This window comes from Cryptomeria japonica, chromosome 6 (assembly GCF_030272615.1).
Source record: "Cryptomeria japonica chromosome 6, Sugi_1.0, whole genome shotgun sequence".
In the NCBI taxonomy this organism is placed as follows: Eukaryota; Viridiplantae; Streptophyta; class Pinopsida; order Cupressales; family Cupressaceae; genus Cryptomeria; species Cryptomeria japonica.
In genome coordinates, this window is record NC_081410.1 from 529,931,470 (window position 1) to 530,075,648 (window position 144,179).

Below are 144,179 nucleotides of genomic sequence, written 5' to 3' on the forward strand. Positions count from 1 at the left end.
TTGTAATTAAGCACTTAATTTCAAAAGTCACAAATTGTAAGAATTTGAATAAAGCACTGAGATTTCGAATGAATGATAACACACTTTTCAGATTTAGGACAGTAAGAACACAATTTTGACACAAAATTTCAATTTCAATGATTTTTGAATGATTAGAAGTGTTAATCCAAGCAATCCCTAGACCAACTTTGACTGTAATTTTGAAGGTGTTAAAATTGATAAAATCAGCCAAAATTCTGGATTTTAGCAGGAAAATACAGTAAGATCTCGCTCCCGAAATTTCGAAAAAAATGTCGGGGACGATGGCGCTCGGAGTGCACACGGTCCTCGCAACTTTTTTCCAAATTTTCAGGGATGAAAGATATTGTGATTTTATTGCGGAATCCAAAGTTACAGCTGATTTGGAGATGTTTTGATCAGTGAAATTGTCGGACAAAGGTTGAATCAAGAGGGTTTCAAAAATTAGGGTTTTGACACTTAACCACTTAATTTTCAAAATTAAAGCACAAATATGAATTGATAATTTGTAATAGAAGGGTAGATCTGAAACAAGCATCAACATTTAGACATTTCACAAGCTTAATTACTAAAAAGAAAATTTAGGGTTTTCATGCAATCACCTCTAAAATTTTGCAAAAGATCAACATAGAAATGTAATAAAGGAATCCAATTTCAGATCTAACCATGAATAATCAGAAGGATGTTCACGTCGGGTTCACCAAAATGTAAAGCGGAAAATTGCGATCGAACCCTAGTTGCTCTCCCCTCTTCCAACTCCGAGGAGAGAGAAGGGAGATTCACTAGGGTTGATGGTTTTCACTTAGGGGAGAGACTTTACATTAAAAAGAGGGGTTAAAACCCACAAGATCCAATCCCACGCAATGCAAGATTGGATGCTAAATGTGTTTCAAGGGTTAAGAAAGCAAGGCTACCCTCTTTTGTAAAGAATGTGCATAGAAGAATTAAGCTAGGAATGCATAGAAAGTGAGAAAGATTCGCTTATAAACTGAGTTAGGGATATAGGATGAAGCTGCGGACCTGGAATTAGCAGTAAAATGTCGATACGACGCTGTCCTGCAAATTTGAGCAAAAGTTGTCGGGATGATGGCGCCCGGCGCCACGGTCCTCCGAAAAATCCGCGAAACGAAGGGGGATTTGTTCGTCTTTGCACAAGGATTCCAGATCTTCAATTTCAGCCGCGTACCTGCAACCTACACACAAAAAAGCGAAGACGATTGGGGGTTAGGGATTAGGGGTTTGCCTTTAGGTCAAACCCCGGTTTTGGAATTAACCAAGAAATGAGCAAGTGTTGTAAATGTAATGTAAAACAAGTACTAATACCTTGTTGTAAGGATGTTTGTATCCTTATATGCGAAGGTATAGATGTTGTTGTTTGTTGTATGTTGTATGTTGTAGCATGTAATGTGTTGTAAGTGATCTCCTCTTCAATGGTTGAATCCTTGTCTTGAATGCAACACTTAGCCTTGAATGGAGACTTGAAATGATCAATTACTTGAAGGAATGCTTGAATGCTTGAATGCTTGAGTATAGTTTCCACGCTTGTACACATATGTCCTTCTTCCCCAAATGGGAGAGGAAAATGCCATTTATATACTTGCCAATTAGGGTTAATAGACTGATTTTCCCGACCTTAGGCCGACCAGGAAAGTTTATTTTCCAAATTGCAAACAAAAGGACCCGAAGCCCCATAGGAAACCGGGCCCAAAATAGGGCCAGGGACCAGGGCGCTGGGCGCTCTGGTCCCACCTCCCAGGACAGCAGGTTGCAAAGGAGGTTCAGGCCAAGGTGCAAGAAAATGCAGTTTTTGGTGTCATGAGCAAGTTTCGGGGTCTCCATTCAGGTTGCATGTTGCGTCGCCATCGTGAAGACCGAAATGCAGTCGAAATTGCAAGTGTCGCAATTTTAGGACGCTACACTTGGAACACAACATTCTAGGAGGGCTTGTTCGAGGATCTCTTTATGAATGAGTGAGGTCTTGAGGAGTTCAAGAATGGAGATCTGTGCAGGAATCTTGCCAAGATGATTGAGGATATCATAACAATGGGTGGATGATGTGGAAGATTATGGAGGAGGAGGGGGAGCTCCTTGAAAATAGTGGCTCTTCCTCTGCAGGTAGTGACATTGCAGTCATTATGGGAATATGAGGTGGAGGGTGAAACACCTTGAATGACTATCTTATCTTGGGAGGGTCTTCTTGATGATTGTGGGGAAGGGGCACCTTGAATAATTACCCTGGGTCTATGAGGAGTAGATGAGGGATCAACTCCTTGGATGGTAATGGTGTTAACATGGGTATCGACAGGTTCAATGTGACCTACCAAGGAGTCAAATCCGGTGATGTGATTGGTGTAATCACAGTGAACCTCATGAGATGATGATATTTCATCCTTACCATGCTTAGGGAAGGGGTCCTAATACATTTTAGCTTCTTGTTTGAATTTCTAGGCTTAGCGACTGCAACCTCAACATCACCCTTGTCAATCAAGTCTTAGATATAATTATTGAGTTTCATACACTTGTGTGTATCATGACCCTGAACATGAGGGTAGTCACAATATTCATTCTCATTGTACCATCTAGGTTTTGGTTGATTAGCATAAAAAGGATGAGTCATCGGGAAGACAACAATGCCAACTTTGAGAAGCTTTTGGAAGATGACCTCTATGGGTTCAGCGAGAGGGTTGTACTCACATTGGAATTTCAGATTGTTGTGAGGTTGGGATTGGTTACATGAATCTAATTGGTTATTGGATTTATTATTGGTGTTTTTGGTAGGTTTGGTCAGAATAGTCATAGTTTGGACACGCTTGGCATTGGTGACTCCATCATTGACAATGTTCTTGTTTTTAGATCAAAACCTGGGCTTGTCATTATATGAGGAGGACCCTTTGGAATCTTTGTGGTAGGTCTTGAGAGTACCTTCCTCTAGGAGAACTCTTTCTAATCCTAGGCCCTTCTTGGTGACTTTCTCAAAGGACTCAAGAAATTGACAAGTCAAAGGACAAGACGTTTCTGACACTAAATTGTGTTTGAACAACTCAATTTGGTAAGACTCTGGTATGTCCCAAGGGATTTTATTAATGAGGTGTCACCATATTTGCAAGAAGTTGGCGAAAGTCTCTCTAGGCCTCTACTTTGTGTTGCATAGGTCCATCATAGAGGCATCATTTTTAATGTTATATTCATAATGAGAAATAAACTTTTCTATAAGGTCTGGGAATGACTTGATGGAGCCATGAGGCAAGGTCGAGAGCCAAGCGAGGGTGGGTCCACTGAGACTCTTACGAAAAAGTTGACGTAAGTAAACATCACTATAAGAGACCTCTTGACAGGCTATATATAATTCTCGCACATGATCTCTAGGGTCGCCTTTGCATTTGTATTTCTTGAACTTAGGCATTTCAAAACCAAGGGGATATGGAGCCATTGAAATTAAGGATCATAGGGAAAAGGACAAATTTCATCAAATGTGTATGGTTACTTATGTGTCCCATCCTTAAGGTTTTTGATAAGATCCTTCATGTCCTAGATTTCTCTCATTAGGTCAAGTTGTTGATTTTGGACATAGGAATGTATTGACCTGTGTTGGGTTTTGAGATGTATGTAGACACAACTGGTATACCACCACTAATATATTAATAGGATGAGATGGGAGGTTGTGAAGTGACTAAAGGATGTGACATGGTAATGGTGCTAATGGAAGGTAAGCTAGTGTTGACATAATTGGTTGAATTGTGAAGAGGTACATATGACCTAGGGGGTTGAGAAATGGGGGGATTAGAAGTGCTAGTGGGCATATAAGTTGAGGATGCAGAAATCGTAGGTGCGGAAGTTGCAGGTGGTGGATAAAGAATGGTATGAAGAAGAGGTTGGTTAGCAAGGTCACCTTCCATAAGAGTGTCAAGTACTGATCAGTCATATCTTGGGGGCAAGCGTTCCCCTTGTCTTATAAGCTATATGAGGAACCCACTTGGATTAGTTTTTTCAAGTTTTTCTAACATTTCTTGGTTGTAAGGATCTTCCACAAAGGTTTTCAACCATGGAGAGTGTTCTGGTTGGTCAACATAGTCTACATTGAAATGGGCATCATGATAAAAAAAGGAAACTAGATTCAGGACTTAGAAAATTTGGATTAGGTTTGATTCAGATTTGATTGATGGTCCTTGGATTGGGACAATATTTATTTGGATAACACATTAGTCCTTGGATTAGGACATAGATGAGGTGTAGGAGTCAATGATATGGGCCATAAAGCGAGGCAACAACTAAGTTAGGCTAGCTCATACTTTTTGATTAGGATCAAGCTTTCTTCTACTTAGGATAAACTTCATTCCTGAGCAAAATAATACAATGGATTAGGGTTTTGATCAACCCAAATAATTAGGATCGATTGAGAAATATACTTGAGATAGATTCTTTCTCAAGCATAGGGCTAATTGAATATTTGACAAATGGTAAAGGTCTAAGTTAGACTTCACAAAGTGTTGACCTTGGATTGGGAGATTGATAATTGATTGATTGAAATTGGATTAAGGTTGTTGATTAGAATGATGTGCTAAGTCCTCAAGGGTGAAAATGGTAATGATTATGGAAGAAGACAAGTTGAAGAAAAGAATGGAGGAAAGGCTACCCCAGGTGGGAAGCGACTCAATAGGTGATCTCTAGTAGAGGCAGGTTGGACAATGAGATGTGACCACTTCTATTAAGGGATTGGGATAATCTTGGCTTATGATGCAAAGCATGAGTTATCAAATGTTCTTCATCAAACTCATTACCATAACCATGTAGATAATTGTGAAAATGGTGTAGGAAGGAATGATGTTTCAGCAAGAGTTTGCAGTTTGTGTAAAATAATTTGCGACGCTTAAGGATTTGCTTATAACTTGGCTTCTTCTTCTTGACTTGACAGTAAATGGATCTCATGGGGTGTTTGAGTGACTTGGGTTTATGGTGCATGAGTGGAAAGTGATTTGGATTTAATTTTGTCTTGGCAAGAAATGCCAAACAATGAATACACGTTGGGAAAGGTAACACTTGAAGCAAGCGTAAAATGGGGGGGCTAGATTAGCCCAATGTGACAAAATTTACGAGTATGCATAATAAAGACACACAAAAGACATTGTTGGTTGAAAATTTTGTAAACTGATGAAGGTTCACAAAATGTGAGTTTCACAACAACAAATGAGATAGTATCTCTTAGAAGGCAAGATATGATCTCTCCTAATTGTAATGGAAGGCTCCCCCTTTCTACTGAAATTACTTTCTATTCTATCTACCTGCTAACTTTACACTATTCTAGGATGAAACAACAACTTAGTCCTCTTTTTTTAGAACCAATTATATCTAATTCTATTTTAAAATTAGATTTCCTTAACCAAAACAACTCTAATCTTGTAGTAATATTGAAAACTAAGATAACTAGTAAGTAAAGTGTTCGTGAAAGAACAAAGTTTTCTGTTACTTCTCTTTTTTTTAAAAATGACCTGGGGACGAGACTTGTGTACACCAAGAACTCAAAGATTTTTTTGAATACCTAATTCCTATCAACTGTTGTAAGCCAACTATATTTTCAGATCAAAGACCTACAAATATATTGAAAGATTTTCTACTCTAACCAAATAATCCATACAACACAAAGACTTTACTTGTTATCTTTCCAATACAAACTACATAGATAACTTGTAAAATCTCAAAGACTTTTAACAACCCTCTCAACCAATTTCCGATTCTTGAATTTTAAAAGTAACTCAAAGATTACTTGCAAAGAGTCAAATAACTTTTCAATATCTAGTATCGAGAACTATACTCAAATTTAATCTTTCAATAAAATATGACATAAATGACATAAGAACATTCATACCATACACAAGTTTGCTCTCAAAACAAACTTTGAATGCCAAACTTATCTTTTGTTTGATTAAATTACAAATTTTACAAAATGAACACCGAGTCTCAATTTGCTCTTCACTTTGGTAGAGTTTTGTTGCATAAACAATGATGGAAAAAAGACCCATATTACAATAATAACCCTCATATTTATAGAAGAGGGGTTTAGAATGAAAATAGGAAACTATAACTAATTCTAAGACTGTTAAAAAAAGAGTTTGATTTGACAGAGGACTCGTGCACTCAACATGTGCACATGAGCTTATACAAAATGACACCTGAGGTGTCGATTGACATAACAAAATGCCACTGGGAAAAACATGAAAATGACTAAGTGTCATTTTCTTCAAGCTAAATCTCATTTCTATAATTCTTCAAACTTTTGCAAAGCATTCGTCATTTTAACTCCATCAGGTCCTTGGGTATTGTTGGTGATGATATTAAATTGTGTGATAGAATCCTCTAAGTCAATGCAACACTTCTTGACTTTCTTCAAAAGTGAATCAAAAAAATCAAGATGAATTGAAGATCGAGCAATCTATCAATTGAGAACAAAGAAAAATCTTCTCTATCAATTTCAATAGTCACAAGCAAGCTAAACTCTTTGATGACCTCATCAATATCAAGAACTTTTTCATTTTCATCAAGTAAAGCACACAAAATTTCAGAAATTTTATCAACAATTTCTTTCTTCTTGTCAGGACATTCTTTCTGGGCTTTCTTCATGTCCTTGACTAAGTGCTCTACAATGTTCATTTCATGTTCCAATGCCTCTCATTGTTCAACATACATACACCATGAAGAAATAACATCATTCTATATGAGATCATCTGGATCAACATCTTTAAGTTTCAACCATGCCTCAAAGTCATTCTCTTGTGATTCAAGTTCTTAGGAGAAAGCTCCTATGGTGTTGTCTACTTCTGTCTTTATTGCATTAAGATTATTGACAATGGTGAAATTTATACTTAAGAGTCGTGTACCTTGATTTGGCATTCGATCCATGCATTCTCCTACAACTCTACTTTGTGATGATGTCTACTCGGCTCTCTGTACAACTTGTTCATCCAATGATGAAGTCATTGGTTCAATAGCTTATGAGGACTTGTCACTTTGATGAGTATTGTGGTGAGCTACTCAATTTGTGCCTTGAGTTGATCCTTTTTAGCCTTATCTTCATCATATATGAATACTAGAGCCTCTAGAGCTGATTGAGCATCTTGTGTAGTAGAATCATGAGTTTGCTTTCCCAACTCAATCCTTTTGATGACTTACTGTAAATCCTAGATTTTGTAAATATTTGTATTTGGAGGAGGAATAGCAACCTCAACATACTTATTCCTTGCTTTATTCACCTTTATCTTTGACAAGGTTTTAGCTTTCTTTATGGTCTTGGATTTTATGGGAACAAGTTTACTAATGTCAAAGTCATCAGGAGACACTGCTTGCTTCTTTCTTTTAGGAGCATTGGAAAATAACCAAGGTGGTAAAGTTGAATCATCATCCTCACCTATCACCATATCTTGAGAGGGATTGATTGATTCTTGAACAATGGTAGTTACAATAGGTGATGTCACAGTAACAACATTGGTAGGATTTTCAAGGGATTAATCATTTTACTTAGGAGAACTCTCTGTCATAAACTTATCAAAGTCATCTAACATAGATGAGGATACCTCAAATAAATTGGGAAAAGAAGATAAAACATTCTCAATGTTATCATGGGGGGTATATAGGGCATACTCACTAGCACTAGCAGAGGAGACATGAACAACATTGCTAGGAGAAATACAAGTGACTATTGGAGGCTCTGACTCAGTAGTAGAAATAGGGACTTACATCATGGACGAAGAAAGGGATACCAGGGGTAAGGACTTGTTTTCTTGTGGTAGACCTTCTTCATCATTTTCATCTTTCTCTTGATCATTTCCTAGTTGGTTGATATCAATAGTTTCTTCATTAGGATGCTCACCTTCCAATTGTTCATCTGGTACCTTAGGCTCCTATGTCTCATGAATATTAGAGGTCGATGGCTCTCCTTGGACTTTTCCTTTCTTGGTTCCAACTATGAACTTCAATTTGGGAGCCTTTGCAGGAGTGGCATGATCTCGTTTGTTCTTGGTTATGATTTCTGACCTCTTTCCAACGGGTCTAGCTATGTGATCATCGAATCCAAATGAGAAGGGTTTCAATTGAATTCCCTTACTTGAAAGCCATGCATTTGTATTCACGAGAATACTTTGAAAACTATCTCTAATTGAAGTTGATTCTTTATGTGATCGTTGAGTCAAAGGCAAAGGAGTAGAGGAGATCTTCTTATAAACATAGGTAAGGTCCCAGAAATTACCATCCTCTTCTAGCTCATCTGAGATGTTAGCAAGTTTGAACTCCCAGATTTGATCAATTGTCAACTAGCAATAATCAAGCTCTCTTATGTCATGCTTAGTCCTACAATCAACCCAAACATCCTCAATACGACGAACATGAATATAAGCCTTTTTTTAGTTTATTCCTCATTCCCCTATAATTGAAATCTTTCCTTGCCTTGAAAAACCTCATAGTTACTCTTCTCATCTCTTCCTCCATTACTTTGGCTTTGAAGATCGAGTTGATAGAATATCTACCAATCGTCAAAGTAAACTTCAAACCTATTTTGTGGGAACCTGATTGGGCCTCATGGACTGCCACCATCTGACGAGCCAACTCCATCAACACAATTTTGTCTGAAGGATATCTTGGGAGCATGAAAGGCTCACCATTGAAGCATCCAACCCTAATATATGTGAAGGTAGGGAATTGAAGGAACATACATCCCTATCCACTTACCACCTCCTAGGCATGATATGATACCCTTCTATTATATAAATTCTTATTCAACATACACATGTATCCAAAGAAAGCATCATTTACCCTCTGGAAATGATTAAGACTATTCTTCAGTATCAAATATGAGTAATATTCGTGCACAACAACTTGCCTTCTATCACTTGTTGCAGATAGACCTAGAAAATATCTCATTGAAGCTATAGCGTATACCAAGTAGGAGGTCATGTAGAACTTAAGAGTGGTAGGCACCTTGGTAAGTTGCTCACAAATGGCATCACTGATTTTTTTTCCCTAGATATCTTCTCCTTATTCTGTCTAATAACATGGATGTATTGATACATCCATTTGTAGAAAGTGTTAGAGGTGGGAGGTCCTTTTACTCTACTCAAGAGAGTTATCAAATCATTGACTTCTTCAATAAAGTCACTTCTTGGAAGAGTCTCTAGCTATTTAGCAATGGTAAGCCTTGAGGTCTTCAACTAGTTATCATTCATGTTTTGCCTACACTTGTTAGAATTTCTATCATAGGAAGCTAGAGATGATTGAATAGTGATGTCTAAGTATTTCTCAATGTTGGGACACTTGATGATGGTTTCAAAGAAATCCTCATCAATCCTGATCAATTTCTTTCCAGTTTCATCTTTTACAATATTGCTAGCTGGATCAAAGTGATTCGCAGTTGCCATGATGAACTTAAGGTCTTGAGCAGACATAGGGAAAGCTGCAACTAAATGGATGCCATTGTTGATGATAGATTCCATTTTGTAATATGATGGAGGCTACTCAACCCTCTTTAGAAACTCTGATAAGTCAACATGACCCATCTATATATCCCTGATGTGATCTATATTTGATGTGACTAAAGAAGGCGGGAAGACCAAATCGAGGTCTTATTTTTTGAACTTCATTGCCTTTTTGCTTGGAGAAGCTTCTGTCATTTGTATAATGGCAACACTGTGACATGAAAAATCATCAGTAATGTAGAAGTGCAACTTGATCAACCATTTTGTTCACTTTGAATTGAACAAGATCTCCTGAAAGTGATGCATTTGAGACCATTACGGTTTCCAAAACCCTCATTGTATATTGGTAGTTCCATGATAAATTGGGCTTAAAAACTCCATTTACATGTGTGTAATAAGTGCAATTCAATTTTATAAGCCCGATATACATTTATGAGAACGTGTGGCTAATAGGTGTAATTCGGGTTTATAAACCTGAATTACAGTTACTGGGAAGAACAAGGTGTATGGTGGGTTTGTATCTCCGCCATACACTTGAGAAAGAAAATGATAAAACAAGGTGCAAGGCGGGATTATAAACTTGCCATACACCTTCAAGTAACTTGGCAACTTTGGTGTAGGGTGCGTTTGTGAACCTTCCTTACACCATGGGAAAGGCATATAATATCGGTGTTTGGCGGGGTCTTGAACCCACCATACACCAATATTTGGTGCATGGTGGGCCTACGACCCCACCAAGAACCACCTTTAGTGTAAGATTAAGTGTGAAGGGTAAAACATTGATAGGGTGCAGGACGAGGGTCGCATAATCGCACTGCTATAAGACGAACACTGGTAGATAATGGTTCTGGCCTTAATGTGTGTAGCATTAATCTATTGCATAAGATGAATGTGGATACATCCCTTATTGAGCCTGACTCTTGTCCCATTCGAGGCTTTGATAATGTGGCTAAGTCTTCATTAGGTATTATCACCTTACCCATCACAGTGGGACCTGTTACTTTGCCTACTCCTATCCATGTTATGTCGGGAAATCTAACATACAACTTGTTATTAGGGAGACCTTGGATTCACAGTATGCAAGCTGTCCCCTCTACATTGCATAGACAAGTTAAATTTATTTATAACAATAAGACATATACCCTGATAGGTGATACTAATTTTCAAACTTGTTTGCAAACATCTACTTCGAAAGGGAGTTCTTCTAAGCCTTCCTCTTCTAGTGATGACTCATTAAACAAGATACCTATGGATGAATCATCACCCTCTAATAATCAAAATTCTTTGGATGAGTCTGAAGTTCCTGAAGAAGATTCTTCTCAACTTGAATCTACACATGAAAAGGCTTTTGATCCTGAGAAGGTTCTCGTAGAAGACGATTGGGGATCTCTTGATTTTAATCCCACCTTTGTAGGTGAGTATAGGGTCCCTTCTAGAGAGCTTAAAGTTAAAAAGAAGGAAGAAACTAGAGATCAATCAGTCTTACCTGAACCTATGAGCAATAATTTTGTGGCTGCTTCTCAAACTTCTTCTCCTCACACCTCTAATTCTGAAGAATTTGATTCTTTGCCTTATGAAAAACCACCTTTTCTTTCTGAAATGGCTAATCGTTATGGTCGTGGTTTCCATATTTTGGATAAGAGTGGCTATAGTGGAAATGGTTGTGGCGCAAATGAACAAGGAATTAAAGTTCCTTTAGAACATAACATGCATGAATATTCATTTGGACTTGGATATAATCTTTCTAAGCCCACCAAAGCATCTAAAAGACCATCTCTCAGTGTGAATGCTATATTTAGTAGTGATGATGATCTCACTTCAACTAAATCATCTTCTACTTCTATCAACTCTCATTCCCCTCATAAGGAAATTTTGGCGATGAACAAATCTCTTTATGAATCCCCTCAAATTTCTAAATCCACTTATGAATCTTTATCTCCTATTCATGATAAAGTCCTTTCCTCCAAGGATAAGGCTCTAATAAATTACACTCATCCTTCTTCTAAGATTTCTTGTGACTTTTCTTCTTCAATTTTTATCATTTTATACATGTTTTTGATCTCACTTATAGTTGAGCATTTAGCATGTCATATTCAAATACCTCATTCAATCTATCATGTCTTTAAATAACATTAATGGCTATTATGTTGCTCATCATTATGTGACATTGGTAGCTCATTTACTGGGGGCTCATTGTCATTCATGATGGTACAATTTCAAGTGCAATCATATTTTTTGAAGCAACATAATAGCCTAATTTTTCTATATTATCTCTTGTTCCTATGGAGTAATAGTGTGGAAATATTGATCATCTTTGCTTTAGAATTCTCTTTTCCTAGACATGGGAGAAGATGTGTATTCTCTTTCTTATCCTACCCACTTCTTGTGAGGAGCATTTTACATACACTAATGTCTTGCTTGCATGAACTCATGTGAGTATGTAGTACATTTTGCTTATGTCTAAATCTCTCCCTAGAAGATTTTGTAAGTCCTTCTTGTTGTCCTTATCCTTGGGAGGCAATGATCTTTCCTTATTTTTATCTAAGGATCCACTTTTTCCTATTTCGTGGATGGTGTGAACTTTATTACTTGATGTTATTCCTTGTATGCATTTGTTGTTGTTTGTTCAAGGATTCTCTCTTACAAGAGGTGTAAGTCCTTGATTACAACCTCTTTTGCACTTGGTAAAATACATCCATAATGAATTCACTCTCCCAATTGGGTTAAAAAGAGCATCATCCTTCATTAAGAATCACGTTCACCTCGCAAAAGGAGGAAGTATTGCATTCTTATTCTCTTCTTTGTCTTATTCTAGAAGATGCTATATTTGTCTAAGACAATTCTTCTTGGGGATAGGTGTCTTTTGTACAAATATTTCTTCTCCTCTAAGGATCTCCTTTACACATACTACAAGATATCCCTTTTCAACTATCTTATCCTTGCTTAAAGAGTGCAAAAACTCCCTTGCTTGGATCTATGACATTGTTGCACTTTTGGGGTATCTTCTTTTGTGATGAAGGTAGGTATCCTTGTTCTACTTTTCTTATGACATAAACATTACACTTTTTGAGCAATGGGTCATTCTCGGAACCAGAGCACAGACTCTTAGAGCAAGATGTCTCCATTTTTCTTTTATGCAAGGTGATTATTCTCGGAACCAGAGCACAAACTCTTAGAGCGAGATGTCACGCTTTTGTACTATACAGGTTGTAGCATACTCGGGCATAGACTCCTATGAGGTGCTTCTAACCTCTCTTACACACACATGCACGAGGTTGAGTGGAACTAGCGGCATAAGGCTAGCCTTTCTCACTCTCCTACCTTACATGGATCACCTAGACAGACTCTAGGGGCTAGTTTTCCATGTCCTTTTTCCCATGGATCACCTAGACAAGATCTAGGGGCGAGAAGTCCATGTTTTCTCTCTCATTATTCTTTTCATGGATCACCAATGTGTGTATTCATGCTTTTTTCCTTTCTTTCTCTTTGCATTTTGTTTCCATTCACATCCCTCATCTTGTGTTAGAGAACTCTCAAATCCTCACACTCTTTGTTGTGTTGGAATTGAGATTTAGTCCTCTTTCTTACCAAATGATTCTCCATTAGTTTTTGATCTCATATCAAACCTTCATGTGAGCATTTGTCATCAATATTCTTTAACAATTCGAAGTGGTAAACATGATACCCTGTTTCAACTCACTAAAATTAGCAAGCTGAAACAGGGGGGGGCATATAGCTACCCTCGAATTTTCATCACCTTCCTTAGTAAGCATTAGGTGATTTTGTGATCTAACATGTGTTTTGTAGGGTGCGGTTCCTAACTGAGTACTGCAGATGCCGCTGGGGGCTTCGTCCGACAACTTATGGATATATCCTTTTTCAAATAATGTTTGATTTTCTATACTTTAGCTTGCATATGCACGTAGTGTTCATACGACCGCTAAAGTGGGGGCTAAATGTAGCGTCATAAATTGTACGCACTTGCTAGGGTGGTACAATTTCACACCTAGTTTAGCACCCGCCTTGGCGCATTTTGCATTTTGCATTGCATTTCCCCTTTAGCACTTAATTAATTAAATTAATTAGGTCTAAGGTTCTATTTTATCATCTCCCATATCATAAAGTTGGGCCCTTTTCATTAAAGTGTGCCCCTTTCATTTTATTCTTCCAATACATCATTTAATCTAAAACCCTAATTAGGTCCTATTTTGAACTTGGGGGCTTGATTTCGGGGGTCAAAACATCTCGAAATCACCTGTAACTTCGGGATTCGCTCTAAAATCATCATATCCGACGACCCTGAAAATTTGGTGAAAAGTTGTCGGGACCATGGCGCCCGACGTGCACATGGTCCCAGACATTTTTTTCGAAATTTTAGGAGCACGATCCAATCATAAAATAAAGCTTAACCCCAAGAAATTGGCGGGAGATTCAATCTCTAGGTCGGCCAAAAGTTGAAATTAAGACCTAGGGTTTCATATATAAGAGCTCTCTTTCTTCATTTGAAAGGATCCGAATTTTGGTTTTCAGGGGACCTTCTATGCAGCGAAAGAGTAGATCTTTGAAGACTTCAACAACATTCAACATCCATCCATCAAGAATTCATCAATTTTATTCATCCATTTAGGGCTTTGAAGGCATTGAAGAGCAATAAGGGATCACCGACTGAAGATTGGCTTGTACCCCTCCCTTGGGGGTTGGGTATGATTTCATGTTGTTTTCATGTCTTTGCATAAGCCTCATTATATCATTTGTATTCATGCTTTAGATCACTTTGCATCTTGATTTGGAGCATTTACATTATCATTTACAAGCAATTAGGGTTTACTTTCTAGGTTGCTCTAGTTTGCTTACTTGCATTTTAGGATCTTGCACACACACAAGGTCTGCACACACACTATTTTTACAATACAACTTGGCTATTCGTGGAGGTGGAAATCACCAAAGCGGGGGTTTGACTAAGGCAAAACCCTATATAGCCGCCCACCATACCTTTTCAGATATAAGTGCAGGTTTTAGGATTTAGACGACGCCGCAAGTTGCAGATCCGACGGAAGCAGACGGAGACTGAACTTCACACCAAATTCCAGCCCAGAAAGCTAGGACAGGGGCGTGGGGCGCCCTGGTCCTGCCAGGACAGGGGCGTGGGGCGCCCTGGTCCTGCCAGGACAGGGGCGTGGGGCGCCCTGGTCCTGCCAGGACAGGGGCGTGGGGCGCCCTGGTCCTGCCAGGACAGGGGCGTGGGGCGCCCTGGTCCTGCCAGGACAGGGGCGCTGGGTGCCCTGGTCCTTGGGACAGGGGCGCTAGGCGCCCTGGTCCTTCTGTCAGACAACAAGTTTCAGCATTTCTGACAGCTTTTCAGGTTGCAAAATAGCAGTTTCAGGTGCAGTTTCAGGAATAGAATCAGGACAGTGGCGCCCGCGCCCCCGTCTCAAACATTTCCACTCAGATTTTGACTCCGGGTACGCATCTGCATTCTTGTCTTGTCCTTGTGTTTGCAGCTTTCTGTTGTTTAACTTCAATTCTGCAATTTTGTTATTAGTTCATACTTGCACTTTGAGGTTAGGAATTGAACTTGCATCATTTTACCCATCATTTTCAACAAAGGAATAGAAATCCTAATAGGTAGCCCGTGGCTCTCTCTTCCACAAAAAGAAGTAGCCAATTGTGTGATACCTCTAGGCTTTTTCGTATTCCACAATGTGTGTCAAAAGGCAGGATTAGGACATGTTAGCCTAGTCTCGCTTTTTCCCCTACACACTCGGGAATACCAAAATCTCATACCTTGAAGATTCGAATATCTTATAAATTGGGGGACATCTATCTCTACTTTGAATGGTACGAATTGGGATGACTTCAGATGTCCAACCTTCTACACCAACAAGCAAATGGGATTTTTGGCAACTAAAACAAGGTGTCTAGTAAGTTTATGAGGGATCCTAGTTCAACAACGTATTCACAAAGCAAGCCACTTAAGACTTTAATTGAGCTTATCAGTGCAGAGGTTTCCACATAGTCGAATTCACTCAACACTCCAACCACCTGACTAGCATATTTATATAGCAACTCGAAAAACACCGCTCGAGATCATGTTGGGAGAGACGATATCCTCGACATATCCACGATGTATCTCAATTTTGAAGCACTCCTTTGAGGTGATGAGGCCCACAAGAGGTGATTCTCTACTCAAAATAAAATCTGGGTGTTGTTAATCACTTTTCTTTTTCACCCAAGATTTGTGAAGGCGAGGGGAGAGGATACTAAATGCAACAGTGGGTCCACCCTACACAATGTGCAAGCGCACCCAACATGACATACATGCATTCTTTTTAACCCCAAAAAGATGTTTTATAGTTTATGACATGAATAGAAAAATCTATATTTAGCAAAAAAACAAGGTTATCTTTGACAAACATTTTGCAATCAATGATTAGTAGTTTCAATTTCAATCTTGGATAGGCAAAAATGCTATAAGGGCAAATCACAGTTAGAAAATTTTCAAAAGAAAGCACTTACAACACAGACGTTGAAGTGTAGGTACAAACGTTGATTCGTCTGCATAGATGCTGATTTATGTCTTGCGTAGAAAGTGTTAATCCGAAAAATTCAAAATTTTAAAACTTGAAAATAGGTGGGAAATAAACTAGGCAGAGACACCGAAACAACCCCACGGATACGTCGATCTAAGATTTGCAATCAAATGGTTAGCTCAAAAAATTCAAAATTCAAAATACTAAGGCTGAGCGAGTAAAGAGAAAGAGAAAGACGATGATCTATGGGCACAGAAATCGAAACATCTGCGCAAGCGCCAATGCGCATACCACAAAAAAGTTAGTCAAAAACACCTAAAAGGCTAAGGTTATGACAAAAAACCTGAGATGTGAACTATTTGGAACAAAATCTAAACAAAAATGACTTATTGTTTTTGTATTTTGAAGGATAATATATGATTTTATTTTTTATTTTTATCTTTTTAAAATTTTAAACTAAAAACAAAGGAACTATGGGGGAAATGTATTAAAGTAGAGATGTCGATTGAAGTTCGCAGAGATGTCGAAATAGAAGTGGATAGGACGGTCTGCAAACGCAAACGTTGATTCAAAGTTTTCCTACACAAAAAGTTGTTAGGCGGGAAAATAAATTTGAATGCAGACGCCAATTTGCTGAAGCAGAGACACTGAACCTGAGGTAGAGATGTCGATGCACAGTCAGAGATGCTGATGCACAACCTACAAAAGTTCTTCAAAAAAACTTGTTAAAAATATTAGTTCAAAGGGACTTGGGGTCCCATCGGGCGTACCAAAATGAAAAGGGAAAAATCTAGATCAATGGTTAGTTGCATAAATCACATTAAAACACAAAAGAAGCATTCAAATATACAATTTAACCATTATACTTTAGTTCTTCACTCTTCCTTTGATTGAACTTGATGAAGTGGAAATGTGCCCCATTGCACCACTTGATTTGATTTTCTCTTTAAAGTGAGATATGTGGATTGCTCTCCACTACACAACAAGATAGGATAATGAAATGTTGGCTAAGTATGATAGATGAAGGATTGGCTATGACAAGATTTGGGCATTATGAGGGTGTGGTTGATGAATTGCAGGACTCAAATGAGTAGCATAAGACTGCATGAAAGGTGGATGGTTTGTGAAGAGTGACGACTCTAATTTATAGATTGGAGGGGGCTAAAATGGAGGGCCAAGATTGATTTGAAATGGAGGGCTGAGATTGAAAGAAAGAGGGATAGGATTGAGAGGACAAGGTGAGATATCCAAGAGATAGGCCATACAGACATTTCTTGTCTCCACACCTCACAAGTACATGGAGAAGAGTTCCCTAAGTACATTGAGAAGAGAAATAACAATATAAAATTCTTTGGGGGAGGACTAAGGAATTGAAAATTTAAAAATAGAAGATTGTGTGGGGGAGAATAAAGGGATAAAATAATTAAAAATTCTTTGGGAAGAAGAGGCATGAGAATGTGCAAGGATCTGACATTCCTTGGAAGAGGCAACATTAGTGCATTTAAGGTTTGGAGGGTGAGATGAGAAAGGCCATTTATGGCAAGAAGTTGACTCATCCCTAATCAAGGTGATTAGAAGGTGCACGTGATTATGAGTACAAATTAGGTGGCTCAATGGGGGATTATAATGCAAGTGGGAAAATTAGGAGGATGTGACATGAGGAGAGAGAATAAGTGGAATAATACAAAATTGGAGGAAATAATAAGTGTGATTAGGATAGAATTAATTAGGCTATATGATAGGATTAGGGAGGGTGATTTGTAGGAATCACATGATTAACTTAGTTCATTAAATTTAATCAACTAATAGACGTTTAGAAGAAATAATGAGGATTTGGAGTAACTTTAGAAGAATGAGGAATAATTAATCTGATAAATTAATTATAAAGGTTATAGTGATAAGATTAATTAAATTTGATTAAATTAATCCCAAGAAGAAGGGGACCAATACAATTGATTAATTATGTGGAAATACTTAAATTAACTAAATAATAATTTAACTAAGTTTAAACGTCTAAAGTCTGCATTAAAATGTTTTAAAAAAAAATAAATAAATGATTTTTCCACTTACTATAACCAATAAGAAAAAAGAAAAATGGGATGAATAAATTATTTAAAATAAAAATTAAACTTACACGACAATTTTTTTTCAAAATTTTTATTTATTTGCATAATTGATTAAAATGATTACAAATTTGAATTAAATGAATGCAATAATATCATAGTTGAAAGAACCTAAAATATGTTTGAGATAATTAACTCACAACTACCGTGGCTAAAACTGCCTCCAAAAAGTGGTTATAAAACTCATATTATTGATTTTTTCGAAAAATATAGATCATTGATAGTGATTAGGAGAACAAGCTACGACTTTGATATTTCAGAAAAATCAATAACACTAATTTGCTAACTACTTTTTGAAATGAGTTTAGCCGGTCCATTAACTCACTATTTAACTAATGACTAATTAATGAAAAAAGTCATTGATCTACATTAAAGCTCGACAAATTCATAAATAGCCAAAATACTATTATTGGAGGAGTAACTTGCTCTCATGGGTGGAATTTGTATACCGTATTTCAGTTGGGGAACATACATTTGATGAATACCGTATTTCAGTTGGGGAACATACATTTTCTGAAAATTTACTGCAAATTCATTCACACAGTCTAAATTCAGTACTCCTTAGATATCAAAATATTGGATCTGAAAGATATTTTACAAACCCAAGCGCTTTATCCAAATAGTAATACAATTTAAAAAGCGGAAGATATTAAAGATGCACAAATTGTACAGTCAGTGTACTTGTATTCCAAGTTCTTTGGATTGAATCTGCACCTCTTACGTTTGGAAAATTTGATCTGCGTACTTTGAGTAGTTGGAAAAGAAACTGAAGTGTCGTATATTCAAATGAATTCTGAAGAAATTCGGGCCCACTGTATCCCGGTTCCCGAAATCGTGTTTGCTTTAACATTGCCTGCAAATGATAGGAAGTCCTAAATAGGTAGATGGAGATTAATAAGGCCTGATACGAACTATGTAAACTGTTTGCCAGATCTTCTCTCAGACAGGAAAAGCTTTCATGGCTTTGAAAACTCATTCTAGACGCTATGTATGGTCTGGGCATTGTGTAGTTGTGTCTCTAGTATTGACGTGCTCTTGTTTTATACTTACCTGGATAGTTCTAACCTCGACAAAGAACAGAAGTAATGGAGGCACTTTGACAGTTCACAAGTTAATAGTAAGGAAAACTTTGGCACCTAGTTGCAGGCAGACAAAGTCAAAGACTCATCTGAACTTGGAGAAGAGAAGTCGACACGGTATGACTGTTTGAAACTTCCACCTTAAAAAAATTGCATAATCTGAATGTTAATTGGTCTGTTGTTGCATCTCATTTGATAATAGTTTACTTTTCTGAATTGGGTATTCATTATTTCCATGTTGTCTTGGGTTTGCTGACTTGGATATGCTGGACTTGGTCCTGAAATATTTCTTTTTTAACTTGGTTGGTTGCGTGAAGTTGAGTTGTTGCAAATACTCATTTAGGGATTCATCTTGAGGAATAGGTGTTTAAATCACATCATTTTGTTTTTCTTTTTTCCCTTGAGTTTATACACCAACCAATGGGCCATATTGCGGCTAGTGCTCCTGTGTTTTCTCTGCAACTAAGTCTAAAAATGAGTTAGATCTTCTTTGCCCTTTGGTCTGCTTTCCATTATCCCTGTCATTACCAAGAACACCAAGTTCTGTATGACATCTGCCCCTTCAAGAATTAGTCATTTGTCTTTGGTACTGTGAGCTTCATATTTGAAGTTGTTTAGGTAAATCAAGTTTTTGCTAAGCTTTTTAGTGAGTATATAGGCAACCTCAGTCTCAGTGCAATCAGAGATGCTAACACTTCTTGTATTGGTAGGAGGGAGCAACCTCACAGTACTTAATTCTTGATGTAATTTGTTTTCTCATATGTAATGAAATATCGGTTTTTAGCTTTTTCAATAAACAAAAGTTGAGGTTAAAAAATACCATATGACAGACAGCATGGTTCACGGATTGTGCTTTGATTCTACTCTATAGCATTTGAGAACTTTTTCATTAATTGCTTAGTATTTGGATGAGGGATAGAAAAATATAATTTTGTAGATAATCATTCATAGCTGCACACAGATAGATGAACAAAGATAATTATATTAATCAATCTGTTTTTAAATAGGTTCAGGAATTACTTTAAAAACCTATATATCTTTCTCAAAAGAAGCTGCTAACATAAACCTCAAGAATTTTTGGTGTAATGGCAGCTTCAAGGATTTGGACCTTAATAAATATGACTATGCAAAGGTTCCCTTCGTTGGTTGATTGTAAATGATTCAACTTAGTTTGACAATGGAAATTATCTTGTAATATCCCCTGCTCTTGTATGTCGGAAAATGTGTTTATGAGACACAAGGAATATCATCAAACAATTCATCGACAACCTTCCAGCTTGCTGGTCTATAGTATCAGTCTGATATGTTCTTATTAAAATGACTATAGATAGCTTCCACTGCTTGAGAACCAACATTTCAATGCATAAATTATCACCTGGATGCTTAATTGACTCATTGGATCCTTAACCAATGCATAGAGATGAATTTTCAATATTAAATATGCACCTACAGCCAAGTGGCATTTTGACAAACATTTGGCAAGTAAATTGACATCATCAATGACATATCAGCAAATGATGAGCTGCAACTTATTTTCCTTTATTCATGAAATGATTGGTTTATTACAATGATCATCAAGTACCAAACACTTGGCAATTTAGCAATGAATTCTCAGTAAGTCTGAAGACTTATGACAGCCATGGACGTTTGCATATAACTGAGAAATACAAGGGAAATAAAAATGCCAAATGAACCTGATATGGATTGCCTGGCCTTGAGATTGTAGAAGCAATCAATATCCCAATTTTTGGAGCCTCCTTTGAGACCAATCAACCCTCTCTTCAAGTCGCCCTGCTGCAGCTAGAATGTCTGACAATAATTAATTTCCAGCATTGAAGTTTTCCATCAACCCTTGAAAATATTCACTGTTCTCTTCCAATCGCAGCGCTGTTATCAAAAGCCAAGTCAATGCTTGAATGTGAAGATATAAGTATAATCGTGGGAGTCTGACTGTTGGAGGTCTGCAGACTGGTAACCAGCTCCAAATTCTCCTCTCAACCCCCAAATAGGATCGCTATCCTTCATCAAACATGACGCTAACACCAATTGTTGGATTCAGTGTCCAAATAAGAAGGAATAAGCAAAATCGTGGGATAGGAAGGTGAGGTGCGATCTTCTTCTAACTGATCTAACACCTGCAACTTCTTCAATTCCTCTTCAAACTGATGTTTAGGGAGAATCGCCTTGTGTTCCCTCAATTAAATCGCTGCAAGTGAGGGCTAATAGAGCCATCTCTTGACCTTCCCAAACTGATATAAAATCTGAATATGAGTCCAAGTAAATTTGGCCTTTGGCCACCAATTAAAGCTCAATTAGAAAGATTGAAATGTCTTCCTCTCTCAGCTACAGAAAGAAGACTTCACAAATTAGTTGCTGATGTAGATTCCGTCACGAATCAACTCCCAAGATGAAGAACTAGGGTTTCGTCCAGCCTTTCTATCAATCTGCTGAAGGTTTGCGTCCTCAGAGATTCAACTAATGCAAAGCATGAGTCAGTTCATCAAATCCATAATCCAAATCTCCAATGATCATACAATGAGGCTCAACCTCTATTTATCTTTTTTCTCCATACGTCTCATAAACTTCTAGAGGATTCTAGAAATAATATTATTTCATTTTAGTGACTTTATAATTAATTATTTTATTTTAAGTCACTAATTAATTGATTAATTAAATATAAAGTCACCTCTTTTAATTTATAATTTATTTCATGACTTTATAAGAAATTAATTAATTAATTTCTCCTTATTTCTCCACTTAACCAAAAGGCTAAAACTTCATAAGAAGCTAGAAAAATGGGGACATTACATATCTTGCTGAGAAATGATTCAAATTTGAAGAATCCTTCACATACATTTCATCATTGAGAATTAGCTGCCTGTGATAAGCTTGTAAGTCTTTCCATCACAAGTAGTATCAATAAAAATCCAACTATAGCATTCATCACCTGAAGATCTCAATCCTGCACGTTCTAAGAGTTTGATGTAGTCTCTTATTGTAATGGAGGAGTCAAATGCCATGCCTTTAGTACTATCAAAAGTCTTAAACGTGCTACTGTTATCATCTTGGAAAGGATGGACAATGCTGCTTGTTTGACTTGAGAGTGTAGAAGAGCTTGTTCTGTTTTCAAAATTATTCCTAGACATATAGAGTTACTTATGCGGTGATTTCATAAAAATTGCAGGATTTCATCCTTCATGTGGGCTTTTGGATTGCTCACAGCTGTCTAGTGTTATGGGATTTTAACAGTGTTTTAAAATATAAGTGCTTGAAATAAATGGTAATAAGGAGTCTTTTGTCTGATTTGATCATGAAAGAGAAAATTATCTGGTTAACATATAAATAGTGGGAAGTGGTTTAGCAACTTTCACATCGATTTGAATGTATTTTTCTATGGTGCTGCATGATTTCTTTAAATCTGCAGAAGAATATACTCTCCGATTCTGATTCCACAATTCTTTATGAAACTGTTTGTTTATTTAAAGCTGTTATAGATTTTATTTCTTCTAGATTTCCCTCTAGAAGTTATACATTAACAAAGAAAATGACATTCTAGTGCAGACGAGGAGAATGAGGCAGACAATGAACATGTATTCCATAACCAAGCAATCTTTCTTCAAGACTATAAGGAGATGATGAAGAAATTAAAAATTTATGTCTACCCACACAAAGCAGACGACAATTTTGCAAATATTTTTCTACCAGTCAATTTCAAGCCAAGTGGAAATTATGCTAGTGAAAGCTACTTTAAGAAGGCACTAATGCAAAGTAGCTTTATCACAAATGATCCCACAGAAGCTGATCTCTTTTTTCTGCCATTCTCTATTGCAAGGTTGAGGCATGATCCAAGAGTCAATGTTGGTGGGATTCAAGATTTTATCATGGCATATGTTTTTAACATCAGTCAAAAGTATCCATATTGGAACAGAACTAATGGTGCTGACCATTTCTACGTTGCTTGTCATTCAGCGGGCAGGACAGCAATGGAAAAAGCAGAAGAAGTCAAGTTGAATGCAATTCAAGTAGTGTGTTCTTCAAGCTACTTCCTTTCAGGTTATGTAGCACACAAGGATGTTTCACTACCTCAAATCTGGCCGAGACAAGGAAATTTCAATGGTCCTACCTCTTTGGAAAGGTATTCTTGATTCTAAGATGTTCTATTTTCAGTTTTTAGATTGAGCTTGAAATGCAATAGAATGCTATATGTAGACTTAACCCTGTAACCATACAAAAAGTTCCTTTGGTGGATGCCTTGTTGTTCTATACCAAATGAGATTCCCAAAACATCAATTGCTACAGCCCTCTTCACAGTATTTAACTTCTTCTTAGTTGCAGATTTTAATTCATGATGCTTTTGAATTCTTAATTGCCAAATTTGGTATATAAATACGTAGTGTGGGTGCAATATATTTGAAGTGGCAAGGGAATTGTTTAGTAGAATTGAGTAAATAAATAAACTCACTTTACAGTAAAATATCCACCTCTCGCAGAGAAAGAGGGGGATTAACTGGAGTATTTTGAGTATAACGAAACATGGACAAAAATTGTAATACATTCTTTTATGGTCTGTAAGAGATTTCTGTAATCAGAAGCATTTTGCTTCAAAGAAGCAGCTAATTCTCAATGATGAAATGTATGTGAAGGATTCTTCAAGTTTGATTCAATTATCAATAGGCTGATAGCCATTGCCAATGGGGCAAGACCTTCTGGCCTAACAGGACCTTAGCAATATAGAGGTCCCTGGAGTTAGAAAAGATCAAGCTTCATTTCAACTGGTCTTTGAAAGGCAATGTAGACAGTTCTAAGGTAGGAGGCATATTTTTATACAAAAACGGCTAGTTTCTTTGTGTTATATATTAAAATTATCAAGGGATCTAGTAATGAAGCCAAGACCCTCAGTTTTGGTGAATGTTTGAAACTTGCTCTCCATTTAAAGTTCAATAAGTTAATTTTTGAAGTGGACCCTGTGCTGGTTGTGCAAGATATGATATTGGAGCAGTCCCAAAATGGTATGTTTCTAAAGTATTGAACCTCATCACTCAAATTAAATCTCTTTCCTTCTGTCATTGCATTTGGAAAACTAACGAGTCATCAGGCTTCCTATCCATTGCTGTAGTTTTTAAAGTCACCCACGGCTGTTTTATAGCCAGTCTTTGGATGGTTGGGAGAGGATTCATCCTTAGATCTCAAGTGACATTATCAACTACTAGAGAATGAAGTATGGGTTGGAGGCCCTAAATTTGAATTTTTTGTCTTAAGATCCTTTGACATTTTGTTTTGTTCCTATGAGAAGTCAATTTGCTCTTTGTTAGGTTGTGATTGGCCTATATGATCTATGTGCTTCTGTCTTGTAGTTTATTAGGTGATGAGAAACTATATTTAGTGGGAGTTGGAAAGTGAAATGCAATGCAAAGAGTTTGACTTTTATTTTCTAACTTTGGAAGAGTACTAGAGTTGGAAAGATACTTCCAAGCAAGAATGGAGGAGATGGAAATCATTTGATGAGGAAGACTAGATGCAGAATCAAGTGACAATGAAGCACTAGAAGTGCATATGGATGAGAGGTTAAAAGGTTCCAACAAAGAGAAGATTTCTAAGGGCCATCTCCAAAGTTGGTGGTTGCACGCGGACAAATAGTTTGAGCTATATATGAAGTTTGTGTCCAAAGAAATTGATTGATTGGATTGTGGAGCTGGAAAAACACACTGAGTATGAAGTTTTTGAGATCTTATTAGAGTGATCTTTGCTTGTACTAAACTAAAAGACATGCATCATTGTGGTGGAATACTGCCCAAAAAGACAAACAACAAAAAGGAAGAGAAAATCCTCACATGGGGTAAGCTGGCTGCCATGCTAAGGGGAAAACTTATGCCAGTGAACTACAAGATTAGTCCATTCTTTAGTTGTAGGACTTGAAGTAGAGGCATGTGAGTGTGAAGGATTATATGGAGGAGTTTTATGATTTATTGGCTAACCATTAGAGTAGGACACATAGAGGAGAGCACAAAAAAGGGTCACAAGGTAAGTTGTTGTGTTGAAGGTCAACATTTGAGATGATTTAGAGTGTAACTCTATGTTTGAGGAAGAGGTCTATGAGTGTGCACTTAAAGTCAAATAAAGATTGTTTAGGAGACAATAGAGTAGTGCATAGAGTAGAGGAAAGTTTGTGTGCACAAAGATTGGCATAATACAAGGCGATAGGGAAGAGTCAACACAAACATGTGTGAACGAGGTGAGTGCATCATGTGGAGGTGGAAATATGCTTAGGGGAAGAGAGTTCTAATGAGGGAGAGGATAAGGATGGGGAAGAAGCTTTTCAGGGGAGTGCTTCTAGTGTGGAGAAATAGGGCATCAAGCATTTGAAAGCTGACAAGGGTGGTAAAGCAATCTTGGATGGGGAATTAAGGCAAGCAATAGTGTTATGGAAGGGAGATCAGAGAACAATCATTTCGTGCATCGATTAGTGATGTCGAGAGACCTATTGGAGGATAAGTGTTTGTAATGAAATGCATCTTGTTGAACTTGAAATTGACAAGGGAAAAGAAGATAACAACACAAAGAAAGAGCCTCGTGTAAACCATCTATAAGTTGGGAGTGTTAGCCTAGCAAAAAATAACAATCTGGAATCTCTGTTAGCAGTAGATAAAAAAAAGAATGGAAAGAATGGCAATCTGAATATAATTTGTATTCCAATAAAAAAACTGTACATCCAAAATAAAATAAACAAGCAGATATAAAGAGGAGGCAAAAACAGTTGTAAACTGTTATACAAAACTGCCGGAACAGAAAAACCTAATAAATAAACTAATGAAAAATTAATCTAAATAAAACTAAACCCGTGAAGAGAACTAAACCTGTGAAGAGATATTAACATCCCCCCCTTAAACTGAAGGGGTTAAGCTGAGCATTTCTCTAAACATCTCAAACTTTTCTCTGCCCAAAGCCTTGGTAAGAATATCTGCTGGTTGATCTGCAGTGGGGCAATATTTAAGGTATATGGTGCCATCTTTCACATAATGCCGAATCAAATGAAGCTTTGTATTGATGTGCTTGGTGCGATCATGAAATACTGGATTTTTAGCCATTTTGATAGCAGATTGATTGTCACTGAAGAGTGGAGTCGATGAAATCTGTGGTGTTTGCAAGTCTTCAAGAATTCTTCGAAACCATAAGATTTCCCGAGTTGCTTCAAAGGCGGCCATATATTCAGCTTCGGAAGAAGAGGTAGCTGGAACAGATTGCTTTTTAGATCTCCAAGAGATGAGAGCAGATCCAAGATACATTAAATACCCGGATGTAGATTTTCCATCTGTAGAATCACCTGCATAATCGGAATCGGAATAGCCAACCAAAGAAAATTGGTTTGTCTTGGAGTATTTGAGCCCATAGTGCTGAGTACCTTGCAAATAGCGAAGAATGCGCTTGGCGGCTAACCAATGAGTTTCTCTAGGTTGTTGCATAAACCTTGAAAGAACTCCAACAGCAAAAGAAATATCCGGACGGGTAGTTGTAGCATAAATCAAACTACCAACAAGTTTCCTATAGATAGTTGCATCAACCAATGTTGAAGGGTCATCTGAAGAGAGCTTAAGATTTTGCTCCATAGGAGTACTAAGGGATTTACAATCAGCCATGCCAAACTTATGCAAAAGTTCACCAATATATTTTTGTTGGGTGATAAAAATAAAATGAGGTGTTTGAGTTACCTCAATACCCAAATAGTAATGAAGATGGCCCAAATCAGTCATATCAAAACCTTGCTTCAGTTGTTCTTTCACATTTTGAATATTATTCTCATTGGGACCAGTGATAAATAAATCATCCACATAAACAATAAGATAGACAATAATCTTATCAAGTTTTTTAACAAAAAGTGTGGCATCATCAAATTCAAAATGCTGGAAATTCAACTTTAAAAGATACTCGGTAAGTTTTTCATACCAGGCTCGAGGAGCTTGTTTCAAACCATATAATGATTTGACAAGCTTGCATACTTGATGTTCTTTTCCATTGACTGCATACCCATCTGGTTGAGTCATATAAACTGATTCTTTGAGATCACCATTTAAGAATGCCGTTTTAACATCCATTTGGTGAATTTTCCACCCATATTGAGCTGCAAGGGCCAACAAAGCACAGATGGTGGTCCATTTTGCTGTAGGTGCAAAGGTTTCATCATAATCTATCCCCTCCTTTTGAGCATAACCTTTGGCAACAAGCCAGGCTTTGTGTTTGTCAAGTGTACCATCTGCTTTATATTTATTCCTGAAAATCCACTTGCAGCCAATAGGTTTACAACCAAGTAGAGGATCAACCAACTGCCATGTGCCATTTTTCAAAAGAGCATCATACTCATCTTGCATAGCTTTCCTCCATACTGTAATATTTTTGGCTTCATTATAGGATGATGGTTCAGAGTCAATTATGAGATTGAGTTCACCAATGGCCTCCAAGTTATTTGCACTATTGGTTTGAGCTTGGAGCCTTGCTTTGTAAGAGCTTCTTGTACCTGTTTTACCTATTTCATCAGGTCTTAAATCTTTCAATGTTTGTTGGACTTGTTTTGCCCACTTATGTGAAGACTTTGGTTGCACAAAAGATGTGACCATTTCATTACTAGATGTTGTATTAGTGGTTAATAGTTCAGAGAGTTCAAGCTCATCATGATGGGCTTCTTCTTGGTCATTTATTGATGGAGCAACGTGAATTAGATCACTTGGAGATATAGATTCTATATGTGGAATCTCACAAGAGTTTTCTATCAAAGGAGATAAATTTGTAATTGTATCAAGCTGTTTGAATTTACATTCATCATTTTCAGCAATGTTGGAGGTTTCAACAAATACAACATCACATGTAATAAAGAAAGTTTTGTTGACTTCATCATACAACCGATATGCTTTGGAAGATTCTGAATAACCAAGAAAAATACACTTAATACCGTGATGCTGTAACTTACTTCTTTTGTCCTTGGGAATTAAAGCATAGCAAGTGGAACCAAAAATGCGGAGATGTCGAACAAAAGGAGGATATCCAAACCACACTTCATATGGAATAGATTGATGTAATGCAGATGATGGAGATCTATTACGGAGATAAACTGCAGTTCTTGCTGCTTCAGCCCAAAAATGTAATTTTATTCCTTTAAAATATAACATTGCACGAACCATATTCATGATAGTTCTATTCATTCGTTCAACAACACCGTTTTGTTGAGGAGTACCTGGAACAGTAAGATGATGTTGGATCCCATTTTGACGTAGATAGTCCTCAAAAACTAGAGAAGTAAATTCTCCACCATTATCTGTTCGAAGAGTACCAATTTGAGATTGAGCTTGTTTTTCAATCATAACATGAAACCTTTTAAAAATTTCAAAAGCTTCTGATTTTTGCTGCAAGAAATAAATCCAAGTCATGCGACTGTAATCATCAATAAACAACATGAAATACTTAGATCCTCCCACATAATTTATTGGTAAAGGCCCGCATAAATCAGAATGAATAAGCTGCAATTTTCTTTGTGCTCTCCAAGTGGAGCGAGGAAAGGAATTTCTATGTTGCTTGGCAAGAATACATGATTCACATTTTTCAATTGTTTTAGGCAAAACAGGTAAGCCATCAACACCATGCTTTTGCAAGATATGAATGTTATCATAACCAATATGCCCAAGTCTTGCATGCCATAAAAGAACAGGAGATAGACTACCTTCTTCAGTAAGATATGCAAAATTTTTAGAAAAAGAAGTGCCATTTAGTTTTAATAATCTCCCATCCTCACATCCAGTGAATACAATTTGATTATTTGATTGTTTTCTAACAACAACTTGCCCATCTTTTAACAAAATAGAGTAGCCTTGTTGTCGAATCAATACTAGTGATAACAAATTACGTTGCAATTGAGGAATAAACAATACATCATGAAGCACAAAGTCTGGAAGATTAGGCAACTTAAATCGAACAGTTCCTTTTCCAATAGGTTTGAGACTTGATTTATCAGCTAAATAAATTGGACCACATGCACTTTCATGAAATTCCTCAAAGTAATCACGCCGAAATGTCATATGTTGTGTGGCTCTAGTATCTAAGATCCAAGAATCATACCATGAGGAATTAGATGCAAAGTCAAAAACAGAAAGCACATATTGATCACCATCACTATCACAAGCAAATTGGGCTGCTCCTGGAATTTTATCATCCGAATGTTTATCATCATTATAAACTTTTATTTTATCTTTTTGCTTAAAAGTATTTTCTTTAAAACTTTCTATCTTATCCCATGACAACTTGCATTCAAGTGCTTCATGACTTCCTTTTCTACCACATCTTTTACAATATAAATGTTGCCTATCATTTTGATTATCATTTTTCCTCCATTGACCTCTACCTTTGCCTCTATCATTATAACCTCCTCTTGAAGAGCTCTTATTTAGAGGTTTTTCTTGGTGAGCAAAACAAACATTTTCATTAGTATTATCTATTTTCCTTCCAAAAGCTTTTTCACGTTCAGCCAACTTTTCAACCAATAAATCAAAAGTAATGGTTTTCAATTGGTTACTTGCTTGAAGGGACTCTAGATAAGTAGAATGTGTTGGAAGGAGTGCCTTAATAAAAGCAGTGAGATAAATATCAACTTTCCCACCAGCAGCATCAACATCTTGTTTTATGGCTCTAATTTCAGAAGCCAAACTCATAACATCACCATTTTTTAATTCAAGATTGAACAATTTTAATTGTAACTGAATAAATTCTAATTCTGAATGAGAATCAAATAAATTTTTTAATTTGTCAAGGGCTTCCCAAGCAAATTTGCATCCCTGTATATGACGATATACATCTCCATTAACTGAAGCTCTTATCAAAGCTAAGGCTTTTGAATTTTTATAATTCCAAATTTCTTTTTCTTTAACATTTGTTGGTTCTGTAGGTTGGGTATCTCCATCACATATTTTATACCATAAATCATTAAAAATTAATGTATTTTCCACTTTCTATGCCATTCCAACCAAGTATCTTTTCCAGTTAATATTTCCCCAATCAATGAAACAATGGACTGCATTGTAAATTGAAAAAATGTATATAGAATTTGTAGAGTTTGCAAATTTATAGTATTGCTCAAAATCTCTTGCCAAACTTTACCAAATATAACAAGATATAAAATTCTTGTACAAATAAATAAATTGATTTCACCTGAATCAATTTTTTTTTTTTTTGTTTCCGTATTTTGATTCTGTAGAAAGCTGCAATCTTCAAATGCTTCACATAAAAATATACTCCAAACTCCAAAGCTCTGATACCATTGTTAGCCTAGCAGAAAATAACAATCTGGAATCTTTGTTAGCAGTAGATAAAAAAAAGAATGGAAAGAATGAAAATCTGAATATAATTTGTATTCCAATAAAAAACTGTACATCCAAAATAAAATAAACAAGCAGATATAAAGAGGAGGCAAAAACAGTTGTAAACTGTTATACAAAACTGCCGGAACAGAAAAACCTAATAAATAAACTAATGAAAAATTAATCTAAATAAAACTAAACCCGTGAAGAGAACTAAACCCGTGAAGAGATATTAACAGGGAGTTAAGTGTTGCAGAATGGTTATAGACAACGGTAGCATAGACAATCTTGTTTTTGTCAACATGGTGGAAAAACTAGGATTGAAGAGAAATGCACATCCTAATACTTATAAAGGGTTGTGGTTGTTCAAGGGACACCAATTGCTATTGAATGGGCAATGTGAGATAAGATTTAAGATTGACAAGTATGAAGATGAAGTCATACAAGACATCATGCCAATAGGTTGTTGCCATATTGTTTTGGGATGACAATGGCAATATGATAGGAAAGTGCTACACAATGGGTGCCCAGATACTTATGCCTTGTGAAAAGGAGGGACAAAATATAAGTTGGTGCCACTCGAGGATTAGTAAACAAAGGTAGAAATGAATCCAAGAGTCTGCTTGTGATGGGAAATAATTCATGAAGCGAAGAAGGTTGTGTATGTCTAGCGTTCATGCTAAAGCTTGCACGAGGAGGCACTAAAGGTGAGAAGGGTGTAGAAGAAAAGATGTTGCAAGAGATATTGGAGGAATGTAATGCCCCCTTCTCAGTGATGTGCATCTAGTGGTTCATTGGCCTATTCCGGAGACCTGTAGGCTATTTGGAAAGGAGAATTAGGGTTTCCAACTTTTGTGGAGTTCTGCACGAGCTTTCTAGGGTTTGTCAGGAGGGAATTCTTCAGTTCTGCTTATGGTTTCCTTCTGGGTTTTCCATGAACTCCAGGGTGGCATAACATGCATTTGATTCTTTGGTGAAGTCAAAACTTACTATTTATAGTAAGTTAGGGTTTGGCTGTTTGGTTGATGTAGTTCTACTAAGCTTTCCAAGCTCTTTCTCTGGGTGCGAAGATTATGTTTTTCGGAGCAGTATTTCTTGACTTACTATTTTTAGTAAGTGGTTGTGTTGAGCATTTCTATTCTTAGCAGTCTCGGACAGGGTTCTGACTCAGCACAGTTCAGTGGTCTTCATCGCACAGCTTCATCCTTGATTTTTGGTATTAATCAGTGTTGGAGTTATAAGTTATTTAATTATATATTAATTCCTTATCCTAAGGTTTGATATTTAATTATTTTATTACTGATTAATCGGGTTTTGGGTGACTTAGGGAAAAGGATAAATATATGCTACTAATATCATTATTTCCCTTAGTCAGGTGGCGTTGAAAATGATTAAACATGTCATGTTCATATTGTTTTAATATTGCAAGTTGTTCACCTAGCAAAAGTTCGAACTTTGCCTAGGGAGTTGGAAATAAGTGGACGCCATTTTGAAGGGACATGTTTAATTAAATTCAAATGTGTTGGGTGCATTGGAGGACATGTAATTTGGGCGAATTTGTGTGCATTTGCATTTGAATTTGGTGGAGTAAGAAGTTATAAATAAGAGCCTTGGGCTCTCTTTTTGGATATCTTGAAAAATTGTAATGTTATGTTGCTGGTTTGGTGACAGTTGTTGAGGCTTCGGAGTGCGTCTCCCTAGTGCTACTCGGTTTCGTACTTGAAATACAGTACCTAGCCGTGCATTGTATTCTTTACATTCTTAGAGTTTGCTTAGACATTTTTGGTGTTGAAATGATGCTGGAGACTTGCTGTTTTGCCTGTGGTTGAAGCACATTTTCAATCACACCTCTCTGTTGGAGTGACTGACGGTTATGGGTATCAGCTCTATCCTTCTTCCTAGCAATGGCGATACATTTTGTGAGTTTATAGCAATTTTAATTTAGCTTTGAATTTCCTAGATCAAATCAAAATTCCTAGGTATGGCGTGGGTTTCTGATATTGCATTGGGATGCGTGCAAATTAAATAAGGGGTTGTTTGGGTTGTGCTTTTAATTGGTTGTCATTGCATATGTTATATGGTGGGTTTGGGACTGGTGTGAGTAGATTCGGATGTAAAATGAGGGAGTTATGAGCATTCTAGCATTTCCATAGGTTGCTGATTTGTAATTCCAGCCTGCAGTTTGGATGTAGCAGAAATTCATTGTTCATAATATTATAATCTGCATCACTCTTCTCATCTTATCTCTATTTTTTAAGGTTGTTTTAGTAGTACTAATCAATCATTCTTGCTGTCCTTATTTGTAATTCCCACTGCATAAGTGGAAGAGGTTGGCTTAGCCGCCTTCTTGCTTTGAATTCAGTTTATGTGGTAGAGTGATAGCTTAATGTAATGTCCTCCCGCTGAAATATGCAGTAGAGTGATTGAATTTCAGTTTTTTGTCATTTTTCCTTGGCTGGTTTACCGCTAAGAGTTTGGTTTCTATCCTGCTGGATAAGCAGAAGGGGCTGGCTTGCCACCCAGGCATTGTAATTTCAGTTTGATTTTTGGTGCTAACGATCCTCGGAACACCGTATGCTCTCACCCTCCCAGATTGGGCTCTCGGTGAACAAAAGGTGGAAGGGTTCCCTTTCAGTAGTTTGGATTGTTTCTCTAACCTTAACGGGTTGTGGTGTTTGCTTGCAAACTCTTATTGTTAAAAAACAAAAAAAAATTATTGGGATATTACAGTGGTATCAGAGCTGGTTTTCCTGCCAGCCTGTGTGTTCGGTTGATCAGATCACAAGTTCTTCCTTCCATCCTATTGGTTTGTGGTTTGTTGGTTGCATATCAGAGTTTGGAAGAATGTCTACTATAGATAAGTCTATTTGTGAGTTAATGCAAGGATTGATTAATTTGATGAAGGATCCAGATATTAAAATGGGGTTCGTGAAGGTTCTTGCAAATTCCAAACATAAGGAAGAGTCTGAAAACATTATCTTTAATACAAATACAAATGATGGAGTTGGTGTTTTGACACCCAACTTTGAGACAGTGCTTCATGAAGACTCTTTGGTGATGCATGCACCTACCATTGATGAGGTTGTCATTCAAGAAGAAGAAAAAACAATATTTGAGGTTGTGCATGATGAATCTCGTAATGTTTCTTATGGAGCTAGTGACAGTGTTGAATGCACTCATGTGCTTCTAGAGGAAGAGCAGATGAAAATTGAAGATGTTAAACAAGAGGAAAAGGTTAACAAATTGTTGGATGGAGATTCATGTTATGAAGCTGAAAATATTGCAGCTAATGATGAAGTTCCTAATGACCAAGAGGCTGTCCTATTTTGTGAGTTTAAAATATGCCAAAATGATGACATTCAAGGGGCAGATTTAGAGGACCAATCAGAAATTGCATTTCAGAACAATGGTGTTGAGACTCATAGTTTGAAGAATGAGCTTGACCAAATTCTGAAAGTCTTTGAGCAATGTCCTAAATTGGAATTTTCAGATTAAGGACAGCGGGATTGTTGGTCTAAGTTGGAAAAAGGAAATACTTTTCAGATTGTTGATAACCCATTGTTTGAGATGGGTAAAGTGAAAACATATGACAATCCACTGTTTGAGTGGGAAGATGGAACATTACTTGGTTCTAGCATTGCTCTTGGTGAGAATAGCAATGTGTGGAACTTAAGAGAAGATTCAAGATCTAAGTTGGATGATACGTGGAGCTATGGTGAGCACTTTTTAACTAAACACAGTAATCAGCCCTTTTGCACTTGGGATCCGGGTGTGATGGCACCTAGTGATGACAAGGAACCTGTGTGGGATGAATTTTCCTTTGATCCTGATGAAGCTCAAAAAACAGATTGTGTTGTAGAGTTAGAGGACCATACGGTTCTTGATGATGGAAAGTTTAAAGAGGTTCTAAAATGCAAATCTGATTTACCTATTCATGAAGCTGGTAGTCAGCAAAAAGTTGAAGATTTAGTGGAATCTAATCCTCTTCATGATGTAGAGAAATTGCAGCTAGTTGGTGGAGTTAGACGAGAGTCTTGGAGCAGCTATGGGGGCAGCGATTGCAAGAAACAAAGTTCTGATTTGTTCTTGTTTCCTATCAGCACTGCAACATCTCTGCATTCTTATGAGTGGGATGGTCAATTTGAGGTGTCTGTTGAAAAAGAAATGCAAGCTCTATCCCAAATTGATCACACACATAGTTTGATTGAAGAACTCTATTGTAAGGCTCAAGTGGGTGAGAGACAGAAAGGGGTTAACGATGAAGCTACTCTCCCTAATCTGCAACTTATCAAAGACTCTTTGGAAATATTGAAATCAGATTACATACACTTGATTGAAGATCGAGATTATGCCTCCGAACTTGCAAGGAAAACCACTAGTGCATTCCAAAGGGAAGAGAGGAAAGTTGAAGAGCTTACTCTTGAGCTTGAGTCAACAAAGGACGTGTTAGGAAATACTCAATTGGCTCTAATGAAGTTAGAAGATCAATTCGTTGATTTCAAACTTTTCAAGGAGCAAGAGAATGCACAAAGAGCTGAAGAAATCGAGCAAGTTATTGGTGAGCTTGATAGCCTTCAAGAAGAGTTTGATCTGGAGAACTTCACAAGAAAAACAAAGGTTGCATGTGCAGATTCGGATCAGCAAGAAGAAAGGGATGGCTTCCAAGTTCTTGAAAACCCTCTCTTTGTGATGGATGGTTTCAACATCTTTGGCATCAAGATGTTGTCTAAACACAGTTTAGAAGTCATCCAAGGTTTCATTGCAGCAGCAAGGAGTGAAGATTTCAGATTTGTTACTCATGAAGTAGGGGAGAAAGGACCAGAACATGGTGATTGCATGCTTGATAACCCATTTCTTGGGTTGAATAATAATAAGGCTCATACTAGTCCATTTTGAGAGTTGGATTTGAGGACAACATTTGCTCCATACTCCAATGTTGTTAAAGCTTTCATGGTTAAGCTTCAAGGGTTCACTAGAGAAGACACCAATTTCTTAAGCATGCACTTGGTCCTCACTAGTACTTGGGGATGTGTTGATTTTTCTTTTTAGTGTATTGAAAATCACCTTCAGTTGGGAATCCAAGCTCAGGTACGTCAACTTGGTCTGATCGAGCTTGTTACATGTGGAAAGGATCTTTGGAGGGATAAGGAACAAATTTTCAGTCTTGATGGTGTTGTTCCCTTCTTTACTAGCCATTTGATAGTTCCTTTTGCTCATCAACTAGTGGATTGGGAAGATATTATGAGCAAAGGATGGTTCTATGTGGAGTTGGAGTCACTAGAGAGGATATTTCCAGCCCGAATTGTGAGCATATGTGTTGTTTTGGATGATGATTTCTTGTGTTGCAGCACCTGTTCATCTTCTTGGATGCTGATTTTCCTAAAATCGGATCTCAAGACAATCATTTCAGACTTGGTGGGCTGTTGGTGTACTCTTTTTCAGACTTCACAGTCTCTTGGCAGAATAGGTTTATGGTCTCAGATGAGAGGTATGGCGAGTTGGGGCTATCAGTATTTGTATATGGGAAGTGTTCAAGCTTTAACTATTGGTTATTCTTATGCCCTCTCTTCTACTTATGATGGGGACAACGAACCTTTGCTTTCTATGGTTCATCATTCTGAGGTGCTTGGAGTGGGAACTATAAGAGATTTCAGAAGTCTTTGTGGTTGTATCATAATAATTCAATTGAGGCCTAGTAGATTCATGCGGAGTTATGGGGATGAGGTTGTTGAGCTCTTGCAAAGGATTGTTTCATCTTTGCAGGGAGATTTGGAGAAGTCACATTTACAGTCATGGCTCTGCTTGACACCTCGGGAAGATATGTTGTGGAGTTTGATCGTGAGTTGAGTAGGATTTATTTCCTATTGCCAAGGTTTGTGATAGACAGTGGCATTATTGATATTGATTACTCAGAGCTTTATGGGCATGAGATGCTGCATGATATTGATTTCAGTCCTTCAAGGTTTTCCAGTTTGAGTATTATGGATGGTAACATTTTGGAGTTACAAGGGAGGTTAGTGCAGTTTGGGTGTGATGTTTTCCTTGATGTGATCAGAGTGGTGCATCATTGGCATGGTGGGTTCTTCTTGAGACGGGCATGGGACCTTGGGATCGTACTTGCTTTGGTGCCAGATCAGTTAAAATTTTCGGGAGTTGTGATGGCATTGCTTGAGGACACGCAATTTTGGGAAGGGTGGATTGTAATGTCCCCTTCTCAGTGATGTGCATCCAGTGGTCCATTGGCCTATTTCGGAGACCTGTAGGCTATTTGGAAAGGAGAATTAGGGTTTCCAACTTTTGTGGAGTTCTGCACGAGCTTTCTAGGGTTTGTCAGGAGGGAATTCTTCAGTTCTGCTTATGGTTTCCTTCTGGGTTTTCCATGAACTCCAGGGTGGCATAACATGCATTTGATTCTTTGGTGAAGTCAGAACTTACTATTTATAGTAAGTTAGGGTTTGGCTGTTTGGTTGATGTAGTTCTACTAAGCTTTCCAAGCTCTTTCTCTGGGTGCGAAGATTATGTTTTTCGGAGCAGTATTTCTTGACTTACTATTTATAGTAAGTGGTTGTGTTGAGCATTTCTATTTTTAGCAGTCTTGGATAGGGTTCTGACTCAGCACAGTTCAGTGGTCTTCATCGCACAGCTTCATCCTTGATTTTTGGTATTAATCAGTGTTGGAGTTATAAGTTACTTAATTAAATATTAATTCCTTATCCTAAGGTTTGATATTTAATTATTTTATTACTGATTAATCGGGTTTTGGGTGACTTAGGGAAAAGGATGAATATATGCTACTAATATCATTATTTCCCTTAGTCAGGTGGCGCTGAAAATGATTAAACATGTCATGTTCATTTTGTTTTAATATTGCAAGTTGTTCACCTAGCAAAAGTTCGAACTTTGCCTAGGGAGTTGGAAATAAGTGGACGCCATTTTGAAGGGACATGTTTAATTAAATTCAAATGTGTTGGGTGCATTGGAGGACATGTAATTTGGGCGAATTTGTGTGCATTTGCATTTGAATTTGGTGGAGTAAGAAGTTATAAATAAGAGCCTTGGGCTCTTTTTTTGGATATCTTGAAAAATTGTAATGTTATGTTGCCAATTTGGCGACAGAACTTGAGGCTTCGGAGTGCGTCTCCCTAGTGCTACCCGGTTTCGTACTTGAAATATAGTACCTAGATGTACATTGTATTCTCTACATTCTCAGAGTTTGCCTAGACATTTTTGGTGTTGAAATGATGTTGGAGATTTGCTGTTTTGCCTGTGGCTGAAGCACATTTTCAATCACACCTCTTTGCTGGAGCGACTGACGGTTATGGGTATCAGCTCTATCCTCCTTCCCAGCAATGGCGATACATTTTGTGAGTTTATAGCAATTTTAATTAAGCTTTGAATTTCTTAGATCAAATTGAAATTCCTAGATATGGCGTGCGTTTTTGATATTGCATTGGGATGCGTGCAAATTAAACAAGGGGTTGTTTGGGTTGTGGCTTTAATTGGTTGTCATTGCACATGTTATATGGTGGGTTTGGGACTGGTGTGAGTAGATTTGGATGTAAAATGGGGGAGTTATGAGCATTCTAGCATTTCCATAGGTTGCTGATTTGTAATTCCAGCCTGCAGTTTGGATGTAGCAGAAATTCATTGTTCATAATATTATAATCTGCATCACTCTTCTCATCTTATCTCTATTTTGTAAGGTTGTTTTAGTAGTACTGATCAATCATTCTTGCTGTCCTTATTTGTAATTCCCACTGCATAAGTGGAAGAGGCTGGCTTAGCCGCCTTCTTGCTTTGAATTCAATTTATGTACTCAGTCCTCCCACTGAATAAGTGGTCGAGTGATAAGTTTAATGCAATTGTCCTCCCGCTGAAATATGTGGTAGAGTGATAGCTTAATGTAATGTCCTCCCACTGAAATATGCGGTACAGTGATTGAATTTCGGTTTTTTGTCATTTTTCCTTGGCTGGTTTACCGCTAAGAGTTTGGTTTCTATCCTGTTGGATAAGTAGAAGGGGCTGGCTTGCCGCCCAGGCATTGTAATTTCAGTTTGATTTTTGGTGCTAACGATCCTCGGAACACTGTATGCTCTCACCCTCCTAGATTGGGCTCTCGGTGAACAAAAGGTGGAAGGGTTCCCTTTCAACAGTTTGGATTATTTCTCTAACCTTAACGGGTTGTGGTGTTTGCTTGCAAACTCTTATTGTTAAAAAACAAAAAAAAAATTACTGGGATATTACAAGGAATATAAAGACATCATGTATGAGGATGTGCCAAATGACTTATCACTTGTATGAAGCAATAGTTATGCAATGGAATTAGTTTTGTTTTTGAGCTTAACCAAAAAAGCAACTCATGGAATGATGCTTAAGGAGTGTAAGGAGATAATGGAATAAGTGGAAGAGTTCCCTTAGAAATGATTGATTAGATAGAGTTTGAGCTCAGGTGCAGTACTTGTAGCATTGGCATCAAAGAATGAAAAGTGGATAATGTGCACCAATTCGGCAACCATTAATAGGATAGCCATCAAGTATAGGTTTCTTTTACTGTGCACAAACGACTTGATGGACTATGAGTGGGGTGAAGTATTGCACAAAAAAGGATTCAAAGAGTGACTACCATCAAATTAAAGTTAAGAAAGGTGATGGACGGAAGATAACTTTCAAGATGGACATATTATACGAGTGGTTTTCGATGTCATTTGGTTTAACAAATGTGCCGAGCACCTTCGCAAGGTTAATGAATGAGGTACTCAAACCATTTCTAGGAATGGTTGTAATTATGTGTTGGATGATACTTTGGTCTTCAATAGGGGAAAAGAGGAACACTTGGCGCACATAAGGCAAGTAGTACAACAATTGTGTGAGGGAAAGCTACTAGTAAGTTTAAATAAATGCAACTCTTTGAAGAAAGAGTTGGTATACTTGGGATTTGTGATATCTCAAGAGGTTTTAAAGATGGGTCCCAAAGGTAAAGGTGATTATAAAATGGCCATTGCCAAAGAGCACATCCAAGGCTTGAAGATTCCATGGGTTGGCAAGATTTTATAGGAACTTAATTCAAAACTTTAGTGGGAACTATGTACCCACCATAGAGACTATGAGGAGTGATGGAAACTAGTTTGTGTTGATAAGGAGTGCAGAGTAAGCATTCTAGGTGCTGAAGAGGAAGGTGATAGAGCATTCTGTGCTAGTGCTTTCAAATTTTGTTAATGTTTTTTAGGTAGATTGTGACACCAGTGACATAGTGGTTGGTGCAGTATTGAGCCACGAAAGAAGGCCAATTACGTACTTTAGTGAGAATATCAATGACATTAAGAAGAGATATTCAATTTTTAAGGTATGACCAAGATTTTTAAGTGAAAGTGCAAGTTCCAAAGAAACTGAGGTAGTATTTGTTGCATAAGGAGTTTGTATTGTACACAAACCACCAAGAATTGTAGTTTATCAACAACCAAAACAAGTTGAACCTATAGCATATGAAGTGGGCTGAGTTTCCGTAGAGTTATACATTGTACTTAAGAACATGAGCAATAAGTCAAACAAAGTTGCTGATACATTGAGCCAAAGATGTGCTTTAGCAAGAGAAATGTGCATAAGAATCATGGAATCGAAATAATCACTAAGTAGTATGCTCAAGATAAGTATTTCCAAGAGGTGTGGAAAGCATGCATTGAGCCCATGTTTAAAGGCCAATTCAGTGGTTGATAATATATGACAAGATTAATTGTTGTAGAAGGGCACATAATAGTGGATATCTAAAAGGTTGATGCTTGAAAACCTTATACAGGAAAGATATAGCAGAGGCTTGGTTGGGCATTTCAGCATAAGAGAAGATAGTGGCATGACGAAGTGAAAGGTATTTTTGGCCATGAATGATTGTGGATGTATGAAGCTTATGCAACAATGTCAGATTTGCCAACTAGTGAAGGGGTAGATTTAGAACACAAGGTTACATCACGCTATCAGCTACTGCTAGTTCTTGTGAGGCATTGGGAACACCTAGGCATGGATTCTATTTTGGGACTGCCATGGATGTATGGTAGCCATGATTTGATATTTGTGGTGGTCAAGTTTTTTTCCAAGATGGCACATTTTATACCATGTAGGTAGACGAATGGTATCATCTAAGTAGCCAACTTGTTTTTGAAGGAAGTGGTGAGATTGCATTGATTTCTAGTCACCGCTGTGTTGGATTGGGACATAGAGTTTGCAGGGTTTTTTTGGAGAACACCATGGAAGAATCCAGATACCAAGCTAAAGGGTAGCTTGACATACCATCTTCAGATAGATGGATGGACAAATGGAGATAGTCATTAGAGGTCTAGAAGACTTGTTGATGCATGGTTTAGCACACCCCAATTTAGGTGAAAAATGAATATATTCTGCTTCTCTTGAAAGGAAATTAACATCTTCATTTGCATTTTCTTGTGAACAGAAGTTGCTAAACACCATCTCCTTTGGTTCATTCTCATTGTCTACATAATTTTCTTACAACATGAATTCTTTTGTTCCTCCATTTGATTGAGTTTCATTTTCTTGTATAAAACAGGGTAAATAAGCATGTTAATTTGCATGTCTGTTTGCAAGTGTTCATTTATGGAGTTTTTGGTTTCTAGAACTAGAATCATAGTCATCATTAAATATCTTCTATGTATGGTTGAACTTGAGATATCATGCTTTTTATTTGATTCTAGAGAATTATTTTCCAGTTTTTTGATTTTGCAGACCTGACTCGGTCAATTTGTCATTTTGCACAGATTGATCAATGCTTACACCATTTGGATTGATTTGCTCTGAAACTTCACATGATTTATCTATACTGAATTTTGGAACAAGGATTTGCCCAGGATGAATCAGTCCTTTCAAGACCAGGTCTAGTCTTGTGAGAAATGTGGAACAATATATTTCCTTCTGTGCACTTGTATCATGTATTCTGCATTCACCAGGCCTTGTCAAAACAGATAAAGTGCCTGGGAATTCCATGTCTAACACGCCATTGTTCAATTTTTATGCCACCATGGGTTTGTCTAGTTAAAAATTTGAGATTTGGTAAGAGTTATGCATAAAATCATGATTATCAGTTTCTTGGTTTTCCTGTGTTTGTCAAAATTTTCTGTTTTTCCAAAGGGTCTAATGTTTTCAAAGTCATTTTAATTTTGATTTGTCTTCATGGACAGCCATGTAGGCATTTGCATACTCTCAGCTTCATTTCCTGATTTGTCTGTAGCTTGTTTATATTCAACTTTGTCTGATTTGAGTTCACTTGTTTCAACTAGATGTGATGGATCTGCTACCTCATCATTTGAATCATCATCATCATTAGAGGAATACGTGCACATGTTTTGATTAACTATAGGTGAAACTATTGGATTTGGCCAATAAAAATAATTTATTTGGCTGATAAAAGCTGTTTATTTGTCCATGTTAAGAATAACAACAAATCTGATTTTGTTGTTGCAGACATGATTACTGTGGATAAAACTGTGAGAGCTGATTACAGTAGTTGACCATGTTGACATGTGATGGTAACCATATATCTTGAGGGATCATGTTGTTATCTGTTTGCTGATTTGCGTAGGTTAGGGTACAGTCATAACCTAAGTGTGCCAGTGTTAAAGTTCTTTGAAATCGAGCTTCTATGGTAAACACTATTTGCATTTCTCTAATCAAGGTTGTGTTGATGTGTTTTTTAGCGCAATCGAACACCGAATAAGATATCAAGAGTATTCTATCCTCTCTTGAATAAATCTTCCCAAATGCTAAACTATGTGATCAATTGGAAGACTCCAAGGTTTCTATTGTCGGGTCACGACTCGTGGATAAGCTCAATTGGTTGATGTGATTGCTGGTAATCCAAGGGGACTTGCATTGAATACTTGAATGTTGAACGTTTGGATGTTGCTGGAACTTAGATTCTATCTATTTGCTTGGAAATAAAAAAAGAGCAAAAGAGATAGGTTTAGGAAGACTATACTACTCCTAAGAATGCAAGAGACAATGGACAACCTTTGGTGAAACTCCATTAAGCCTTGTTTTGACATGCAAAGCAACAACTCCACAAAGCTTAGTGCGATCTTCTAAGGAAAATAGATGATTTTCAAATCATTATCAAGCATAGACACCTTTAATTGAATACATGTTAATGATTGAATAACAATTGAACTTAAGCTCATTCAAGTATTCCAATTGACCACACAAGGCTAATTTGCAATCAACAAATTGCTAGTGGTATGGATTAGGAGTTTCACCATGAATCATGCACAATGTTCTATCATTCAACTAATCAACATGAAAGCAAATGAGAAGTAGAAACCATGTAGCTTGTTTAAATAACACATTTCACCATATCTTCAATGAAAAGAGTATATATCCATTTACAAGCCTTAGCAACAATTTCTTCTTCTTCTACTCTATTCTAACTGCTATCTGCTAATTGATCTATTAACTATTAGCCTGCTATTAACCTCTACAAATGAGAAGATTTGAACCTTTTATAGATAGCTCTTTACAATGAGTGGCTCAGATTGATTCATAATCGATGGTCGAGATTACTAGATGAAAACCCTAATTAGGGTTTGTCAAAACAATTCCCTTTGACCAATGAGAAAATTACATTTAGGTTCAATATTGAATGTGAACCAATGAAATATGAGGGTAGGTAGCTTCAGAGTTTGTGCCTCTTGTTGTGATCACATCACACATCGCCCCATCAAGATGGGGACCCCCTTTTTTTAAAGTTTTGCCTCTCTAGGAGTAGTCTCTCTCTATGCTCTTTTCTAGTGAGTGGAGGAAAATAGATTATCAAGCATTAGGATTCAAAGATTCAGCAAGTCAAGCAAAGTTAGGTGAAAGAGTCAAATGAAGAGTCATCCGTAAGGTCGCCTACATTGGCCCAATTTGAGGACAAAGCTTTCATAAAAAACCGTCATTGGAGCAAAATTTTCTTAAATGCATTTACCCGTACCTTACTCAGGTCCTAGAGCAAGATTTTGTTTTAGGTCCCGTCCTTCCTAAGGTCACAGAGCGAATTTCCTCTATAGGTGTTCTTAGGGGGCCGAATTGGAAAGCTTAAGACTCAAATCGATGAGGTAAAAGGAAGTGGTGAGTTTTAAGTCAGGTCTTTGTGAAAATCCTAAGGTGAACTGCCAAGTCTTGTCATTTAGGTCCTGTCCTTGGAAAGGACACAGAGCAAAATACATACCTTGACCTTGTCCTTCCAAAGGACGGTGAGCGAATTATGTTTTGGGTCTTGTCCTTACCAAGGTCATAGAGCGAAATTCTCATCAAGGACATTGAGCGAACTTCTTCACTCAACCATGTATCTTGCATCAACTTGGAATGAATGAATTTTAGACTTTGTCTTTGGAGAAAGCATGAAGCGAGTTTTGTTATAGGGCCTTTTTTCCAAGGGACATAGAGCGAATTCCACTTTTGAAGCTTGTCCTTGGAAGGGTCTTAGAGCAGAAATTGCTATATAGGTCCCATCCTTCCAAAGGACATTGGGTGAAATCAACTACTTGCCTTGTCCTTGCTGAGGGTCTAGAGTGAACTGCTTGCCTTGTCCTTGCTGATGGTCCAGAGCGAAATTGAGTATGTGTCTTAGAATGAACTTTGTTTAGAATCATGCCTTGTCCTTACCATGGTCCAAGAGCGAACTTGATCATTTGAAGTTGTCCTTAGAAAGATCTTGGAGCAAAAATAGCCTTATAGGTCCTATCCCTACCAAGGACAGAGAGTGAACTGCATTATGAGTCTTGTCCTTGTCAAGGACATAGAGCGAAAATATCATATAGGGCGTGTCCTTGGAAAGGACATGGAGCAAAACACCTGCCTTGACCTTGACCGCCTGTTGACGTGTATTTTGTACACAATCATACACAGAATAAAATACCAATAGGCATCTTATCCTCTCGAGAAAAAGCCTCTAACTGCTGAAGATTCGCATAAAGGATCAGTTAGGAAGACTCCAAGGTTCTGGTTAGTAGGGTCTCTACGTGTGGACAAGCTTCCAGCGGTATGATGTGATTTGCTGTATCCTTCAAGGGGTCTTACGCTTCCGAAAGTTCAAGATTTTACTAAACTAAAGAAACTTTCAAAAAATAACAAAAGAGTAGGGTTTTCAAGGGGTATAATCTAGTCTAACCCTAAGAATGACTTCGTGTAGACAAGACTTGGCAAGATTCAACCAACTTCAATTTTGCCATAAGATAACAACTCAATTGAAATTGGTGCGATCTTCTAAGGTAATAAAATGATTTTCAATGCATCAAAGATCAAAGACACTACCACGAAGGTACATATCCAAGATACAATAATGATGGAAGGTTAAGGGGTTCAAGGTATTCTCCAGTCGACCACGCAAGGCGTTCCTACAATCAACAAGAAGCTAGTGGTTTGGATTACGAATCCTACCAAAGGTCAAGTCTCACACTATGTCCTTCAAATTAACACACTACTTTGATTGAGCATGATTCAAGTAGATTAAACAACCATGAAGATAACCAAGAAAGTTGCAACAAAACACCATAACTTCAATATTTCATTGATTTCCAAGTCATCATATACAACAATTGCTTGAATTCCTTTCCTCAAAACTCAATCTTGCTACAAAATAAAATTGCTTCTTGCTCTAATCTCTCTAATACAACAAACTCTTTGATATCTAACTATTACAAATGAAATGAAAAATGAGGGTATAAATAGCATCCTCAAGTACAATGAAAGGTCCAGATTGAAAGTAGATCAACGGTCAAGATCATGACACCTAAACCCTAATTAGGGTTTGTTACAAATGGCCTCCCTTTTACTGAACAACATTAAATGCATAGCCAAATATTAAATTTGGCACAAAAACCTAGGAGACATAAACCAATGACAAATAAGATGCCATGTCATCTATAACAACCTTTCATCTAGAATCTTATTCCCTTTCCAATGTTCTTTTTTGGCATATGCAATGAATCTTGACACGATTCCTTCGATTTCTGCAATTGGAATCTCGGGAAGATTCTTCATACTCTCTTCTAAGTGGATGACTTGATCGAATGCATCTAGAAGAGCTGCGTCCCAAGTAGATTCAAGTTCCTTCGTTCTTTCAATCAGGAGCATGGTGGCAAACATCTGATCATATTGCTCGTCTATAACAATTGCGTTCTTGCAAAAGATGACCTTGACTCTATCCTCTAATTCCTGCATATCCACATCTGTCTCGACCTCGATCCTTCTGCCAAGAATGGTACGAAGTACCTCAAATACTCTGTCCTGGATCGGATTGATCACCTCCTCAACTTGGCTACGTTTAGTACTGATGTCCTCGAAGAGAACACTCTTCATATGGAGTAAGGTTGACCACTGAAGCAAACTGTGAGGTCCTCCATCCATGATCTTCTCTTGTGTTAAGACCTTCCTTGATGTGTGTCTAATTACTTTCAAGACAGGAATGATAACATCTTTGGTATGGGCAAATGCGGCTACTGTTATCATCAAGTTGTGGATTATCTCAAGAACCTGGATAGCCTGATGAATAATCTTCATCATCCTTGTTACAAACTCTATGGCAACTGTATGAGATTTATCCATCCAAGTACTTGTGCGCTGGACCATATTCTTGAATCTTTCTGCCTCATTGATTGATTGAAGTGGAAGTGCTTGCACTGGTGATCTAGCTGGATCCTGACGTCCCAAAGGTTCATTGATGTGACTGAAATATGTCCTCCATGCACCTCTCTCTCTCTCAAGCTTTCTATTCTTCTCCATTTCTTCTCTAAGCTTGTCTTTCAATGCTTCAAATGAATCGGTGGCATCATCCAATGTCTGCTCTGCTGTGGATGGTCCTAGCTCAAATGTCTGTATATCATATTCCTCTGCTAAGATCTCACCTTCATATTTGTCTACTGCCGGTGTAGCTATCTGCAGTTTTCTGGATCCAGTCTCATCTCGAATCATCTTGGACATCTTGGTAGCCTTCCTCTTTTCTGTTACTTCATGTGAGCGCCCAACAAGGCTCTCTAAATCAATTGCATTATCTTCGTCCTCTACTACGATCACCTTGGTTAATCTTTCCTTCAACCAATCTGGGATGGCCGATCTTGTTTCTTGAACTTGAATTTCCTTATGTACTATTTCTTCTTGTCTGGGAGGAGATGTCATCTCATTGTCCTCTTTATCTTCATCTAGCTCGTAATCTTGGAGAGATCCATCTGGTGACCCTTGCTGTGCCTGTCCTTCTTCCTGCCTGTCGTTCTGTACCACCGACTCCATGGATTCTTCCACTTGAAGTGTCCTCTTCTCTGGTCTAGAAGAAGTACCGGATGATCGATCTCTGTTGGCCTCTGGTTTCTTCTTGGAAGATTCTCACTTTCCAGGTCTCTCTTTTCTCTTCGAACCTCTTGGATGGAGATTGCCCTCACTGGCACATCGAAGGTTACCCTCACCTGAATTTCTAGGATTAGGATTGCCTTCACTCACACTAGCTCCACCTTCGGCTGGTTTCTCTTCCAAAGTGAAAGTCATAGCTATGCCTTGCTCTCTCAACTTCTGATGCTGTACGTCAACCCATCTGCGAGTACAAGACAAGACTGGAGCCATCAAAGTATCTAGATCCACGACCTCGGGCTCATTCCAATCTAACCTTACTGATTTGCTTTCTCGATCATAGGATGACTGGATATGCCTGCCACTGTCCTGAGCTTGGTCGGCCACTCTATAAATCCTGCATTTCCTGATGAAATCCAAAGGCAATCTAGAATGCATTTTCCGTTTCACTTCAAGATCATCTAAGAGATTCATCATAAAATCTTCTATTTGGTATTCATGCTTAAACTTCTTGCCGACTGTCTCCTCTAAATGTCCATGTGGATCAAAGCTTTCTCTCAAAGCAAAAGATGAAAAAGAATACAAGGCTAACTCCTTCTCTGCGTCATCCATAGCTAAAGCATTAGGACATACCTCAACTGAATTACCCAAAATGATAGGTACTGGAACTCCATTCTGATGTCTGTGTCTGAATGCCTTCGCATATGCTGCCAACTGTCTTGTTACTTCAAGTAACACAATTCTGTCTGTCGGATACCTCGGCAACATGTATGGGGGTAAAGGACATCCATGCACTCTAATATAAGTGAACTTCGGAAACTGAATAAACCAAGCACCGTACCTCTTTATGAATTCCTGTGCATCTTGAGATAATCTGTTGTGAATCCCACCTTGCAACGTCTCTGTGATGTGCATCGTGAAGGTATCATTAACTAACTTGTAGTTGCTTCCTGGCGGATGATGCAAGTAGGCATAGGAATCACAAGCTCTGACCTCACTGGGTCCTCTTCCAATCACTCCTCTATGAGGTAGTCCTGCGTACTCAACACTCCTGATCAAGGCATAGATGACGTATGAACTCATGTGGAAGGACTTAGTAGCCTTGAGTCTCCTCAACTGTACGTCCAAGCAATGGCTAATTATCCTAGCCCAGTGTATCATACCTTTCCCCTGAACTATCACCTGGATGAAGTTGAACATCCACTTCTCAAAGTAGAAGGCCTGAGGGGCTCCTGTAACTCGGTTGAGCATGGTAATCAAATCTCTGTACTCCTCCTGGAAATCAATCCTGTGAGGTGTGTTCGGGATCTTGCTTAGACGGGGACGGCTCTTGAGTAGCCAATTCTTGTTAATTATGCTTAGGCAAGCATCTGGATCATCTTCGTACATTGATCTGGCTCCTTCTATGCTCTTGTATATCATGTCCCTGTGCTCTGGAAGATGGAAAGCTTCACTTATAGCTTCGTTTGAAAGGTACGCCAAAGTGTTTCCTTCATTGGACACGATCGTTCTGGATTGTGGATCATAGTGACGAGCACACTCGATCATCAACTCATGGCACTGAACAGCTGGAGGAAAGCCGGCCGCCTTAATGATGCCACTCTCGATTATTCTCCGGGCGACAGGTGATGGCTTGCCAATGTAAGGGACCTCTCGAAACTTCTTCGTGCTGAAGTTGCCTAAGTTAGTATCTCCAATGTTGCTCCACTTCGACACGATCTTGGTCTCCACTTCTTCGGTCTTTTGATCTTCTTTCATGAGAGCTGAACGACTGGTGGATGCTCCCACCTTCGGGGTCGCCATACCTACATAACATTTCATAATGAGAAACTAGATCTTGCAATATATAACATAGATTAGAGAATAGATTTTAGGAAACATCATGATAAATCTTTGAGTTATCATTTCCTAAAAAACGATCGAGCTAGGAATTCAAAATTCAAAATTCAAAATTTAGGCTATGACGATCAACATTTGAAATTTAAAACAATAAAACCAATATCGCCATACCTCAACTTGAGAGCTAACTCTAGAATGCAAAATGAATAAAATCGCCTAGGCAAAATTGACGTTAGATCTCTCTTCAACGTGATTTCTTCTTCAAAATATCAACTTCGCCACCTTTGATATGTCCTTGATGTGATCTTCAAAGCAACGTTCCTCTTGTCAATTTCACCACCCTTCAAGTCTTTGACGTGATCTCCAAGTTCGCTCAAATATAAACTTCAAGTTCGCACTCCTTTGAATAATAGTTCGCACCACTTTGCTTGGAATGAAAGCTCGCACTTGAATGGTAAAACGATGATGTAAAAATGAAGGTTTTCACCTCCCTTTATAAGCGCTTACCTCTAATTTGCTTAGGCCGACTTTTGTAAAAAATATAGCAATTAAAAAAAACAATTTTAAATCAATAATAAAGGCCGACCTCCATAAACCAAGCGCTCCCTTTGATTTTTTTATTAATTAATAATTAATTATTAAATGCCTTCATTTTTAAATAAATAAATTTCGATTTTTTACAAGGCAAAATAATTAATTAATACCAAGCGCAATATTTAAATGCCATTTAATTAAATTTCAAAGCATATCGAATTTTAGCATTTAAAATAAATTAAATTAAAAAAAATTATTTAGCGCCAAAAATTTTGAAGATGGGAAATACATACCTCATCACCCTAGTCCCTGACTGAGGGACAGGAGCGATCCATCACTTTGTCTTGATTCTTGCAATTTTTACGTCCAAGGTCTCCATGTCCACGTTGAATTTGCTATTTTTGTTGGGTCCTTCGAGCTAGATTGACTTGCATGTGTGAATGAGCGCCTTTGGATGTAATATCGCCCTGGTCCCTTGGAGAGGGACAGGAGCGATCCTAATGTTTTCTCCTTGATCTTGCATCTTTGATCTCAAATTTCCATCACGAGGCGAATAATAACCTTGTTTCTTCATTCCGTACTTGTTCCACTTGAATTTTACAAGGCATTTAAACGTTTGGAAGGATCATCGCCCTTGTCCCTTGGAGAGGGACAGGAGCGATCCTTGTCTTCTAGCTTAAAATACTTCGTTCTTGATTTTAACTCCACGTTCATCACCTTTCAAAAGACGTCTCAAACCCTTTGCAACTTTGCTTTAACGTGATCTTCGAAGGATAACTAGTAACTTAGCAAATATCGCCCTGGTCCCTTGGAGAGGGATAGGAGCGATCCTTATGTCCTGGCTCAAATTGGCAAACTTTTGATCTTTGTTCTTTGTTCATTGCTTTCCAAATGGTGTTCTTTACCTCGCCTATCCTTGCATTGTCTAGGTTTTGAAGGAGCATGAGTGTTTTAATGAAAATCGCCTTGGTCCTTGTCCAAAGGACAGGAGCGATATAGCTTCCTTGGCTCAATTGCTAACATTTTGACGTTCAAAACCCTTGTATATCATCTTCAAAAGACACCTTAGACCTTGTATGACCTTGCAAAACATTGACTTAACGTGATTTTTGCATGAATTGGCCAATATAATCAATATCGCTCTGGTCCCTTCCTGAGGGACAGGAGCGAACTTCAACATTTTGAGCTTGTCCTTGTTTCGACCAACTTGCAATTACTTTTATCGTGCAAAATAAAGTCCCTCGATCCTTCTTAGTCGCTTGATGCTTGATAAATTTTCAAAACTTATGCCTTTATACAAATTTCGCTCTGGTCCCTTCCTGAGGGACAGGAGCGAACTGGGGTATTTCAGTGCAAATCCTTCGATTTGGACGATCATTGTGACTTTATGCTTGACTAAGACGCTTCGAAATGCCTTTGCCACCTTGTTCTTCGCCTTGGAGTGTCTTAAATTTGGAGGAACGGCAATATAATCATCATATCGCCCTGGTCCCTTGGAGAGGGACAAGAGCGATCTTGCTCTTGTGGGCTACATCTCAACTTGTTAACTTCAAAAATTATCTTCAACGTACTCGTAATGTTCCTTTCCACTCATCCATGCCTTGGGATCCATTGTAACTTGGCAAGAAAATCATCTAAGACAAAAATCGCTCTGGTCCCTGCCTGAGGGACAGGAGCGAACTTGGGTATTTAGGTCCCTTGTTGACGTTTCATAATCTTCAATTTATCTTCAACGGGTTCAACTCACCTCTTTTCTTGCCTTCGAACGTAAAACTGACTTGATCTTTGCCCAGTGCGTGCCCTATGAAGAACTTCGCTCTGGTCCCTTGGAGAGGGACGGGAGCTACAAAGAACTTCGCCCTGGTCCCTGACTGAGGGACAGGAGCGATTTTTGCATTTTGGGTCATTCTTCTTCACGACGGCACTTCAAGTTATATTCATTTGGCAAAACACATCTCCTTGGACCTCTTCAAATCGTCAAGTCGTAAAAATCCTGCAAGGACAAAGCAATATTTTATTTTAAGCTCCGGTCCTTCACTGAGGGACAGGTGCGATTTTGCTCCCTAGGGCATTTCCGTGTTCGTGAAATTCTTCAATTTATATTCAACGGAAAGATCACGCCTTTCTTTATTACTTCCAATTCGAAATTTATCTTGATCTTGCAAGGACAGTAAGATATTTGAAAACGAGCTCCGGTCCTTCACTGAGGGACAGGAGCGATTTTGCTCCTACAGGCCAAAATATCATGATTTTACACGTTTAATCACTTCACGAGGCAAAAACAAATCATTCCCAATACCCGGGATCAAAAATCAAAAAAGTCAAAATTTGGTCAAAATTGCTCAATTGGACAAAAATTCACATTTCATCATCAACACTTAGAGAAATTTAAGCTCTGCACTCAAAAATTCCAATTGAAAATAGACCACTTTGGCGAAATCATTGCATTCAAAATTTGCATCCTACGAAAGGAGGCTCAAAAAGCTCTCAAAACTGACTGGATTCTGGCCTGAAAAGACGGCAATTAAAACCCTAAGGCTTGACCCTAAATCCAGACAATTGACTGACTAACAAAACCCTAAAAAAAACGAAGCGAAAGGCGAGCGAAAAACGAGCAAAAAGAGGGGGTCCCCATTTCAAATGGCGCGATGTGTGAAATGGTCACAACACCGCCCTAAGGACATAAAGCGAGTTGATGTGAAGATAGCGTGCCTTGCAAAGGTCATCAAGCGAATTTTGATATAGGTCATGTCCTTGGGAAGGACAAAGAGCGAAAACTTCATTTAGGTCTTGTCCTTTCGAAGGAAAAAGGGCGAAATTTTGATATAGGACTTGTCCTTTGAAAGGATGATGAGCAAACTTCAATTATAGGTCATGTCCTTGGGAAGGACGTAGAGCGAAATCACTACCTCAAGCGAATTGTGTGTACCTTGCAAGAGACCTAGAGCGAAATTCAACAAGACAAGCATTTTGGGCGCCAAAACTAATTCAAAAATTCGAATTGGTAGAAGGGAGAGTCTGATTTATCAAGTCGGCCAGCATCAAGAAAGATAATTTGCATTTTTGTTTACATTAAACCAAGTCGGCCTTGTATCCTAAAAGACACATCCCTACCCTAGGTCGCATATATGAGGGAGCTCAAAAGATCATTTTAACATCAAACCAAAACATTATCTTTCTCCATCAGCGAATTTTGTTAGCAGGTTGAGCGAACTTCTCCAGCAATCAGTGAATTACAAATTCAAGACAGCGAAGTACATTAAGGAAGAAGAATTCAATCATTAGCAAGGCAAATTTACCCAAAGAAGCAGCAACATCATTCTCACAAGGGCAAACTCTAGCAGATTGGAAGGCAAAATTCATCATTTGAGCAGCAAAAGATTAAGGAGACAGTGAATCATTGAGCATTAGCAGTCACATCATTAATCAGATTTTGAGGTTAAAGTTCTGAAATCAGAAGTAAGTGCATCATTTAGACTGATATAAGGTCAGGAGCAGGTCTGATTTAGGATTGGTGATGATTTTGTTAAAGCCAATTAGATCCTCTTAATGCATATAGTAATTGATTTCATATTTTAGATGCAAGGTCAGTTCATAGGTTTCAATACATTGATAATTCACCAAGACCCTAACTTGAGCATCTCTCATAAGTCAATGGCAGCGCCTAAGACAAGCGGATCATCCTCAAGGCAGGCTCTCATCAAAGAAGATCAAAAGAGTGATGACTTGGAGACCAAGATTACGTCTCGATGGAGCAACATTGGAGATACAAATCTTGGGAATTTCAATGTGAAGAAGTTTCTCGAGGCACCATACATTGGCAAACCATCACCTATAGCCAAGAGGATGATAGAGAGCGGCATCATCAAGGCAGCTGGCTTCCCTCCTGCAGTTAGATGTCATGAATTGATGATTGAATGCGCCAAGCACTATGATTAACACTCAAGAACAATTGTGGCCAAGGATGGAACCGTTCTTGCCTACCTATCAGAAAGAGCCATAAGTGAAGCTTTCCATCTACCAGAATAGAGGGACATGATCTATAGAAGTTTAGAAGGGGCCAAATCGATTTATGAAGATGATCCAGATGCATGCCTATCAATCATCAATAGGGATTGGTTGCAAAAGAGTAGACCCCAACTGAACAAGATACCTAATGGGCCACACTGAATTGACTTTCAAGAAGAGTTTAGGGATTTAATCACCTTGCTTGGCTGAGTTATAGGTGCTCCTCAAGCCTTTTGTTTTGACAAATGGATGTTCTTCTTCATTCAAATAATTATTCAAGGGAAAGGAGTGATTAATTGGGCAAGGATCATTAGTAATTGCCTAGATGTACAATTGAGAAGGTTGATTCCTACCAAGTCATTCCACATGAGCTCATATGTCATATATTCTCTAGCAAGAAGTTATGAATATGCGGGGCTACCACATAGAGGCCTAGTTGGAAGAGGGCCCAGAGAGATAAGGGTTTGTGATTCTTACGAAATATTGCATCATCCACCTAAACAACACTATAGAACAATCAATGATACTTTCACGATGCACATCACTAGGACTCTACAAGGTGGGTTCCATCAAAGATTGTCTCTGGAGGGACAAGAACTTGTCAAACAATATGGTGCGTGGTTCATTCAATTCCCCAAATTCACATATATAAGGGTCCAAGGATGTCCTTCTCCTCCTTATATGTTGCCACTTTATCCCATAGACAGGATAGTACTTCTCGAAGTGACAAGACAATTGTTAGCATGTACCAAATCCTTGAGGTACAAACATGGAGCTGTTACCACTAATTCCATTTCACTTGGGAATTCAATAGAAGTTTGCCCTTCCCTTCAAATAGCTGAAAGTGGCAAGCCAGAGTTATCTCTCTATTTGTTTACACCATTTTCTTTTAGAGATAATTTTGATCCCTATGGTAATGTAGAAGAAATGGCTGGAAGGAAGCATAGGCATGTGTTTCAAGTTGAAGATTTTTGGATGAACGCACAAGATGACTTCGAGATAAGAAGAAGATGCACTCTCGGATGCCTCTTGATCTCATTAGGAAATGCAAGATCTATAGAGTGGCCGATCAAGCACAAGATAGTGGTCGATACATCCAATCTATCTATGAGAAGGAAGATAAAGAAATAAAGATTGATTGGGATGAAAAGGAAGTCACAGATATGAGGGAATTAATGAATCAAGTTTTAACTTGCACACGAAGATGGGTAAAATTGAAGGAGCAAGATGTGACAATGACATTCAATTTGGAGACAAGGACAAAAGAGGAAGAAAGGGCAAGTGTCAGTGAAAACACCTCTCATTCCAAAGGATCAAAAAGGAAGAATGAACAAGGAAAGAAAGAAGCATCCAAGAAGAAGCAAAAGACAAATTCTGATCACCCTCCTAGTGCTTCTTCTAGACATGAGCAAGAAAATCAAGGCAAAGATCAAAGAATAGATGAAGGCATGGTCCATGAAGTAGATGAATCAATAGAGTCTACAATACAAAATGACAAGAATGATAGGCAAGATAAAAGAAAAATGTCACAAGAATCATCAAATCCAGCCCTTCATATCCAAATTTGTGATGATGAAGAACAAGGAGACAATAATGAAGTAACTTCCCCTCCTAGGAGTGAACTATTGCTCGAAGAAGTGCAAGTAAAAGAAGGAAGATCCTCTATTCCCGAATGGCTCAAAGAGAGGCTTACCAAAGAAATAATAGAGGAAGAAGAAGAACAAGCATTTGATTTATAAAGTCTTCTAAGTGGACCTCAAGAAGTCATTGAGAGAAAGAAAGCTCCAAAGATGTCTAAAATAATAAGAGATGATGCAAGCTCCAAAAAGTTACAGATTGCTACTCCAGCGGTAGATAAATATGAAGATGAGATTATGGCAGAAGAATATGATTTGGAGACATTTGACTTAGGTCCGCTCACCCTTGAGCAAACCATGGAGGAAGCAACCGACTCAGTGAAGGCGGTCAATGAGAAGTTAAAGGCCGAAATAGAGAAGAACAAAAGGTTAGAAAAGGATGTGAATGCATGGAGGAACTATGTTCAACAGTTTCAGCAACCATTGACACATCAAAGTCCGGCAGCCACTCCACCTCCCTTGCTTCTCGCAGAGTCAGTTGATCACATGGAGAAAATGAGGAACTCAACACAACTTCTAGAGGTATGGATCAGCAAATCCTTCACAATGGCTAATGAGTTTGTAAGAACTATGATGAAAATACTTGGTAGAGCCATTTGAGTTCTTGAAATAGTTCATAACCTCATGGTGACAGTTGATGCCTTCACTCATGCTAAGGACGTCACCATTCCAGTATTGCAAGCAATAAGGAAAGCAACTAGACAGATACTGGCACAAGAAGGGGTAATTAGAAAAGAATCAACTCCTAATCTGTTATAGTGGTGGTCGATGTTGCTTCAAATGAAGAAACTCCTTTTTGAAGATGTAGTCAAGTCGAAGATACCGTTCATCCTATTCATGACAAGATAATTGAGGTGATATGCATCATTCTTGACAAAAGGGCGGAAATTGAAATAGATGTGGACATTCATGAATTGGAGGCTAGGATAAAAGTTATCTTTCAAGGAGAAGGTGGACCGATCACAGAAAAATAGTTAGATCTTATGCATGCCACTATGTTCCTTATTGATAAGACAAAAGAACTTGAGCATGGATGGGAGGTCACACTTCTTGCAGCTTTTGATGAAGTAATCCACCTAGAAGAACGTATGAAGAATCTACCTGAGATTCCAATTTTTGAAGTTGAAAGCATGAGGTCCAGATTCATTGAATATGCTAGAAAGGAGAAGGAGAAAGGAAACAAAATTCTAGAAGAAAGTTTGTTATGAGTCCACTTGGCATTTCATTTCCTATTGGAGGATGCTTCCTCGATTTTCGTGTCAGCACATGTTGTCTTCTTATTGGTTGATTCATGATGGTGATTATCTTGATAGGGTTTTCATTTGTATTAAACCCTAATTAGGTGGCAAGATCTTGGCCCTTGATCTTCATTCGATCTCAACCCTTCATTGTATTTGGGAGTCCTATATAAGCTCCACTCATTTCATTTGAAAAGGTTAATAGCAATGTTAATGATGTTAGTAATAGCAATAGAGTAGAAGAGAGCGTAATAGTGCTAGAATATTGGCAAGAGAAAGACTTGTAGAATTGTTGTTGTTTGGCTATTGGATCAATGAAACATTGAAGTTATGGTGTTTTTTCTCAATCCTTGAAGCTTATTGCATGGTTCTTTTGTCATCTCAAGTCAATCTTTTATGTTAGTTTTAGTGTTTAGATTAGATGATGGAATGTTGCATTTGATATATTGTGAAGCTCGTTATCCATACCACTAGTTTTCTTGCTGATTGTAAGCGAGCCTTGTGTGGTCAACTGGAACATTTGAGAGTGTTAAGTTCGATTATTGCTTAATCATTGATATGCATTCAATTGATGGTGTCTATGGTTAGTAGTGATTTGAAAATCTTTAAACATCCTTAGAAGATTGCACTAGTTCTAGTTGAGTTGTTTGTGTATGGCAAAGCTATAACTAGTTGAGTTTCACTTGTGTCATTTCTTCATTCATTCATTTTAGAATAGCTTAGGATCTTTCTAAACCCTCATCTTTTGCCATTTTTTGGGTAATCATTTTGTAGTCTTAGGAGAAAATCCATTTGCCAATCACTTGATGAAATCTTTTCGAACTATAAATGCCCCTTAATGAAACAACAATCACAACGACCAACTAAGCTTATCCACACGTAGTGATCCTACATATATGAACCTTGGAGTCTTTTTGGGTGATCCTTAAGCTAAATCTTCAACATCCAAGATATTTTGTTCAAGAGAGGATAAGATACTTATGGTATTTTATTCCGTGTTTGTATGTGCCTAAGCAACACATCAACACCTCCATATGATGAGTCAAGCGCATTGCATCTAGACATGCTGATGTGGGACTCCTCTGATTGGTGGGATGATGACTAGGATGCCGCCTCAACTTGCACTTGTAGACTTGATTCATCATCATGAATGAGTATTGAGTAATATCTCTTGGTACTCAACATTATTCAGTTTTCTCAATGTGATGATGATTGATCTTCTCTTATTCACAGTCTTAATTTTGTCATTCTTTGGTGTCGTTCTTGACTTCATGTTGAGAAATTTCTCATCACTTCCTTGTAGTGCAAATCTTGCCTTGATGTTTTCTTGTTGCTGAATCTAAGTTTCTTCATGTTGATGTTGTTCTTTCTTGATGCAACATTGTCCTAATCTCCAATTCACCTCTTTTAAGTGTTCTTGGGTGAGTCTTTCATCTGACTTTTCATTCATGTTCATCGTGACACGAATTCGTCCTTCCTTGGTGTAACTCTCGAATGTTGAAATCACCTTGAATGCCTTGAATGTGATGAAGTCTTCATGATGTTGACATGCTTCCCTATGTATCAGACCTGAAAAGAAAACATTTATGAATCAAATATCAAATGTGTAATAATAATACAACACTTCCCACTGTTGCTACATCCTTCATCATGCTTCTAATCGAAGGAGACGACTGATAATACTCAAGAAATTCGCTGTATGCTGAAGGTATATGAATGAATTCGCTGCTCTGCTCCTTAAGGAATAATTTGCTTGCTAATGTTATGATCAAATGACAAATTTGGTTTTGACATTTATAGGTGCTTAGGTGAAGGGTGTGTCTTTTCACCCCTTAGGCCGACTTCATTGCTTTTTGTAAAATTTCCTTTATGTCTAAGAAGTCGACTTGGTTGTGTAATTGATCATTTTCCTTGCAAATTTAAATTTAGACCTTTAGCGCTACCAATCACCCTTTCTTGTGTTCATCAAGAAGAAATTCAGACTTTTCAAGTGCCAATAGAAGTGTTTCGTACTATTTCAATAGCGCTGGAAGTGAATTTTGTACTTATTGCATGCCTCTGGAAGTGCATTAGACTTTTGAAGTAGCACTGGAAGTGCATTGGAATTTTTGAGTGGTAGTTGAAATGAAGAATTTCGGACTTCTCCAAGGACATTGGAAGTGAAGAATTTCGTACTTTTGAATGCCATTGGAAGTGAATTTGACCTCTTGAGGAGAAATAGAAACTTTGCACTTTTCAAATGCCAAAGAAAATTTCATACTTTTTGAATGGCAAAGGAAGTACCATCGGACTTTTTCACTAGCACTGGAAGTCATTTCAAATCGTTATCTCCAGCTTGTTCTTACCAAATCTTCATCAATTTGCCCAAGCTCATCAATCTATCTTCAAAACAATTCCTTGTATCCAAATCAAACCTCTAAAAAGGCACTCTAGGCTAGGTTAGTGATTGAAAAGGTCAAAGTTATTTCTTAACCAAGGCAGTAAGTCGTGACCCATAAAGAGCAAAGACAATACTTCGGATTTCTCAAGTGCCAATAGAAGTTTTTTGGGCTTTCTAGGTAGCAATGGAAGAAAATTGAACTTTTCCAAGGGCAAAGGAAGTCATGGTCTAAAGGAAGTGCAATCGTACTTTAGAGAGGGCAAAGGGAGTGCCATCGGACTTTTTCACTGGTACTGGAAGTTTTCCTATACTTAGTCAAATCTAGCCCAAGTAACTTACCTCTCAAACTCCTTGCCTATCTTGTTCGAATTGATACCACTTGACATCACCTCATCTCACATCTCACATCTCACATATTGCTTCTATGAAGTCAAAGGAAGTGTTGTCAATGCTAAGGGCGGGCAAATGAAGTCACTGTCAATGCCTTGGAAGCTGATCCAAGCGATCAAAGGAAATTTTCATGCCTTAGCCAAATTTAGCATTTCATCCTAAAGAGAGAAACTTAACTTGATTTCCTCCTGGCCACTTGAGAAATTGCACCTCTTCAACACAAAGGCTAATAGAAAAAGACTCTACCACTATCCTAGAAAACAAAAAAAAGTTGGGGTCCCCATTTGCAATGGGGCGATGTGTAAATACATCACAATAGGTTTCAAATCAAGGATCTAATCCCCAAAAGTAATGACTCAATATATTAGCATTGTTCAGTCTCTATGAAATGCTAACTCTTTTGAGTGCTTGGTTGTCATGCCTTGTCATGGAAAGAGGACTTCATCTCTAAGAAAATCGTCTTATTCGTAAGACTCCACGATTTTCTGCATAAATGGCCATGGGAAGACAGTGACTTTAGAGGCTAGTGTTTTACATCAAAGCATAAACTTAATGAATATAGCAATAAGAGGAGGGAAGTGTATGTTATTAACTAATGATAAGGTGCGATTGCACCCAAACACAACAACCAATTGTTAGTTAAGAGGTACGAGTGTCAAGGGGTAATCTCATTTAAGATAACATGTGTGGTTTAGTCAACAAGAGGCAGCGGTCATCATTTAAAGAGACATCACTTTGAGGAGACACTATGGGGAAGACATGATATATATATATATATATATATATATATATATATATATATATATATATATATATATATATATATATATATATATATATATATATATATACGAGACTATTGATGGTGTTTTTATGCACAATTGAATACAGAATAAAGTATTGAATACTCTATCCTCTCTTGAACAAAGACTTCTCAAATGCCGAAGATTAGCAAAAAGGATCACTTGAGACGACTCTAAGGTTCTCGATGTTAGGTCTTGACGTGTTGGATAGATTCAACGGTATGATGTGATTTGCTGTACCTGCGAGGGGGAATGCTACGCCAATGCTAAGAATGCAAGACAATGGATAACTTCAAGTGAGCTCAACTAAGCTTTGTTTTGACATGTTACAAACATCGCCACAATGCTAGTGCAATCTTCTATGGATAGCTTGGTAATTTTCAAATCACTACCACAAGCATGGACACCTTCAAGTTGAAGCATATCAATGATGGAATAGTAATTGAAGTTAAGCTTTGGCTAAGATAATTTCAGTTGACTACACAAGATACTTCACCATCAATGGAGTACTAGTAGTATGAACAATGAGCTTCACTTTCAATCATGCACATACATCTTTCACTCATCTAAGATACTTAAAGCAAATTCTATTCTAATTTTTTTGTTGTCTTTTCAATTTTAACTTATCTCATAGAAGGATGAAAAAACAAGCAAATACTCCAAAACTCAATAAGTCACCAACACTTCAATGATTTTATTAATTTTTGCAACATCGAGCAACAATTCTTCAAAACTCTTTTAATCGATCCCTTGAAACTGAAATGAGTTGATCTTATATAGAGCTCTCAATTACAATGAATGGCCAAGATTAAATCAAAATTGAGAGCCCAGATTTTGCCACCTAAACCCTAATTAGGGTTTGTTACATCCAAAATACCTTATTATTTAATATCAGCCAATGGGAATATGACATCCTTTTGGCACAAAATACGAGGAAAAATCCTCCAATAGGAAAAATTGACACCACATAGGATCATAACAAACTATCTTCTAGAATCATGTTGCCCTTATCCATTTCTTTTTTTGCAAATTCAATGAATTTGGACGTCATTGATTCAATCTCAGTTATTGGAGCCGCAGGTAGGTTCTTCAATTGTTCTTCCAAGTAACTGACTTCATCCAAGCTTGAGGCAAAAGTTGCCTCCCATATTGGCCCGAAATCTTGTCTTGCTAGCAAGCACTGTAAATGAGTGGATATCATCTAACTGTCTCTCGGAAGGTAATTCATTTGTTCCAAAGAAGATAGTCTTTACTTGCTTAGGTAGTTGCTCGGCATCAATATCAATTCCTTCATTCTTCTCCTCCTTGAGAATGATCTCGGCTGCCTCCAAAATCTTGTCATGTATCCAATTTATTGCTTGATCAACTTAGGTGCATCCACCACTAATATCTTCAAATATGACCTTCATGCGAAGCAAATTACACCAGTGTTGAAAATCTGGTGATTGTCCATCTTTCAATATTCCTTCCTTCATCAAAGTTTGCTTCGGTGTGTTCTTCATTACGTGCAATATGGGTATGGCAAAATCTCTAGTGTAGACAAAAGTGTCATATGTTGTCATGAGTGCTTGAGTTCTTTCAAGAATGTCCATAGCTCTGTCAAATATCTTCACTAATTCCCTTATGAATGCCTTTGCCCTTTTGAAAGCCTTATTGATCCAGGCATCCATCAGTTGTGCCAAGGCCTTCATCTTTTCAAAGTCATCAATTGCATCTAGAGGAGGCAATGACGGTGGTGTAGCCAAAGGATCATGTTGCCTCAGCAGTTGCTTGAGTTGTTGGAGATGACTTCTCAATATTATGTTTTCCTTTTCCAACTTCTTATTCTTTTTACTTCTAGCTTTAGCATGTCATGAACCGTCTTCACCACGTCGTTCATATTTTCCAATGTTTGATCAGTGGTGGGAAGACCTAAATCAATAGTTTCCAAGTCATACTCCTCTGTTGTGATCTCATCTTCGAGCTTGTCTACTCTTGGAGTGGCAATTTGTATTATTCTGGATCCTTCACCATCTCTTGTCATCTTTGACATTTTTATTGCTTTCTTCTTCTCGGTTTCTTGAGTTATATCTAGGTAGCTGCCTAGATCAATAGGATCCTCTTCTTCTATTATCACTTCCTTTGTCAATCTTTCCCTAAGCCATTCAGGGATAGCCGATCTCTCTTCTCCGACTTGCACTTCATTCAATTGCTGATCTTCTCGGGGTGGAGATGTAACTTCTTGATCGTCATCTTCAACGTTCACATAAGCATCGTTGCTTGCCTTGTCATTGATTGGCTTAGGTGGAACTGCCTTGTCTTGATTCAATGGTTGCTTTCCTTTGTCCATCCCGTTGTTTTGAATTGTAGATTCTGTGGACTCGTTCATCCCATGATTGATGCTCTCTCAAGATGGGTGATCTTTTTGGACAACTGCTTGATTCATTTCTATTTCGTGCATGGAAGAAGTACTGGTAGAAGGGCGGTGCCCTGAACTTGACTTATGCCTTTTCTTTGGTGGCTTCTCTTTGTTGATTTCTTTCCTCTTGGATCCTTTGTAATGAGTCGATTGGGTGGCACTTGTTGGCAAGAGACATTGCATTGATGATCAGATGTTGTCATTGATGGCAACTTGAGTCAGATATCCAATCCGTAGTTCATGATTCATTCATTTCGGAAGATTGATTGAGGTTCGGTAAGAGGAAGTGTATCCGACAAAGTGTACAGTTTGGTGGTCAGCAGATTATTTTGGTTGAGTATTTTGCTTTGCGGATTTGGGAGATGTATTGTGGATATGCAATTTACCTTATTCCAGGTTTGCGGCCTCCGGTGTTAAGTTTGGTATTGGTTGGAAGATCCGGTAGATGGTTTTTCTGGTAGAACAGTGTTTTGGTGCAGTAGCGTGTGAAGATTTGTTGTGCGGATCATGCGGAGTAATTTTGATGGTTGTTTGTGTGTTCAAGGTCGATGAGCTAACATATGGGAAGCATGTGGACATCTTGTTTTGGTCCGCTTAGTTGTTTTTGGATCAGATTGAGCCGACTTGGGTAACACGTTTCATGTTGTGTGTTATGTTGTTTTTGGGCTGACATGGAATTGATTTAATTTGGTGGTTCGGATATATTAGTCCGATTGATATGATCATTTGGCATGTTAATAGTGATGTAAGAAGCGTGTATGAGCGATTGTGTGTAGTTTCACGTGTGTGGTTGAGAGATTTGTGCTTCGGTATAATGCAAAATATCAGAACAGAGCAGAGTAGCAGAGTAGAGTGTGATCATGTATTTTGTGCTTAACCGGAACTATACTCAGGAATTTGTTGATGCTATTAAATAGTTCAAACTCTCTTATATCTTTAATAATCATTTTGTAAGGCAGTGAGCCTTCCAGGTTGTAGCCCTTATTTGTAATTGAGCATTGAGCTCTAGGTAGTGTGCTTGAATGCATGTGCATTCCCCTTATGTAATATTTTTATACTTCTAACAGAGTATATTAATATTGTGGGTTTGAATCCCACCATGGTTTTTCCCTTAACCGGGTTTCCACGTAAAAATCTTGGTGTTATGGTGTTGCTGATCTTGGTTGTGTTTTTTCACTTACTTTTCTTCATTTGCATAAAGTGGTTGAAAGATCAGGTTATTAAAGTTAAATTTGCTGAACACTGATTCACCCCCCCTCTCAGTGTTCCCTTGATTCCAACAACGCTTCCACTCTGGCTTTCACTTTTTGTCATCGGAAGATTCTACCTCTCCCATCAATTCAAATGTCTATTGGGTGCCTTGACTCTTCAATACATGGGTTTGAGCATCTACCCATCGCCTGGTGTATGATAATACTGGCTTCATTAGGTCCTTCAAGTCCGTGCTCTCCACCTCAATCCAATTGACTTTCACTTCTTTGTCTTTCTCTTGCTCATATACTAGTAGGAGGCGTCTTCCACTATCTTGTGCTTGATCGGGAATGTCAAAGGCCTTGCATGCTCCAACAATGTTGATTGATAGGTGTGAACACATTCTCTTCCTTATATCTAAATTATCTTTATCATTCATGAAATGATCTTCTAATTGTATCTTATGCTTATGTCTTCTTCCACTTGATCCCTTGATGTTGCCGTAGGGATCAAAGTTGTCTTTGGAAAAGTATGGGATTAGATGGAGAAATTTCAATTCTTCATCCACCTACTCTACCGCTTGCAAGGTTGGGCACACTTCCAATGATCGTCCAACTGAGATGGGAAACGAAATCCCTGACTTGTGTTTATTCTTCTGTACTTTGTTGTATGCCATTAATTGCCTTACCAACTCAAGCAATACTAGCCTGTCGGTAGGATATCTTGGTAGCATGTAAGGTGGGCAGGAGCATCCTTGCACTCTTATGTAGGTGAACTTGGGAAATTGGATAAACCAAACACCAAACTTTTCTACTAGCTCTTTTGCCTGTGGGGATAGTCTTTGATGAATGTTACCTTGCAACGTTCTTGTGATGTTTATAGTGAAGGCATCGTTGACTCCTCTGTAATGTATTTTGCCAGGGTAATGCAATTGTGTGTATGATTCATATGCTTTCAATTCTCTAGCTCTTGTGCTGATTGGACCTCTATAGATTGATCCTGCATATTCATGAGCTTTGGCGAGTGAATATATGATATATGAACTCATGTAGAAAGTCCTAGTTCGCACTAGTCTCTTGAGTTGTATATCAATGTTGTTACTAATAATCCTTTCCCAGTTGATTCTCTCCTTTCAAGTTGAGATGATATCAATGAAGTAGAACATCCAATTCTCGAACTGATAAGCTTGAGGAGTTCCCATAACTCGGTTGAGCAATGTGATCAAGTCACCAAATTCCTATCGGAAGTCAATCCTGTGGAGCTTAGCGGGTATCTTGGATAGGCTAGGATTGCTCTTCAATAGCCAGTATTTGTTAATTATGCCTAAGCATTGTCGGGATCATCATCATAGACAACCTGCGTCGCTTCCTTGCTTTTGTAGATCATGTTGTTGAATTTAGGTATTGTTGGCAATATGCTGGATTTGGTTAAGTGTTGTCATTGATGTCAACACTGTATTCCGGTTGGACCTATCTCGATTAGTCTTGGTGATCATCTTGGTTTTGGCTATGATTCTGATCCGGTATGATCAGATCTCTGGAATTGGTTTTGGATCCTTACTCTGGATGGTTATATGCTTGCTATATTCTGTTGGTTCATGATTTGGTGCTTTGGCTGTTATCACTTTTGGTATTAACCGGTATCGGCTAGCTTCTAGCTTTCCTGGTTAGCTTTACTGGTAAGTGATATTTGGTGTTTTGGTCAGACGATCTTGGTCCGACTTATAGAATCGGTTTCTATCATGTTGAAGGTGCTTCTTGATCATATTCCGAGTGTTTGGTGACTTTGCATTGACTGGCGTGCTGTTATGGTGGTCCTATTTGGATCTAGTTAGACTTTTTGTGTTACTTCACTAAGTGTTTCTACCTGTTGGTGAAGCGTGTTGGATTTTGGTCTTAGCGGAATTTCTAGCGGATGGAATTGTTTGGTCACTTGTTTTAGGCCCATGCTATGCAATGTAAATTATAATATTGGTCCAGTGATACCGTGTAATGTGATTTTTGTTATTATGGGTTTATGGGTTTAGGGTTTAGCCAACCTTGTCAATAAGGTTGATGATCTTTATAGGTGGCTTATTCATGTAATTTGGACATCGATGAGATGGATGGTTATGTCTGCACTATCAGAGGAAGGTTTATGTGCGAACAAGTGATATATCATTCGGTGAAGGTTTTTATATTGTAGGGTAGACATCTGTGCTTAACCGGAACTGTATCAAGCATTAGGAGATGCACTTTCACAATTCATTATTTCTAGATTGCAGTCCGATGTTTTTGTAAGTCAGTGAGACTTCCTTTTGTGATGAGCAGTGCGCTCTAGGCTATTGGCTTTTTTGCAAGTGCAGACCCCATTGCAATTGTTCCCAATACTACTGCAGAGTATTCATCTGATTGTGGGTAGGGTTTCCCACCGTGGTTTTTCCCTTTATTGGGTTTTCCACGTCAAAATATTGGTGTTGTGTGTACTGAGCTTTTATGTTCTATTCTTCATTGTGTTGGTTCCTTTGTGCTCCGGTTTAATGGTTTTGATATGCATTAAGTTCTAATTTCTGATGGTAAATTGATTCACCCCCTCGCTCTTAGTTTACTCCCGGTATCAAATTTGTCTAACAGGTATATGGAAGGCTTCACTAATAGCTTCCTCGGAAAGGTAGGCGAGTTCTCTGCCATCAGGTGCCACTATCATCTTCTTGCTTGTATCATAGTGCTTGGCACACTCAACGATCTACTCATTGCATTGCACTGTTGGAGGGAAGCCTATTGCTTTCACTATGCCGCTCTCAATCATCATCTTGGAGTATCCTGAAGGCTTGGTGGTGTATAATGGCCCTTGAAACTTCTTCACGTTGATTTGGCCGAGGTTGATATCTCCTACATTGCCCCCAAAATGATGTAATCTTGGACTCCATCACATCGCCCCTTGAGTCCTCCTTGACGAGGGCGTGTCATGCTTCTGCCATGTTCTTCTTGTGAGAGTTGCTTAAGTTAGTCTTATGATATGATATTGATGCTTGTAAGTAGAAATCAATCACCCAGGTTGAGCATCTCTACCCTAGAATGATATTTCCTCAAAATCTTCAATATTCCCTGAAACCCTAGGTGTCAAAGTTAAAACCCTAGCTTACAAATCTGATTCTTAATTGAATACGACTATCTATGCTAATGAATTGCATTTTGGAAGTGTTCTTAGATAATTAAAATGCAATGGACAAGACATCCAATGATCAAGATCACATAAAATGACAAACAAGAGGCTGAACTAGCATTAAACAAAGTCTGATTTTCTGTAAAAATGATCATATCAGCTTATTTCAGACCTGTGACTTGCTTTAAGACAAACTGTTTATATCAATTCGATTGCACTTTTGACCAAATTGTCTGCCTTCTAAATGAATATGCCCTTGATCGATCACTGGATCTTGTCAAGCTTTGATGTAGATTTGATAATCTCTTTCAAATTCGCTATTTGAATTAGTGAATTCGCTGTGTTCCCAAGTCAAAATTGCTTTTTCTATGAGGCAATTCGTTGTGATCTGCAATGGCAAATGTGACAATATCTGATCAAGATTAGAATTGCTGGCCTTGGAGATAGATTTTCTGTGAAGAGGCTTTATTCACGGTAGATAATGATCAAATTCGCCATCTCCAATGATTGCCTTTGCCTTCTAGTGGAAAATCGTTGTCAATAAGAATGAATTCGCCATGAATCAGTCTTGATTGGAATCGCTGGAAACTTGATATATGCAATATCAACTTTTTGTTTGATCAAATGAAATGATCAAACACAATTTATAGTTGCTTGGAGAAGAATCGCACCCCTTGACAAAGCCGATTTTGTAACCATCATTAAATGTTTTGCAATTTATCTCATAGCCGACTTGAATCTCAGATTCAAAATTTCAAATAAAACGTTTATAATGCATTATGGTGGGGTCCAATCAAAGGGGCACTCATATCAAATTCATCCTTTGCAAATCATGTTCACCAAAATCACGTCATGGGAGGGAGCATTGCCTTAGACGTATCTTGTCTTTGCTGAGGGAGGTCTCAAATCCTTAAGTCGCACTTTGTCATTGCCTAGGGCATTTCTTAAGTCGCACTTTGTCATTGCCTTTGACGGATTTCGATCATTGCCAAGGGATGATTTAAAACCTTAAGTCCTTGATATCCTTTGTCAAGGAAGGTAAATGCTTTATGTTGCTAACCAAAGGAGATTGGTCATGATTGTCAAATGGCACCTCTAGATTTCAAGGACATGAAATCAGACTCGCTTGATATTTGATTGAAAATTGAAATCCCTTAACTTGCTGGACTTGACCATCAAAGGGAATGAACTATCTTGAAGAGGTGTTCTAAGCAACGAAAGGAAGTAATGGAAATGCCTTAAGTCATCCTTCCAGTCAATCAAAGGATATCAGATCTAGGGAATCATCATGTCTAGTAAAATTCGCACTTGATTCCCATCAAAAGGATGTGAATTGCCAACTCTCAAATCACTGGATGTGTCATCAATCTCAAATTCAATCACTCACAATGGATCACTTCTAAGAAACTACCTAACAAAACCTAAGACTGAAAGCAAAAGAGGGGGTCCCCGTTTGTGATGGGGCGATGTGTGAAATGGTTACAACAAAGACACTATGGGGAAGACATGACTCTCCAACATATATAACTGCTGTGAAGAGGATATTCAGATATTTGAGGGGGACAGTTGATTATGGTTTGTGGTATCTGAAGGATGATGATTTCACTTTGAGTGCCTATATTGATGCTGATTGGGTAGGTGATGTTGATGATCGAAAGAGTACAAGTGGTGGTGCATTCTTCTTAGGACAGATATGATGTATTCCATGTCACAAATCAGTAATATTTTACGAAATAATAGTTCTATGAAGTTTGATGCAAATTCAAGGTGTTACAATGTTCATTCCTAGAAGCCAATTTGATTGTTTCAATTGATTTGCAAAGTTGCAATTAAAGAAGTTCAAAAGAATTTCAGATCTGAAATTTTATTTGGAAAGGGACATTACTGTTATTATGGTTTTTGTTTTCAATTTTCTGAAAACCAGTTGCAAATGTATTTTTTGAAAAGATTTATAAAGGGTTTCATATGATGTTAAATAATATTTGGTTTGTGTAAGAAAAGACAAGCTTGAGTTTTTTGAAGAAAATCTTTGTAAAGGGTTTCATTCTATATCCTTGACAGTGACATTTGGGGATTATATTGCATTGATGTGTATACTGTGATTTATATATATATATATATAGGAGAGTCATGTCTTCCCCATAGTGTCTCCTTTACTCGAAAGGATGGAATTAGTAAAATCACTAAGCATGTGATCTAGAAGAGTTTTTAGATTCAATTTATATATATTAACCAGCAGCCTAGATATTTATCTAATGGTGTGGCTCTAAATCAAGATATCGAGCTGACAAATTACACTTCTCAACATCATCCATACCCCTTAAGGCAATTCTAGGGAAAAATAAGTAAAGTCCCAATAGGGGACATTACAATTGGTATTAGAGCAATCTGTCTTGCCATCTTGTGAAAGGTGATGCAACCTAGCCAAAGGGCTCAAAGGGCTTTGGAAAGAGAAAGAAGGAAACTTGCATCCATCAATAATCTTACACCCAGCAACACCATGAGCGAACAAATGGGCAATGAATTGATGACCCTCATTCAAACCCTCATGGAGCAAAACGAAAGAATAATTCAAAATCTCCTCCAAGTAATCCAAAACATGGATAACACTAATTCTGGATCCAACCAAAACAATGGAAGGGATACCTACTCCAACCATTCTGAAAATAACAACCCAACAAGGGTATCAACCTCTAGACCAATAAGATTTCCTTTCCTACCTGTTGTGACCTTTTTCACACATCACTCCATCACAGATGGGGACCCCTTGTTTTACTTTTTAGGGTTTTGTTCTAGCTCTGCATTTTCATAAATCTTCATTTTGAGAGTATAAGAGTTAGAGTTTTGAGGTCATCCTAAGTCAAATTGAGAAATCATGGTCAGAATCATGTATGAATGTTGTCAAAGTGCTCAGAAGGTCCAAAGGATGAGGATCACAATTGCTTTGGGTCATTTCTAACAACCTGCTATCTTTAGAATTTTTTGCTTTTTTTGCTTTTTGGAAAGTGACATCTGGGTTTTGTTCTTTGAGATATTTCATTACTACCCATTTTGTTGGGATTTGAAAATCTCGCCTCTAGATATAAAAGCAGGGCTTCAAAATTTTTGCTTTTTTCTAAGATTAGGGTTTTGTTTTTTAAGTCATTTTGATCCTGCCCATGTCTTTAGATTTGAAAAACTCTGCTTGCAAGTGTAAAAAGGAAGGGTTTGGAAATTTTTGCTTAATTTGAGATTAGGGTTTCAATCCTCATGCCAAATTATTCTTACCGATGTTTTCGGATTTTGAAATTTTTTTTAAAGGGAAAAAAGCAAAATGCAAATCCTAATTAGGGATTGGTTTCAGAAGATCAGCCATTTTATCAATACCCATGTTCTCAGATTTAAAATAAGGTCTCCAAGTGCAAAAAACAAAATGGAAAAATCCAGATTAGGATTTTTGTTTCAGATGAACCAGCAAGGTATGAACATGGCATGAATACTGTTGACCAAGTTAAAAAGAAGGCAAGTGGAATGGCACATTAAAAATTTCGCCTAGTTTGAAGAAATGAAAATGGTAGATGATCAGTCAAGTCCGCTTCATGTCCAACCAAAAATGTCCGACACTTGGTAAACTCCTACCAATGGTTAATTAGCTCTTGGCAATAGTTAGTTAAACTCCTACTTGAGGTTAGACCATGTTGGAAGAAAAAAAACAAAAAATAAAATAATAAATAAACTGAGGCATGGAAGTGTAAAGTAGGTTGGAAAATAAATTGGGCACATGAAATAAATTAAAATTATTTTCAAGGATTATTTTTCAACACACAATTATTTCAAAAAGAAAAAAATTCAAGAATTTTGGAAATTAAAAGAAAGTTCTAGAAGATTCCTTGATGAAGATGAATTTGAGAGATAAAATAGAACTTTCCATTTTGGAAAGGTTAAAACAAAAAAACACAAAAAAACTAAAACTAAAATTAAAAAAAAAAAAACTAAAAAAAACAATAAAACAAAAATAAAACTTCTAAGTTAAGGAATCCTAGACTCTATATATTTTCAACCAACTCATTTTTACAATTCATTATTCAGGTTGAGAATTTGGAGAGCAATTGAGAAGAAGTTTTCTCTTAAAATTTGTGAATTTTGAATGTTTGAAGAGAAATTTTCCAGAATAAAATTCTTCAAAGTGTTGAAATCAAGAAATTAAGGTGCTTTTAAAAGATTTTAAGACAAAATTTCAGAGTTGAAGGTAAATTTCAGTCATTCAAAGATTCAATTCGATTGAATTTTCTTACCTTTATGTCTTATTTCTTTCAATTTTACCAATTTCTTCATCAATTCCTTCACTTTCAGTCTGCTTTTTCGCAGAAATTTAACCTTTTAACAGGCTGAAAGTGAAATTTTCAGAAAAGAGGATTAAAAATTAGAATTAAAATCTGAAAATAATATTTAATTTTCATGTGTTTTTGGGGGTAAGGCAGCAAAGTACCAACGAAGTTCGCTAGCCATAAAGAAAAGCATGATGGGAATTGATCAGAATATGGCGACCAGATTTCTTCCAAATCCGCCATGATGAAGGCAAATTAAGGTTGGCAAGAGGTTTTCAAACTTCACCAGCCTAAGGAAAATATGAAGAAGGTCATGACAAAGAGCAAACATAAATTGGCAAAGCCTTTGCCAAGTCTGCCATGTCTAAGAACTATTCAAGTCCACCTTGAACATGTTCGACAATCTTCCAAGTCCGCCTTGGCATGGAGTCTTCCAAGTTGGCGTGACAAGGAGAAGATGAATTCCTTCCAAGCATGATCAAAGTCCACCTAGGCAAGTAAAATTGTAAGACACATGGTAAACTCCTACCATTGGTTAATTAACTCTTGGCAAGAGTTAGTCAAACTCCTAGACGAGGTCAAGAAAGTTGGAAGGTGATTGTCCAAAGTTTGTCCAAGGCAACAAAGCATGAGCACATGGCAAAGTCTTTTACCAAGTCTGCCTAGACATGTTCAAATTCTCATCCAAATCCGCCTTCCAAGTTGGCAATGAACATGTCAAGACATCATCCAAGTTGGCCAAAGTTGGAGCACAAGCCTATGTCCAAAATTCGCCAAGGATGAGCAAAGTAAGCAGCTTCCAAACATGATAGAACTTGATCAGATTATTAGACTTCAGACAGAGACAACAAAATTCGCATGGAGATGGGAAACAAAGCATTCCAAAAAGTTGAAGGAAGCACTCAATAAGTTCGACATGTCCAAGACTCATCCAAGTTCATCATAGACAACGAATTAAAAGATAGCAGATTGGAAGTTTGATGAGCACAAAGACAATAATACGTCTTAGCATATTCCAATTCGCCTACAAAGAAGAACATCTCTTGTCTTCTAAGTCTGCCTGAGAAGGAATGACTAATGATCTTCCAAGAACAAATCATTCACGTCCAAGATTCAAGAAAGTCCGCCCTACCAGGATTAAGGAAGAATGTTATCTAAATTCGCTGAGGAATAAAGTAAAACAAACGAAGGCTTGGAGAATGATCTTCCAAGCACATGACATGGAAAGAATAAATAAAGCCTAGTGATCAGACCTCCAAATCTGATTCACAAAGACAGGGCAATCCAAGTTCGCCTTGGAAGGAAAAGATTAGCCAAGGTTTGTCCAATAAAATAAGATACACATTGAAACTTGTCCAAGGATGTGTAAATTCCGCCTTGCCAAGAGGAAATTTGCTAAGCAAGCATAAGGATGACATGTATTCTTCCAAGATCACCATAAATCAAGATAAAGGAAAATTGGAAAACAAATTGTTTGATCATATTTCCAAATCTGCCAAAGACAAGAAGGCTCATGACTATCCAAACTTTTTCAAATCCACTAAGCACAAGGAGATGATTGTCCGAACTCTTTCCAAGGCATAAAATAGATTAAGGCAAATTGAAGGATGATTGAACATTCCAAGTCCAAGTGCAAACAAATTGACACGAAGCATGCCAAGGCATGGAAGAAAGATTAAAGCATAAACAAAGGTTGGCTGGACTTCATCCAAGTCTGCCATGACAGGAAGAAATAAATTTGACAAGACAAGCACATGAATCAAATTCTTCTCCAAATTCAAGGCACCTGAAAGAGTCTCCAGGCATCAAGAAGGAAAAGTCTTCAGATTTGGTGAAAGTATGGAAAGAAATTCCAGATTTCTTGAAGGATTTCATTTCTGAAGAGTCAAAGACAAGCTCCCACATGCAACATAAATTGGCGGCAAGAAAAGTATTCCAGACAAATTTTCATAGGCAATTTTTTCGGTACAAATTGGGGAATTCAAGTCAACATGTCCAGGTTCATTGAACACACTACCTCTCAACAGAAGAAGGGGGTGCAATCCTAAAAGATAGCATCTTGTGCCACTTGTCTCTCATTCGACGGATATTTGACCTATTTTGGGAAACTTTGATTAGGGTTAGGTTTTTTTAATCTCGACCGTTGATTGGAAATCAATCTTGGCCATTGAAATGTAATTGGGGAGCCTATAAATTGAGCTCACCCCTCATTTGTAAATCATGGGAGCATGTTGCAAAACATGTTGAGATAAGCAATTGTTGCTTAGGATTGCCAAAATAATAAGTATACATTGTTCAAATTGATGGTGATTATTTCCCTTATTTTGGAGTTTGCATGGTTCTTATCCCTCATCATAGTTTAGATTTTATTTCATGTATGTTAGAAGAATGAAGGATTTGATAGTTTAGATTGGTGAAACTTTTGCTCATACTTTTGTTGGATGGATGATTTTCATTCAATGTGTAAAGTTAGCCCGAGCTTTGATGTGGATGCCTAACTTCTACTTTGGGTAATATTGTTCAATTGTTGGTATTATTCATAAGTGTGAAAATCTTAAGCACAACCTTAGAAGATTGCACATGCTTTGCCTAGTTGTCCTAAGTGTGGCGAAACAAAGTGTTGTTATTAGTTTCTCCCAGTCTTTACCATCTCTTGAATTCTCAGGAATAGATTAGAATTTCTAAACCCTTATCTCCTTTTTAGTTTTTTTGAAGTCCATGATCCAAAACCCCAACGATAAATCTCCATCGTGAATTGAACAAGCCAAGCTTAAGTCCCCCTTGTATTTCAGTATACATAACCAAGGAAACTATCCAAAATAAAGTCGCCTGTTTGTACATATAGACCTTGGAGTTGCCTTGTGGTTTTTCTCACAATCTTGGCACAAGTAGTGATTTTGTTCAGGAGAGGATAGAGTATCCTTGGATATTTTATTCTAAATGTTCGGTATATGATAAAATGTACACCGACACTATCGTAGGAAGAAGACATGATGGAGGAAGAAGCAAACAATCCACCATGGATAGTATGGAAGAACTTGCAGAAGCATATTGAAGATTGGATCCCAAAATAAAGAAGGATTTCTCCTTTAGGGATTTTTGTGACGTTTAAATACGAATTGCCCTAAATAAGTGAAGAGGGCAACCTGATAAAGACTTAAAAGAGAGGGTTAGTAAAATAACGCTTTCCAAATTTGATGGATTCAGAAAGTCTACGACATGTTCATGGGTCCAAAAGTTGGACACCTACCTCACACTTATCCCCATAACAAAAGAGAATGCCATAAAATTTGCCACTCCACTTGGAAGGAATAACCCATGATTGGTGGCATCATGGCCTTATTACCCAAGGCCACCAACACATTACAACCTATGACGAGTTCACCCAAAAACTCATCCAAAGGGCTGACCAAAAACATCCCTAATGGTACTTTAGGGAACTTAGACAACTAAGGCAACAAGGAACTGTTGAGGAGTATGTCACTAAATTCCAAAAACTTTCCGTTATGGTATTGGAAACATCTCAAAGTAGACTAGAAGGTTAAAGGACTCTATTTGTGGCTTAGTAAGCGCCCTTGATCCTACATCTCTTGAGGATGAAATCCAAAAGGCACTAAAGCTAGACATCACAAATAATAAGGACAAATACCATACAAGGAATCAACCTTATCCCCCTTCTTTCAATGAAAGAAAGGAGCTCATAAACAAAGGACCATGTTCCAATGTAAGGGGAAATGGGAATGTGGACATGATTGTATTCGAGAAAGACTTAAAAGGTGACAAGAAGACCTAAAAGAAAAAGATTTGTGCTTCAAATGCAAGGGAGAATGGAGGTTAGGACACGTGTGGAAGCCAAATATGTAACATAGAGGCAATGCCCAACGAAGAAGCAAAAGGAAATCCAAGTAAGAAAACAAGACGCAATGATGAAGATTTTAAAAGCATCCAATCAAAAGAAGAAAGGACAATAAACAAGTGGAGCTTTGTGGAGGAGCCACTCTAGTAATTACGGCGCCCTTACATCTTCAAGATCTATGGGACATATTAAGCAAATGTTTGAAGCATATTGGAGCAAATTTATGATACATCAATGAGAATATGAGAGCCGAAAGATGGGGTTAGGCCCACTTTCTGGATCAAAATGGATTATGAGTAGAAAGATTGGGGTTAGGCCCACTTTTTTGGCTCAAAATGGATTACGAGTAGAAAGATTGGGATTAGGCCCACTGTCTAGCTCAAAATGGATTATGAGTAGAAAGATTGGGGTTAGGCCCACTTTTTGGCTCAAAATGGATTATGGGCAGAAGGATGGGGTTAGGTCCACTTTCTGGCTCAAAATAGATTATGAGCAGGAAGATGGGGTTAGGCCCACTTTCTGGCTCAAAATAGATTACGAGCAACAAGATGGGGTTAGGCCCACTTTCTGGCTCAAAATAGATTATGAGCAGGAAGATGGGGTTAGGCCCACTTTCTGGCTCAAAATAGATTACGAGCAACAAGATGGGGTTAGGCCCACTTTCTGGCTCAAAATAGATTATGAGCAGCAAGATTTGGGGTTAGGCCCACTTTCTGGTTCGAAAAAAAGAAGGGATCTAACAACACATGTATACTCTGTGTCTACATATATTTATGTGTATACTTTGAGTATTTATGTTATGCTCCATGTCTGCATAAATTCATGTGTATACTCCATGTTTTTATGTGTATGCTCCATGTTTGGTTCAAATATGAGTTGCATTTAAGGTCATAGATGTGTGTCATGCTTCTAATCCTCTTCTCAATATATGGGAAGTTTGCCCTTGCTTTGTCTAGAAGAGTTATCCATAGGACCAACCCAAAACAGTTCTTATGATTACAATTAATGAGAGAAAACTTGTCTTAAATTAAACCTTGCCAGTTTCAAACTATTGATCACAACTCACATTCGAATTAAAGGAGAAAACATATATGTCTTAATTGGAAACTTATGAAAGGCAGATTACGAATTAGACTCCATAATCATTTAACAATTGCTTGAGGACAAGCAATCTTAGGAAGGGCTGACTGTCATGCCCCGTCATGGAAAGAGGACTTCATCACCAAGAAAATCATCTTATTCATAAGACTTAACAATTTTCTGCATAAACAGCCATGGGAAGACAGCGACTTCAGAGGATAACGTTTTACATTGGAGTATAAACTTAATGAATATAGCAATAAGAGGAGGGAAGTGTATGTTATTAACTAATGATAAGGTGCGATTACACCCAAACACAATAGCCAATTGTTAGTGAAGAGGTATGGGTGTTAAGGAGTAATCTCATTTAAGATAACATGTGTGGTTTAGTCAACAAGAGGCAATGGTCATCATTGAAAGAGACATCACTTTGAGGAAACACTATGGGGAAGACATGACTCTCCAATATATATATATATATACACTGCAGATCGGGTTACCCCAAAGGGATGGAAGAAGTAAAATCACTAAGCATTTGATCCAGAAGAGTTTTCAGATTCAGTTTATATATATTAACCAGTAGCCTAGATATTTATCTAATAGTGTGGCTCTAAATCAAGGCATTGAGTTTGACAAATTACACTTCTCAACATCATCCATACTCCTCAAGGGAATTCTAGGGCAAATTAAGTTAAGTTCTAATAGGGGACATTACATTGGTAAAGTCTTTAGATTGAGCTGCGAAATGGACTCATTGGGTTGTTTTCAAACTGCTGCAAACTGCAAAAGAGCTTCTCAAGGATCTATGTTTTGCCCAAACTGTTTTAGAAAAACATTCTTTAATTCAATCCAAGACATTAAGGATGCATTGAATTGGGTGGAAGATTGACATACCTGCATAATGCTACAACTTGCAATGTATTAACAGATAATTTGCAGGCAACATCCTCATGATAAATCTGATAGCGAGTAATCAAATCTTTGTAGACTTTCACATGATCTAATGCATTCTGTCCATTATGGGGGAAAAATAAAGGAAGCCAGTTGCAAATACCCCTAGGAATCTCATGGAAATCACAAAAGGGGCTTCCCATTGAAACCAAACGACCCCCCAATTTAGCTCATCACAATTGTGCAAATTTAACCACATACATATAATTCTGAAAACTTGAATTCCAGGTCCTCTATCTAGCACCAATCTGTTGATGCATGGTTTAGCACACACCAACTCAAGTAAAACATGAATGAATCCTACCTCTCTTGAAAGGAAATCAAGATCTCACCAAGGTCTATCTCACCATGTCATGGCCATGGAAGATGATTCAGAGGTTGATGAAATATTGTTTCAATTCAAGGGACCATGGTAGATCCAGGTAAAATCAGATGATCAACATGGTTATTGCACAAAGAAAATCAATATTTTCAGATTTAAAGTTGTAATCTTAACTGGCTCTATCATTCATAAACCATTACACTTTTCAACAGTAGCAATGAAGTAATTGTAATAAAGTAAAATGCAACTTCAAAATTAGATAAAAACCTGTTCTAAATACTAATTCTATTTAGATGTATTAAAAATAGCAAAAGATAACAGGGAAAAGAGAAAGAAGAATGGACCTGTTTTGCAAAGATGTAAGAAACATGTAAAAGATAATTGTATGCACATGAAAATCAGCCCATAATCCTTCATTGCTTTGGATTCAAAAAACTCTTCATTAAGCAAAACTGTGGAAATTCATCATAATCAGTTGAAATCAAGAAAATATGATCATAGCAGCATTGCTCATGTTTAAAAAATGAGAGAAAGCAAACAAAATAAACTAAGAAAACTGAAAATTTGCTTGAAATTAACTGTTTTCCAACCATTTTAGAGTCATTTAGCTGCTCTTTATAAATTTATAGCATAGGAAAATCAATTGAGCCACTAGTTAAAATTAATATTTAATCATCAATTTCATTATCCAATGGATTTTAAAATAGCAACATGTAATGTCACCTTTCTAGACCTCTCTATATTTTGCCCTAAATTCACAAACACGACATGGAACAAGCATATATAATGTCCCCTACCAAGAGCATGTTTGTTTTTCATAATTAAACATACTTCATATTTATTATGCCTTAAATCAAATTATTAAAACTAGAGAACCATTAGTATATTCATAATACAATTGATAATTACTATATTTAAGTCCAATCCTTACTTCTTTCCTAATCATCAACCCTAATAGAGGATGGGGAATAACTATGTTAGGGTGCTAGAAAATCATTCTCCACAAGTAGGCCCAAGGGTTTTAGGAGCACCCATCCATACCACCTCTTGGGGCTCACCTACCTTGTGAGATATTAATACCGCCTTTCCCTAACAAATCCAACCAATCCTCATGAGGGGCAATGTAGAATGATTAAGGATTGGGCTCTTTCTGTGTTTGATTGCTTCCATACACTCGACAAGGTGTTGATGACCATAGCACTCGAGGCCTCTTGCACCTTCACAAGTTGTCTTAAGGTGAGTGTGTGAGATGCAAATCGTGTTTCAGCAACCTAACATGGCATAAAAAAATATGTCATATATCAACTATAAAAAATAAAAACTAAAAAATTAAAAAATAAAATTTAAATTACCTTCAACAAATCCAACTTAGAGATGGTCCTGAATATGGCTTGTGACATGTGATGATTAGTCACAAACATTTGAATCTCCTTGCCTTCCGTGCAAACTTGTTTCACCCAATCAATTTGTGTGTCAATCTTTTGCATGATTAAATTGAGTGAGTGGACTGGACACGGTGTCCAAAAAAAGTGACCATATGTAGCCTTCACTATAGACCCAGCTGCCCCACAATTTTTAGCATTGTTCGTTATGACTTGGACAACATTTTGAGGGCCCACCATGTCAATGGATTCTATGAGGATATTGGCAATGGAACTTGCATATTTCACTCGCCCCTCGCAATTCACTTCTTTCAAAAACATCGCCCCTTTAGGGTACACTGCTATAACATTGATCAATGGCCTATTTTTACAATCTTTCCATCCGTCAGAAATGATAGACACACTTGTTTCTAGCCATGTACCTTTGATGACTTTCAATTGTGTCTCTACGGAAGCTTTCTCCTTTACCAGTAAGGTGGTTCACACCCTTTCACACCCTTTCATACCCGGGACAAACATAATCAGGTGTATTGCAAAGGGTATGCACCATGTCCCGAAAATAAGGTGATCTAACAATGTTGAAAAGAAGCCCATTGCCATAAATGCAACGAGCAACACTCTTATTTGCAACCTCTTTGATTTCATTTTTGAAGGCAATATCCAATGGGCCTCTTTTTCGTGTAACCACAACATTCTTTGGTTCAGAAGGTGGTGGAATTGGCATGAAAGGATGTGGTCCAGCTGGTCTTGTGGAGTCACTACTACTAGAAGGCCTCTTTGAACTTGCTTTGGCAAGAGGATGATCGGTCTTTGGTTTGTGCTTATCTTATCGGCTTCCTCTTGTTCTCTACCATATTTCATAACTAGAGCTTTTGGCAGCCTTTGCCATCTGACCCCTTACAAAATTTTATTCCACATCCACGGATGAAGCAAAGGTGACCTTTTACTTGATAGTATGAGCTGGTATACTTTATGCCACAATGTTTACACTGTCAAAGAAAACTCCCACGACCAAACATTCGCTCGATCATTGTTGTATAATGCCAAAGTGGCGAATCAACATCAATTTTAAAAGGATTTTGTCAAGTTCGGGACTGGGCAACTAAACTAGAGCTCGCACTTGCACTTCCAGCCTGAGCCATTATGTATGAATAATGAACCTAAAATAAAAAAAATGGAAAACTCAACATTATTGAAAAGAATTGAAAAACATTCGGCATTTTGGCCCTTCCTATTATGCATAGTGTAATAAAATTTAAAAAGCTTTATTTAAAAGAAAAAAAAGCTTTCAAAAATTCTTGAAAATGTGAAAAAAATGAAGATTCACTCACCTTTGATGGCTAAATTTTTCTTCTCCAACGATTTCTACTTCTTTGATATGTGTCTCACATCTCCGTAGCCTTCACCTTTGAAGAAAAATGCAATCACTTTCAAAACTTGCTTGGAGAGAAAAAAATGTGAAAAATGCAAATAGAATGAAAAGAATGAGTGAAAAGAGCAGATAGAGGCATGTTTAGGTCGAAATTAGGGTTGGACAAATATTAGAAAGGCAAAAACTCTTTTTTGAAGTTGAAAAAAATGTTTTGTAACCCGTGGGCCCTATTTTTGGGCAGCCACAGGCTTGGGTCCCCCCCGGTACATGTGGGTTTGCTCTCAGGTTCGTCCTGCTGCCGGTCACCCGGGATGCATCTGGGACGAACCTAGGGCCGAACCTGGCTCATTCTGGGCCCAAAATTGCACCTGCCTCTAATTCCGGGGTTTAATTGATGATATATAGATATTTAGCAAAACTAAGAACTTTAAATAACATCTGCAACATTTGAGATAGGTTTTAGAACAATTGAAAGAGAAGCTGCTGATAAATCTAAAGAAAGGCTCATTTTAGATTTAGAAGAATGAATTACCATATTTGGGTCTTGTGATATCTAGTAAAGGGTTAGAGATGAAACTTGCAAATGTATTTAGAATCTGGGAGTGCTTTCTATTGAAAAATGATAGAGGTAAGAAATTTGCATGGATTGGCTAGTTTTTATAGAAAATTTGTAAGACATTTTTATGGAAGTTTTGCACCATTAATGAAGAATGGTATATTTACATGGACAGCAGAAGCTGCGTAGGTAACTAGATGTTGCATTTGACCCTATCGTGACTTGTTTGAGTAAAATTCTGGATGTAATTTTCCATATTTGTGGAATAACTTGCATGTTCTAGGTGGTTTAGCATGAAGAAATAATTTTAAGGATGCTTTGAATGTTTCTGCCAAATTTGTCTCACTGACATGCACATTTTGGAAATTATTTGTTATGATCTGTGTGATTAATATAAATTGTTTTATTGCTGTTATTTTTTTGTTGTCCTATAACTTTTCTTCTTATTATTCTAATTTGCATTTTTTTTTGTGGGTTTCATTTGGCAGAAGTACGTTGGCTTTCTTTGCAGGGGCAGTTAATTCCCCTGTTCGTGCTAAACTGATAGAGGCATGGAAAAATGATTCAGAGATTTCTGTACATTTTGGAAGGCTCTCTACCCCATACTCTGAAGCTCTACTGAAAAGCAAATTTTGCCTTCATGTCAAAGGATTTGAAGTGAATACAGCAAGAATAGGAGATGCTCTCTATTATGGGTGTGTACCGATTATTATTGCAAATCATTATGATCTTCCATTCAATGATGTCCTCAACTGGAAATCATTTTCTCTTGTTGTTCCAACTCTTGACATTCCATTGTTGAAGGATGTACTTCATAACATAAGCATAAAACAGTATCAAAACTTAAAGGAGAATGCACTTAATGTTAGGAAACATTTCCAGTGGCACATGCCTCCTCTAGACTATGATGCATTTAATATGGTGATGTATGAATTGTGGTTGAGGTGTCATGTGTTAAGAATCCCTCTTTGACAAAATCTTTGGAAATGATCAGTTTGTGTGCATGGAGACATCATTGAAAGGCAATCCATTTCTGTTAACCAATGGCTTGATTAGCCAACTGCATGTCTCTTCATCTTTGAGGCCAATAATCAGTTTGAGCAAGTGAACTCATCATCCAGGCTGATAGTAATTTGAGCAACCGAGTTCACTAGCACATTAATAGGTTTTGAAATTGAGTTGTCTTTTGACTAGTTTATGGATCTATAATTTCTGGTCTGCTTGATTCCTATTGAATTGTACACGGTACAAACTCCATCTGCTGTAATCAATTTCTAGATTTGGACAAGAGAGTACATGCCTTTTGTTTCTAAAGTCAGAATTAATGTACAGTATCTTGACAGTGAAGAAAGGAAGAGCCTTGCTTTCTATTTCGTTGTCTCTCTGAATGTCTAATGGTGCTTCAGCATTTGCTTTTTTTTTCCTGATTTTCAGTACATTTTCAGTATAACCGAAGGTTAACTGGCTAGGTTTGTCTATTAATTAGCCTTTGAGTTGTTCTCTGTCCAAATCCTTTGACACAGATCAAAAGGCATATCACCTGACATGTTAGAAGAACATTAGATATTTAACATATGATCCGTTCTCTCTTCTCTGTTTGTCTGCAAAAAAGTATAAAAAGAAGTAAGGTTCAATGGTTATCATAATGTTTTTTAACTTTTAACAACAACAACATCATGAGATAAAATATACTTATCAAGAAAAAAAAATGAATTAAATGTCAAACAATTGTGTAGCTGAAGTCATCTTTTGCTTTGCTTCAGGCCTCTCTTGCCTTGGAATCAAGATTCAAAAAACCACTTGCGATTTTCTAACATCTTGCTTGACCTCCTTTGGTGAGATCTACATTACTTTGTTGCCCTGCCCTTTCATGAGAAACAAATCAAATTTCCTCCCATCCTTGGAGACAATAAAAAAGTGGTTCTCCTTCCCTTCACGATTGGACCTTTTTCACATTGCTAGGGTGGTTCATTTATCATCACATCCATTTGGAAGTTTACTTATTATTTATTCAACATGACTCAACGACCTTTCTATAAAATGAAGCCTTCTGTGTTTGGATGTGTTGAAAATTTCATGTCCATTTCTGCACCATCTCTGCAGACACCGCAAAATACATTTGCTAGCTCCATTTATGATCAGCTTACATCAATTTCCTCTATATCTGCACTTCTATGAAAATACTCTATTTTTGCCACATCCACCTTTATTCCTGCACCACCTCCGTAGATACTGCAAAATACCATTACTAGCTCCATTAATGATCAACTTACATTAATTTGCTCTAGATTTGCACATATTTATGAAAGTGCTCATTATTTTCATGTTCCGATAAAAATCTGTACAGCATCAAGTTTGGTTGTTTTTCTGTTTTGTTGAGAGCCTTACCTTCCACCTTGTCTCTTCCTCACCTGTGACACTGTCTACAGGTACAATCTTTTTTGCTCTTTTAGTACTTTTGGTATTCAAACATATTGAGCTCTGTTATTTGCTCTTGAAACAATGTCCATAAATAACCTCAATGTGATTTTTTCTTCCATATTCTCTAAGCTTGTGGGAATACAATTCAATTTCTTTTATTTTTTTGATAGGAAGTAGCTTTTCTTTCTCCTTACTCCATTACATAGACTACAACAATCTACTTACCTCATTCTCTGTATTTTGGTTGCCACTTTGCATCAACCTCATTTTTATTTGTTTTTCTTTAGGGCCAACGGGAGGCCTCTCCTAGTAAATTAAAGTATGCAAACTCTAACCATTTTCAATGGTAGTGCTTAGATCATTCATGTATCTTGACATCATCCCTTCATCTTCCTATGTGACCAACCCTAATGATCAATCTATAAAATTCAAAGTATATCCTTTCAAGCCAAGCTCCTTGTTTACAGGAATTTTTAGTTTGAGCATGCTATTAATATTGAAAGGCCTAAAAGTTCCTTTCAAATTTTTTAGACCACCCTTCACCAGAATTGTATATTCTCTTTCCATTTTCTTTGTCTCTTATAAATAATCCTACCATAGGTGTGCATGACCCTTTAACTTTTTGAAAAGAGATTCTTAGATGTTTCATGCATCTTCTCCTTGCATCATTTAACTTCTCACTGAAATATGCTACTGGTCTTCCTTCTTGACTCAACACTTCTCCAATTGCATTCCCACTTGCATCACAGTCCACTTGAAATACTTTGTTAAAATCTGGTAAAGCCAACATAGGCTGCTCTGTCACCTTCTACTTCAACAATTCAAAGTTCTTATTTGCTTCTATTGTCCACCTGAAATCCTTTCGATCCCTCTCATTGTCTTAGTCATATGGCTGCGAATTGAATTGAAATTTCTGATAAACTTCCGGTAGAAATTAGCCAATTCATGAAATGATCTTACCTCTCTAATGATTTCCGGTGTAGGCCATTCAACAATTGCTCTTACCTTCTCAGGATCCATCTTCAATCCATTCGCAGATATCACAAATCCCAAATAGATTAATTCTTCTTTCATGAAACTGCACTTCTTAATGTTTATCAACAACTTCTCCTCTCTCAACCTCTTCAAAACTTGTTTCAAATACAACATATGTTCTTTCTTGCTCTTACTGAAAATCAAAATGTCATTCAAATACACAATAACAAACTTACCCAAGAATTTCTGCAATACCTCATTCATCAACTTTATGAAAGTAGTCGGTGCATTAGTCAATCCAAAATGCATCACCAACCATTCATACAATCCTTCATTTGTCTTGAATGGTGTTTTCCACTCATCCCCTTCTCTGATTCTAATATGATGGTATCCGCTCTTCAAGTCTATCTATGTGTAGTATTTGGCTCCACTCAAACAATCCATTATGTCATTCATCCTAGGCAAGGGAAATCAACACTTCACTATGATTTTGTTTATTGCTCTGGACTTTGTACACATCCTCCATTCTCCATTCTTCTTAGGTGCTAACACTGCTGGCACTGCACAAGGACTCAAAATTTCTCTGATCAAACCTTTCCTCAACAATTCTTGTACTTGTCTATTCGGCTCCTCATTCTCCGTCGGTGTCATCTGGTGTGTTGCTTTATTAGGCAAACTAGCTCCAGGAATCAGGTCCATGCAATGACTGATACTTCTCACTGGCGGCAATCCATCAGGTACATTATCTAAAATGATGTCTCCATACTCTATCAACAATTCCTTTGTTTCCTCAGATTGTGCTTCTTCATGCTCTAGATTCTTAGTCTTCTTAGGAACTAAGGCAAAACACACATTCTCATGTCTCATCCCATCCAGGGATTTATTTCCCTCCACCAAACAAATTCTATCACTTGTACAAACTTCACTCTTCAAAGGCTCCTTCAAGGGAAACAAGGTCTACTTCATCCCATTTGCAACAATAGTGTATATGTTCTTCCTCCCATCATTTATTGCTTGTCTATCATACAACCAAGGTCTTCCCAACAAAATATGACAAATATCCATAGGCATAATATCATACAAAACTTCATTATGATAAGATCTAATCTTCAATTTCACCAAACATTGTTCACCTACTAGTATCTTACGATCATCCTGAATCCATACTATTTGATAAGGCTTAGGGTGTTTCAATATCTCCAAATTCAACTTATTTACCATCTCCGAAACAAGATTATCTGAACTACCACTATCAATTATAATTTTACAACACTTATTGGATACCTTACATCTAGTCTTGAAAAAATTTCTCCTCTGCAAGGGCTCTTCATTCTCTCCGGTATGACACAAAGATCTCCTCATCACCAACAATTCTCCATCTTCTGGTTTATTAGCTGATCTAGTATGGTATTCTTCTACCAATGCTACTCTCCCTGTGTTCTCTGTCTTCCTACATTCAAAAGCATGATGTCCTTCTCCTCCGCACTTTAAGCAGGTTCCTCTAAACACTCTTTTATCTTGTCTTTTGTCTTCCTTTCCATAACCCTCATTCTGGTATCCATCAGGCTCTCTTTTCTAGTAAAATTTTCTATCATCCTTCCATTATGAACTACCATCTCTACTAACTTCCTTGTCTTTATTCTGATCTGCACATGGTCCTCTTCCTTTGGAATAACTTCTTCCTCCTTGAAATCTTCCTCCTTGAAAGGACATATTGATTAGCTTCTTCAACACTCTGCAACTTGATTAAACTAAGTTCATCTTGTATAGATATCCGCAACCCATTCAAATACCTGACAACTTGTTCAATCTCATCATTAGTATGTCCGGATCTGATATTCAACTTGTAGAATGTTTCGGTATACTTCTTCACACTAGATTCCTTTTGCTTTAGGTTCTACAACTTCCGAAATAGATTCACTTGATAATAAACTGGCATAAACTTTGATTTCAACTTACTAACCATCCGTTTCCAAGATTTGATCTTCTCTTTACCTCTTCTCTGTCTATCTACCTGGAAATGTTCCCACCAAAGAGATGCACGACCTTTCAACTCAATGCAAACATATATCACCTTTCTATCTTCCGCGGTGCCTTCAAAATCAAAATAATTTTCGATCTCCGTGATCCAATCCAACAATTCATCCGAATCCAACTTGCCATCATAATCTAGTGGAGTAAAATGTGGTCTAGTATTCACTCTTGACAATGCTCTTATAAACCTTTCTTCATCCAGATCGTTTGTCAACTGATTTTCTCCTTATTCTCCAGCTACTTCTTCTTCCTCATCATCACTCACATCTTTGACATGTCAACCTCTTCTCTGGGCCGTTTCAACACCTTCTAATCGGGTTGCAATTCCTCTCAACATTTCCATCACAACAGGGTCTTCATTTCCATGCGCTCCACCATTTCTATTTCCTCTTCATGCCATCTTCACGCAAGTCCTCTATAGCTGTAGGTTGAATCCACAATCCGCCACCCTACAACAAAACCTTACAGGACAACGCAATCTCCGGAATAAAATCTCGCTCTGATACCACTTGGTGCAGTCACGGTGGGAGGGTCCTCCAAGAGAACAGTCTGGACTGTGCAACAAGAGTTACAGAACAGAAACAATTCAATGCGATGGAGGCAATGCGGAAACAAACTATATTATATCATGAAAATCAGTTACAAACTTCCATCAACATGCGGGCTCACATGATTCAGCTCATAGCCCTGAGTACAAAACATGCATGTTATGCAACATTCAAGCTCCAACAAGAATGCGAGCCAACTCCGGACCTCCTAACCTCAGGATTATTCTTCAATGTTCTAATCACTGAATTCTAATGCACAATTACATTGATTTATATGATCAAGAATGATTCGCGTCGGCCCAAGATGGAATAAATGCGGATGAACCAGAATAAAATGTGTAGAACAACCAGGTCAACCTTCGCTAAAGAGATCCTTCCGAAAAATTCACAGAATGAAGTGTTGACCCAAGGGAAGGTCAACCACATGTCAAGGAACATTGGAAACAATGAATTGAAGCTCTGCAAGCTATGAAAGTGATCCTCAAGATTCGCCAATAGCCAAATAGGCCCAAGCAGTTCTGGTGTTCTAAGCCAGAAAACTATCTTAGATTCCAGAAGTGATAACTTGCCAGAAAAAGATCCAAACATCCCACAGACTTAGGATAGGGTAGATGAACATGTACACAATCAAAATCCAGCTCCGCAAGATCTGGTGAACAAATGCCAATAAACTCATAATGAAATGCTAAAACTGCAAAATAGGAACAAATTGAAAGAAAATGTTTTTGGTTGATGCAAGATTGCCAAGAACCAGGGATGCTCCTGCATCTATGATAGAAGTTTGCAACCTTGCCAAATAATATTTTATTCAATGTCAAAGACATACAATATTTCTATACTAAATTGAGTCCTAAATTTTAGAGTTACAAGTCAAAGTTCACTCACCAACTAACATTAAAACCAATCTATATAACTGTAGGGATGTCTACAACTTATGAGTGACTTTGTTCTGGTCAGAGTCATAAGTAGACATGTATGAACCTCTAATTTCTTAGAATTGTCTATAGTGAGAAGCATTGACATGTCCAAGTATGGATTGATTGCTAGTTATATAGGAGGCTATGATATGTGGATTGAATCATACTTGGAGCAATTTAGTCATATGATTTTATTATATAATGTCTTACTCTTATGTGCAAGCTCCAATAATGACATTTGACCCCCCTAGAATGAAGTGGAACTATGTGTATACTTGCCAGCTAGCCATCATCACCTTTTTTAAGGCTATGAATGGTCATAAACTAGTGCAATAGAGTTTGTAGAAGTGTAAAAGAGTTCACACTGATTCAACCAAACTTGATTGCGTGAAAATTTTCCCTCTATACTTTCAAAATAGGTGTAATATGGCAACAACCTCCAAAAGGGTGAATTTGATCAACAACAAAAGTAATCGGCTCTTCCAAATATAGTGCACACTAATGATAACATCTTTGCAAATCAACGATTAACAATTTTCTTGCAAACATAAAATCACTAATCCTTTCATCATACATCAAAATATGATTTAATCCACCATGCAACTCCTAATGTGTAATTGCCAATGTAAGAGGCATGGGTTTTTTCCATCGGCTTTGGAGAAGAGAGCCAAGATTATTTTTGTCCTCACTTTTTGAGAAGAGAGCCAATAGGATTTTAATTCTATTGTATTGTAGAATAACAACCAAGGGTTTTCATCCTTACATGCAAAATTGAATGTAAAAATGGAGAAAACCACATGAATTCTTGATGATGAAATGAAGCTAGGTGTTGACTTTGATATACTTTTGCACATTGAGCCCTTGGATATAAATTTCACCCCAACTATTTAAAAATCTTTTTTAATACTAGTGTTTAAAAACACCTTTCAATTTAATTATAATAATATTATTAAGTTACCCTCAATATTATAAGTTACTAGGCCAACTTAAAATAATATTATTAATTATTTTAGACCAAAAAGGGACATGCCAATCCACCCTTCCTATAAGTTCTTTTTCACAAGCAATTGTAAATCTAGACGCTCAAGCATTAGTATGCCAATATGATGAATTGTGTTGTACTATCCATAGAGTATGGATCCTATACTTGTTAAATGAAACTTCTGGGATCATGACAACACTTTTAATCATATTATAGCATTTGGAACTCCTATTTGTTAAGTGGAACACCTCTTGAGAAACATCATTATGGGGCCTTCTTCCAACATCATTCACATTCTCATGCAATATGCGAGCCTTGATCACCTCAAACTATTTGACTTCTATAGGAAAAATAAAAAACAAGTTTGAATGACTCTCAACAACATAAATGAAAACCTTTGGAAAATTGGTGATGAGATTCTAACGAGTCCCCTTCCCATCCCAAATGAACTAGACAAGGAATTCAATTCATTCTTAAGATGATCCTCTTTGATTTGATGATGCATGAAAATATCTGTAAACTCCCACAAAACCAATGGTTTCCATAAATACCGACGATCGATTCTTGTTGAAAGCTCTTCCTATATGATGAAGAATTTGAAACACTTATTAGAGCTCCACAACCAAGTCCTTGAGTTCCAATGAACTCTTAAATAATGTTGCAAACTATATTTTGCAAAATATTGTGTAAATCATCCTATATATGGGCTAGAAACAAGTTATTACAACTACAAACCACCTAGAATCTCACCCAATTAATAATTACGGTGGTTGAAATGGTTGTTTCTTTTAGTTGAAACCCTCTACCCACATCATTTGGTGATGGAAATCCCCTAAAAAATGTGTTAGATTACATCTATTCATGACTAATAATAGTAATTCTAGGCTTGATATTTTCAAGACTAGCAACATGACAATGGTAAAACAACTACAAAACCAAAACTTCCTTGTAAAAATTAAAAATATGAGCAATATAGAGGTTGAAAAATAGCCATACAAGGACTGAAAATACAACATTAGTAGCCACAAACTAAAAAATCTTCATTCCCATGATTGAAAAGACTTTTAACAACATTTATATGAATATGAACAAAGAAAGGTGGTGGTTATCAATGTTGATAATCAGACTCATAGCTACCATAGGTGTGTCCCCTCTATTATTTGATGGTAGGATATTGTCACCATTTTCTTTATACCTTGATGATTCTTTGCACAAATATCCAACTTCGGAGTTAACTCATCTTGCTTATGCTAGACTACTTTGATATAAGTGTGACCTTATTAACATTTTATTGTGGTGATCATAACTTCCTTAATAGGAAGGATCTATCTGATACGATTCCTCAGCTATTGATTGTACTCTTTACTCAACGGTAATATTGGAAGTGCAAAATCAAACAATATACAAAGTTGATCCAAAGCATACCATATACTGTCACAATAATTTATCTCAACTATGGATGAAGTCATGGTAATCTCAATTGATGCTTCACCCTCTTTGCCATGATGAGTCTTGGAGTTCTATTCTTGATGTGCTCAAATTCACTACTTTTTCTCCTTTTGTTTCGAATTTTAAATCCATAGTTTGATAGTTTAGTGTGAATTCTTCAAGGGGATAAGGCTATTGTACACCAAAAACCATATTAGTCTCTTCTAATCCCACAACAGAGAAATCATCACACACCTTATGTTCTCCCAAGGTGATGTCACACTATTGTATCTTCTTAGTGCAAGGAATGGAGAAACCATTTACAAATACGACTTTGAATCCTTTGATTTCCTATATGTATAATCTTCTCTTGATACCAAGTCCTCATTTATAAAGTTATGGGTGGATCTACTCTCAATCAACAATTTGATTTTTTTCCCATGAAAAACCCCACAAAATCTTAATGGATGATACTTGGGTGCATTAGAAAATGAAGCAAGTGCACTCTCTTTAATCTCTCCCTCTTCAACCTTTGGTTTTGGCTCCTCTTTTTCTAGCTATTTATATAAGAGTTCCTCTATGTAATGTACCTATCCATGACCAAGTCATCAATGAATTGGCCCCCATGGATCCCTACAAGTAAAACACATTTTATTCCTCCTAAGATCATTCTTTGTGGCTTCTTCTTTGTCAACACTCTTTGGCATGTTTTGTAGAGGAGGGCCCTCCTTCTGCAATGGGTTCTTCTATAATGCTAGAGGTGGTGCCTTACTCTTAGGAAGCATAAATATCCAATGTTATAGCTCTCTTGAAGGAATTTGATAATAATGGTGGATCAAATAACTTAACTATACTATTAAAAGATTTAGTTATCTACCCTCCATAAATAACACAAGTCTCATCTTTATCACATCTAATACTATGGAGTTATTCTCTTATGTTACAATCATGCCATAATACAACCAATCATGGACCACACACTCTAAATGAAGGGTAGCAAACTTAATTGCTTCCTTCTCATACATAGGGTTCAAAGAAGAACACATATCCAACTTCTGCAACCTAGCCTAGCTAAAAAAATTGATCCATCATATGTAGGTATGGTAATATTACCCAATTGATGTTTTATGTCCTTCTAGGATTGTTCATGATGTAATCTCCTTCATCTTTTAGGCCCATTCTTTTTCTTCAAATCACAATGCTCAGCAAAGGATAAATCATTATAGATTGCTCGACTTAGAGCATTGTACCCCTCATGATAGTTTGCCATATCATCTTCCATGTGAAAGCTAAAAAAGTTACTCTTCCTCTTTAATGAATCTTCTTCTTGTCTTTAAAGAAACTTTTCTTGGAATGTCTTCTTGGAAGAGTTGATTAATATCCTTTCATTGGTTGAATTAATTCACCTACAATATTTTGGTTTGGATTGGATGCACACACAGAGTGATTCAACTTCCTCACATTTCTAGCCATCTTTGGAATGGACTTCTACATGGAATTTTGGATATCCCTAGCTAATTCCTTGTTATTACTTTAGTTAATGATTTCTTGGATTTGTTTCCTTTATCCCATCTCAATCACCCATGATTTACTCTTTTTTTTCTTTCTCTGATGATATTTGAGTTCTTTTTTACTTCTATGCATCAAACTAGATTAACATCATAACATTAGCCCTTTCCAAATAGGTAAATGAGATATTTCCTTGATACCACTATATTGTCTCCATTGTAGAATTTCAATTTTAATAGATTTTTTAATATTTTTTTAACTGCAAAATAAAAATAGTTAACTAGAATTAGTTTTATTGCTAATACAAACATAAATAAGTTAAACTCCCTTGAAATCATCTAGTGAATAAGAAAATTTAGATCAATTATTGTTGGTAATATACATGAGAGAAGTTTACAACCTTGTCACATGATATTTATATTGAACCAACATAAGCTCTAAGGTTACAAGCCAACAATGCACTCACCAAATAATGTTACAATGAATAATGTAATTGTGGGGATGTCTACAACATATGCAATCATTCTTGTGTTTGTTAGAGTCATAAGCATACTTGCACAAACCTCCAATTAATGTTGATAATTGTCCTAGGGGTGAAGGATCAACAACCGGGCCAAGTAGGTATTGATTGTTGGTTAGAGGTTATGATATGTTGGATGAAACCTTATTTGGACCAATATAGTCTTACAATTTGATAAATATTTAATGTGTCTAACTCCTCTATGCAAGCTCCAAAAATGGTGATTAGTCCCCCTATGATGAGGTGCAAATGAGTGTAGACCTATTATCTAGTTGTGATCTCCCCTTTTAAGGTTGTGAGTGATCATAAATAGGTGCCACATGGTTTTTAGAACAACAATATTTGTCACACTATGATTACTTGGAAATGTTTTCTATATAGTTTCAAAATAGGTGTAACATGCCAACACACTCCAAAATGATGCAAATGATCAACACTGGAAGAAGCTTAGTCCTTCAATCATGTCACACAATGGTGATAACAACTTTGAAAATTTGCAATTTATAATTTTCTTGTAAACACCTTATTTCCAATCTTGAAATCACACACAATAAACTCCAATTCAATTTAGCATGCAACCCTTGATATGGAATTGCTAATGCAAGTGGCTAGTGTTTTCATCGTCACCTCAAGAGAAGAGATCCAACAGGGTTTTCATCCTCATGGATCACAAAGATATAATTAAGAGTTTTCATCTTAGATATAAAACTAAACACAAACTCAAAATGAAAAATGCTAAATGAAATTGTGACGATGAAATGAAGCTTGATGCCTCTTTATATACCTTTCCACATTAGACCCTTTAATTTCCTTCTAAATATTTAAATTTTTAATTTAATTTTAAGTATTGAAAAAGTTTATTTCAAAACAAACTTTAAAAACACCTTTTATTTTAATTACAATATTAAATTGCTCCAAAATTTAAAATTATAAAACACAACATAGAATAATATTTTTAATTATTTTAGGAAAAAACATTTATATTCCTCTCATAATTATTAATCTTAAAACTAAACTTTTAGTGTAATCCAAATAAGTTATTTTACTTTAAATATTAAATTTTTTTTAATATAAGACGAATTTAAAAAATTAAATTGTTCCAAAATTATAAATTATTACTAATTATTTTGGAGAAAAAAACACATTTATAATCCTCTCATAATTACTAATCTTAAAACTAAGCTTTTGTGTAGCCAAGGTAAGCTAATTCATCATCATAATTTGAAGCATTTGTAACATAATTCCTAGATGATTATTGTTGTCACTCTAGATATAATGGCCTGGCTATCAAAGCACGGTGGGAAGTACTAAGACCTGGGGAAGGGTCTTCTTGGGTAGGTCAACTTTAATGCATAAATAATTGTTGCACTACAATTACTACCTTTTTAAAATGTACTGATGGTCTGCAATGGTAGAAAAATTGACAATGAGGAATCCTTTTGAGTGTTGTCATTGAAACATATTGAATTTTAGGTTGCCATGTTCATTGAACTTAGAGTTCAACGGTGGAGGTTTTGAGTAATTTTTATAATGGAGTGTGAAAATAAAATTTCCTTTCAGATCCCAGGACTTTTATTTGGTGAATCATTGATGGGTAATATTGTTAATTTGTTATTTTACTGTTAAAATATTCTTGTATGTCATTTTTTTTTTATTTTCTTATTTTTTTGTGATTTCTATGATGTTTCATACGACATAAAAAGCAATAATTTATTTCGGAAAACTTCTTTTATCTATTGAACACATCATCTCCATTAAAATATATGACGTGTAATTGATATTCAAATAGTATATGTTTTGTATTGACATTTTAGATCACACTCAACAATCCATCATCATCTCCATTGTAATTTATAATAGAGTATGAAGATAAGATTTCTATTGAACTTCAATTTAGGGAATGATTGATAGGTAATGCTGTTATTTTTCTGTTATACAATTATGTCAACTATTGTTATACGTCACTGCTTTTTTTGATTCTCACCTTTTTGTAATCTCTGTGATGTTTAATATGTATAAAAACAGTAATCCATTTCAAGAAACTTCTTTTAACTATTGAATACATCATCTCCATTCAAATATATGATATGTAACAGATATTTGAACAATATATGTTTTGTATCGACATTTCGAATCATATTCAACAATCTATCATCAACTACTATATAATGTATGACTGATTTTAAATCAGTCCATCAACAATGTATGTCAGGTTTTAATCACGCATCTTAAAATCAGTTTTTTCGACTCATCTAAATTTATGTGATATTTAATATGACATAAAAACAGTAATCTATTTTGAAAAACTTCTTTTATCTATTGAATACATCATCTTCATATGTGATATTTAATATGACATAAAAACAGTAATCTATTTTGAAAAACTTCTTTTATCTATTGAATACATCATCTCCATAAAATATATGATATATAAGAACAATATATATTTTGTATGGATATTTTAAACCATATTCAATGATCCATCATCAACTGCATCCAATGTATATGACAGATTTTAAATCAATCCATAATGAATGTATGACACAGAATCTATGACACAATTCCCCTGTTTTCCATCGTTGTCAAGTTTTCTGTATTAATTGCTACGGACATATTTCAATGAAGTCTGAAAGGTGGTGAGAAAAGTTTGAAACGGGTATAAATCATGTCATGTGCTGTCAATTATTAAGGGAGAGGAGACAGGGAAAAGAAGAAGAAGAAGAATGTGTGATGATCATGGCATGTGTGTGAAAGGAAGTAAAAAAAGAAGATGCTGAACTGCTTTTTGGGTCAAGTCATGCATCTCAAAAAGTAAAAAAGTGGGATTTATTGGACCATCATAATCACGGCCTTGATTGATTTTTCTTTTCAAGGAAAATGGATCATGGTGTGTAAGACTTTTGTGTCACACTTTTTGTATCACATACTCAGGATAACTTTAAGAAAAATTCTCACTTAAAAAAATACAGATTGTAAGCTTTTTCAACATAGTTTATTTATTGACCAAATTAATGTTAAATGGTCTAAACATCTTAGGCTATTGATTCAACTTTTTGGCTATTTTTTTTAATGTTAAGAAGAACTTGAAGTTTTAAATTTCATTGACCTAATTTAGACCTTAGACTTTTTGAAAGAGAGAATTTTTTAAGTTGTCATTATTTCAAAGGAGAAGAATTATTGTTTGTTTTTTAATAAAAGTTTTGAGTTATGATATTGTTTTTGAGTGTTTTTATTAAAGGGTAAATATATTTTATAGAGATCTTAAAGTTCAATTATTACAAAATATTAATAGAAGAACAACTAACCATAAACAAAATAATGTATGATAAAGAGAAAAAAAAGAGATCTATGGAATCAAGTTACAACTTTTTTAAGATTTCAGTACTTCCAACTCTTCTTTGTAGAAACTTTCATGTAGATCAACAAAGTCCCACACACAATCAAGTCACAACTTTTTTAAGATTCTCATTGCTTTCAACTCCTTTTTATAAGAAGCTTTCGTGTAGATCAACAAAGTCCAATGGTTCCTTCTCCTTAGTTACATTGTTTCCATTTTTCTGATTAAGGCAAGCAAGGATTTTGAAAGGGCCTAGACCTTTGTACAAAAGCAAAAAGAAGTGGGAAACAAGAGTCCAAACCCTATACCAAAGCAACCAAAAGGCCAATGGAACAGGCCCGAACAAGCCATAAACAATTGAGAAATATCACAAACAAGAGAAAGAGAAACAACACAACCACACTGCCAAACAAGACTACAATTAAAAGAGAAATGAAGTACCACCAGTGTCCCATTTATACAAACCTAGGTAAGAAGAAAGTTGACCATTCACCCACAACTGAGTATGAATTTGGGAAGAGGAAGAAGAAAGACCTTTTGTTTATTGGGGTGTATATTTGAGGTGTATGAATTGTTTGCATTGTTAATTGAGGCATTTGAGGTGAATATTTGGTCATAATTCAAGTTGTAGTAATCTTTAATAAAATAGACAATGAGTCAAGAGTTTGGTATATTGTACAAACTTTGAGAATTGTTTTAATTTTTTAAAATATTTTTATACAAATTTTAGTAGATATTGTAAAGGGGAAAATTAGGTGACTTGACAATTTGCAACAATAAAGGAGAAATCACCAAATCACCTATTTTCACTTTGGGGGAGATGATGCCTTTACATTCAAAAGAGGGGGTAAATCCACTAGATTTAGTCACTAATCAGATTAGGATTGAATACTAAGTAGATTGATAGAAATAGAATATGTTTGACCCTCTTTTGTAAGTTGACTAGTTGAATTAAAACTAAGTGCTGAAAATGAAGACAAATATGAGAAAACAGTGAGCTACAAATTTGGGATTTTGTCGTGCACCTGGACCATATATTGTAGTAATCTTTAATAAAATAGACAATGAGTCAAGAGTTAGGTATATTGTACAAACTTTGAGAATTGTTTTAAATTTTTTTAATATTTTTATACAAATTTTAGTAGATATTGTAAAGGGGAAAATTAGGTGACTTGACAATTTGCAACAATGAAGGAGAAATCACCAAATCACTTATTTTCGCTTTGGGAGAGATGATGCCTTTACATTCAAAAGAGGGGGTAAATCCACTAGATTTAGTCACTAATCAGATTAGAACTGAATACTAAGTAGATTGATAGAAATGGAATATGTTTGACCCTCTTTTGTAAGTTGACTAGTTGAATTAAAACTAAGTGCTAGAAATGAAGACAAATATGAGAAAACAGTGAGCTCCAAATTCAGGATTTCGTCGTGCATTTGGATCTGAGAAATTTGAGATGCTTTGGAGCTACTTTACTAAATCTGCCAAAAGTAGCAGTGGCCGTGTGTCCAGACTAGGACACCCACTCTCTTGGTCCTTCGAACTTTCCGCGCGTCGAAAAGGGTTCTTCCATTTCTGCAAATAAAGCTTAACTCTAGGGGTACAACTGCGCACCTCCTTCCTGCACACAAAAGGAAAGAGAAATGTGTTGGGAATAGGGGTTTGCCTTTAGGTCAAACCCCTATTTTGGAATTAACCAAGTGGTTGAAATAATGTAATTGAAATGACTAAAAGTAGAAATCCTCCTCTTTGAGGGGATGTTGAATTGATTGAAAATGAAATGCTTATACCTCCTTGTGAAGTTTTTCTTGCCTCCACATGGAATTAGGACTTCATGAATTAGAATGATGATCTCCTCTTCAATGCTTGAAATCTTGATTTTATTGCTGCTCCAAAGCTTGAAGGAAGAAGTTGAAAATTCTCAATTGCTCTTGAATGCTTGAATACTTGATCTCTTGGATGCTTTAAGACCTCTTATGTGTGCATGATATATGTCCAAATGAGAGTGGAAATCCTCTTATATACTTGTCTATCGGAGTAATTGACCAATTTTCCGATATGAGCCGACATGGAGGGGTGTTTCCCGCTCAAATTTGAGATGGGTCAAGGGGTTCCATTTAGGTCCCCTTTAGGGAGGACTAGGGTGCCACAACCTAGTCTTGGTGAGTACCAGGGCACCACACCCTGGTCTTGCCCTATTTTGGGGTAGGATCAAGGTGGCAATGTGGTGTACCTTTGAGCTGAATGGTGTTTTTGACATGTGTGAGCATAATCAAGTCTCCGATCAGGCTGAGGCACGCAAACACTAAGGTGAAGACCCAAATGTGATAAAAAATTACGAGGGGTGCAATTTTAGGATGATACAGATATATTTTTATTCATTTTAGTGGTTGGTTGTTTCGTATTTTATGTGCAGGATGGAGATTGAATCTTGTGGTTCAAGGGTTGATTAGAGCGGTCCAAGTTCTTTTAGTATGGAAATGTTTATCTACAATTATGTAGCAGTAAATTATTGAATCTTAGCTCTACAACCCATTATATGGGGTCTAAAACTCATATTTATGTTTCAAATGAATTCATTATATTGAGATTAGTCATTTTAAAGATCACTATCACTTAAATTTATTATCTTTAATTTCTTAGTTCCTTCTATATTGAGTATTGAAGGTTGAAAATGGTTTTATAAAAATATTATTTAACCTTGCTATTATAAGTGCTTGCTTCATTTTGGAAACACCATTTAAGTTGAGTATGACATAAATGTTGTGGTTTTTAAAATTTTTATACTTTCACAACAATAAATAGAAAGTAAACAAATTTATCGATTTAATCACGTGTTCTTTAGTGAAACTTAAGAGAGAAGTAGATAGAAGATAAACAACTAGAGAACATAAGACAACATATACATGGGAAAACCCTTTTAGTTGAAAAAAACCACAACTAGAAATAGGCACTAATATATTATTTAAAATTAGGTTGGGGGCCTAGCTCGATTGGTGAGAGCTTATTGTGGTAAAGAACGAGGTCACGAGGTCTAATATCTCCTTAGCCCACGTGGTACCAAAGGACGTGTCACACTAGCGTCACTAATCACGTTAAAAAGTTTACCAGGCACACTGCAGTTTATAGGGAGGTGTTATACCTGATTCCTGTAGTACATACATACATACATACATACATACATACACACACATGCATATATACATATATACATACGTACACATATACATATATATACACATATATACATATACATATACATATACATATACATATACATATACATATACATATACATATATATATGTAGTCCTCGTGTCAACACTCTGATTCTTAGCGTCAATCTAAAAACTTGCAATATCTTGCAATTCAATAGGATCAATGGAAATCCATTATACTAAGGCCCACAAATATGGAGTTTGTCCATTATGTAAACCACTTTGTGGCTTCTACAACACCATAGGCTAATTTTGGCATGTTCTAAAGAGTGGTAAATAATCCTAAAATAGAATGAAACTACCAATGTTTAATAATCCACTTTTAAATCCTCTAATTTGGATGATGCACTTTGTGAGCATTTAAATATGCTCTTATGCATAACATTGATGCAAGAATTTAACCTTATGTTTTGATTAATTTGTTATGAAAATTGTAGTGTAGAATTATGTAGAGAAAACAATAAATAGTAAACACATATCTATGTGGAAAAACTTGGTAAAATTATACCAAGAAAAAAATCATGAGTAAAGATATTTTGTATTATCTTTCTCAGGAATTTTCATACTTACAACAATATTCAAAAAGTGTCTAGAAAACATGACTTCATATAGCATATGTCATACGAGTTGTAGAGTCCTAATTGAAGGCAACTTCCCAAAAATAGAAAGTATAACCCATGCAACTACATGTTAGACAAATGTCAAAATGCTAAAAAATTAAGTCCCAAATTTTTTTTTTGACTTCACCATAAAATGTCTTTGGTGTGGTAGAGGGCTACAACTAGTTCCCCTAAAACTCTTGACCTTCAATCCTGTGACTTGAGGTTTGATACTTCAAACAACTACACTGAGAATAAACTTGAGACACTACCATGGTACCCCATGTCAAATATTAGTCATTATTGGAATAGCACTAGTAGTACCCACTCTTTACTATTCGTCATTGCTAGAACAATAGTAGAATTTATTGCACAGTGTGCGCCCTTGGTCTCCTTGTGCTGTGCAGCCCAAAGCTCAAGTTTGTGACATGGTTTAACCACCTCCTGTGGATTCTATAAGTCTACTGGTTATATCTGTTGTTTTTTAGCTAGGTCAGATCCCTTCTAGGGCCGACCTAGTACATAAAATGCTAAGTGGCCTATTGGCCTTAACATTATGGCATATAAGCCTATTTGGGTCAGGCCCTATTTGGGCGATGGGTGTAACTTGTATAACTGGCTGTTATATGTAACTTGTAATATGATATAGGTCAGGACCTATTCATATAACTTGTAAAGCATTTGAAATTATATTGTATCTTGGCACCAAAATACACAAGGACGACCAAGGGTTATTGTATGTGTCATCTCCTAAATATGAAAGGTGATTTAAATATCACAAGCAATCAATCACAAGCGAATTATCACTCTCATATGCGACTGATCTCTACACTTGCGAGTCTTCCTAGGATAGTGAATACTTATCTCTGTATCAACGAAATTGCCTAAGGTGGAGCGAACCTATGTTACTGTTGGCGAGGTCATTCTAAGGCTGAGCGAATACTATCTTGGGATGCCAAACTTGTCTCAGACTGGGTGAAGTATCTTAGGAGTGTCTAATTTAGTCCCAGATTATCTTACTGTAACAACGACTTGCATATACATTCAGTCCTCTATCTTTAGATAAGTTTCGCTCTAGTTGATGTGTTCCCTAAAGGAGGGTAAAGATTGTAATTTGCTACTGTGTTTATTCTAATCAGATATGAGAGATTTCTTGCTAGATTTTTTTACCTCTAAGAGGGAGGTTTTCCCAGGGCATCACTGTGTTATGTGTTACATTTGTGCTTTTTGTTTTTACTTTTAGTCTGAATGTTAAAAGTAACAGTATCGGGCATTAACAAGTCGATCTTTTGGAGCAATGACAACGACACTTGTAACAAGTGGTATCAGAGCTTGGTCACAGGTTCAAACCCCTCACTTGTGCCAGGGGGGGATTGTTGCAAGGTGTGTGCCCTTGGTCTCCTTGTGCTATGCAGCGCAATGCTTGGGTTTGTGACATAGCTTAACCGCCTCTGTGGATTCTATAAGTTTAGTGGTTGTATCGGGAATTAACAGGGTTGATCTTTTGGTGCAACAACAACCACACTTGTAACATAATTTACTTTATATTCTAAAATAATTAACCAATCAAACCAAGTGGTTGAACTTGGAAAGGTAACTTTTCATCCAAGATACTCCTACACATTTCACAAATAGATAGTTCAAGATGGTCTTTCTAGTGTACTATATTGTGCCCTTTTCAATAAATTTATCTTGTAGTTGGATGTCTTTTCCCTCTTCTTTCGATAAGATAAACCCAATCAATTCTAACCATCTTGGTCTTAGTTTCTCTAATTTAGTGAGTTTTGTTTTCAAACTCCTATGTGTGAGCTTTTTTCTTAGAGTTTCAAACTTTTCCTTCCTAGCATATCCTTTTGCCAAAATCTTTTCTTTCCTTTCTCCTTATCAGGATTTCCATTTTTTCCCTATTGGAATTCCAATGTTCTTGTTAGCAAGAAGTTTGAAGGAGACAGATCTAAGTTCCGTTCCCAAAGGATTTTTGCTATTTTTAGTTTAATAACCTCAGACTCAGTCCTATTGAGGTAGCACATAAACATAAAAGAAAAAAACATACATAGTATTAGGTATGATAATTAGATCTCTTATATTTATTCTTAATACATTATGCACATTCCTTATATCTCCTTTATACTTTCTATCTCTTATCACTATCCTTCTATTCTATCTCATCTATCATATATATTCTCTCTCATATCTACTCATCTATTCTATCACTCCTCTTATATATCCTTTTGGTGATGCAACTCTTAGATAATTGTTAGAATATTTTCATTGATGTCATTGATGTTTTGGTGATTTGACAACACGAGTGGCATACTTTGACACAATTTCTACAAGCTCTGGTACTCTCTTTGGTCCAACCTATTCTATTTTTGGGTCCGCATCCCTCTGCTCCATCAGATGTTCTTGCAAGGATTTAGGATTATGCTATAGATCTCATCTAACGTCTACATTCAAGATTTCCAATGTTGATGTTTTTGTTGCAACATAGTTATGGGTCTGGTAACGAAGTACTCTATTTTTTGGCTTAGTACAATATCAAGTTTTTGGTCGAGTTTCCTCCAGAATCAGTGGCAATATGTTAGCATTAGTTACCCTATCTATTCCTTGATTTATCAAGAAAGTCTTTTTGTGTTTTGGTTGATATCTTCAATATGATAAGATCAATTTTTGCAGTAGTGTGTAAAGGATTTTTGGGCTAACATTTAACTCTGGTTAAGCCGACTTCATAAAGAATCCTTCGATATATATTCTGATGCTTAGTGATGGTTAGAGTATGATCTTTGTAGATCATTTTTTTGATGTATGAACAATGAATGTGAGAGTGAATATAGCGAATGCATATAGTGAATTTGAAAGTGATTATGTATAGTGAATGTGAAAGTGATTATGCACTTCAGTGGAATTGTATCTCATGCATATGATAGATGCAATTATAACAATTCAATTTTTGTATTATTGGCATTAAGCCATTCTCTGACAGTGAGCCAATTTTCTTTAGACAACGAGTCCATCCGACAGTGAGCCACCTTTTGTACTCTGTAATTGATTTCATAATATTGAGAGATAATCCTCTCTGTGGTTTTTCCCATCTTGGGTTTTCACGTATAAAACACTAGTGTCATGTGGTGTACTCTGTTTTTGCTTATTGATCTTTTCATTTATGCAATTTAGTTATGTTATGTGGGTGGTTGCTTAATTTTTTTAATAAATTCAAAGGAATATTGATTCACCCCTCCTCTCTTAGTACTCCAGATGTTCAACAATTGGTATCAGAGCAAGGTCCTTTAGAAGAGTCTAATAACTCGAAGGAGATATAGAAAGTTGAACATATGTCACCTAGGTCTACTTTAGACCAGGATAGATATCTGGATGCAAATGGAGAACTTATGAACGCCCTTGAAGAAATTGAGAATATTGAGAGTGAAAACAAAGATCTAAGAGAAAATGTTCAATTAGAAAATGAGTGTATCAAAAAGCTAAGAGCATAAGTATGAAAATTTAGATAAAGGCACAATGAAGTCAATGAAGAACTTAGGTAGGCAAATAGCATAATTGAATATCTAAAAACCAAGAGTGAAGAAGATGAAATGACCAAGGATTACTTGAATAAAACGGTGAAATGCAAATCGGAGGAATGAAAGAAGCTTGAACAAGAAGTCACAACCCTCAAGTCAAATCTAGAAAAGTCAAAAAAGAAAGAAGATAAACTTAAGGTAAGTTCAAGTAAGCTTGATAAGATGTTATCTATGCAAAGGTCTTCGAAAAATAAAAGCGGTCTAGGATTTGAGATAGGTGAAAGCTCGCAAAGCAAGTTAGAAAGCAAAGAAGGATCATCTCTGGAAAAGGAAGCCGAATCTGATAAGTTCGCGAAAGATGACAAAGGTAAGTCACTTGTCGAGCAACACGTAAGCAAAAGAAACACTTCTTTTAATGGATATTGTTTTAATTGTAATAAATTAGGTCACAAAACATTATTTTGTAAAAATAGGATGAATCATAATGTTAGAATATTCTCCTGTAGGTGTTATAATTGCAATAATCATGGTCATAAAGCTTGTAAAAATCATGCTATGATAGATCAAAATAGAAGTAGTCCTTTTATAGGTTGATGATATACATGCAACATGTTTAGACATAAGGCTAACTAGTGCAGGTCAAGGATATGATAGATGTTACAACTGCAACAAACCTGGACACATTGCAAGATATTGTAGAAGAGAAGAAGTTAAGTCAAATAGACGAGCAAAGAAAATCAAAAAGGAAGATGTGAAGGTAGAGATGATGAAAATTTGGAGAAAGAAAGAAGTTGCACCTAGCTCCGATGCAAACATTTGCTCCGACAATTAAGAGCTAGAGGATTTGGCCCAGGGGGAACAAATCAAGAAATATCTTTCCCCTACCAAAGAGCAAAGGATTGTAGTGAGAACATGTCAAGAGATGTGTGTTGATGGAAATTTTGGCAAAAAATATTGCATTATGAAAAAATACGGAAGTCCGAAAGGTCTCAGTAAACTTAGACAAAAGTAATATTTGATAAAGCTGCACTTTACATCCTATCACATTTATTGCATGCAAGTGGGTCAAAGAAGGATAAAAAGAGAATGCACGAAGTCATTTGTCACTTGAAGCTATAGATAATTCATGAAGTAGAAAAACACATTAGGGGTTAGGGTTTCCCGATGAAGTGGAAAAAGGTATTTCCACTGCAAATTTATTACTTTCCATTCTTTTCATCCATGGCTGCTCACACTGTCATTGTTGTTAGCACTCAAGAACAATGAAGTTTCAATAAGTACCTGAACAAGTCACTTGAATGTGATCTGGCGGGTGCACTTTCAAGAATTCCTTTTGGAGTTATGTTAACAGAGGATATTAGGGCATATATCCATGTTAAGTTGGAAGAAAATGACCATGGGAAATTGAAGAAATTATGGAATGATGACTTGATTGGAGATAACTTCGAAATCAAACTAGAATATCAAACCCTAGTTGACAAAAGGTTTGTTAGTGAACAGATTTGCTCTTTGTTTATAAGTGATTAATTTTTAACTCTATTACCTTCTTCTAAGAACAAATGATTCACTGAACAGTTGGGTAAGTGTTTGTTCGAATCACTTCCCTCTGAATTTTTGCCTAGGTACAACTCCCTATCTAGGTTTTTCACAAAATGGCATTTTTGTTTTTACTTATATCTAAATGAAAAGCTTTTAACCAGAAAGTGTATAAGGCCACCTATTTCATTCTTGGATGAAAGGCTATAACTTTCCTCATATCTCATAAATAATGGAAACTATTTTCTTAATTTTCAAAATATGTAACTACAACAACTGAAACAAAGCTCAATATACTTCTTCCAAATAAAGACGAATAGATTCAAGGGAAATAAATCCACCCACAAACATGAATCTTTTCCAGAGTAAACAATACATTCAAAGGAAAGAACATCAGAGGAAAAATGAAAAACTGCAATGAAATGATCAAATACTGTTACTTGATCGGATGAACATATGCAAAGACATGTTATCTATTCGGATTCAAAATACATAGATCTTTCTTCTCCCCAAAAACAATATGATCAGATTTCATATATATATCTTTATGTAATCAAAGACACAATGATACAACTGCCAATCTTTTTCCACCACAGATCTCAACCATCTGATTCTTCCTTTGATTAAGAATAGAAAATATCAAAACAAACACTCAGTCGAAATTTTCCAAAATCAGTTTCTAAAATCTAACCCTTCTACCATCGGTTTTACTTAATTTATAGTCCAAACGGGGGAGGTCTCCCTGAAAACTTGACCACTCCCTGATAAAACAGTTACGAAACCAACAAAAAGTATTTTGGGATAGTTGTCCCGAAGTTTTTGCAGAACTATGAAAAATGTTTTAAAAATAAAGAAAACTAGCCCAAAGTGGATGTATTATGTCATATTTCATCATCATCCTCTTCTCCGTCTCCGCGAGCGTCATGAGCAGCCGTGAGTTCCTGGTTCATTGATTGACTTAGGACTTTCATTGCATTAAGTTTTGCCTTTGCCACCTCTTTATTCCACTTGTGTTGCACCATCTTCTCTGAGTGCTTCGACAGTTGATCATTCCCAATAAAACCATAGATTCGATCCTAGCCACTTTGGTTATATCCTCCGGTGTGAAACTACTCCTAACTCTGATCTTCTCCATGTTCAACCGGAAAGACTTGAATGCTTCTTGTGTACTTGACCCACAGATTCCTAGCTCCTAGTCATGATCGGGATTAACCACTTTATTATCCTTGACTATACTGCTCTACAAATCTTGGAGTTCATAGATGGAGGTTTTTGCATCCGTAATTACCGACTGAAAGGTGAGCACCTGCCACATGATAGTTTTCTTTAGCATGAAAAGTTGGCATTCATCAGATACCAGCTTAATCAAATGTTTTGTCAGAAATCTGGTAGTTCCATACTCTTCGATTTTGGTAAACAAAGGCAGGACATTTTGCCATTTGTGCTCTTCTTTCTCCCATGGTACAAGCTGATTTTGGATTTCAGAAATCAGGCTCTGTACTTCATCACACAACTTCTGGGAGTCGGTAATGTATTTTTCACCATCTTTGATTACTTGTTCAATCCACTTTTCAATCGCTTCAGCGATGCTCTTAGCCCGTTGAGCTTGGTTCATCAACTTCTTGTTTTCTGGAGAAGTTGGGTTGAAATTCTCAGTGGCATGGGATATTGGAATTCCTCCAAGGCAACTGATGCTATCGATGAACTGAGCCAAAACAATTATGTGTCTTTTAAGTTCTCTTTTCTCCCGTCCATCCTTCTCTGACCGGGTAAGCATTTTCTTTGCTGACACTTGGAAAAAATGGTTATTTGTATCCCTGCTCATCTTTCCCAACTCTACTTTTGTGATTTCAAAATCATTAGAACCGGCCTCTTTGTTCTCATCTTTTGGTTTGTAAGAGGCAATTTCTGTCGTCCATTTACCAGTTTCCTTGTCATTGTTCAGGTGAGCGGTGGTCTTGAACCTCTTTGGCTTTGGATTCTTCTCAGAGTACTTGGCAACCATCTCTTGAATTGGAATGGTCACAGGAAGAAAGCTCCTTTTCTTGTTCACTGAGGTTGTTAACCATTTAGGAGTCGTAGCAGAATGAGAAGTTCCTTCAATCATTTTTGGGGGTGGCATCATAGCCACAATCACCGTTTGGGAGTCTAGAGCACAAGCAACTTCACCATCCAAATCTTCAATTTCAAAGATTTGAGCTTCAAGCACGACATCTTTTACTCCCATATCCTTGACCTGGTCCATCCTCCTCTGGGCGACACTACGTGATCGAGTATGCTGAGGGGTACTGAAATCCAGAGTTGGGCTAGATCTGCGTCTAGGCTGAGCCGACTTGATTTCCTTACCTGCACGAACATGAGCACTATTAGAAGGACGTTTTGGTGAAGACATACTTCTCGTAGAAAGGGACTTGGTGCCTGGCTTCATTGCTTTCTTTTTAACCACCCATGCCACGGGTTCTGTCTAGAACTCGTTCGGTTCTCAATTGTATGTCATCATTTTCCTCCTCATCCCAATTAATTGGGGGCATTTCAGTCTCTGCATGGGCTAAATACCCTGGTTCAAATAGTTCAAGATAATCTTCTTCAAGCCTTTTAATATCTAACCTTATTTGCAAAGAAATAACCTGTTCCAGCACTAATCTCACGTTTTCTCTTTTGAAGACTTCAAGTTCATCTGAACAGTCTTCCCAAAAATCTTCTAACTGTGGCATGGGAAGATAAGGCATTAAGCCAAGGCTTCGAGAAAAACCTTTATTGTCAAACCCTTTTCTTTCAGCATATAGAGAGAAATTAAAATTTCTAAGGTCTGCTCCTATACTTAGTGCATCAGACATTGAATTACAGGATAACACTCCCAATTGTATTGGAAAATGACCTTCCCACTTGTCCTTAGGCTGTGCCTTCTTGACCACGGAAGTCAGTTGTTTGCATATTTCTGCTAGGACAAAACAATCAGAACAGAAATGCAGAAGCTTGAAGGGTTCCTCTTCAAAGCCTCCTACTCGTATATAGCAAAAGCGTGGGAACTGCATGTAAAAGCTTCTGAACTTCTTAATCAAGGACTGTGCATCATCTGAAATCCATTTGGCCTTTGTACCCTTCAGTTCATGACACATATCACCCAGGAATGCATTGTGTACCCTTCTGAAATCTTGTAGGGCATTGTCTTTCTGCAGCATCGGATAAAACTCATACACCGGAACATCTTCCTCAGTGGGCTGCTTGGGTATACCCGTTAACTCTTTAACACAAGCCAAACAATACAAAAGATACGAGGACATGAAGAAGTTTTGTTGAAATTGCTTGGCTAGACTCAACTGCTCTCTCATCGAATCAACAATTAACTCCACCCAATCCAAATATTGTTTTCCTTCCAGAACTAATTGTACATAGCAATATATCCAATCATCAAAGCTACAAGCTTCGACAGAACCTCTGGCTCGATGCAATAGAAGCATCACATCATGGATATGTGGCAACATGTGGTTCTTGCTAGGATTTTTAGGTAGTCTAGAATCACCTCTCTGAGGGACCTTCAACCAGAACTTCGCCACATTATTCCTGTGTCCGGCTCTATCTGCATTGAACTCACTAATTGACTGGGCATGGGAGAAATTAGAAAACTGGTAATCTGGTATCTTGAACACTGAAGCAATCACCTCACGGTTAATGGCAAGAAGGGTTTCACCATTATCCCTTTTAATAGTTTCAGATACAGGGTCATATCTGGCAATACACTCCCGAACCAACTCTGGACAGGGAATTGCTGGAGGAAAGGCTGCGGCTTCTAAAAGTCCACTACTCAAAATATCTATACAAATAGACTTATCAACACCCTTGAACACCCTTTCTTTCAATAATTCAAGGTTCTCACCCTTTAAGTCAGTATCACTAACTATGGCTTCTGTGGACGCCAAGCTAAAAATGTTTCCAAACAAGTGCAGGGTCGACTTCATGATTTCAAAAACAAGAAACCTAAATTTGATTGCAGTGAAACCTTCTGTATGAGAGAAAATGCAAGGGAAAACACTGGAGAAAATAAGGAAAGACTCACCTTCACAGTTGTATAATCGGATGACGACTAGCAGCGAGAAAGACTCCTATCCAGGGATAATATAAACAAAAATCCAGCAGCAAGTAGCAAATGCAGAACACAAATGATTTTCATACCTTATTGAGAAAGGTATTGATACAGACACATTAAATGCAATGATTTCGTAATTTCATTCCGAACGCAGCAAATTGATAGATTAGACCCCCACACGCATGCATTGAATGCATGGCGGCGTACTTTAAGAAACTGCCAGTTTCCGAAACGTTCACTTACTTAGAAAAAACCAAAGAATGACACCATTCTACAATATGGTTCTGCCTCTCTGTATTTAGCAATAAATGCACTTCTCAAAACATTAGAAACTGCGGGACCCACCAACATTGAACCCGTATGAACATCTTGAACCAACTTCTTGAGTGTTCAAGTAGTTCAAGATGTACGCCGAATCAAATTGTTCACCATTTTGCCATGTTGAACACGTTGAACATATTTGAACCCTTTGAACTCAGTTCAACAAGTTCAATACAAATGTTATATCACCAAACAGGAAAAACTTTATTAAAGAGCTGCTGCAAAAACTTAGAGAAAACGTTAGTACGAAAAACCTTTTCTGAACACCTTGGAACCTATTGAACCTAAATGAACATCTAGAACCCAGTTCAGAATGGTTCGACGTGTTCAAGGAGTACAATGAATTGTTTGAACTTGACTTAAATGACTGGAAAAAGGATTTGAGGCCGCATTAAGGACTTGAACCAAAGTAATATGGCATGAACTAGGACTCCAACATAAGAAGGAAAAGATGACCCACTCTCGCCATGAAGAATAAATGACGTGGTAACAAGGTTGAATTCATAGAAGCTTTTCCCCAATTTCTATCTACATGACAAATGGGTTAGGATGGAAATGAGCCATTTCCATGATGAATTCATATGGCTCAAAGAATCTTTTCATATCACCAACAATGTAATGAAGGTAGTAATAGGATTGTGTAACTCAGGTGGTATGTCGACACCAAAATCAACAAAGAATAAAGAGGTCAAAAAGTTGACCAATGTAGTCTATGACGACTATTCTCTAATGGTTGATACCATTACAAACCCTATTGTTCGATATGCATCAATGATGATTGGGAACTAAGTCTACTACAGCAACAAAGAAAACTCAATTTTAGTCATTGTGGTCAATATGGCCTATGAAATGGTGGAGAAGAAAGTTGATTATGACTTGTGTGAGATTCTGAGACAACAATTTCTTGATAATATGAAACAATGCAAGGAGAATAAGCATCCATTCAAATATGGAACCCTAGCACTGTGCATTCTATTTTATTTTCTGCAGGAGATTCCTAAAATTGAAAAAGTGTTTTAGCTACAAGACATTCTGGTAGCACATCAGATTGCAGATCCTTTGAAAAGGTTTTATGAATATACAGAGAAAGAAGAAGCATTTGATGCATATTTTTCTGTCTTTCAATTGAATATGCATAACAAGCAAAGGATTTCCAAATCCATTGTGCAAAATTATTAGGATGACATCACATTTGCAATTTCAAATGATAAGTGCATTATGGAAGCCGTTGTTCCAAGAACCAAGTGTATTCTGACATTGGGTTGTGAGGTCTTTGATGAAATACTAGAAGGACCATCAAATGTCTTAATAGAAAGTCTTGTTGATGAGTCTCAAGATAACTCAAGAAAAATCGATGAATATCCACATGAAGAAAACCTAAAAGGAAAAAGAGAAGTGTGTAAAAAGATGTTAAAGAATCTATGAAATAGGCTAGCATTACTGAAGAAGAAATTGAACAACTCAAAGATCCAACAGGATTGCTGCCTCTTCTGGTACCCTTGTCAAGGAAAAAGAATCTCCAAGTGAAGTGAAGAAAAGACCAGCTAAGAGGAAGAAGGAGATTCTCACACCTTCTTTGTCTAATCAAGGAAAGCCTAGAGAAGTAAAAAGGAAAATCATTGATGTCAAATTTGAGCATGAAGAACTAGAAGAGTTTGAAGGACCCGAAGTAGAAGGATTCCAGATCAAGGTCCAGAAAGGCAAAGGTAAGCATATACTGATGGATACCCTTGAATTAGAATCTATGCTTAATATGATAGCTGTAGAAGGAGAGCTCAAGCAAGTAGGTGAGATGTATATTGAGTTTGATGAAGAGGATAAAGAAACAATAGTAAAAGCTTTTATTTAGTACTATATTATACTAAATATTGTTTTGAAAGATTGTAAGAAAGACATCCCACAAGACCTCTGGAAAATATTAAAAGAAATTAGAAGTAAGGCAATAGAAGAAGATAAAGAAATCCGACAATATGCTTTGGAAATTGTTGGAAATACCCTTTCCAAGAAGGATAAGGCTACACTTGTACAATTATACAAAACAAAGCTCAAAACCAAGAAGAGATTAGATACTCTTATGGAAGGAACACAAGATGTAGAAACATTGAAAACATAAAATGTAGAACTTGTTAAGGGCATAACAAGAAAACTTGGATTATTACCGGTTATTGAAGCTCTAGAAAGTGTGTCTATTGAAGATATGTTGATAGAATTGCCAATGAAAAATTTGTTTCTCAAGATATTGTATCTAATAATACTATTCCTAATATCATTGAAATGAAAGAAATCCCTTCGGTAAATACACCTAATATTGGTTATGTCCTCCTAGACAATTCAAAGGAGAAAGAAGATAAAATGGAAGAAAATAAAGAAGAAGAAAAGACTTCATTTTAAGAATGTGCCTCATTTGTTAGGGTTTCAAGCAGATTAGAAGCAAATATGAACTAACAATTATATGCAGATTTAAATACAAAAGATAAAGGAATAAAATATGACACAGATAACACAAAGATTTAACATGGTTCACCCAGAATGGGTTACATCCACCATACACAGTCATCCAATCTTTCTTATTATCCAGCAAAAATAGTACATAAAACCTCTCCATGCCTTAAGCATCCCAACCACTTATAACATGCATTTTTAGGGCAACAAACAAAGTCGGCCTTTTTAGGGTTTTATTACAATGTCGGTTTTCATCAACAAAAAATGTTCTGAGTGTACAGTACTTTGCTGATCAGTCGCCACATATCAACATCATCGAATGACGCCACTGAATGGGTGGAAGCTAGTACCAGCTCTGACACATTGGATAACATTGGAAATTTCTTGCTGCTCCATTATCGTTCCAACCCATTACTTCTTCCACATTATTTGTTGAATTCAACAAGATTGATTATTTTCATAAATTTTAGATTGGGAAAGCCATTCAGGCTTCAGTTGAAAATGATGTGTTTGAGGAACTAAAAGAAAAGAACAAGGTAATCAAGGAGGCAATATTTGCACTACAAAGTGCCATCCCAGATAGCCTTGTTGATCCACCCTCCTCCAGTTTAGACAAATGAAAAAATTTGATAAAATCCTTGAGGAACTATTCCTTAGCTCTGGAAACAAGGATAGATTGTGAAAAGAAAGCTGAGAAAGAAAAAACTGTTATTGGATCTGAAAGGCAAGTGTGCAAGTGCACATGGAAATCTATGTCAACTCATTTCTTGTGGACAAGCATGTCTTCTACTGAAAATTTTGTGTACCTTTATAGTCTACAATGGCTAGAGGCCACCAAACACATTTTTAAGGAGATTGACTCAACCGAGTCAAAAATTCAGCAAGCATTTCATTCTTTCTAGCTAGATCAAGATCTCATCAGCCCCAATAGACCAGTCATTGAAGATCTGCACAAGAGGTACTTTGAACTTCAACAACATAGGGACAACATAATTCTCCCTCTCGGTTAATTAAGAGATATGTGCAATGATTGTATCTCTTTGATGAATCATGCCCTCTCCAAGACACAACAATTCACAATCTCCGAACCTAGCTCCATTGAAGAAGAAAAACATATTTTTGTTTCTCTCCAGCTTCATTCAACACTACTCATAGATTCTATTCAGGAATGGGACAACAAAACAAGTATTTGGTTTTGCCCATATTCAAAAGATAAAAGAATCTTTCGATTAGCCATATTTTCTGCACCCTTTTCCATTGATGCGAAAGGGGGAGTGAATGTGAATATGTATATGTATATCTATAGACAATTTGTATAGAAAGACAATTCTTGAATAGAACCTTTTTTTTGTATTAGTTATCATGTTTCCATCAATGACAAAGGGGGAGATTATTAGAATATTACCATTGATGTCATTGATGTTTTGGTGATATAGCAACATGAGTCTGGCATATTCTAGCACAGTTTCACCAAGATCCGATACTCTCTTTGGTCCAAGCTATTCTATTTTTGGGTTCGCATCCCTTTGCTCCATCAGATGTTCTTGCAAGGCTTCAAGATCATGCTATAGATCTCATCTAGCATCTACATTCAAGATTTTTGGTGGTGATGTTTTTGTCATGGCATAGTTATGGGTCTGGTAATGTTATACCTTGTCTTTTGGCTTAGTACAGTATCAATTTTTTGGTTTGGTTTCCTCCAGAATCAACAAAAATATGTTAGCATTTGTTACCCTATCTATTCCTTGAGTTATGAAGAAAGTCTTTTTGTTTTTTGTCCGACATCTTCAATATGATAAGATCAATTTTTGCAGTAGTGTGTAAAGGTTTTTTGGGCCAACCTTTAACTTTGATCAAGCAAACTTCATAAAGACTCATTTGGTATATATTTTGATGCTTAGTGATGGTTAGAGTATGATCTTTGTAGACCCTTTTTTTGATGTATGAACAACGAATGTGAAAGTGATTATAGCAAATGTAAATAGTGAATGTGAAAGTGATTATGCACTTCAGTGGAATTCTATCTCATGTATATGATAGATGCAATTATAACAGTTCAATTTTTGTGTTATTGGCATTAAGCCATCCTCTGGCAGTGAGTCACTTTTCTTTGAACAATGAGTCCATCTGACAGTGAGCCACCTTTTGTAGTTTGTAACCAGTTACATAATATTGAGAGCTAATCCTCTTCGTGTTTTTTCCCATCTTGAGTTTTCCACGTATAAAACACTGGTGTGATGTGGTGTACTCCGTTTTTTCTTATTGATCTTTTCATTTATGCAATTTAGCTATGTTATGTGGATGGTTGCTTAAAAGCTTTAATAAATTCAAAGGAATACTGATTCACCTGGTCCCTCTCAGTATTCTAGATGTTCAACAATAATATTCTTAAAGACTAACCTATTTCCTAAGTTACATATTCTGGAACTCGGTTACTAGATTAAATTCTTATCTCTTTGGATGAAAGTCTATTGTTGGCCATTTGGTGGAATTGATTATGTGTTGCATTGATGTCAACACTAGCTATTTGGATGCTTTACCGACACCCTTCTGGTCCCGGTAGGTTGAGTGGTTTCTGGTTAACTTGGATCTGACATGATCTGATAGGCTCCGGTATAATCTGGTGATAGAATTGGCTTGTTCATGATACTTATACTCAAATTTGGACACTTGGTTTTGGTCTGGTGACTCAAATTTGGACACTTGGTTTTGGTCTGGTGATTGGATGCTATCCTGCTTGCTTAAAAAATTGGTTTCTGGTTCTGGCGAGGGTTTCACCGGCAGAGATTTTGATGGAGATCTTTGATGAATTGCATAAGTAGTATTGGTGTAGCTTCTGATGGAGTTTCTGGATGCTGTTGGTGATCATGTTCGAGACTTGGCATTTGGAGATCATTACTAGAGCGTGTGGACCTATACTTGGTCCCGATTGATCTAGGTTATGGACCGACTTTAATGTAATGTGTGGATAGGACCTATTGATGTATTTTCGAGATGTCTTATGTGTTGATATTATTTGTTTGGCCTAAGGCCAACATGGTTTGTAATTATGTAATCTGTTCATTGTCTGGTGGCCGACCTAATTGATTATGGTCGAGGGTTTGTATAGATAGATTTAAGATCTCATTGTAGATCATCATGGTTAATTTAAGAGGTCATGGTCAAGGAATGTAATGTGCGGATAATGTAATATCATTTAGGCAGAGGAGTTGGTCAATCATTGGAGATCGAATTGGGTTTATGTAAGAGGATTTAATCCTCCGGTATTGAGCTTAACTAGAACTGTACTCAAGCATAGGAGATGCTATCTTTTGTAGTTCAACACTTCTCTAGATTGTAGTTTGGATTTATATGTAGTTAGTGAGGCTCCTTTTGTGATGAGCAGTGTGCTCTAGGTTGTTGGCCTTCCTGCAAGTGTAGACCCCTTCATTGTAATTCACATACTTACTGCAAAAGTATTATCTGACTGTGGGTAGGCTTCCCACCGTGGTTTTTCCCTTTACCAGGTTTTTCACATACAAATCTTGGTGTTGTGTGGATGACTTTTATTCTATGATTACTGTTTATGCTTAATTGGATTAACTACTATTCCAGTATTATTGTTTTGGGTTTCGATATTAAAGTTTTAATTGCTGAATGTTCTTGTAATCTGTGACAACTTATTCACCCCCCCTTCTCAGCTGTCTTCCGGTTATCTGAACTGTCTAACAATTGGTATTAGAGTGTTGGTCCTCTCTGCAGAAAGCTTAACTTCTTGAGGAAATCCTATGGTGACTAACATTTCAAGTTCATCCAGTTCTTCTGGAGCTATATTTCGAAGGGATATTCTGAGGCTTGATGGAACAAATTACACAATATGAAAGATTCAGATGGAGACTCATCTGAGATGTCTTGGAAATGAGATTTGGGAGATCACATAGAATGGTGTCACACCCTTTAATCCAGGATCTGGAAATCCTCCCTCGACAAACCTGGACAAGGAGCTTGAGAATGATTGTAGAGAAAGAGAAGCCCTCTTGTGTGCACTTTCTGATCAACAAATAATGGGATTAATAGACAAATCATTTGGAAAGGCTATATGGGATAAGTTGGAGACTCTTAATGAAGGTGACCCTACAGTGAAGATTGCTAAACTTGATGGTTACTGGGTGAGATATGAAAACCTAAAGATGGAACAAGATGAAAGGATTACTGCATTCATGGAAAGGGTAAATGAGATTGTTATGGGAATTCAATGTTGTGGTGGAACATTGAGAAAAGATGAAATTGTTTCTAAAGTCCCAAGAGCCCTACCACCGACTTAGAAAATGAAGGCTACTGCTATTAATGAGTTGAGAACAATGGCTAATACATCTGTCAACATAGATACTTTGGTTGGGAAACTATCTACTTTTGAGCTTGAGGAATTTGGATCTTTTGGAGCTGTGAAGACTGAACCTGCTTTTCATGCATCTACATCTACAACCTGTAAGCAAGACTGGAAAGCTTTATATGCAAAGGAGTTAGAAGATATGAATAGAGAATATGATGAGTTTGAGCAACTTGAATCACTATTTGCTAGAAGAGTACTGAAAATACTTGTAGGAAGTATGAAGGAAAAGCACCTTTTAAATGTTTTGCATGTAATAAGATTGGTCATTTTGCATCTAGATGTCCTGAAAGGAATTCAAGATTTGAATAAAGAGTTAAAAGATCATTTAAGCCTAACCTTGGATATTAGAACAAGTATAAATATAAGAAAAACATAGACAAATCATGCTACATAGCGGATGAGGAAGGCATTACTGATTCATATGATGAACCGACAGAAGACTCTGCTAGTGGATCTGGCAATGGGAAGGAATGGGTGTTCCTGGCTATCAAGGAAGATGATTCGGCACTGGAAGAGAATGTACCTGAGGAGAAGGCACTTGCTACTAAAATCAAGGACAAGGATGAATGGGTAATTGATAGTGGTTGTTCTCGTCATATGACTGGAGATAAAGGGAAGTTTTTGTCTTTGCAAGAATTTGATGGTGGACTAGTTACATTTGGAGATGACAAGGCATGTATGATTAAAGGAAAGGGAACTATATCATTGGATGGTAAGAACAATACTGACAATGTTTATTATGTTGAAGGTTTGAAGCATAATCTTTTGAGTGTAGGACAATTGGTAGATAAGGGATTTCAATTACAGTTCAAGGATGGTAAATGCAAAATCATTAACAGATCTGGCTTGGAGATTGCAACCAGTACATAGACTAAAGGTAACATATTTCATTTAGACTCTGGTGAGAAGACATATTTGATTACACAGATTGATGAAAGTTGGCTATGGCATAAAAGGCTGTCATGTGAATTTTGATTGCATTGTGAAGATCAGTTCAACTAAGGCAGTTAGGGATATACCTAAGATTATGGAAGCCCTATAATCCGGTATGTAAGGAATGTCAAATGGGTAAACAAGTTAGAACCTCTTTTAGGAGTATACAAAATAAATCAAACTATGTTCTTGATCTTATTCATACTAATTTATGTGGCCCTGCTAGAGTTAAAAATTTTCACGGTGATAGATATTTCATGCTAATCATTGATGATTATTCTAGAATGATGTGGGTTACTTTTTTGAGAGAAAAATCTGAAGCATTTGAAAAGTTTAAATTTTTTAAGGCTAAAGTGGAAACTGAGACAAGATTGAAGATTAAATGTTTGAGATCAGATCATGGTGGAGAATTCACATTCGGTGAGTTTAATAACTTTTGTGACAAGCATGGTATAAGAAGACAATTTTCTGCTCCCCAGACACCTCAACATAATGGAGTTGTGGAAAGGAAGAAAAAAACTACCTTGGATGCTGCTAGAACAATGATAATGGAAGCTAATCTACCTCATATGTACTGGAGAGAAGTTGTGAGTACAATAGTTTATACATTCCACATAGTACATATCAAAGGAGAAACTGGTAAGACACCTTATTAATGATGGTTTGGCAATACACCTACAGTTAATTATTTCAAAATTTTTGGTAGTAAATGTTATATCAGAAGAGATGATACTATTGGGAAATTTTATCCTAGATGTGATGAAGGCATATTTCTTGGTTATTCTAATGAAAGTAAAACATATAGATGTTATAACAAGAGACTGCAGAGAATTGTGGAGAGTGCTAATGTCAAAGTAGATGAGCTAAACAAAAGTCAAATCAGAGTTTATGAGAAGGAACCGATAGTGGAAATGATTATATCTGAATCAGTAGCACCTTTGCCAGAATAAAGATTTGAACCAGTTACTCTGACAACATCAGAGAATTCTACAGTAATTGAAGAACAAGGAAGAGGAACAGAGAGTCAGGAGACTCCTAGGTATGTGAGATTGAATCATTCTGAAGATCAAATCATTGGGGATAAGAGAAATGGAGTGATGACAAGAAGAAGACTGGCAACTAATGAGGTATGTTTAATTTCACAAGTTGAACCAGTATCAGTAATTGAGGCATGTAAATATGAACATTGGTTAAAAGCTATGGAAGAAGAATTAGATCAGATTGAGAAAAATAACACATGGACTTTCGTTCCTTGTTCTAAAAATAAAAATGTTATTGGAACTAAATGGGTTTTTAGGAATAAATTGAATGAGGATGGTCAAGTTATAAGGAATAAGGCTAGATTGGTTTGTAAAGGATATTCTCAGAAGGAAGGAATTGATTATGGAGAGACTTTTGCACGTGTAGCTAGGATTGAAGCTGTAAGATTATTTCTTGCCTATGCTACTTATAAAAACTACAAGGTTTATCGAATGGATGTTAAATGTGCATTTTTGAATGGAGATCTTGATGAGGAAGTTTATATTGAACAAATTGATGGGTTTTCACTATTAGATGGTACAGATATGGTCTGCAGGTTAAGGAAAGCTTTATATGGATTAAAACAAACACCTAGAGCTTGGTATGCAAGGTTGGATAAATATCTTTTGAAGCTTGGTTCTACTAAGGGCAGTGTTGACAATAATTTATATTATAAAATCACTTATGATGATATACTAATTGTTGAAGTATTTGTTGATGACATTATTTTTGGAGGTGAAGATAAGTTACATATGCATAGATTTTTCTAAGAATATGTAGAAGGAATTTGAGATGTCTATGATTGGTGAGATGAAATTTTTCTTAGGTTTGCAGATTACTCAGACTGACAAAGGCATTTTTATCTGTCAAATTGAATATGCTAAGGAATTGTTGAAGAAATTTGGTATGGGAGATTATAAACTGGCGAGTACACCTATGGTTACAAGTGAGAAATTGAAAAGAAAAGATGTTTTTACACCGGTAAATTCTACAAGATACAAATCTATGATTGGAGGTCTTCTTTATTTGACTCAGACTAGGCCTGACATTATGAATGTTGTTTGTATTGTTTCAAGATTTTAGAGTGATCCTAGAGAAAATCATGAGACGACGGTGAAAAGGATTTTTAGATACTTGCAAGGTACATCAGAATATGGCTTGTGGTACCCCAAGGATGATAACTTTACTTTATGTGCATATACATATGCTGATTGGGCTGGAGATGTTGATGACCAGAAAAGAACTTTCGATGGAGCTTTCTTTCTTGGAAAGAAGTTGGTTTCATGGATCAGCAAGAAAGAGTCATGTACTTCTCTATCTACTATTGAAGCTGAGTATGTTGCTGCTGTTACTAACTGTACACAAGTTTTATGGATGAATCAAAAGCAAATATTGAAGGATATAAAGGTGTATTGTGATGTACCGGTTGTTATTCATCATGATAACTCTACTGCTATTGATACATCAAGAATTCGATATTTCATTCTAAGACAAAGCACATATCTATCAAGTATAACTTTTTGAAGGAGAAGGTGGAAGCAAATGAAGTTAGACTGGTTTATGTGAACACTAAAGAGCATATTGCATATATTTTCACTAAACCTTTATCCAAGGAATCATTTGAGTACCTGAGAAATAGATTGGGAGTTTCTGCCCCTCTGATAGAGACTTGATTGATGCGGTTTGGCATCAGTCCGACATGCACTATCTGAGATACTATTCATTCTGGCACTAATGTGGGATGCTACTACTCAGGGGGAGTAGTCAGTTTTGTGATTCAGAGACTTATGTTTTTGCTTTGATATTTCTGTCAGATTTCTGGCATTGATGTCAAAGGGGAAGTGATATTGATGTTAAAAAGTAAATGTCAAAGGGGAGAGATATGAAAAGAAAGAGATATTGATATTTAGAGCTATATGCAGGTGATTGTTGGCTATCTTCCATAGGGGGAGACTTGTTTGGCATTTCTTGGTACTTAGATGTTTTTCACATCTAATGTTGCCATCAATGCGAAAGGGGGAGATTGTTGGCCATTTGGTGGAATTGATTATGTGTTGCATTGATGTTTTATCATTGATGTCAACACTAGATGTTTGGATGATTTACCGACACCCTTCTGGTCCCAGTAGGTTGAGTGGTTTCTGGTTAACTTGGATTTGACATGATCTGACAGGCTCCAGTATAATCTGGTGATGGAATTGGCTTGTTCATGATACTTATACTCATATTTGTATAGTTGGTTTTGGTATGGTGATTGGATGCTATCATGCTTGCTTAAAAGATTGGTTTCTTATTCCGGTGAGGGTTTCATCGGCAGAGCTTTTGATGGAGATCTTTGATGAATTGCATAAGTGGTGTTGGTGCAGCTTCTAATGGAGTTTTAGGATGCTGTTGGTGATCATGTTCGAGACTTGGAATTTGGAGATCATTACTGAAGCGTGTGGACCTATACTTGGTCCTAGTTGATCTAGGTTATGGACCAACTTTAATTTAACGTGTGGATATGACCTATTGATGTATTTTCGGGATGTCTTATGTGTAGATATTATTTGTTTGGTCTAAGGCTAACATGGTTTGTAATTATGTAATCCGTTTATTGTCTGGTGGCCGACCTGATTGATTATGGTTGAGGGTTTGTATAAATAGATGTAAGATCTCATTGTAGATCATCATGGTTAATGTAAGAGGTCATGTTCAAGGAATGTAATGTGCGAATAATGTAATATCATTCAGGTAGAGGAGTTGGTCGATCATTGGAGATCAAATTGGGTTTATGTAAGAGGATTTAGTCCTTCGGTATTGAGATTAACTGGAACTGTACTCAAGCATAGGAGATGCTATCTTTTGCAGTTCAACACTTCTCCGGATTGTAGGTTGGATTTATATGTAGTTAGTGAGGCTCCTTTTGTGATGAGCATTGCGCTCTAGGTTGTTGGACTCCCTGCAAGTGCAGGCCCCTTCATTTTAATTCACATACTTATTGCAAAAGTATTATTTGACTATGGGTAGGCTTTCCACCGTGGTTTTTCCCTTTACCAGGGTTTCCACGTAATAATCTTGGTGTTGTGTGGATGACTTTTATTCTGTGAAAACTGTTTATGCTTAATTGGATTAATTGCTATTCCGGTATTATTATTTTGGGTTCCTATATTAAAGTTTTAATTGCTGAATGTTTCTGTAATTTGTGACGATTGATTCACCCCCTCCTCTCAGTTGTCTTTCGGTTATCTAAACTGTCTAACATCTATATCCTATTTTTTGGTCAACCCCATCCCCTCAAAAAAACCTTGAGTTATCCTCAAATCAACTTTTCTATGGTAGAATATCCTTATAAATAACGTAAAATGTTTGAAATTGATCATCTCATTGGTTCTTGATTGTCTACAACTAATTAGTGTGAATACAGAGGTGCAACAATTGTAATTTTTCTTCCAGAATGGATGTTTGGATCTATATTTTAAGGAGAAAGAGTTGTGCTTAATTAATTAACCTAGTAATATGTGCCAATCTCAAATTGACACACTCCATGAGTTGCCAAAATTCCCTCTTGCCTTGTCAATCTTCTCTTGCTATTGTTGATACTGATTATGTAAACTTTCTATGTTTACCTTGGCTGTCCCATCCAAATTGTATCTCATTTTTTGATCAATAATTCTAACCTCCTCTTTCTCTTTCTCTTTCTCTTATTCGTTCGTTAGAATTATCCATCTAGGCATACTTCTATCTATCCCCCACCTTTCCCCTTTATTCTCATTGGAGTGTCAAAATTATTCTTACTAGCATGCTTCTTTTTCAAACCTTGACTCCTCGATTCCCAACATGTGGTATGAATCTTGTGATATCCCCAACTCTTGAACGCATACATTCATCATTTTCACTATTCATTTCTACCTAGTTGTGCACAATCTAGAGCTCCATTAACAATCAATTTTGACTTAGTGACCATTCTAGAAGGTATTTTCCCACTTAAGATTTTTTATTTTTATTTTTGTTATTTTGGTTGTATAGATTCTCATATTTTTGTAGTGTTGGAAGGGGAGGATTCTTGTGCTTCATTTATTGTGGTAGTTGAAAACCTTGCCTTTATTCAACATAAATTGTAGCCAATATTTTTAGTGAGGACCCATTTTGACTATGGATCTTGATATTATCAAAGGTTGGATGCATCTAGAGGAAGATTTAGTCTAATTATCTTCATGAAACCCTAGTGAATAACATATTTTGTTCAAAGTGTTAGATCAAAAGATGAAAACCTTTAGATCTATAGAGAAATAGAGGGGAAAAACCTTTGGTCTTCATGCATAAGGATGATTTGTTTTACTTATTAAGACAAATTCATCCAATTTTTGAGAGAGGACTTCATGTTTATGAACCTAATCAACATCACATCAAGAAGGTTGATAGATTGTTATTGTACACAGGAAAATACGGTGATCAAAATGAATAAATCAAGATCAAAAGACCCACATACCAATGAGACTCTTGGTGCAAGTATATAAACTAATTTGAACTAGTTTAACTTCCCAAGGGGTGTCCCATTGTTATCTATCTCATAGGATCCCTAAAGCCAATGTTTTTGCTCTCAGATCATTGAGCAAATGACATAGGAATGACAACTCCACGAACAAGTGATATTGTGATCTATATGCATGAGTGCATTCTAAGATCTATATGATGTGTTAAAACTATGATGATTATGATAAGATGAAGATAGTGACATGATAAAAGATTATCAAATTATCCTAACATGATATACTAGCCTAGCATGAATATTCTATGATATGAAAAATGCTTCTAAATGCTATGATGATGTTTCAATAAAGAGAGGCTAAAATGATTAGTAAATTAGGCTCTAATGTAGATGCATGAAACTTGGATATATCAAAAATAAAGAATGAGAGCTCTATTTATAGGGAAAATAGGGCAATGGATGGTTAAGATTGAATAATCTTAACAAGGGCTAGGATTGAAAGTTAATCAATCCATGTTTACAATTTTCACCAATGAAATGGTGACAATTGTCAACAAGAGGTTGCTTGAGAGGAGATGCAAGAGGCATTAAATGTCTGAGAAGACATGAAGGTTACCTTAGGAGGTAAGGGTTATCCATTGGATAAAGCTTTTACCCAAGGGGTAAACTCTTGTGCAAGGGTTAAATGGATAACTATGGTCAAAGCCATCAGTGCTTGATGAGACCCTTGAGTGAAAAGGATGGTTAAGGTAGAGGAAAGTCTCTAACCAAAGGTCAAAGGTGAGTTAACCATAAATGGTTATGTAAGAGCCTTTATGTATGCAATTGACACTCAATTGGTTGGTTTCACTATGTTTTCATTGATGGAAACATGATAATCTATTCTGACTTCATATTTTGGGTTAATTGTGTACTGGTAGGCTCTTCATAGAATCTACACTGGCACCAACACCAACATTGATAGGTTGAAAGGAATTCTTTGGTTACCGACAATGTAGGCCGACATGGTTTAGAATCTAGTTATCAGTATTGGAGGTCAACATCTTTTGGATCCGACATCGACAATTGTTTTTGATATTCATGTATTTATGTTATCTAGCCGACATGTATATTCACATTGTAATTATCTTTGTATGCCGACATAAGACAGGATGAATTGTGAAGGGTATATAGGTCACTTGGTTAGATAATTTTGATATAGGATAAGGATGAGAATAATGGATAGATAGGAGAATAGGATGATGTTATTTAATGCGAAACATATAAGAGAGATCATGTATGTGAGGATATTTATGTAAGGGGTATTTCGGTAAAGGGTTTAGGGTTTTAGACCGAAACAAATAAAGCTTAACTGAAACTGTATTCATGCATAGAAGATGCTATCTTTTCAGTTCAATTATTTCTCTAGATTGTAGTCTGGATTTGTATGTAGTCAGTGAGGCTCCTTTTATGATTGAGCAGTGTGCTCTAGGCTGGAAGCCTTCCTACAAGTGCAGGACCCTATATTTTGTAATATCTCTTCATATGACCAGTGAATTGATATTGTGGGTCACAAATCCTACCATGATTTTTCCTCTTCGAGGTTTTACATATATAACTATGTGTGTTATGGCATTCATTTATGTGATTGTCTTATTGGTTGTTTTACTTCTTTCAATTCTATATGTACCGGTATACCGTTGGTGTATGCATGTTTTAATAAGGATAAAATTGATCATTCTGGTAGAACACTAATTCATCCCCCCCTCTTAGTGTTCTTGGATTCCAGTAATTGGTATTAGAGCCTTGTGCCTCAGAGGAAAATTAACAGCTTGAGGAAGATCCTGAATCTGAAATCCATGGATATGAGTTTGGAGAAACAACTTGAGGTGGCACTTGAAGATTATGATGCTAGAAGAATGAAGAACTTAAAGCTACAAGATGAATTGAATTCTGCTAAGGAATTCATTCTTGTCCTACAGGAGAGACTGCCATCTGTTCAAGCTAGGAGGAAGGAACTTTTGCAAAATCAGGATGATTAAGAGAAAGATGCACTTAAGGAACAATGTCAAAAGTTGAGTCAGGAGAACATGGTTATGAGAAATGAAATGCAAGCTATAACTATGAAAATGTCAAAGGATATTGAAGAGCGGAAGAAAAAGGAAGAAAATCTTGCTGTATCTCTGAAGAACAAATTTGAAGAACGTGGTAGGTTGGTTCATGAGAATGATATGTTGAGAATTGATTTAGTACAATCCCAGAGTAATGAACAAGAGCTTGAGAGACAAATGATAATTTTGAGAGATGATCTGACTATTGCAAGTGAGTATACAGAAAAATTCAAGATTAGTTCAGCATAACTAGATGAGTTATTGAAGAGACAGAGGTAGAATGGTGATTCCAGTGGACTTGGATTTGAACAAGGACAAAGTTCCGATACTACAAATGAAGATCAAAACCATAAGGGACTGGTAAGGCAATTTAATGCTTATAAATTTAATGGTAGATGTTTTGTTTGTAATAAATTTGGTCACATGGCTAGGCAATGTAAAAATAGAGCAAATCAGAACCTTGATTTTGCTCTCGGCCAATGTTCTAGATGTAATAAGTATGGTCATAAGATATAAGATTGTAGAATGAGTGTAAAAGTTATGCATGTGGAAAATTTGGACATATGGCTAATCAGTGCAGGTCAAGCAATTATATTGGTTTTAGAAAAGCAATTCAAAAGAAAAATGTTACATGTTATGCATGTAACGAGGTTGGACATATTAAATTATGTAGAAGCAGAAATCCACCGGTTGGTAATGGAGGATCAAATGAGAAAGGGAAAGAAAAGATTAATGAAATCTGGCAATATCATATGCAAAGATGGGTCAGAAAGTTAGAAGATCAATCTACAGATGGGAATTCATCAATTACTTATTCAACAGAAGAAGTTGCTCCTGCACTGACAGGAAGCTCAACCGGTAACTAAGGCAGATGCTTTAAGGGTAGGAAAAATTCATGAAGATACTGCATATGCCCCGGGAAGAGGTTCTGGAAGATGTTCCAGACATTGGAGATTCTTCTTCGGCATGGAAATGTTTGTTCGAGATCCGATATCGTTCATCGGAAGTCATTGATGTCAATGAAAGATTAGGGTTTTTCTTGAATGATAAAAGGTTGAATATACTTCATTTTTGATCACCTTGCATTCATAGCGATTAAGAATGATTAAGAACGATTACGGGTGATTTAGTGCGATTAGATATCTTCTTGAGCAATTTTACTAGCGATTGGAAGAGGTCTTTAGGGTTTTTCACCGCTAGTGATTCACAAGTATTTATATTCAATCATGGAAGTGGGATCATCATCCGTACCTATATTTGTTGCAAATCCGAATGTAGTTAAGGTCAAGGATTGTCCCAGGCCAATTTTCAAGCGATATCTGACTGTGGGTACCCTGGACGATTCGGTTGGTACTTTTTCCCATGTCCCAGAAGGAGTTGTCTATGTCAAAGATGTAAGAGTTACATGCATTGTCATATTGAGGATTTGGGAACGATTGATATTAAAAGTATGTACATGAATGAGATAATAGGAGATTCTAGAAAGATTAAACCTGAATACCAGCATATTGTTGATTTAGGGTTTACCGACATTCTGGATATTCCAGAATTCGAAGATGAAATTGTTAGGTATGTTTTGAGCATAGTGCATGGAGAATTTATTTGGCTAGATAAACCAATAATATTAAAAAGGAGGCCATCAAGGCAATCACCAGTTTACCACAGGCTGGACAACGTCCAGAGAAGAAAATTTCAAATGATTAGATTATCGATGGAACATTAAACAGGCAGTCAATGAGAATCAACACTATCATCGATACATACATCATATTCAGAAGCATGGTCATTGGTTACAAGGTAACACAATCAAACCATAGGCAATCACCGGTTTACCACAGGCTGGACAACGTCCAGAGAAGAAAATTTCAAATGATCAGATTACCGATGGAACATTAGACAGGCAGTCAATGAGAATTAGCATTATCATCGATATAGACATCAGATTCAGAAGCATGGTCATCGGTTACAAGGTAACACAATCAAACCGACTAAATTCTGTTTCTAGCTCTTGCATTTATGCAGCTTATAAAATGATGAGAGAGAATGAGAAGATAGATCTATGTGGTTGGATGTTAGATGAACTATTGATTAACCTAGGAAATATTAAAGAAGAAAAAAAAGGGACATTCTGGTATGGTAACCTAATTGTCTATTAAATGTTTATTTTCATGAATGAGACTCTCAGTTTTGGGAACCAACAATGGGCATTTATTCCGGTAGGGAGGTAATTAAAATAGTCTATTGCTACATTAGGTAGTCAAAGAGATGACAAAGTATGGGGATATTTTAAGGCATTTCAGAAGGATATGAAATCTAGAGAGAGGGTTCCTAAGCACATTATTGAGAAATACTCAACTAACATATGCTTGATGGTTAAGAAAGATGAGACTTTGATGGAAGTGGTCAAGCCCCAAAATATATGGATTGAGGATATGGGTTATGAAGTTGATGCACATATTCTTGATGCTTATGCACAGATGTTAATTGATGCACCGGTAGATGAAAACCTTTGGCACTGCTAAGCCGAAGACACAAGAGGTTGAAATTGAGATCAACCAGAAGAAGAGAGAGAAGCAGGAAGGAAAGGCAAGTAAGTTTATTGAAAAGGTTTCACAGGACATCAAAGCATTGACTGATGTTGTCCCAGAGAAAGGCAGGAAGAGAAAAGAACCAAAAGTATTCATTGAACCTATTGAAGCAGAGTCTACATCTGAAGATGATACACCCTTGGCATTCAAAAGGGTAATAAGGAAGAAAACTGAAGAAACTAAGTTAGAGGCTAAGAAGAAATCAGTTAGGAAAGTTACTATCAGGGTACCGACACCGAAGAAAGCACCAAAAGTAACACCTTCAACCCCATCTTGTACTGGAAGGAGAAAGAAGAAGGAAGACATTGATCTGGAAATTGAATCTGGTAATGTAACTATCATTCCACCAAAGACTTGTTTATAAACCTAATCAACATCACATCAAGAAGGTTGATAGATTATTATTGTTCGTAGGAAAATGCGGTGATCAAAAAGATTAAATCAAGATCAAAAGACCCAAATACCAATGAGACTCTTGGTGCAAGTATATAAACTAATTTGAACTAATTTAGCTTCCCAACGGGTGTCCCATTGTTCTCTATCTCACAGGATCCCTAAAGCCAATGTTTTTGCTCTCAGATCATTAAGTAAATGACTTAGGAATGACAACTCCAAGAATGAGTGATATTGTGATCTATATGCATGAATGCATTCTAAGATCTATATGATGTGTTAAAACTATGATGATTAAGCTAAGATGTAGATAGTGATATGATAAAAGATTATGAAATTATCCTAACATGATATACTAGCCTAGCATGAATATTCCATGATATGAAAAATGCTTCTAAATGCTATGATGATGTTTCAACAAAGAGAGGCTAAAATGCTTAGTAAATTAGGCTATAATGTAGATGCATGAAACTTGGATATATGAAAAATGAAGAATGAGAGCTCTATTTATAGGGAAAATAGGGCAATGGATTGTTAAGATTGAATAATCTTAACAAGGGCCAGGATTGAAAGTTAATCAATCCATGCTTACAATTTTCACCAATGAACTGGTGACAATTGTTAGAAAGAGGTTGCTTGAGAGGAGATGCAAGAGGCATTAAATGTCTGAGAAGACATGAAGGTTACCTTAGGAGGTAAGGGTTATCCATTGGATAAAGCTTTTACCCAAGGGGTAAACTCTAGTGTAAGGGTCAAATGGATAACTATGGTCAAAGCCATAAGTGCTTGATGAGACCCTTGAGTCAAAAGGATGGTTAAGTTAGAGGAAAGTCTCAAACCAAAGGTCAAAGGTGAGTTAAGCATAAATGGTTATGTAAGAGCCTTTAATGGTTTGGAAGACTTTAGAGGTTAACGATTTGAAGACATAAAGCCTTTAATGGTTATTGAAGACTTTGGAGGTTTTTGAGAAGTGACTTCCTTTTACTTAGGAATGTGACAATGATTAGGAGATGAATTAGGATAAATTGGAAGTAATTAGAAGAATCTAGAAGGGGTTTAGGAGGCAAGTGGGAGATGTAGGAAAATGCAAGTGGATGAGGGAAACTAATTTTAATTAAAATAAAATATTTTATTTCAACCAAAATAGATGCAACTTGCATAAATACAAGTAAATGTAAATTTAATTAAAAGGAAGAAAGGGGAATTAATTAAATAAAGTGATTTATTTAATTAAAGGCTAGAAAAGGTTTAGGTGAGTTTAATTAGATAAATTGAGTAATTCATTTAATCAAATAGATGAAAATGAAGAAATTAATTAAATAAGATTTAATTAATAGGAGGAATGGGGTTAAAATAAATATTAAAATATTTATTTAAGAAAGGTGGTCAGATTTATACATCTACATTTTGCCCCTCTTTGAAGTGACGTGTGTGCACATGTTGATTCAAAGAAAATTGCTGGATATGTTGCCAAAATTTTTCGATATGATGTTGTCGCCAAAGTTGTCGATATGATGCCCCAGATGTAGATTTGATGAACAATATTGATGATGCCCCCTCGGTAGATGAATCAAGGGTCTGGTGAAAATTTGTCAAGTTTATGATCATTTTTGAATTGATTGCGATATGAGAATATTGACTGTGTTGGATGCACATTATTGATTCATCTATTGAAAAAATGATGTGGATAAGGTTAATAATGAAAAAGTGGTAGTAAAATACATGCCCCACTTATTGACCCGCCGATTTACCCTATTAAAAGGTAAAAAGTGATTTTGAAAAATCATTTGCACACTTGTCTTCTTGTGATTGTGGCATTTGGAGCTTTGACCACGATGCCGATTCCATACCCTTCACACCGATTTGAGCACATTAGGTGATACTGGAGACCCGCCGCATATGGCCCACCAGTAAGTGGCCAAAATCCCTCTTGTTTTTGATTAATTTCATTGATTTTTTGTCACGTTTTTCAATTTTTGGGTCGAAAATTGCCGTTTTAGCACGTAGGGTAGGTCTTTTAGTGCACACGATACAAAGTTTAGCGCATAGAAAACCCTAGGTAGGTTTAGCGTCTGAGTGTCAAATATTAGTGCCGTCAGGGGGTAGGTTAGCGCGTAGGGTGCTTTTAGTGCATAGGGTTCATAGAGCAGTGCAAAGGGTATGATAGGTAGCACATAGGATAGCTTTAGTGCATTGAGTAAGCAGGGTAGCACAATTGGTATGACAATTAGCGGATAGGTTAAAACAACGCGTTAGGTAAACATGGTAGCACGTTGAAGCGGTGTTGTAGCGCATGATAGAAAAATAGTGCATAAGGTGTGTTTTATAGTGCATACGTGGAAAATTTTAGTGCATACGTGGCAGCTTAGCGCTTTGGAGACCTGATTTAGCGTATAGGACAAAAAGTTGGAAAAAAGGTGTTTTGAAAAATGTGTCGTGAGTCAAATGGATTGGATAGGTTACATAGATGTTGATATGGGTTCGTCGATTTTCTAATATGGAGCGTGATCTGATGCGAGTCTTGTTTGTTATGATGTCTGATTCTGATATGCTAATGGATTGCGAAATGAGTCTGTGATCGATATGGATCTTGTTTCTATATGAGTCACTTTTCGATATGAGTCAAGTTGTTGATATGAATCTAATTTTGTTATGGGTCTTGATTTCATTATGGGTCTTGAGTCAATATGGATCTTGGTTTTGATATGGGTCCTGATTTTGATATGGGTCTTGATTCTGTTATGGGTCTTGATTTCGATATGGGTCTTGAGTTGATATAGATCTTGATTTCGATATGGGTCCTGATTTCGATATGGATCTTGATTTTGATATGGGTCTTGATTTCGATATGGATTATTTTGTTATGAGTCTTGATTGCGATATGGATCCTGATTTTATTATGAGTCTTGATTGCATTATGGATCTGATTTTGTTATGAGTCTTGATTGTGTTATGGATCTAATTTCATTATGAGTCTTGATTGCATTTTGGATCTGATTTCGTTATGGATCTGATTTCGTTATGAGTCTTGATTGCGTTATTGATTTGATTTCATTGAGTCTTGATTAATTGAATGATACTCGATATGATGCACTGATATGATACACTGATTGATGCTGATATGTTTTTGATGTGTTTCTGATATGATTCATGTTTTGATTTGATTTGTTTTTGCTTTTCAATAGATTTGATTGAATCGAGAACTGATGGTGGATATGTGTTGATTTGCAGGCAGAGCTTGGTGTACTACAATCTTGGGAGTGATTCCCGAAGTCATGGACACTTATCCCACGCTTGTCACAAGATAACAAAGATGTGATTGAGAGATGTGGTTTATCATCCTTACTAGACATGCCCTAGTATATCATTAACCGGGGGTTACTGATAGCATTGGCAGAGAGGTGGCACAACGATACAAACACCTTTCATGTGGCGACTGGTGAGATGATAGTTACACCCGAGGACTGTTATCAGATTTTGCGGATTCCTATGGTTGGGGATTTGTTACCCTATGAGCAGATCAAGGAGGGTGGCACAAAGGCTCTCTGTCGTGTTTTCCAAGATGATCACATTAGTGGCTACAAGATCCTGTGGTAGGAGTTTTTTGGATTTATGTTACACTCTCCTGCTGTCAGTATTAGTAGGTTTCATTGGTGGTTCCTGTGTCTCGACCATAGGTTGAAGGGACTGACCATTGGATGGGGATTGGTTTTGGAGGAGATGGTGACACAGGGATGCAGGTTTGCATGGGGGTCTTGTATGTTGGCCCACCTATACCGAGAGCTCCACCAGGTAGTATATCTAGGATACACTAGTCTATCAGTTGGGGTGACTTTATTACAGGTGTGGTCCTGGGAGCATATACCAGTGTCGTGACCTCTTGCAGACAGGGATAGGCCAATTAGTTGGGCATATGCATATGGGTATATAGGTGTAGTTGTCTAGCATAAGCTGGGCAAACTAGAGCATTGGCGGAGGGTGTTAGATGACATTGATACGGTCATCTAGAGACCATATATGGATTGCGAGGTATGGGCCGAGGATGGGCTAGAGATACCCTATGTATACATGTCTAGGTACCTGATTGGGCATACACCCTTTATCATTGAGCACTTTTTGCACAACCGCGTTCATCAGTAGAATGGTAGACAATAGGGGATACCATAGGGAGCCTATTTGTATGCTCGTCGGCAACATGATGTCTCGGAGTGGGGGCCTACCCTAGATAGTGGAGCATTCACAGATGAGTATATGAACTTTCGAGGAGAGATATGGGATTACAGGGCCGGGGTAGTGGATGCTAGGATGACAGAGGAGTTCTCAACTTACTTTGTGGCACATCTAGTGGCACGCAAATCTGATCTAGCAGAGCTATTGCCAGATTTTGATGATGATGGGGAGGAGAAGCCACAGAGGCAAGGGGTCCTGGATGGAGAGAGGAGGATGAGGGAGAGGAGGGAGGAGATGGAGGTGGAGGGGGTGGTGGAGGTGGGGATGCCAGGGGTGGAGGTGGTCTCGTTCTTGGTGCGGGTGGGGGTGTGAGGATAGGTGCAGTGTTAGCTTCTATAAGAGGGATGGAGGATGATAGGTGATCTTCCCAGAGGAGGAGATCCGATGTTCTACCTCCACCAACACCTGGACAGGGATAGGTGTAGCTAGGAAAATGACATAGGTACCTGTTCAGATCAGGGTACTGACCTACCAGCAAGATGATCATATTAGGGCACTACATGTCTTGGTGCAAGAGCTGCATGCACAGGTGCTAGAGTTGCAGTGACATATTACACAACATCAGTAGAGCGCCAAGGCATGAAAAAGGCCCTTGCTGACAGGTTAGAGAGAGCCACGACAAGTGCTCCGCTTTGAGACACACTGAGAGATACAATACTCGGCCAGGGAGGCCGAGTATTATAGGCATTTGTACGATATTTTCCCTCAAGATCATAGAGCTCCTAGCTATGCTGCACTGGCATCCACTCGATCTGGACGTAGTCATACAAGGATGAAGAGCAGAGGTGTTACGGGGGCATCACGACGTGATCTATTTGGTGGAGATCTGGGAGCTAGGACATCTACCGCCAGACCTTCTACCTCAGAAGATAGTCACACTTGAGAGATCTGTCTAGTTGTATTGATCACTTTGTTGTACTGATAGACATGATACCTATTGTACATTTTGACAATTTTGCAAGATATATATGATATATGGCATTGATTTTCTCTGATCTGCATATGATGTGTTATTGATGATGATTGATTTATGATGTGCATTATTTGACACGATGATACTAAGAAGATGATTAGATGCTTAGATAATAATGATGTTCTTGATCTCTTAATGTTGATTATTATATGATGATGTGAATGCATGGTTCGTGATGAACAGGTGTTTGTGATATGCATTGCTATGTTTACTTTGATACAAGATGTGATGTTATCTGAATGTTATTATTGTGAGATGTATCTTGAAAATGAGATGTAAATGATAATGATAATGATATGAGACTAATACAAGATTGAAATGATATGCAACTACATGATCACTTTAATTCTGTCGTTGTCATTCCTGTTAGTCACTTTGTTTGTGCTCTTTTGTCATCATTAGGCTTTTGATATGTTGAAATTTAATACAAGCATAATGGTATAATTGAACCATAATGACCTGAGTATAACTTACATGATTTTTGATATTGCATGATGGTACAAGCGTCGAGGTATAATTGAACCAAGACGACCTAAGTGTTGCTTGCGTAAAACATACAAGAGTTAACTATTTTTATGTGAAAATGGAAAATATCTTCAATGATATGTTTCCAATCATGTCTCGAGAAAAATTTGCACCATATGAATGATAGCCTCATAGATAGAAAACCAAAGAAATATCATAATCCTTCGTTGCTTCTCTAGCTCAGTGCATCCTTGAGTAGCTCAGGAGATCTAATGATTCATAAATTAAGATACAAATAGTCAAAACTTCATGCCAAATGTAAATAAATCATAATTTAGAAAAAAATCATCCATCATGTGTGTGTTGAAGTTGTAGTTGGATAATGATCCTGTTTTCTAGTCCGATGAGTAGTTTTGACAATGGTTTCCCTAGTATGCTGCGATCCTTGTTTGTTGTCTGAATGCTAAAGCGAGGTGAATGCTGCCCCCAGTTATGGATACTTATTGATGTGGAATATACCTTGATCACCAAGCCATGGTGGGATATGATATGGATAGCTGTTTAGATAAACAAGGATGGTGACTACTATAAGTATGTCCGAGATAATGCTGTGTGTATAAGTGTTCTGCGATGGCTACAGGTTGAGATCAGATGGATTAAAGATATGATATGAGTACTGATAGATAGAGGGGATTTTCTCTCATAAATAGTGCCTGTTGCCAGGTTTTCACCACTTGTCTTTATTGCACTTTTTGATTTTTTTTTCATTTTTTTTTGTATTTTTTTGATTTTTTGATTTTTTTGTGTCAAAAGGTGCTTGTTTGCCAGGTTTTCACCATAGTGACGATTTTTGATACTTTTTTGATTTTTTTTTTGCTTTTTTTCTTGATCCGTGCATTGGACGACTCAAGTGTAGAAATTCTTTAAGATGGATGTTGATGGTTTGTTCATCGAGCATGTCCCCTTCTGAAGTTGACAACTGATATGCTCCTGATCCATAGGCTGATATGATGACAAAGGGTCCCAATCAGTTGGGCTCAAACTTTCGCTTCTTTTCTTGATCTTGCTAATTTCTGGGATTTTCTTTTAGGACTAGATCACCGACTTCGAAATCCCTTAGGATGAATTTGTGATTATAGCTTCTGCACATTCATTGCTGATGTCGTGCTCTGTGATGTGTGATATCTGCAGCTACAACACAAAAACACTCAATAGATCATTACAAGCATGGTTAGCAAATTAAAAGAAAATGAAAGGTAAAACCATGACAAAGAGACCAATAGCCTCCTAAGAGATGTGAGTATAGATTTTCTCTCAGATCTGGATAAGCAATCCTAGTGAGTTGACTACACCTAGATGAAGGGTTTGAAATGATAATGTTATGCAAATATGAGATTGATTATGCTAGATTGATCCAAGAGGCTAATTAAGCTAATGATATGCATGATTAAGCTACACGACTCAACAATTATGCTAGGAAATGATCAAATTAAACTAAATCTAAGATGCAATTGCCTATAACAACAATGCTCAAATGATATGCTAGAAGATATATGCCTATAGTAACAATGCCTAAGATGAAAATGAGATGGGATCCTTATTGCTCCAAAATGGGGGATATTTATAGGATTTCCAAGGCCAGGGGTGAGGTGGCAGTAATAAATGGTCAAGATTGAGTCTGAAGATATCAAGGGTGAAATTGGAGGAAGTTGGAGAAGAGGTTGGAGGAAGAGACACTTGTCATCTCTGTGGTGACAAGTGTCAAGGAGCTTTGCTCATAAAAGGGCAAGTGTCCAAGAGAGGAGACATGTGGCCAAAGTGCCATGTGTCTCAAGAAGAAAAATCCACACCATAGGAGGTTGGGATAAGAAGGTTAGAATGTGCAAGATAAGATAGGGTTAGTTAGACCCAAGGTTAGGTGGAATGGGTTAGGTTAGAGGGATGGTTAGGTTAGGTGGTTAGAAGTTAGGAGGCATGTGGGTAATTTGAATTTAAAAATTCAAATAATAGGAAAAGACTAATTAATTCTCAACAACTCATAAATTGATTTGTTTTAATTAATTAGGAGATTATAAGAATTGATTGAAGTGGGAGGAGGAATAATTTATTTGAATTAATTAATCAAAGAGGACTATGAAAATGAACCTATTAAATAAATCCTTAGATTTATTAATAAGTAGATGAAAGGGAGAATTAAATCAAATTGCCTAATGAATTCAATTAAATTAGGAAGTGGGTTTAATTAAATAATTTCTTATTTAATTAAATATCTCGAGACCATTTTTAGGTGTATACAGCTGATATGCCTTGAGATGGTCATAGGCACGTTGCCATTTTTTATCGAGAAGCTCTAGTTCGTGCAACCTATTCACTTGATATTCCTCATCTGAATGAGGCCCTTCAAAGATACTTGGAGAGATGGGATTTCTACCTCAAGAGGTCGAATTTCTTTTGAACCATACACCAATGAATATGGTGTAGCCCCTGTAGGTGTGCAGATGCTCGTTCTGTAGGCCCAAATTGCCAGATTAAGTTGTACATGCCAATCCTTGCTTGCGTCATTCACTATTTTCTTGAGGATTTTTAAGATTGTTTTGTTTGATGCTTCTGCTTGGCCATTCCCCTATGGGTAGTATGGTGTGGAAAAGTGATGTTGGATTTTGAATCATTTGCATAGCTCTTGCACATCTTGATTCTTGAAAGGATGTCCGTAATCTATGATGATGGAACTAGGAATGCCATAACTGCAAATGAGATAGTTGAGGATGAATGATGAGATCTGTTTTCCAGTTATGGTGGTCATTGGGACTGCTTTGATCAAGGAGGGATGGATCTTTCCCACCGGATCAAGTCCCCATTGACATAAATGCCAAGATATGGTGAATGTTTACAACTCTTGTGCTGGTGCATGTATGAGGTTACCATGAATTTGACATTTAGGACACTTCCTAGCAAATTGATAGGACCCTCTTTCCATTGTCGGCCAGTAATATCCCATTCTCAGAAGTTTCTTGGTGAGAGTAGGACCACTTGAATGCGTACCACAAATACCTTTGTGAAGCTCCTGTAAGGCGGAGTTAGATTCGTTATGATCGAGGCATCGAAGAAGAGTACCATCTAGACCTCGGTGGTAAAGTGTGTCAACATTTAAGGTATAGTGGGCAACTTGTCAGATGAAGCTTCATTTTTGGTTGCGAGATAGGTCAAGTGGGAGAGTATTATTTTTGAGATAGTCATATTTCTTCCCGTATAGAAGGGAATCAAATCGATTAGGGCACATGTGACTTGGGATGCCAAATTGTCATAGGCTAGGAAAAACAATTGCTCCACCATGAATTCATAATAATTCTATTTATCTAGAATTTGTAGAAGCGAGGTGATAGTGGCCATTCCATCAAAAACTCTACTGTCCAATCTTGAAATTTTCTCAAAGGTGATGTGTACAAAGTACTTTTGGAAGTTATCCACCATTCTTTTGTAAGGAATTAGCTTATCATCTTTCATCTGATAGTCATCATTGATTTGGTTGATAAATAATTGAGAATCCCCATAGACTCTTAATTTTGTGATTATCAATTCTACAACCACTTTGATTTTGGTTACTAGGGCTTCATATTTAGCAATGTTGTTGGTGCATGGAAACATTAGTTTGTAAGATCTTGGAACCGTGTGCCCCTCTAGAATGATGAATAGGATGCTGACACCCAATCCATGTTGTGTATAGGATTTATCAAAGTATAGGGTCCTTTGCTTGGGTGTGATAGTGAGTACATCCATATCTAGAAATTCCAGCTGTAGTGGGTGTTGGTCTGGTAGTGGTGCTTCTGCCAGTTGATCTACAATTGCTTGTCCTTTGATAGCCCATCGTTCTATGTACTGAATATCTAACTCACTTAGGATCATGACCCACTTAGCTAATCTTCCTGTGAGAGCGGTCTTGCTGAGTAGATACTTGAGAGGATCGATCTTTGCTACCAACTTGATTGTGTGGGCTAACATATAGTGGTGGAACTTTTGAGAAGCCAACACTACTGCTAAGGAAGCCTTTTCGATGAATGTATAATTTAGTTCATATCCGTTTAAAGTCCTGTTGATGTAATAGACAACCCTTTCTTTGCCTACTGGATCTTCTTGTGCTAGAAGTGCCCCTAATGATACTTTTGTTGTTGATATATAAAGGATGAGTGCCTTGCTTGCTATCGATGGTACCAAAACTAATGGATTCATCAGATATTGTTTGAGCTGGTGGAATGATTCTACACATTAATCTTCCCATCTGAAAGGTATATTCTTATGAAGTAGATGATTGAATGGAAGACATTTATCTACTAACTGAGTGATGAATCATCTAATAGATTGTAGCCATCCATGCGGAGATTGTAGCTGGCTGATGTTTTTAGGAGGTGGCTTCTCCATGATAGCCTGAACCTTTGCAGGATCTACTTCGATACCTTTTTTTGATACAATTTAGCCCAAAAGTTTGTTGAATGTGACCCCTAAGACACACTTAGGGTTTAATCTGACATTGAATTGCTCCAATCATTGAAAGATTTTATCTAGGATGTGAATGATTTAGCTAGCAAATCATCTACATAATCCTCCATGAAAGTATGCATCATGTCGTGGAATATTGTTGTCATGGCTCTTTGATAAGTTGCACCAACATTTCTCAAGCCAAAAGGCATGATGTTCCAACAATATGTTCCCCATGGACATGTGAATGCAGTCTTATCTTGATCCTCTAGGGCTATCTTGATTTGGTTATAGCCTGAAAAACTGTCCATGAGAGATAGAATTGTGTGCCTTGCTATTAGATCAACAATATCATCGATGCTTGGAAAAGGAAAGTCATCCTTCAAACATGGCTTATTTAGGTCTCTGAAGTCTGTGCAAATACTTATGCTTTTATCTAGTTTGGAAACTAGTATAATGCTTGAGATCTATTCGGCATAGTCTATAGGTTGGATGAATCTGACATCTAATAACTTCTTTAGTTATGCTTTGACTAATAAATCCACATGTGGATTCATCTTCCTTAATTTCTATTTGATAGGTTTAGCTCCAAGAGTGATGGATAAGTGATGCATGGTTAGATTTGGATCTACTCCTGGCATGTCAACATAAGAGCAAGAAAAATTGATTTCCTTCTCCTTGAAGAATTTGACAAAATCTGGTTGTTCTTTTTCTATGAGTGATTCTACCAGATGTATGGTTTTGACTGTTTCTTCAGTGCCGATATTTATTGATTGAATTGACTCATTCAAGATTGGTGACCTCTCCTAGTAATGTTAAGGAAGAGTGTCAAGTCTCCCATATTTAGGTGCCTCATAAAGGTTTTCACATTCAGATACGTCCTTTATTTTTACTTTTTTATTTTTATGATCTAACACTATCATTAAATGGTTTTCACCATTAGATCCATTTTTCATTTTGTTTAATCAATTGAGAGACTTGGCACTCCCCCGATTACAGACACCGTTATGCAGTTCATTGGTGGAGAATGTTTCTAGGTTGACTGAGCATAAATATTTGACAATTGATTCATCATTTGGGAATATTGGTATATCATGATGTTCAGGTTCTTCCTAGTCTATGAGGTCAGGATTTATGAGCAGTAAGGAGTCATTTGATGGGTTAAGAGCAGCTATTGTAAGTGTCATGATGGAGACATCATCATAGTTTTTTGGGATATCAGTGAGGTCTATGATATTCCCGAAGTCTTCGATGGTACTTTCCTCGATATTGCCTTGTTTGTATTGTCGCTACTCATTTTCACTAGCCTCATAGATATGTTGTGGTCCAAATTCAATTGGTCGAGATCTTGAGCCTTGTTCCTCGTGAGAAATGGGTGTGTATGCATGGATTGTATCCACCTCAATATATGCAATAACATTAGAACAACTACCCCACTCATAGTCATTGGAGTCGGTTTTAGAATCACTGTCCCAGGTTACCTCACTGAATCTGACAAGTATATTGTATGGTGAGAAAAGATCACTGATAATTGACACAAGTTTAGTAGCTTGATCTAATTTAGGATCCGTGCTTGTTTGTACTCTTTGAATTTGTTCATACACCATCTCCTTTCTGCGTAGAAATTTCTTTAGGTTGTGGCTCAACCTTGGTTTGATCAGGTTCTTGTACATGATGTACTTTCTTATAAAAATCTTCCTCCCTGGATAGCGAGTTCTTCTTGTCGTCTCTCATTTTCTTCATGTGTTTGCTCCTTGTCTTTTTTGCTGCTTGGTTTAGTGCTTCTTGCCATGAATCTTCATTATGTTTTTTCTTTTCTTTCCATTGAGGTTTTTGATGACGAGCTTTCTTTGGTACAAGTGGAACATGTTGCCCATACCCAAGTCCTATTTTGTCTTTTGAAAATTGTGAATGAAGTTTTATGGGCTCTATGATGCCTTCTTGGTGCTTTCCAATAGGTCCTTTTCTTTTGTATCCCATTCATTGCATGATCCAGAACCCATTTCCATACTATTCTGTTGATACAACTAATTCTATGGTAGCATCTTTGATTTCTTCTTTATCCTTGTATAGCTAGCTAAGAATGTCTTTATCTTCTAATTCTTCAGCCAATGTGCCTATGTAATGTCCCTACTAGTTAGAGATTACGGTCCTGCAAAACAGATTGTTAGAATACAACATATAAATATATATATGAACCTTTTTTAATTTCCAATCTATCTTTAATACTTAATTAACATAATCATAATTTTCATCTAATAAAAAGGATACGAATGCCATACGAAAGTATGTCCTTAGGCGGTCATGAAGCTCACCCTCTTGGAACCCCTTGATTCCAAGATGTCCTTAGGTGGCCGTGAAGCTCGCCCTCTTGGAACCCCTTGGTTACAAGCCCTCTAGGAAATCGAAGCTAAGTTCGAATCCTGTCTTGGGTGTAACCTCTTACACCCAAGCCATCCAAGGAAGACCCTTGTCTATTCCTTGCCTTGGGTGATGCCTCCATCATCCAAGTCCTTAGAGGGGACTAGCCAGATCTGTCTCTTCTTGATTGAGTTTAATCAACCAAGCCATACATATGCATTTCATTTTTCAATATATATACTGCCCTAGGGATTCTCATAATCCCTTCCTTAGACTAAGTGAGTTTCCTCCCTATAGCCTCCAACATGTAATCACATTTATAATACATTTTTGCATTTGATTACTATTTTTCATTCCATAATCCACATTTACAAATTCCTGGTTTAACATGTATTCCCTAACATATATTCATAAAAATGTTCATTAATCAATATTCACATTTATTTCTTTAAAATATATTTCTACTATTCATTGATATGTATTTATTACTTACGTTCATACATATTCATCGATACCTAAGAACCATTTATTAACATATATATTAAAATGTTCGTTACTTATATTCCTCAACATATGTATTAAAATAATCATTATTAATATTCATTAATATATGTATTAAAAATATTTGTTATTAATAAATATTCATTATTAACATTAATTAATATACTTATTAAAATATTCATTATTGTGCAGAAAGTATCCATTGATTATGTATGTGTGTGTGACACACATGTCCATGCACATACATAATCCATAAACGAAAATCCCTTACCTTACGCAGATCCCTGTGGAAGTCCGCTGTCCTTCCCGTTTTTTCCCTCCCCCTCTAACCCTCACGGTTGACTGGGTTTAATACCCATGGAGGGGAGTGGTCGTGTACCTCCACGGGCACCCTCCTGTGGGAAAGGGTGTGACAGCTCGCAGCCTAAGTTGTGGCTACCACCACACCACTTCACTTCTGAAGGAAGGGGTGTGACGGTAGGCGCAGCCTGGGCTGTGGCTTCCCGTCCCACCACTTCCTGGGGGGGGGGGGAATTCTCTCTTTTTTTATTTTATTCTTTATTTATAATGTAAAAATAAATACTTTAATTTAAAATTAATCCTATTTAATATTTAAATATTCACTTTTGATTGTTATTAAATATTAATATAATTAATAATCATTTTGACTATTAATAAATACCTTAATTTATTAAAATGAATTAATTATAATAAATTGATTGAATATCAATGTTTAAAGTTAATCGATATACTTTAAACATATTAATTAATGAGTTTTAAATAATCATTCATTGGTAATTATTATATTAATTAATTATAATAATTTCTTCATTTAGGGTCTCTCTCTTTCTCTCCACATATATATAACGATCCAGAAGGGGACATGACAACCTATTTGGATGAATTTACCATCAAACTTTGTAATGGGTTGTGTTGCCTAATGTCTTGATGTGGAAGGTTGTCCATAAGACCTTGGTGAAGTTAGCAAGTTAGATAGACACAAAGGTTCAAAAGAGCACTCCCCCATGCCTTGGTCCTTTATTTTCATCTTTTGCTTGAAGTTCATGGATAGGGACTTGAGTTCCTCTTTATGGTTGGATGATGAGGAATCTTGGGCCTCCCTGTTGTGTGGAACCAAACTATCTTAAGATGCCTCCATATCATTGCAGTACTGAAAAGGGTTAGTATCTGCAAATATTGAAATTTACCGTCCATTGTAGGGGAACTTGATGAATTGATGGTACGTGGAAGGTACCACTTTCATTTCATGGATCCAGTGACGACCCAATAGTATATTGTATGTCAAGTCTATGTCCAAGACTTGGCACATGGTGTCTCTTTATACAGGACCTACCTGAATGGGTAGTATCACAGTTCCTTCAGATGATCTTTCTTCATCATCATAGGCTTTGATAGTGATTTTCTTTTTTGGATCAATAGCTTTCTCAGAGAAGCCCAATGCACAAATAAAATTTAGAGTACATATATTAAGACCAACTCCTCCATGTATTAATACTCTTTTTGCCTGGTGTTTATAGACTAAGACCTTGATATGGAGCGAGGTGTTATGCAGATGATTCAAAGAGACATAATTGTGTTCAAAAAAAGATATGTTATGTGGCACTGTCATATGGGCCACCATGGCTTGGAATCAATCAATATCTAGATCATTTGGAATGGTTGTTTCGATAAGAGCTTGCTCTAAGATATCCTTGTGTTTTGGTGAAAGTTTGAGCAACTCAAGTATAGATATCTAAGCGGGTGTTCTCCGTAGTTGGTCAACCAAGTTATATTGAGTATTGGGGAGAGTTGTTGATGTTGATTTGTTCCCCTTCAAGACATATCTCTGTGCTCTTGTTTTCACATTTATCGACGCATGTTCTTGTTTGTCTTTGATTTTTATGACATTCACTTGATTGTCATATATCGATATGTGATTGATGGTGTTTTTGTATATGTGATTAATACGAGCTCCTTTGGTGTTATTTGATGTTGATGCTCCTCCCTTGTCGTAATTGGGAAGAGGATTTTTGAAAGCTTCATGGTGACCATTGGTTTTATGACCATTGACCATTAAGTCATCTTTGCCTATCATGTCTTGAACTATGTTCTTCAACCTCATGCAATCATTTATGTTATGCCCCTTGTTTTGATGATAATGACAATAATGTGAGTCATTCCACCATGGTGGTTTGACTTGGGGTTCAAAGTTTCTTGTGGCTAGCAATGTGATGATCTTATTTGCCAATAACTCTCAAAATGCTAAACCCAAGGTTTGTCCTAATGGTGTGTATATTTGTTGATACGGGAAAGTAATAGTGTTGTTCCCCTGATTGTTGTTGTTGTTGTTTGACGTTGAAGCTCCTTGGTTTGTATTTCGTTGATAAGTGTTAGTACCTTGATTAGAACTTATTTGATCATTATTGGATGGTTAGTTTTCTGATAAATTCAACACTAGTTGTTTAGAATTTACATTGTTGGCATCGATTACCCCATCATTAACAATTTTTGTTCCTTGTCCAAAATCTGGACTTGTCTGAGTTGTTGTTATTGTTTTGATTGTTAAAGGTGTTATTGTTTGAGGAACTAACACCTTCCTTAAAGAAATTCAAGGTTCCTTTCTTGATGGAATCTCCTCTACTTGGATACCATTTTCTATTAATTTTGCAAAAGATGGTATACATTGTAGTTTGAGATGATAACACATTTCACTATTCAGATTGTCTATGAATATTTCCATCTTTTCCTTTTCAGGCACATCTCATGGATACCTTGCGACCATGCACCTCCATCATTGTAGAAACATAATGAATGTTTCATTGTTCTTTTGTTTTGTATTGCACACATCAAGCATGGTAATCGGGTGTTGGATATTATAGGAGTATTGTGTTATGAATTTATTTACCAACTCATCAAATGATTTGATGGGAGGTGTGAGTTTTGATAACCACTCCATTGTTTGCCCTCCCAAACTTCTTGGGAATAATCTCATTAAGTATGTGTCATTGTGAGAAAACTCCAAGCTCATATTACAAAATTCTCGAACGTGATCACGGGGATCACTCTTACCATCATATTTGTCATACTTTGGTATATCTGAATTTGGGGAAAAGGTACCATTTTCAATCTCCTATCAAAAGGACAAGGACAAATGTCATCTAATGAGTATCTTATCATGACTCCTTGTTACATGTCCTGCATTTGTCTTTGAAGTGTTTGGAGTTGTTGTGTAAGAACAACTAGGGGTGCACTTTTCCTTCGATGGGGAGCTTCCCCTCGTTCATTAAGATTGTCCGGATTGCAAGTATTATCTTGTTCGTGAGTTTTATCTTGTTCATGGGTGTGATCTCAGCTGCGTATGTTTTCTTGATCATGTGTTTCCTCTTCTCTTAGTTATTCTTGATAAGCATATTTTCTCACCCTTGTTGAAATTATCTCATATGTATTCTTTAAGTTTTATGTGTCAAAATCCTCAGAAATATTGACTAGTTTACTAGTTAGCATGAGTAGATATTTTTTCTTATCTTCTTCTATAAGTCTTTCTATGAGTTTTTGAAAAGCCTCATTCTCTTGAGATTCTTGGAGAATCTCTTCAGTGATCTCTGTTTCTCCCATATTTGTATATTCATCAAAAGGATTGGACAATCAATGACTCATGCTTGATTTTGGTTGTGATTTCTTCCTTTTGTTTTTCTGAGATCGAGTGACAATGAGCATTAATATATCTCTACAATAGTGAATTCTTCCTCTTCTATTGGGGTTCTTGGTGGAGTTGGTGGCTTAGGTCGAGCTTCGTTGTAAGTGATAAGAAACTTTGGAAACAAGGCGAGATTAATCCTTCCTCCCCTATTAAGGCGTTGGTTGTATGCTTCTTTATGAACGTAAGCCCTACTTCTCATAGTTTCTTTGTCAAATTTGTTGGTTTTTCCTTGGATATACAACCGCATATGATGCAAGAATGTGCGATGTGATTTAAAGAGTTGACGATTGATATAGAGAAATTTACTCCTTTTGGTAAGTGACTTAGAACTAGGTTGTCTCTTCTTCAACTTAGTCTTTTGATGAAGACTTATTCTTCCCAAAATATGGGGAGTGGTCATACACAAATGATGTTGGATATGGATACTTCATTTTGTAAACTCAAGTTTACTTGTCAAGTAGAAGTTTAGTTTGATTCGCTTCTACGACAAATTGTGCCAAATGATAAGAGTCAAGTTTCATGATCTAGAAACTTAATTTGACAACTTGAGAACCTAACTAGGTATTGGTTTGATAGGATTCGTTGGATGAAATCTGTGTTGGAATCCAATGACACTGAGAGGGGGGGGGGGGTGAATCAGTGTTATACCAGAATGATCATTTTTTGCCTTATTAAAACATGCATACACCAATCGGTATACCGATACATACATAATTGAAAGAAGTAAAGAAACCAATAAGCCAATCACATAAATGAGAATCATAACACACAAAATTATACGTGGAAAACCTCAAACAAGAAAAACAATGGTGGTATTTGTGACCCACAATATCAATCTATTGGCCATATGAAGAGATATTACAAAATATAAGGGGCCTGCACTTGCAGGAAGGCTTACAACCTAGAGCACACTGCTCAATCACAAATGGAGCCTCATTGACTACATATAAATCCAGACTACAAT

At 36.8% G+C, this 144,179-nt stretch overlaps 1 protein-coding gene across 1 annotated transcript; it reads left to right on the forward strand.

The window, feature by feature from the left end:
• Positions 1–18,595: 18,595 nt before the first annotated feature.
• LOC131067987 (probable glycosyltransferase At5g03795) lies at positions 18,596–81,620 on the forward strand. The gene is made up of 3 exons (XM_058003171.2): positions 18,596–19,325; positions 22,770–23,343; positions 80,741–81,620. Exons 1-3 carry the CDS (start codon positions 19,088–19,090, stop codon positions 81,222–81,224), a joined length of 1,296 nt encoding a protein of 431 aa, XP_057859154.1. The 5' UTR covers positions 18,596–19,087; the 3' UTR covers positions 81,225–81,620.
• The last annotated feature ends 62,559 nt before the right edge of the window (positions 81,621–144,179 follow it).

Excerpts from the sequence above, each read along its gene's own strand:
- LOC131067987 (XM_058003171.2), top strand. The coding sequence starts at position 19,088 with ATGGCTTTGAAAACTCATTCTAGACGCTATGTATGGTCTGGGCATTGT. Across the intron at positions 19,326-22,769 it reads GGAGAAGAGAAGTCGACACG|ACGAGGAGAATGAGGCAGAC; the intron begins GTATGACTGTTT and ends ATTCTAGTGCAG. Across the intron at positions 23,344-80,740 it reads GGTCCTACCTCTTTGGAAAG|AAGTACGTTGGCTTTCTTTG; the intron begins GTATTCTTGATT and ends TTCATTTGGCAG.